The sequence below is a fragment of the Magnolia sinica genome, chromosome 7, assembly GCF_029962835.1.
Source record: "Magnolia sinica isolate HGM2019 chromosome 7, MsV1, whole genome shotgun sequence".
In the NCBI taxonomy this organism is placed as follows: domain Eukaryota; kingdom Viridiplantae; phylum Streptophyta; class Magnoliopsida; order Magnoliales; family Magnoliaceae; genus Magnolia; species Magnolia sinica.
In genome coordinates, this window is record NC_080579.1 from 37,707,613 (window position 1) to 37,851,791 (window position 144,179).

The 144,179-nt window shown below is 40.1% G+C and overlaps 1 protein-coding gene and 1 non-coding gene across 10 annotated transcripts; both read right to left on the minus strand.

Annotated features, from left to right (window-relative positions):
- Window positions 1–1,168: 1,168 nt before the first annotated feature.
- Window positions 1,169–101,277, minus strand: LOC131251296 (protein transport protein SEC31 homolog B). 9 transcript variants are annotated; one of them, XR_009173724.1, is made up of 24 exons: window positions 100,798–101,276; window positions 90,080–90,134; window positions 89,819–89,941; window positions 82,178–82,274; window positions 82,006–82,042; window positions 81,798–81,903; window positions 81,637–81,694; window positions 80,719–80,816; window positions 80,474–80,593; window positions 67,999–68,065; window positions 58,445–58,566; window positions 58,182–58,309; window positions 57,518–58,076; window positions 57,232–57,324; window positions 39,946–40,131; window positions 39,648–39,861; window positions 23,352–23,467; window positions 23,005–23,211; window positions 22,335–22,460; window positions 21,922–22,210; window positions 8,000–8,238; window positions 1,857–1,953; window positions 1,539–1,636; window positions 1,169–1,389 (listed from the first exon to the last, which is right to left on the minus strand). XR_009173724.1 is itself a non-coding variant. In XM_058251925.1 (23 exons), exons 1-22 carry the CDS (start codon window positions 101,112–101,114, stop codon window positions 1,858–1,860), a joined length of 3,453 nt encoding a protein of 1,150 aa, XP_058107908.1. In that variant the 5' UTR covers window positions 101,115–101,276; the 3' UTR covers window positions 1,169–1,389; window position 1,857. The 9 variants fall into 9 exon arrangements, 6 of the variants coding, with proteins under 6 accessions (XP_058107908.1, XP_058107907.1, XP_058107906.1 ...); XR_009173723.1 differs by having other exon boundaries at window positions 1,747–1,953; window positions 100,798–101,275; XR_009173722.1 differs by having other exon boundaries at window positions 1,169–1,636; window positions 1,747–1,953; window positions 100,798–101,275.
- Window positions 101,278–127,671: 26,394 nt separating this feature from the next.
- Window positions 127,672–127,780, minus strand: LOC131252244 (small nucleolar RNA R71). Its single transcript, XR_009174279.1, has one exon. It is a non-coding gene; the product is annotated as a small nucleolar RNA R71 (small nucleolar RNA).
- Window positions 127,781–144,179: the final 16,399 nt, after the last annotated feature.

Here is a 144,179-nt window from a genome sequence, read left to right on the forward strand (position 1 = left end):
CTAACCAAAAAGTGCGATAAATTACCCAATATGAATGATAAATCCCATATGATAACCAAAATGTATCTGTATCTCAAGGGTGCCATGCAAAATGCGATAACGATTCGATAAACATGGGATAGGATTATGACGTGCATGTATTGTAGATACAATTATTTATTATTTGCATATAAATAAAGATCAAAATATAAACTTGAATTAGAAAATTAAGATTTCAATCCAACTATGGACACCTGCCCTTATGGGCCCATTTAGTAGCAATAAAATTCATCTCAATCGTCTGTCTAGGTCATGTTGTCTTAGACCAATTATTTTCATGCATTTTGTTAATCAATACCAATTATTGGAACAAGAGGCACACGTGCACATGAAAAAGTTGATAAGTAGGCATTAGCGTTGCTTAAAAATATATGGTGGCATGTGCAGGCACATGCAGAGTGCTTGAAAATATACGATGGCACATGTGGGGCGTTAGACGATGCATAGAGAAAATTTTGGTATGTATCACATGTACAACTTGCCACATGCAACAAATGAAGCAAACTTGTTAGTTTCATGTGGCATATTTTCCATGCTTAAAAATTAATGGTTGCACACTAGCATGTTTGTACAAAAGAATAGTCCGACGTGTACCAGAACATCGACAAGGTCCATTGTTTTTTAGTGAACAAAAATAGTCCCACAACAGTAGGAAAACTTGGCAATGTCCTTATGGGCCGTATATATATATATATATATATATATATATATATATATATATATATATATATATATATATATATATATATATATATATATATAAAGCATGGACAAAAGACTCATAACTCACCAGTCCAGATTGAACTTTTGTTGCTAGCAAAAAAGGTCCCTAAATCTCCCTCAAGATTTTGATGTTATTATTCATGTTTCATTAAATGATTTTAATCTGGGTTTACCAAAACGAGTTTCGTTTATATATATATATATATATATATATATATATATATATATATATATATATATATATATATATATATGTTTTAAATACATGAGGAGTTTTTAACGTCAAAGCAATTACCAACATTTTTCATACAAAAAAGAACGGACTTAAAATCCATATCACCTGCAGCATTTATCCTACAATCTCAAGATCCTATCCTGAACATAGGAAGGGATAAAACATACCAAGTAGGTAATAGTTTTTTTGGTAGCATTATTTTATTAATCTGCGGTGGGGTTTTACATAAAATAGAAAAGAAAAATGAAGCCACAGAAACTGCACAACAGCATTCAGAATCACCACCAATAAGTAGAAAATTGTAAAAAGACAAATGAACCCTCAGATTTGTAGGTGGGAGGGCTGAAAAAACTGATGAAGATTTCCATACAAGGGCTGTCTCCTTGCTACCCCTGATGCATGTAGAACTGCAGCTTTAAAGCAAGTTCAAACAATGCATTTTGCAGCGTTTAGAGATCAAAAGTCAATATGTTGAATAATTTAAATTACAAAATAAAACATGGAACAAGCAACCGAAGAAAAGGAGAAGACAACTCTACACCTCAATGCACTGCGATGAATGTTAGACCGAAATAATCAACAGGCAAACTCCTCAATGCCCTGCAAACTCTGTTAAGGGACTAAACTGTATTTATGGCTCTGCTTAGACAAATCATGAGAAGGGCACAAGGGGGAAGTCAAAAAGTTATTAAGGATATAGGCGAGACCCCAAAGAAGAAGAAGAAGAAAAGCATAACCCATTCATTCACCTGAATAATTGGCACTCATGTGTACAAGCAGAAAAAATGAGTTCAATACCAGAAGACTGCCATTCCTGCATAAAATAGGACAGATTTGTCCTGCTTTGAGGGATTTCTACCTTAATTCAATCTCACGCTCTGCCTCGTCTTGATCATTCGTTTGAGAGCTGCAAGCCAGAAGTTGCACTCATCCCAGTCACTTGTTGTCAGAACCACCTGTTTACAGGGAATGAATAAATCAGCATGAGAAGGGGAAAATGCTGGAAGAGAATCTTATCAAGTTTTGTAAGGCTGGCCACTACAGAAGCAGCTGGCAGAGAAAGCTCTATATGATCCATGTATCAATTGCAAAGACAATGTATCGAGTATGGTGTCTCTCTTATGTTACTTGGCATGGATTTGGGTGGCGGGTATGTTATGGTTGCCGGACTCGTCTCTCCAGCCAAGTCTCAAGCTACAGGGTTAAAGATATTGAACAGTTTATATATTTCATATTTTAGAACATATTGTTATTAAATTTGAATGTTTGTTGTACTTTAAATTGTTTTCAAATATAAACTTATTCGGGGCCTGTTTGGACAGTGAATTACGATAGTATTGTAATGGAAAAGCACCATCATTACAATTTTATAGTGTTTGTTTAAATATGTATTTGGCACGTAATTCACTTGACAGATGTGTATGGAATAAAAGACATATAAATGAATTTGTAATCATTACAAATTTACAATACATTGTAGTAAAAATCTCTTATCCAAACACAGGAATTAGTATATTTTTCCTATTGATTTGACATACCAGTAATATAAAAGTATCATCATTATGATTTTACCACGCCCATCCAAATATGGGAATTCTCGGTCAAATTACCCATTGACCAATAGATGGGTATTGTAATATGTAATCATTGCACTTCTACAATTCATTACATTGTAAATTGCTATCCAAACAGGCCCTCAGGTATGACCACTATTACCAAGATAGTCAACCCTCTGTACTCTTTATTCTGAATCACACAATTTGGATTATGGATAATTTGCATTCGAGATTGCAACTATTACCAATTCGAAATTATGATTCCATAGTTCATCTCAATTAAGACAGTTTTTACTTTTTCCAATTGCTTGGGTGTTTATACAAGTCAGAGGGCATTTATAGGTGATCCTATGGGCCAAACAACCTTTAAGTGACAGCTATACCACACTACCAAGAGGGACACATGGCGTGATCTCATTAAACGATTTGGAATGTTCCTATCATCCAGTGCTCATAGACAATCTTACTAAAACGCCCATAACTTCCTCATTATAAGTTGGATTGGAATGATCCTGGGATCGTTGGAAAGATAATTTGGTAAGCTTTCTGATGGGACCAGAATTACCTTTTTTTAGAAGACAATCTGGCCTGTCAAAAGTGGGGCCAAATTCTCCAGTGGCATGAGCCGCATTGCCCACAAAGTCAGCTTCACACAGCTTCAGTAAACAGACCAGATCTCCTTTGTTACGCCTTACATCTGAGTAATCTTGGGTTCATTGGGAAGGTAGCTTGGCCAGCTTTCCAATGAGCTATAAACCACTTTATTTGGATATCATTTGGTCTATCAGTATTTAGCTTAAAGTCTTCCTTCCGTAGTATCAATTTTCAATGCAACTCAAGAAAGCGATTTTCTTAGAGTCAACAGTGTAATTCTTCCATTGTTGCCCATGAAATGTGAGTTGGACCTAATGAGCAATGTGGATAAATGGATTCGATAATCCAAGTATACAAATGCAACTAAATGTAACTAGGAGCATAATAACTTAACTGCTTTGAGAGCACTAGAGCATATCTCTATAATAAATGTAGGAATTGACTGCAGTGGTTAGTTACAGCTTTTTCTGTCATGCAAGGCGATGTGAATTTTGGAGCCTCCCTCCCTCTCAGTTTTTGTTTTAAATTTCTCTTTTTTCCTTTTGGCTATTTAAAAAAGTTGAAGTGAAGGCTCTAAAAGGACAAGGTGAAGGCCCAAAAGGAGGTGGCTGGAAGTAATAAGAAAAGACTAGAGGATATATGGATTAAATGAGGATATGGTTCATGTAGAGGGAATCAAAAGAATTTAAATTTTGTCAGACTACAACAAAGTATATGGAGTGCAATTCTACTAACAATAGGAGTGGAAATGAGGAAGCTAACCAAAAAGTTTTTCAAAATAACCACTTTCGATGTCTTCTGTAATCCCTGAGAGTGGAGAGATTGAGAAGGATGTTACCTATAGAAATCAAGCCGGGTGGAAGAAATGGAGATGTGCCTCTGGTGTTTTATGTGATCATCGTGTACCAATAAAACTGATAGGGTAATTTTATAGGATAGCTATAAGACCTGCCATGCTTTATGGGAAAGAATGTTGGCCAGTTAAGGAACAACATGTTCATAGGATAATTGTAGCAGAAATTAGGATGTTGAGATGGATGAGTGCAAAGACAGGGATAGAATTAAAAATGAATGTATTAGAGAGAACTTGGTAGTAGCACCAATATGTAATAAGGTGTTTAAAAAAGTAGACTATGATGGTTTGATCATGTGCAATGGAGACAAGAGCTACGCTAGCTAGGGTGTAAAAGGGCAAGGGGAAGGCCCAAAAAGATGTGGGTGGAGCTCAAAGTATTCCGTAATGGTAACGGTGGCCGTAACAGCCACCACCGTAACCTTTACGATACGGGGTGTAACGGCTGTTACGGCCCCATAATGGCCGTTACGGTCTCTCTTATTTATTTATTTATTGAAAAAACTCCGGAAAAACCTGTATCTACCTCGTAATGTTGATTAAAAAGTATGAAAAATCTGTATACCATAACAGACCATTACGGGGCTATTATGGCTTTTATAGGGGACGTAACGTGCCGTTAACAGCAATTACAGGTCATTTTTTTCCATAACGGCTGTTACGGCCGTTACGACGCCGTAACGTGTAACGGTTGCCACCATTACCTTTACGTAACAGACTTTACGCCCCGTAACGGCCTTTACGGCACACCATGCTGGAGCTAGTAAGAATTAGGAAAGGCTTGATGCTCTTTTGTATAACTAAAGTTATGGCCCTTGATAGTGTGGAATGCCCGAAAAGAATTGATGCAGCGGACCCCAATTAGTTGGGATAAGGCTTAGATGATGATGTTGATGGTAAAGTGGAATGGCTCAACAAGATTTGGGTAGATGATCCCAATAAGTTGGGATAAGGCTTTGATGATGATGATTAGTTTAGGCAGTTATGGTGAAACAGTTAATGACAATAATTTCTCAATTTATATATGGTTATAATGTTTAGCCAGCTTGTTTGGCACACATGCTCTAGACCTTAGTTCTTCACAATTTCCCTGTCTATGGGTACAATAAATAGTTGGGTTAAAAGTAGTGTTGGGGATTATGTTCGCATATGAGCAGTGATCAACAAACATTTATCAATGGACTCCCCACTCTTCTTTGCAGTCAATTATATGAGTGATGATCAATAAACATGTATCAGTTGTCTCCTTGCTATTCTTTGCAGTAAACTTTGGTCCAACGGTGGTAGAAGTGTGTGCCTCCATGTGAACTTGGATGCCCATCTTTATTAGCTGGTATGAGAGAACTTCATGTGTTACATGCTCAAAAGAATGACAAGAAATGTACCGTCCATCCTATGTGTGTGCTAGTTGGACTGGGGCTAACTATTTGTGGCATGTGAGTGATGTCAATGTGATCCTCTGCCATGGCCAATTCCGAAGCCAGGGTAAAAGAGGAGGATTAATGCTGGTGGGCAGCTGATCAGATAACTTCAAAAACTCTACCATTTAAAAGAAAAGCCAGAATGCAGAACAGATACGTAGATGAAAATAATGACTCTTATTTGATTAATTTGTAGTTTCAATTTATATTCAGAACATAGAACAATAATAATATGCATGCATGATCTATAGCAATAACATTCGTCATTTCATATGTAACTTGTGTATATAATTACATTGACTATAATTACTAGTATTTACGTGAGAAAAACATGTGATCCTACCAAACCGACCTACCACTAGCATACCACCACTAGCATACCACATATTGGGCCAAGTACCGTAAGTCAGTAACGCATATCCATTTGCATACCACATACCAGGGTAACCTGCAATCTAGGTAATCATGGGAATGAGTTGATCATATCAAGCATGGATCCCATACCAATGCCCATGCAGTGATCGAATTATCTCCAATTTTATCGAAATATCTCCGATATTATCTTTATCTCCAGCTCGGCGATACCAATAACACTGGTAGCGATACCGATAACGTTGGTAGTATAAAAAATTCCAGGTATTAGCAATGTATTGCTACGTATTGCCAACATATCAATATCGCTAATATAATCGCCAATATTTTCAACTATGTAAATTTTAGGTGTCGCTTGTATTGCCAATGCATCAATATCACTAATGTATCACCAATATTTTCAACTATGTAAATTCTAGGTAACACTTGTGTGATAAGTGTGTTGATGATATTTCAATAATATCAGCAACGTATTGATATCATCAAAATTTTGTTTATTAGAAAAAAAAATCATTTTTTTTCATGGGCACATGGTTGTATGTAGTGTTCAATTTGTTATTGATAATATTGATAATATATTAATATTATCGATATCGCAACAATCACGATATTGAGACCACAATCTTTCGTTTCCTCTCCAATTGTTGATGATTGCTTGGTGAAATATCATGTGTTGTTGATATTTTGCAATATCGATAGATGTTTGAATGGAAGGTTAGATGGTTAAATAGGCCGGATGGGATAGTTGGACTGATTTCTTACAACAACACATGCTTTTAAGGCCCCATTAAATGGAAACTTGTTATGCATGCATTCTTTTTGCAATTTTTTTTATTTTTTTATTTTTAAATTTCTAAATATACAAATATGTACATTTTAACATCTCCTGAAGTTTTGCTGAAAATTACAACCGATTTTCCCATGTTTTCCCGCATTTCTGGTTAGCAACGGTATTATCGGCGATATTGATATTGTTTCCGTACCCCTGCTCAACAAAACTTGTAGCTATACCGATACTTCAAACACTATGCCCATGTCATCTCATATCTATCCTAGGTTCATAAGGGGTTTGAATTACTTCAAAATTTCTTGTTATCACTTTGGAGGGAGCTTATAGCTAGCAAGTATGGCGTGAAGGTGGGTGAGTGGTTCGTGAAGAGATCTTCTCTTTATACAACTTCAAGCATTTGGAAGGCGATTGCAGCGACAAATTATTTGGTCCGTAGAGGGATTGCTTTTTTGCTTGGGAATGGGCACCGCATTCGGTTTTAGGTGGATATTTGGTGTGGTGACAGTACGCTCCAAGATCTATTCCTTGGAGTGGCCCATCTCGCACCCGATGGTTTCATATCTATGGAGGGTTGCTATTCTGTCTACGGTGGATATGTATGGAACCGTCCTTGCCGTAAGAATATGATAGATAAGGAGACTATTGAGTTCGCGACGTTATTGGATCACCTTAAGGGTATAAATCCTTCATCTCAAAAAGAGGATTTGATGATATGGTTGGCGCAATGCTTGGGAAAGTTTTCTGTTCAATAGCTTTTCAGTTTGATTAGTAAGCTGCCTCGCCTCTCTGGTCCACCTAATCCATATTCACCATTGGTTCTAAGGAGCCCCTCCTCGTGTGGCAGTTTTTATTTGGCTAGTGGGTTGGAGAAGGGTTCTTACAGTTGACCATCTTCAAAAGAGATTCTTAGTTCTTCCTAATATATATCTGATGTGTATGGAAAATGAGGAGATAATCGATCATCTTTTTGTTCCTTGCCCTTCTATTCATAAAGTCCATGAGCATTTTTTTTGTGTTTGCTCCATACTGATTGGGTAATGCCAAATACAGTAGAAGGCCTTTTGTGGGTTTGTCATGGGGTAGGAGTAGGTAAAGCTGGAAAATCTAAGTGGAGGCTGATTATCATGGCTGTATTTTGGGCTATTTGGGGAGCTGGAATGGGCATTGCTTCTGGAATGAGAGTGGGTGTGGATGAAGTCATTAGGATAATTAAGATTCTTGTTTCGAGTTGGTCCGTCTATGTAAATGCAGCCTTGGCTGCTAATACCTTTGTCTAGGTCTTGTTGAGTTTCGTTTGTATTCTTCTCCCACGGCAAGGTGAGTTTCTTAATAAATTTGTTGTTGTTGGAGGAGAGATTATGAGTTGATTACAAATTATGAGATGATTAACAATTATGACTTGATCACCAAGAATACCTGGATGTGTAGGGCAGCAGCAAATTCCCCTGAGTCTAGAGCTTGGCAGAGCTGGCCAAGCTTCGAGGCAGCATTTGGAGATATGTCTCCACTGTTAAGCTTTGCAAATAGTGCCCCAATTTTCCTTGAATTGTCCTCGATCTCACGCTTTTTAGCTGGATTTGCACGTGAACCTCCAAGTGCTTCTGATGTCTCATTGTAAAGTCTTGTCAATGTTGTGATGACAGGCCTCAGTTCAGCTGGCCAACAACCAAATAGAAGATCAGATGTGCATATGCTTGCTTCTGCAAGTGTAATTTTGAGTATAATGTGCAGCGCATGAAATCAGTGCAAACCAACCATATTGCATTCGATATGCCTCCGTGTTGGAAAAAGATTTTCTTAAAATCCCTCATATAAAGAAAAAGGGAAAGAAAAAAAATAAAGAGAGAGCTCATGTTGGAAAATAGTTTTTTTAAAATTATTATCACAGTATGAAAGGGCTAGAGGCAGAGTCATCATTTGGGGGCATCAAGGCCAAAAATCTACCAGGGTTGTAATGGGGAAGAAATTGCTGGGAGTTACATAGAGGATTTTGCTATGGACTAAGAGATCATTCGAGGTCATCTGCCTGGTTCGTAATCTTGTTTTTTTGGGTTCTTTGCTTTTGAAGAAATCTTTATAAACAGTAAAAAGAAAGCTAATCATTTTAACATGCCCTTGCCCAGAAAAACATGTTGCTATTGGTGATAAGCATTCAGTTGCAAAGGCATAAATACATTGTAGTAGAAAAAATTGTCTGTTGAAATTGTTTGTTATGCTTGTTTATGCCCGGGCATGGATGAATGGGCATGTCCACAAGCATGATAAACTTTTTAAAGGCAAATGCAAAATATTATTAAAATGACCCCAACAACGAAAAAAAAAAAAAAAAAGATAGGGATGATAAGGAATCATCTGCAAGATAAAAAAGAAAAACTCAAACAAAGCCATCCAGAAGCATGAAAATCTTCCCTTTCACATCCATGAAACTAAGGGAGAGCCAACGCCTTTTCAAGAATCTATTTTGACATGTAGCTAACTGGTGTCGAGCAAATATAACTAATTTCCTTAAACATTGCAGCGGATTGAGATGTTCCGTTGGAGAAAAGTGGGAGTTTCTTCACTGGATGATGGACAGTAGGAACTTATTATAAGAGTTTCCACTGACAGCACCTGAGCCCTTTCACATCCAGTGCAGCTTGTTGACTGGGATGCTTCCTTGCAATTTATGATAAGAGTTATGACTGACTATGCCTAAGCCTTGTTATTGACTGAAATAACAAAAACACCCCTTTTTTAGATTGCCTTTATGGTGATGTTCTCATTATTAACTGTATTTCTATATACTATTCTTCACATACCCCTGAAGTTGTCATCCTCATATTTCCCCTCCAGCTTGCAACTTAAAATCGATGGTGCTAATCAAGAGTTCCCTTCCATTTCTCTTGACATGTGCATAGCCCCAGAGGAAGGCAAATCTGCCCTAGCGTTATTATCCACTTACTATTTTCAAATTTGAATCATGGTGAGGCCTGAACACATGAATTGTGGGGCTTGATGACTGAAGAGACTCATGGTGGGACTTATCTCCTTGACATGTGTCCTTTGCCCCAACTTCATTTGGTGAGTGACAGCTAATCAGAGAAGGCACACCTTCCCTGCCTGCCTCCGCATCCATCCCTGCACTTTGGCCCACCATAGGCCACATCCAGTGGTTGTTGTCCCAAGATTCCAGCACAATAGAAATGGGAAAAGCCATTCCTTCCACCCATAGATCGACTTTTTGCATGATATTACCCAAGCATAAATTACGAACACCTTGGTCATGGTTTTTTATTTCATCCCTTCTACATTCTCGAAGAGAAAACCCAACCAAGAGAACCTCCTTTGCCCATGCCTCCATCAGGATACCGTATGGCCAAGACCATCCAAAGACCTCCCCCATCAATTACCACTCTAACCATCTATACAGCATGCGTATCGGCCCCATTTGTAGAAAGGAAGGCATTCAATAACAGTAACAGCCTGCCAATGGACCATAACGTTCCAGGCCTGGGAATGTTTGATTTTTTTTTTTTTATAAAGTGAAAAAATACTAGAAAAATAAAGAAAAATGAGAGGATTCCATATGTATGTATTCTTTTATAGTTTTGAACATATTTATTATGGTGTAACAGGTGATTCTTTGGTAAGAATGTTGTCTTGGGCTGCCTAATGACATAATTAACTAGAGAAGCTTAGACTAATTTCAAACTCTTATATTTAGTATTCTAAATATCTAATATCAATGATGCAATATAAACTTGAGGAAAAAAATTTATGAAAACAAAACTGGATGAATAGTATTGGGCTGATTTGGGTACATTGTATGCCCCCCAATATGGCCTGAAATTCATCCAATCTGTGGAACTCATCCACTCATGTATATCCTTAACCATTTGACACAATTTCCCTCATGAAATTTGAGGAAAAACCTAAAATTAAATTTAGATGAAGTCAAACCGATTTGGGACCACTTAAATGCTCCAAAAATGGCCCCGAAATTCATGCAATTCGTGGGATTCATCCCACTAATGCATATCCCTAAGCATTTGACATCATTCCTCTCAAGAAATTTGAGAAGAATTTTATTTTATTTTTTAATAAAAAAAGAAAACAACTATAATTATTCATCCCAAAAATGACATGCACTTACCAAAAATACAAAAAGAAAAAAGAAAAAGAGATTAAAAGAAAAAACTGATTTAGTGCATGCATGTGTAGATCTAAATTCCATACATGTATTTGAACAACCGACACTCCAAATTATTTACAGAAAAAAAAAAAAAGTTGCTAGAAATTATATAAAAGCCAGAAAAAATACAAAAAGAAAAGAAAAATTATACAAGCATGGCCCAATGGAACCCAAATCTAGCAAGATTTGGTCAATTTGATAATATAAGGCCGAGTCAATATATTTGCAGCAAGAAAAAAAAAATTACCTATTTTTTCAATTTCCCCAAATTCAACCCCAAATCTTCGATTCTTCAAAAATGGCTTAAATACTAAAATTTTTAAAAATTGCACAAGCTAGTCAAATGGGTTAAAACTAGCCCTCAAGAAGCAAAAATGAAAAAAGCCCCCCAAAGGAGTCTTACATATGCGTGACGGTCCTAGGACATTACGCATGATAAATGGACTGCTATGGGCCCCTAATAGCCATTATAATCGCTACGATCCAAATTTTTGACACAAGCCGTTATGACCCCGTATCGCATAACGGTTCGTGCCATTACCATTACATAATGTCCATTCTGTAACCGTTTTTATATACCTTGGCAGAAAGTGTCTCCCCTCCATCAAACTCTCTAGGGATATGTATTTGAATTGTGAGGCAACAACATCTGCCTTCTAGTGTGATTATGCAAAAAATATTGAAGGCTTAGGACACATCGTAGGCCAACCCATTTAGCCACCTCTTAATTCGTCCAAAATCACCTCTCGGGCATCTTCCCCCTAGCGAGATTATGTATAAATCCTGAATAATTAGGCCCTCCTTGTTTAGCCATTCACTCATTCCTTAAGGCCAACCTATTCATTCACATCTTCATTTGTCCGATATTGCCTCAAAGGCATAGGATTTATCCAAAAAACTACCATTGGACTCAATAATAGCACTTCCCGCCTTAATGCCCACCATGCCCACCATGCTCAACATGTAGAGCCATTGTTGCCCTAACACCGACCACAATAGGTTTTTGTGTTCCCCTTTTGTTTCCCACCCTAGGCCCCACCACTGCATCTTTGTATAGTCCACCCCATGCTTCTAAATACGGTATCAAGGGACATATAGGCCTGGCCAAAAAACAATATGATATGAGCGTCGCCAATGTTGTCAAAATCCTATTGTTATTTATGATTTGAGTCGAATCTTCAGCACAATGATTTGAATCCCACATTGAATCCTTTTTAGATGATTTGAGGATCAATGTTGTCCAAATTGTTATCGTATCACAAATCGTGACAGGGGTTGAATCGTATCGAATTGCAAATCATAAGATTTTTTGTAATTTCTTAAAAGATGAAAAATATAAATAAATCAGAAAACTTAAAAAACTTTAACACTATCATGACATGATATTACCTAAAAATTAAATGATTCTTATCTTTCCTTCTTTTATTTTTCTGTCTTTTAAGAATTTTTCCTTGAAAAACATATAAAGATCCTTAGTAATTCATATTTTTATTACCTTTCTTGAATGTAGAATTGCATTGGAAAAGCAGAATTGATTCTGTAGACCGACTAAAAAAGATATTTGGATTTCTAAATATCATTCTACAATACAAAGGTCAACATGATCATAACCATCCACAAAAACATTCTAGATAAGGCATACATCAATTTGATGTTTTGACCAGTTAAGAAGTAAGAAATCGTTAAAAAAAGCGTTAGGATTAAAACATTGAAGAGAATATATATATCATTTAATCTCTTATAAAGAACAAAATAAAATAATTAACCTTTTTCTAAATGATTCTTAAAGCCCCCACCAATTGAAAAACATCAAATGAAAGCTGTGTAAAGCTTAAAATAGAAGAAAACAAGTATAATTTGAATCATAAATCGGGATTTAAATCGTATATTGTAAGATTCAGATCATAAAATTGTAGGATTCATATGAAAAGGGATTCAAAGGTGGGATTCAAATCATTTTGCTTAAGATTCAACTAAAATCGTAAATCATATGATTTTAAAAACACTGCCAACGATTATTTGTTTTGAAACCTACGATTTATAATCCAAATCACGAGTTACGATTTAAATTGTACTTGTTCTCTTCTGTATTAATCTTTTACTTGGCGTTCATTTTATGTTTTTAAATTGGTAGGGTCTTTAAGAATCATTCAAAAGAAGTCAATTACTTTATTATATTCTTTTGAGATTACATGATGGATATTCTCTTCAATGTTAAATTGTTTCAAATTTTCTTATGGTTTCTTACTTCCTAATTAGTCAAAACACCAAATTGATGTATGACTTATCTGGAATGTTTCTATAGATGGTTGTGATCATCTTGACCTATATACATTCTGGTATAATGATTGTTAAAAATAAAAACATCTTCTTTCATCGGTCTATATAATCAAATGCCACTATTCTAATGTGTTTCTAAACTCAAGAAAGGTAAAAAGAACATAAATTATTAAGGGATTCTCATATGTTTTTTAAGGTAAATTTCTTGGATGACAAAAAATAAAAGATAACAACCATTTAACACTATCATGATATGGAAGTATAAGGGTGCATGTGGATGGGAAATGGATGACTAATGATTTTTTTTCCCCTAATTTATTTATATTTTGCAGATTTTCTTTCATTTTTAAAAAAAAAAATCATTTAAATATATATATATATATATATGTTTTTAATGTAAATTTCTTGAATGCCAAAAAACAAAAGATAAGAACCATCTAACACTATCTTGACATGGAAGTATAAGGGTGCATGTGGATGGGAAATGGATGACTAATGAGTTTTTAGGTTTCTTAATTTATTTATATTTTGTAGATTTTCTTTAGTGTTTTTAAGAAAACATTTTTAAAAAAAAACTTACAATTTACGAAATGATTTACAATTCGATTTGATACAATTCAACCCTTATTGTGATTTATGATACGACAATAATTTTGACAATATTGGGTGTCGTATATCGGTATGCGTATATAGAATAAAGGAAAAAAAATCGGTCGATTTATTTGAAGCCAAAGAATTAGGGAAGAGAGAGAGAGAGAGAGAGAGAGAGAGAGAGAGAGAGATTCAAGGATCTATATAAAAAAAAATGGACATACATGAAAGTGCACTTGTTTGATAATCACGTGTTTTAGTGAGTCGATTGAGCCCTTGGAAGCTAAAAATCAAAGGCACATGAAGACTTGAAGCATCAAGAAGTAAAGAAACAGGTAAATTGAGGTGCCTTGATGACCCTAACCTTAGTCCCCTTTAAGTCCAAAATAACCTTAGCCTTTAAATGATCTATTACATAATAGGTAAACCTTTGTTTGATCATCTCATAACCTTAGGAGCCTTTATTTGATCATGGCTAGTTAGGCATTAGAAGTGCCAAGCTAATGATAAACAAACGATCGAAATCAACAGTTTTCGAGTAGATCCCAATCCTATCGACAGTCGCTCGATGGGACTCGATTCGATCGACGGTCCCCCTTGATTCGATTGAAGATGGCTAGAACTGTTTAGAGAGCAAACTGCCTAAATTCGGATATTCTCGATCAAATCGAAGGATCATCCAGTCCTATCGACTTGAAGGTGCCGTTGAACTAGCTGTTGCAAATATTTTTCTATAAAATGGGCATTCGAACCTTGGGCAAATTGATTGGTTTTTAGTCTGATTAGAGCATAGGTGATTCCCCACTCATTATCCTTCTCATAGACTCTAAACCAGGGAGATTTGTGATACCCTTCTTGCGATTAATCACTCTAATGAGCATTCCAAGCTCCATTATGAAGGCGTTCATATTTTCTCCCATTTTCTAGAGATTAGACGCAATCCTATAGGCAAATCCTTGTCTAAATTCTCTAAACCAAAGAGATTCATGACACCCTTCTTGTGATTAATCACTCCAATGAGCATTCCAAGCTCTATTATGAAGGTGTTCATGTTCTCTCCCAGTTTCTAGAGATTAGACACAATCCTATAGGTAAATCTTTGTTTAAATTCTCTAAAATACCCATTTAAGTGAATCCCCACTTGGAACCAATTATCTCATAGTTGTAGGAGATTCAACCTCTCCTATTACCTTGACACCTCAATAGGAAGATCATTGCTGGTAGCCGATTCAAAGAAGCGGAAGAAAATCAACTTCAAATATTGGAGGAGCACATAAGAAGCGGATTCAAGAAGATATGCATCTCAAGAAAGATGCATCAACAGGGCCCAATCAAACAAGATTGTTGTTTTAGAGTCCATTGGAGTTTGAGGTCCAAACTCATTTAGGTCCTTGTGTAGGACTTATCTCCGACGGGAGTGTATGTAGGTTCTTGTGTAGGACCGCCATCGGACACGGGTGCGTACGTGTTAGTCTTCGTGGGAGCCTCTGGCGAGAGTATACGTAGGTCCTTGGATTAGGTCTGTAGTGGTTATTGGTTAGCCAATAAAAAACCAAGTCTCCGCAGGAGCCACCAACACAGGTGAAAACGTGCTCCACTAATACAAATGAATACATGTAGATAGTTGTGTAGGACCGCCGCCTACATGGGTGCGTACGTGGTCCATCGACACAGTTGTGTATGTGTGGGTTTGTGGTGAACCTGTAAAACCAATGTAAAGGTTAGAGGTGAACCTATTGGAAACCTCTGAGATAGTGAAATCCAGTACACTCGAGGAGAGTGCGTTCGCCGGGAGTGGAGTACGCAATTAGTCAAACTACCATATATCATTGTGTTTTCGATTGTGATTTGTGCACATTTCTATCTATAATTTTGAGTTGAGTTGTTGTATATGAATGCATGAATAGATTGTATGCTTAGTGTTCAACTCAATTGCACACACTTGATACATCTATCTCACAGACTAATTGCTCATATAATTGTATTATTTGTAGTTTATGTACTTGGACCCACTTGGCTTAGAAGCCTGTGTTAATTAATTTTAATTAACGCAAAATTTTAAGTGGCCTTATTAACCCTTCATAAGCTTCCGCGTAGCCTGGTGTTGTGTTAGACAACTGACGCAATTTCAATTGGTATCAAAGCGGGTTGCTTTTCAATGATTTAACCATCTAGAGTAAGAACCGTAGGAGCTTTATAATCATGTCTACTACGAGGGGAATACTGTTACACGACCATCTTATTTCGATGGCTCTAATTATGCCTATTGAAAGCCTAAGATGAGGGTATTCTTGAGATTCCTTAACCGTATGGTTTGGTCTATTGTTTAATAAAGATGGATTATGCCTATAGAACATATTGTGGTTGACGGTAGAAACAATTAGCACTCCCAAAGATAAATCCAATTGGAGTGTTGATGAGAGAGCTAGGTATGCCTATGACGCCAAAGCTCTCAATGTGATTCATTGTGTGGTTTCCCCCTATGAATTTAAACGTATTTGTACATGTGAAACAGTAAAGAAAGCATGGGACATCTTAAAAACCACCAACGAAGGAACTAGCACAATAAAGCGTTCCAAGCTTTAGCTCTTGACCACACAATTTGGAAATATTAAGATGGAAGAGTCTGAAACTTTCATAGAGTTATATAGTAAATTGAATGATATTTGTAACTCTATGTAGGGTTTAGGAGAGAATTCCAGAAGGCCATATATGTAGGAAAATACTTATTCGCCTCCAAAGTAACCTCAATAGAAGAGTGTAAAAACTTAGATGAGATGAAAGTATAAGAACTTGTAAGTTCCCTACATACATTTAAACTACACTTTAGAGAAGCTCCCTCTAGTAAGAAGAAACTCATTGCTCTTAAATCTTCACATAAGCACTCACATAGGCAAAAGAAAATTGAATCTGAAGATGATAGTGATGAGGAAGATAAGATGAGGAAATGGTTAAAAATTTTAAGAAATTCCTCAAGATAAGTAGAGGGAAAGATTGTGATAAAAATGGAAAATCTCTTGAACCTAAGTGTATAGGTAAACCCTTCAAGAAATCTAGAGAAATCCAACGTAACGACTGTGAGGGTTATGAACATGTTGCCTCCAAATTCACTAGCAAAGTAAGATTTAAAAAAATAAAATTTAAAAAAATAAAAAATAAAAAATAAAAATGCAAGGCTCTGGCAACAACATAAGAAGATACTGAGGAGTCCAATTCAAATTATAATTACTCTTATAGTGACGAAGACCTTGGGGATCTCTTAGAGTTTTAATGGCTTCCACCACAGCTCCTCTCTCTAGAGATTTGGGAGGAGATTCCGACCATAACACCTTAAAAGAAGAGGAATAAGAAGAATAGTCATCCTCCAATGAAGAAGATGAAGTTAGAGGAGATGAGGATTTGCAGGAAGCCTGTGACCATCTATACACCAAAAGTTTGGAGATTCTTAAAAAGTTGGGTTGAGTTAAGGAGGAAAAGAATCAATTGGTTAATGATCAAGAAAAAGTAAAATATGAGAATTTCTCCCGTGTGCAAGAAAAGGAAAATCTCAAGTTTGATTTGGATGAGACTTTATGGAGATATGCAGAGCTTGAATGTGAGCTTGAAACAGTTAAATTTATAAATCAAGGCATGAGGCAAGAGGTTAGCCAACTTTAATATCTTCTTACCAACAGCTAAGGTTGCCCAAAAGGACCAAGTAGGTAAATCTGTTAGTATGGGTAAACCTTTGGGGGAGAAGGGAGGTTTTGAACTTGATAGTCACATCTTTGCTACAACATTTACCCCAACGGCAATCCAAAGGGACTCATCTGCTTCAGGAAGTAGATCAAGAGCCTCTCATGTGTCATGCTTGTGGAGATGTGGAGCACCTGAAATTTGAATGTTTGATCTCTAAAAGGTCCCACTTCATCTAAGTCACAAACCGAATAGGTAAATATATCATGACTTAGAAATCAACACACCAATGGAGAAGCCCCCGTAGAGGATTGCCGGAAAAGGAGTTGCCAACCCCTCAAAAAATCTATAATCATATGAGGGTGTTGTTAAAATAGGTTGCCTTTTTAAATGAGAAAACTAGGAAATTGCTTAGTTGGGGCGGCAACAACTAGGGTAGGAACAACATACGAAAATCTCCTACCAAACATAGATCTCTAAATAGGAATTCATCTAGGAGAGAAGACCTTAGGGAAGAAAATCTCTCTCTCGAACATAGTCCGGGTCCTAAGAAATTCACACCCAAATGGGTTTTGAAGAGGAATAGGTGACCTTAGAAGGTCTACATGTGCTTATAGGAAAATCTGGGGATTTTAGCTTCATTTTCTCTTTACTTAGTTTAGCTTAAGGTGCTTTATGTTTTATTACATGCTTTGCTAAGCTATGATTGGTCATGTTGCTTGATAGGCATATCTTTTGAATGACCATAATATGCATGCTCCATGTTTTTAATGTTTATATGTACCCTACATTCCCTTGTTAATATGTGTTTATAGGTATATTTATGATTTATCAAGCTTTTATTTTTTTTGTGCTTAATTAGTATAACCATGGAATTGTCTCGTTGTCATTTACTGAGAAAAAAGGAAGAGAAAGATCAAGTCTCACCAAAACAAGTTGAATGTTATTTTGCAGGTTCTATTTGTTGTAGAGAATTGATGAAGTTAGGGGGAGCAATTGAGGAGGAGCATTGCAAGTGTTAATATGTCGAGTCTTGTATTTATGTTGAAAATCATTGCGATATTTGACATGTATTTTTTAGTTGTTTTGGTTTGTCATTGGTATGGACCATGACAAGGTCTAAGTTAGTTTTTGAGATGTAATTGACAAATGGAAAGATTGTAAGAGCACTTTTTTGCCAATCACGTGTGTCAGTGTGTTAGTGAGTCGATTGAGCCCATGGAGGTGAAGACCGAAGGCACATAAAGACTTGGAGTATCAAAGAGTTAAGAAATAGATAAATTGAGGTGCCTTGGTGACCCTAACCTTAGACCCCTTTAGGTCCAAAACAACCTTGGCCTCTATATGATCTATTCCCTAATAGGTAAACATTTGCTTGATCATCCCATAAGCCTTAGGAGCCTTTATTTGATCATGTCTAGTTAGGCTTTAGAGGTGCAAAGATGTTAATAAACAAACAACCCAAATCAACAGTCTTCGAGTAGATCTCGATCCTATCGACAGTCCATCAATGAGACTCGATTTGATCGAAGATGGCTACAATTGTCCAGCAAGCAAACTATGTAAATTCGGATTTTCTCGATTGAATCGAAGGATTGATCGATCCTATTGAATGTGCCGTTAAAGTAGCCGTTTTATAGCCGTTGCAAACCTTTTTCTATAAAATGGGCATTCGGACCTTGGACAAATTGATGAGTTTTAGGTGCAATTAGAGCCTAAGTGATTCCCCACTCATTATCCATCTCCTAGACTCTAAAGCAAAGAGATTCATGCCTTCTTATGATTAATCACTCTAATGAGCATTCTAAACTCCATTATAAAGGTGTTCATGTTTTCTCCCATTTTCTAGAGATAAGACACTATCCTATAGATAAATCCTTGTCAAAATTCTTTAGAATACACATCTAGGTGAATCCCCACTTGAAACCATCGCATAGTTGTATGAGATTCAACCTCTCCTATTACCTTGGCATCACAATAGGAAGATCGTTACCAGTAGCCAATTCGAAGAAGCGGAAGAAAATCAACTTTAAAGATTGGGAGAGCACAAGAGAAGTGGATTGAAGAGAAGAAGCATCTCAAGAAAGGCACATCGATGGGGCTCAATCAAACGAGTAAGGTTGTTGTTTTAGAGTCCATTTGATTTTGAGATTCAAACTCATCTAGGTCCTTGTGTAGTACCGTCTTCGGCAGTAGTGTATGTAGGTTCTTGTGTAGGACCGCCACCCAACACAGGTGTGTACGTGTTAGTCTCTGTGGGAACCTCCGGCGGGAGTATATGTAAGTCCTTGGATTAGGACCATAATGATTCTTAGTTAGTCGATAGAAAACCAAGTGTCCGTGGGAGCCAGTGATACAGGTGGAAACTCGTTCCACCAACACGGGTGAGTACGTATGAGTCTTTGTGTAGGACCGTCACCGACACGAGTGTGTACGTGGTCCACCGACACGGCTGTTTATGTGTAGGTTTGTGGTGAACCTGTATAACAATTGTAAATGTTAAAGGTGAACCTATTAGAGACCTCTGAGATAGTGAAATTTGGTACACTTAGGGAGAGTGCGTCCGCCAGGAGTGGAGTGGGCAATTAGCCGAACTAACATAATCCTTGTGTTTGCGATTGTGATTTGTGCACATTATTCATACTCATGAGTTGAGTTGTTGTTTATGAATGCATGTGCTTAGTGTTTAGCTCAATTGCACACACTTGAAATATCTATCTCACATAAACTAGTTGCTCATATAATTGTATTATTTGTAGTCTATGTACTTGGACCCACTTGGCTTGGAAGTATAAGTGTTAAATGTTTTTAATTGGCGCATATTTTTAAGTGGTCCTATTCATCCTCCCCTCCAGGACTTAGCCATAATTCTAAGCTCCGTAAGCTTCAAAGCAGCGTGGTTTGTGTTAGACAACTGACACAATTTTAATGCATGTAATGGTGAATCGGACCATTCTTTGATAAAGAATGTTGTTCGTCAATTTCACCTGTTGAGAGAATCAAATGGGCCCTAATTGAACACAAATCAAGCATGATTTTGTGAATTAGGGCCCATTGCATTGAAATACAACAAAAAGAAGATGAAAAACGTAAAAAAGAAAGTGAAGGTTTACCTTTCTTTCCAAATTTTCTCATAATGGCCCACTTCGCTTCGATTTGTTGAATCTCCCTCAAATCATTTGTTTTTATACCAAAATAGGTCTAGATCTAGCCTATAATGACTTTATATACTTCCTCCATGATTTAAAAGGAAAAAAAAAAAAAAAAAAAAGAGTAAACATTAATGAATTTTGGAACAAAAAAAAAAAGAAAAAAAGAAAAAAAGAAAAAAGGAGAATCAAAATTGGCCATTTATGGGTGTATCCAACTTGTACTGGTCTGTATCGGTGAGGATATGCCAGGTATCGGCCGATTTGGCCCCATATCGCGTATCGTATCAAGCCAATACAGATACAATACGGTTGTATTGGCCAATACGATACTGATATTGAAAACTATGGTCCATCCTCTGAGGTTGCCAGCCCATGCTTCTCTTTTCTTCTTCATTTGAAAGGGTATTGGCCACCTTATTATCCTTATCCTTGTTGCGCTATCACCAGTGCAGGCTTCTTCTGTACCTTCTGGAGTACCTCTGGCCCATACTTAGCATTTCCAATTTGAGTTTTCTTCTTTTGAAAGCCTGGCCTCCAGGCATTCGCTGCTGGCCATCACAGACTACATATCAGTTACCCTCACAAACGCAAAGCCATGAACTCAGCTAGATCATCTTACAGCCAGGACAACGACTTCCACCACCTTAGCATGCTTGCCAAAATCATACTGGAGATTCTGGGAGAGTGAATCCTCTGGATGGCAGTCAACAAATAACATTGCCGCCGAACCATCGAGCATGCATGATTAGTTTTGGATGATCTCCTGTGGGCCAGAATCCTCTCGATCATCTCCTGATTTCTTTTTCCTACTGCATGCCATCTTATGTGGGCAGAAAGAAAATGGATAAGGAAAGATTATATGCACAAATGAAACAACCCAACTCAACCACTTCAGATGCCTGTTGCAAACCTTGTCCGAAAATATTAGAAGAATCAGAAACGCTTCTTACGCTTATTTACCAAATATGAATAAAGATTCTTACTCATCTGAGTTAAAATTTTGCAAGCGACAGGTCACATCTGAGTCCCGAGTTCTCAAACCCAGGTAATTGGCAATTATGCATCAACATAGAGTCACAAAAGGCATTGAAACACCTACACTGATTGCTGTTGGTTTACAGAGATTTTCCCTTCCAAGTTCAAACCATAGTTACCAGACAGAAATGGATGGAGGAATAATGCAAGAAATGGATGCTTGAAAAGCCCATATTATGATGTTTGTTATGAAAATAAGAGTGTGAACAAATGAGGTAAAATGAAGTGAGGAACATAAAAATGTGCAGCGGGAAAAAGGTTCCTGGGTAACTATTGTTCAAACACATTGAGATATTGGTTAAAGCAGAAAATATGAAGAAACAGGGACCTTGAAAAGCTCTCAAGTAGCTTACAATATCAATAATAGACATTCAGCATGCAGGATTGAAATCTCCATACCATAAATAAATGCAGAGTTCCAAACAAAAGATTACCAGGAACATTCGAAGTATCAACTGTCTGCACTGTAGGTGGAGGAGCTGGAGGTGCCACCACTGTTTGTACCGGTGCTGGCTGGGTGGTGGGACTAGACGGTTGGACAGGACCTAGTCCAGGTCTTTGAACAAACCCTGGATTAGTCACTGGCATGAAACTCCTAGGTGCCGGGGTAGGTGCCATAACAGGAGGCAACTTGTGGACAGGAACTGGTCCCACTGGAGATGGACCGGCACCAAGTGAACCAGATCCAGGTGGTCCAGGTTGATATGCTGAGTTAGAAACTCCCTGCACCGACAATTAGAGGTTTTAAAAAAATATAAAAAATAAAAAAATCAGTCTACCCAGTCTGGGCACAGTGAAGGACTAAGTCTGAATGATTAAGTTTTAACAGAGAAACTGGAATATGGACCGGGTACAGCTGAGAACCCAAAGTTGGCTGCTGATATTGCTCCACATTTTTTAGCATAGGTGGTGTTGAAGGAATGAAGGGCCTCACTGCAGGCTGTGCGGAGACAGGCGATGGAGCAAAAGTTGTCTGACAGATATCCAAAATGTATTACTAGCAGCGAAAATAGTAATTGTTCATAAAATTAACAAAAAAATAGCAAACAGAACGGTACACAGGTTTCTAAGATAATGGTGCTCTTAAGTTTGTGTCAATTAAAGCATCATATATTTTTGAAGTGCAGTAGCTTTCTCTGAAATATCTAAAGTAAATAGAACCATCAATAAGGACCAAAATGGGGTGAAGATGAAAAACATCAGACCTAATGACTCCCTGGTTAGGTAAATAAAAAATATACTCGAGTTACTTTTAGACACCAAATAAAATGGAGATATGGAGAAAAAAAAATCTGTTTCTACAAGTAAACAAACATGATTTTGACCCAACAAATGAAAACATGACATTATAACAGTCCAATTTCACTAATTGTGGAGTATGATTCAATAGAGGAAACAAAAGACGGACCAAAAAAAAAAAAAAAAGAGGTAAGCAGCAACGATATTATGTGATTCCCGAGTAAACCCGAATGATTATTTGAAGTTTCCAAGGAAATAAGACCAAGTACGCGAATTACCGGTGGAACCTGAGGTGCCTGTGTTGGGACAAACATCTGGGGGGGTTGTGTTGGCTGAAGTGGTTGAGGGGTAATATATTCTGGGAACTGTGGTGTCTGCTGCATGGGTTGATATCCTCCCCCATACACAGCATTGGGTGGCTGTTGATAACTGTCACCATAAGGACTGTGTTGGACATTATGATGCTGATGCGGCGGCAACTGTTCCTAACATAAGGAACAAAGAGCAATGTCAAATGTTCGTAAACTGTGTCACTCACAATGAAGAAGCAGAGAGCAGAAGTAAACAGAAAGGATTTAAAATCTAAAAGAACGTATCTGGAACATTTTCTCTAGAAAAGAAGTACCTGATAATAATGCTGGGAGGCATCAGCTACACCAAACCTGGATTGACCTAGACTGTAACTGGAGTCTGTTTGGGTTTGAACATTATCTAAATGGGACGTTTTTGCTGCCTCTCTCTCTGCAAAAGCGCATTCAAATCATGATGCAAGTTGCACTTCTAAATTGCATTCAAAACTTGCTATGACCAAATTAATACAGAAAAAGAAAAGGAGCCTTAAGCTAGATTTTACAAGAACAACAGGATGCATCCACCAAGCAGAGAGGGAACCGAAATTAAGACATCAACAATTTAAGCATGATATATGGTATATGGAAGACTCCAATAATGATGGTAAAAGTATAGTCAAATAAACCGTGATGCAAAGTAGGCAATAGATTCGAGTGCAGGGAGTGTTTCAAAACGTCAACAGCTATAAATATATAGGAAGAGGGAGCAGAAGTTTGAAGCGCAATCCAAAGTAAGAGTGGCACCTGGGTAAAAGGTTTGTGTAACTATGGGCTATAGTGGAGATGAAGATGCTAATACAGTTGAATTTTATTGACAAATTTACATAGATTGAGATTTGAGTGTTTCCATTTGTTTGTTTGAGGCTTTTAAAGATGGAGCTGTTTGTTTCTTTTGTATACTTCCTTTAAATGTCAATGCTTAGACAATTGAAATTTACCTAAGAGGAGCCTTTGTTTGTTTCTCTAAATTTCCTGGAAACATCAATGTTTTTTTTTTTTTGTTAGCTTGTTAGTACACCCACTGTTAGTTCACACTTCACTGTTAGCCACCCCCTCATGGAAATGTTGTTGCCAATCAAACCCCAACTCCATCCCCCCCAAAAAGCATGTCTCCATAAGTGTGTATTTGTGTGAGAGGAGAAATGCTAATAGATGTGTATGACAAAGTGTGTGTTTGTGTTAGGAAAGGAGATATTTTAACTGTGCATATTCATCCCTTTGACCATAGACCTGATTCAAAGGATTTGAATTGTCTAATTGCACAAGTTTTAGGCCACGGCCAATAATCAGTGTGGGGCCAAAATATCTACATGAGAAAGTGTGCATTGTTACGAGGAGACAATATATGTTAATAGATGTGTTACATGTGTATATCCACCATTTGGCCATAGACGCAATCTTGACTGATCATCACCGCTAACGTCTGCTCATGGAATCAAGTTTTGGGTCAGGAGCACCATCAGTGCATTTTCCTTTGACCATGCCCTTCCAATTTTGGGTGTACCAAAATATTACAGATGGGATTGTTTTCAAGGTCCAATTTGTGAGAGTTTTGGGCTCATCATTCCATCCACATTTTGCAGGATGAGCCTGACGGCTCCACCGTGCATTGGTGATGCACATTTTATCCTATTGCATTACATCCACAGGCCCACAACCAATGGTCATCTTAAATTTAAAACATACCTAATCCACTGCATAGCACACACTTCCATTGGTTCTATGGAATTGCTAGAATTGTAGAGACCTGATGCATCATAACATGAATAGTTTCCTGGTGTACCCATTTTGTACAAGTAGATGGATAGATTGTTGATCCAGACCATTTCTCTAATTCAGCCCACCCTCAATGGGGGTGATCCCATACTCATTCAGTTGGAAAGATCATAACCATTAATATTTGGCCATTTTTCTAGACCTTTGTTGTAGTTTTGTATAAACCATCTATCTCTAGGCCCTCAAATTTGAAAAAGTTTTTTGGTGGACACCTGTCTACCATAGCACCAATAAGATCTATGGTCTGGATCATCGAACCATAGGCCACATGTGTACGACATGGATCGTGAATATTATTTCAGCAAACATCTACCAAATTGTTTAATTTTGCATTAAAAGTATTCTAGCAGTAGAAAGTAGAGAGATTGAAGGGGAAGAGGAAGAAAGAGAGAGAAGAAGAAAAAGTTTTAGGACAACAAGTTTTAGCCCAAAAGACTAACACGCACACATGCACACACGCACAAATTTTACATGAAAACTATCCTAAGAGCCGGAAAAGTAGAGAGATTGAAAGAGAAGATAAGAAGGAAAGGGATAGAAGGAGAATAGTATAGGGCAATAAGGGTAAACCCAAAAGAAAGACACATACGCATGCACACATACACACACACACACACACACACACATCGGAGAAACATATAGTGCTCCATGCGAGTATAAGGATAACATAAACTCACAATGCATATATTTTCTCATACTCACCCTAAGCTAGAGAATGGATATTGATCAACCCCAACTTGGAACACAAACAATGAAGATGATAAAACATGCATGCACGTGTGCGCGCACACATAGATCACTTGGAACACATAAAAAGAAGATGATGACACACGCATTAACATTAGAGAACATATAGTGCTCCAAAGGAGTAGACGGACAACATACACACAATAAATATTTTCCTCATGGTATCCAAAAATGGTTAACCCATTATAACGGTAACAGTGGGTACCGTTACGTGTTATGAGGTCGTAATAGTTGTTAATTATTATTATTATTATTATTATTATTATTATTATTATTATTATTATTATTATTTATTTTTATTTTTATTTATTTATTATTATTATTATTATTTTATTTTTTTTGTTGTTGTCGTGATGACTATTATGGCCCGTATCATGATGGTTACAATAGTAGCCGTTACAGCCACCATTACCTCTTTTTTTAAACCTTGATTTTCCTACACTTCCCCTCAAGCTGGAGCAAGGATATTGATAAGGTATTCCGTAACAGTAATGGTGGCCCATAACGGTCACCACTATCACCATTACAATATGGGCTGAAACAGCTGTTACGTTGTCTTTTTTATTGAAAAAACCCGAAAAAACTTTATTGAACCCATAATGGACTGTTACGGGGCCATTACGACCTTTGCGGGGAGCGTAATGAGCCGTAATGGGTCATTTTTCTGTAATGGCCATTATGACCCCATAACATGTAACGGTTGCCACCGTCACCTTCATGTAATAGCCTTTACAACACCATAAGGGCCGTTACAGCACACCATGTGGTGCAACCCGGTTATCGAGTCAATGATATCTTGATACCCATATTACAAAGAAATTTAAAAAGAATACGCACAAGAACAATGGAGTAGAGAGGAAGAGAACTTTTATTAATATTAACCTTTGCCGTTACAAAGTTTAAAGAAAAAACCACATTTAGCAAAAAAAAAAATATTCGAATTTGCCAACTCCTACACCAGTACCCCCTTTTATAGATCATAAAGAAATCATTGATTGAAATCTCTACAACTAAGAGAATCAATCACAATTTATTGCACCCTAATCTAATCTTTCTTCATATGGCAAAAGTATAAAGAAAAGCAAACATGGAAAGTAATCCCTAAATCTAGCCCATATCTTCAATCAAATCAATTACACCATCGCATCTTTAAATTAGACCCCCACATCTCTCAAACATAGTAAATTATAATCTCCAAATCTGTAAATAATCAGCCCAAAAATCAGCACATGTTGGGCCCACGATGGGCTATGGGCGTACATTATTTACCAGTAGGTTCTACAATGGGCCTAGATGGGTTGTGGGCCTACATCAATTATTGCCTCTAGGTAGAAAGAACTCGACTCCGACAAGTAGTAGAGGTCCGGATCCAATCTTTTCAGTTCGTCGCCCATGATCCATGTGCATTCAAAATAGGGCTTGTTCTTCCATTTCACCAAGTATTGCCTGTATTGGCCTCATCAAGTATTAGAAGTCTTCATTATCAACACTTGTTCAACTTTTTCATTCTCTCTTTGGGAGTAGTTTATCCATATCGATAATGGCTTCATTTTGTACGTCAGGTGCCTCATCATGGTACTTGAATAAGTCCGCCACATTGAAAGTCAGTGAGATATCTAAATCATCTGGCAACTCGATTTCATAGGCATTGTTACCCAACTTCTTGACTCAGCATGGACCAATCTTCTTAGACTTGACCTTATTATAAGCTCCCCTCAGAAACCTTTCTTTGCAGAGATAAACCATAACTAAGTCACCTTTGTTATATATCTTCTCACGTCGATGTTCATTCACAACTTCTTAGTAGTTGGTATTGTTGTCTTCAATCTTCTTTTTAATTTGAACTTGCAAGTCTTAGACATGCCTGGCAACATCTTTGCTGACTTGATCTTGTATCGGTAATGGTACTAACTCAAGTACAAGATGTGGACATCTCCCATTTACGATCGCAAATGGAGATTTTCCAGTAGTACGATTCACCGAGTTGTTGTAGGCAAACTCGGCTTGAGATAAAGCCAAGTCCCATTGGGATACGTTGTCACCTACGAGCATGGTGTGCCATAAAGGCCGTTACGTAAAGGTAATGGTGGCAACCGTTATACGTTACAAGGTCATAATGGCCGTAACAGCCGTTATGGAAAAAAAAAATGACTCATAATTGCCGTTAACGGCACGTTACGTCCCCTATAAAGGCCATAACAGCCCCGTAATTGTCTATTATGGGGCAAATACAGGTTTTCCATACTTTTTAATCAACATTACGGGGCAAATACATGTTTTTCAGGATTTTTTTTCAATTAAAAAAGAGATCGTAACGGCCGTTACGAGGGTCAGAACAGCTGTTATGACCCGTATCGTAAAGGTAACAGTGGTGGCCGTTACGGCCACCATTACCGTTATAGAACACCTTGCCTACAAGACTCCTTAAGAGGTTACCAAGACTCCTATTGACTACCTCAGTTTGGCCGTCCGTTTGAGGGTGATAAGCGTTATAGAATTGAACCTTTGTCCCTAATCGCTTCCATAAAGTGCACCAGAAGTGGCGCACGAACTTCAAATCATGGTCCGAAGTTATTATCTTTGGTACCCCATGAAGTCGCACAATTTCTTTGAAAAATATGTCAACGATACACATAGCGTCCATCGTCCTTTTGCATGAAATGAAGTGGGCCATCGTTGAAAAACGGTCCACCAAAATAAAAATCGAATTTGCTCCCCTTTGAGTCTTAGGAAGATCCAAAATGAAGTCCATAAAAATATCCGCCTAAGGCGTGACTGGAACAGGAAGCGGAAAATAAAGGCCGGTATTTTGCACATGACCTTTGGAAACTTGGCATCAATGACATCGTGCTATGAACCGTTCAATGTCACGCAGCATATGGGGCCAGCAGTATTTTTTCTCCACCATGGCCAATGTTTTATCCCTTCTGAAGTGTCCACCTATTCTTCTGTGTAGCTCAGATAGGATCTTTTCTCGAATCGATCCTTCAAGAATGCATACGCAAGAACCCTTGAATAGATATCCATCATGTGAGATGAATTCACACTTTGGATCTCGACCATCCACACATCTATCAAGTACTTTGCCAAAAACAAGTCCTCTTTGTATTGTTCTTTTAATGCCTTGAATCCAACGACATCTATTGCGAGAGTTCCTGGCAGAACCACTCTCCTACTCAAAGCATCCACCGCTTTGTTCTGGCTTCCAACTTTATGATGCAAAATGAAGGTATATTCTTAGGGCTATAAATGGGTTAGCGGACCCAATGGGGTACCTAGACCCGACCCAAATCCAACCCGTTTGTTAAATGGTATAGGTTTGGATCCAAGAATAGACTTAGTTGATAAACGGGTCTAGATAACCCTTTTAGTAAATGGGCGGGTCAAGTCTATGTTGCAAGGGACCCATCCAGACTCGAACCCGTCCAGACTCGGTTTTAAACCTGGTAAAAATGCTTGTGTACCTTGACAAGTAACATGGGAAAACAAGAAATCCACCCAATGTTCGACTGAGAATACGGGGCACCACGGAATCCAAATTGACATGCCGAAGATGGTGGGATTAGTGAATTAAGATGTATGCGGATTGCATGTGAAAGGCTTTTGTAGGAAGTTCCTACGTTGGGATGCCAATGGGGCCCACCTTGATGTTTGTGAGAAATATGCTTCGTCCAATCCATTTCGGCAGCTTAGTTTAAGACATGAGATCAAAAATGAGGTGGATAGAAAACTTAAGTGGGCCACGCGTAAGGAAACAATGGCATTGAACGACCACCGTTAGACCCGACCAGACTCGTTAGACCCGTTTGTAAGTGGATATGGTTCAGGGTCTAGATATCCCTAAACCAGACCTGTTAGACCCAAACTATTTATAAATGGATGTGACGTGGTTAACTCGAACTCGACCCAAACCCGCCCATTTAGTAAAAAGGTTTGGTTCTGAAATTTAAACCCATACCCATTTAGTAAATGGGCGGGGTTTGGTTTTAGCTAAGCCCAACCATTTACAACCCTATATATTCTTGTAGGAAAGTCGTCCACTTCGCATGACAAACACTCCGCTTCTTTTAGGAGTTGAGATATCTCAACGCCTCATGGTCCAAGTATAAAATAAACTTCTGATGAATTGAGTAATGTCCCCAATGTTGCAGCGCCTAGACCACTACATAGAACTTGAGATCATATGTAGAGTAGTTCTTCCGTGCATCATTAAGCTTCTCGATAAAAAAGTGATCGGCTTTCCTTCCTGACTCAACACCGTGCCAATGCCAACATTTGAAGATCGCTTTCCACTTCAATGACTTTATTGAAGTTTGGAAGTGCAAGAACTAGAGCTTCTATCATCTTCTTTTTTACGGCACCAAAACTTCGATCCGCCACTTTAGTCCATTTAAACTTGCCTCAGCGCATGCAATCGGTGACAGATGCAATAATGGTGATAAAATTCAGGATAAATCTCTGGTAAAATGTCACCAAGCCATCGAAAGAATGAACCTCTGAAAGGGTTCGTGGGGCGGACCACTCCATAATTGCCTTGATTTTCTCTTGATCCCTTCTGCAGACACAATATACCCCAAAAACACAACACCATCGACAAGGAGCACTTATTTAAGTTAACAAATTGTGACTCGTTCCATAGTACATCAAATATTTATCGTAAATGATCAAGATGAATAAATGCATCAAGACTAAAAGCAAGAATATCATCAAAATATACAACTAAGAATTTTCCCATAAAATGGCAGAGTACCTCTATCATCAGCTTCATGAAAGTGCTTGGCGCATTTAAAAGGCCGAATGGCATGATAAGCCACTCGAACAATCTGTCTTGATTCTTAAATGCGGTTTTCCACTCGTCCCCGGGCCGGGCCTAATACGTATTTGATGATATCCATTGCACGGGTCAATCTTTGAAAAGACCTTTGCTCCATTCGACATGTCTAGCATAATAGGAAACGGTACTTGATAGTAATCCGGTTGATCGCACGACTGTCCATGCACATCCTCCAAGATCCATCCTTCTTAGGGGTTAATAATACAGGAACAACACACAATGACATGCTTTCCCGAATTAAACCCTTCTTTAGTAACTCAGTAACTTGTCAGTGGAGCTCGGCATGTTCAGCTAGGCTCATTCAGTAGTGCACCAGATTCGGTAGACTCGAACCTGACACTAAATCAACATGGTGTTGAATGTTCCTCATAGGAAGAAGTCCAGTTGGAAGTTCTTCAGGGACCAAGTCTTTATGTTCATGAGGAAGCCCATATATAGGAGGCAGAACATCTGTCTATGTTGTGTCTTTTTTAGCAACTAAGACATGGATGATATCAGACCCCTTGCTTTCCTCTTCAAATTTCTGCGCACTAAGTGATTTTTTTACCCTATTCTATATTGGATTTGGGTGTTAGGAGATGTTTCATAGGGTGCAATGTGATATTAACACCATATTTTACGAAGGAATAGGTGTTGGCCCAAGTCGTGTGCACCATATCTCGATCCCACAACCACGGTCTCCCTAAAAAAATGTGGCATGCCTTCATGGGGATCACGTCACACCACAAATCATCCTTGTACTTAGATCCAATAGAGAATGAAACTAAGCACCTGGAGTTAGCAAAAACTTCTGCTCCTTTCTTGAACCAACGAATCTGATATGGTCATAGATGCTTATGTTTTTTAATTTTTAATTTGTTCACCATTTCTTGTAAGACAATGTTCTCACTACTCCCTCCATCTCTATCAAAATGGTGCATATCTTCCCACCAAAAGTACAAGTGGTGAGAAAGATATTGTGTCACAACCATCGCCCCTCATCAACCATTTGAGGCATCGATAGCATAGTCTGTTGGATAACCAACAACTCTTCCCTATCACCATACACATCTGCTGCATCTTCTCCAATAAGCACCTCATCTTCATATGCATAGTCTTCATATTATGTGTCATCTTCAAATTTATTTTGCATGCAGTCGAGACTGTCTTCAACGTATTCTCCTTCCTCAACCAAATTTACTTTAATTGTGGACTGATGTTTAGGACAATGAAATGAACAATGTCCCAGTTGCCCACACTTGAAGCATTTTTTATTTTTATTTTTTTTTTACACACACGCACACACCCCACACACTCATGTTGGTGGAATTTCACCACCTATGAGTACTTGAACCCTTGACCGGGTGTTGAAACTCCTAAGAGTCTACCACCCGAGCAAGAGTAAGGACCCATACACACACTTGAAGCATGTGAAATGAGTGTTGCTTTGTACCATTTTGGGTGCATTAGCCCCTCTTCTATAACGACGTTCCCCCAAGTTAGGGCTTGGCTTTATCATCGGACTTGGCCCATTGTCCCTCGGCCTATGAGAAGCCCTACGGTTGCCTTAAGTGGAAAGTTAGCATATTGCCCCATCATCGATGACGGCCCTTGTGGGGCACCAAATCATCTCCTAAGTCCCCAATTAATTATCTCATCAGCATTCAACGCAAGTGTATATGCATCGGACATTTTAAAAATATATTTGCAAGTCAATTCATTTCAGATATCTGGGTTAAGACCATTAAGATATCTTGAAATCTTTTATTCTTTATACTCATGAAACCCTACCCGTGATGTCAAGGCATGGAACTCCTTGGTATATTCATTTACCAATTTGTTCCCTTAACATAGATTGTGACATCTTTGATAGAGGTCACGAGCATAAGTTACAGGTAAGAACTTCCCTTTTAACTTCATTTTCATCTTTTCCTGGGAATTTATTTTATCCATACCGTGACGGATTCGTTCGACTTGGAGATCATCCCACCAAGCAAACACATGACCAGAAAACTTCATAGCTATTACCTTCACCTTCCGATTATATGTGACTTCCTTATACTCGAACACTTTTTCCACCTTGCTCAGCCAATCAATGAAGTCATCTACATGCAACCGGCCATAGAATTCCAGAAATTTTACCTTAATTTAGGCTCTCTATCATGTTCCAACAATCAAAGGATTTGATCATTAGTGTCTTCATAAATCTGGGCCGCTCGTAGTTGGTTAGGACCTTGGTGGGGAGCTCCACCTACGTGCCCACATGCTCCAACTACGGTCTTCGGATTTTCTCTACGCTAGAGCTCCCCCACTTGATTAGTGAAGTTGCCTATCACATGCATGAGTTGATCTACTTGCTCTGTGAGTGTGTGGATCAATTGGGTTACTTGCACAAACTAATGCAGGGGCATTTTCACACGGGGCTCAAGTGAGGTGGCCTGTGGGATGCAAGGGCACTCTCAAGGTGGGCGCCCGTGTGAGACGGGTGGCTCGTGTGAGGCGGGCCCCACCTGTGTGAGGCAGGTGGCTCGTGTGGAGTGGAACCCATGTGAAGTGGGGCCAAGAGGGGGGTTCGGCCGAGGTCCTAATCCATGGGATGTGGGGCCTGGGATATAAGATAAAGGGATTGATTCATCATGCTCTATCAGTTCGAGCTTTTAGAGCAAGTGGTTAATTGTCCTGCATCACAAACTCTACCTGTGTCACCTCCTCTGAAGCCATTAGAGGATAATGTAGAGTTTACGGCATGTTTTTCTGTAACAGCCGTTTCGACCCCGTAACACTTAACGGCCGTTACGTAACCGATTTTCAATACCCTGCCACTACCCCCTTTTATAGGTCCTAAAGAATTCCATGATTGGAATCTCTACAACTAAGAGAATCAATCATGATATATTGCACCCTAATCTAATCTTTCTTCATATGGTAAAAGTATAAAGAAAAGCAAACATGGAAAGCAATCAAATCCCTAAATCTAGCCCATATCTTCAATCATATCAATTATGTAACCGATTTTGAATACCATGCCACTACCCCCTTTTATAGGTCCTAAAGAATTCCATGATTGGAATCTCTACATCTAAGAGAATCAATCACGATATATTGCACCCTAATCCCTAAATCTAGCCCATATATCTTCAATCATATCAATTAGGGGGGGGGGGGGTGTAAATTATGATCTCCATATCTGTAAATAATCAACCCAAAAATCAGCACATATTGGGCCTACGATGGGTTATGGGCCTACGTTATTGACGGATCCTACAATGGGCCTACATCACCATGGATATCGATCATACCCAGCTTGGAAACTTCAAAGAAGATGATGACGATCAACATGGGTCCCACTCCCCCTCAAATACAACATAGAGGTGTACAAGATCGTCAATTGTTGCTTGCTTGTACATTAAGATTTTGTCATCACCGTCATTCACATCCCAAAGCCCCACCATGACATGCACAACACTACACAATAGATAAGTGAACTACTCTCATGACAATTGAGAGATGGACTACACCCACAACAACATGTGACGACACATGCAACATTGTGTTAAGTGAACCACACCCACAACCATTGTTCGAGTTATCCCCAATATTATCGAAATGTCTTCGATATTATCTTTATCTTTAGCCCGACGATACTGATAACACCTGTAGTATAAAAGTTCCAAGTGTCAACAATGTATGGCGAAGTACTGCCAACATATCGATATTGCCAATATTTTCAACTTTGTAAATTCCAAGTGTCACTTGTTGTCAAATCACCACTTTCTCTAAAAACTCAAGCCGTTAGGGGATGGCATATCAATGTATATCAAGGGACTCTAACTCTACCCCGCAAGTACAGAGTGGAACTCCGCATGGGAACATACTAAGCAAGGGTGGAGGGTCACTCACAACTCACACCATATATGGCCCCCCGTGGGAGAATATATTAGAGAGGCATATTTGCTGCTCCCACAATTCAAACACTTGAACAATCGCTCTGATACCATGTCAAATCACCAATTTCTCTAAAAGCTCGAGCCATTAGAGGATGGCATATCAATGTATATCAAGGGACTTTAACACTTGTATTGCTAATGTATCAATATCGCTAACGTATTGCCAATATTTTGGACTGTGTAAATTCTAGGTGACGCTTGTATCACAAGTCTATCAGTGATATTTCAATAATATCGCCAATTTATTGATATCACCAAAAATTGCTTATTAAAAAAAATTCGTTTCAAAATTTTTTATGGGCACATGGTTGTATGCAGTGTTCAATTTGTCGTGGATAATATTGATAATATCTCGATATTATCATTATCACAACATGTGTGATATCGAGACTACAATATTTCGTTTCCTCTCTAGTTGTTGATGATTTCTTGGAAAAACATCATGTGTTGTCTATATTTTGCAATATCAATGGATGTTTAGATGGAAGGTTGGATGGATGGTTGGGAGGTTAGATGGGATGGATGGGATGGTTAGACTGATTTCTTATGACGACACATGCTTTTAGGCCCCCATTAAATGGAAACTTATTATGTATGCATTCTTTTTGCAATTTTTTTTTATTCCTAAATATGCAAATGTGTATTTTAACATCTCCTGAAGTTCCACTAAAATTTCCAACATTTTTCCTATGTTTCCCCGCATTTCTAGTTATCAACGATATCGATATTGTTTCCATATCCCTAGGCAACGGAACTTGTAGCGATATCGATACTTCGAATACTGCCCACAACTGATAACAAAAGCCTAAAAAGTAAGAAATGATTAATGGAAAAGGAAAGCTTCAATGTCTATAGAAATCCTATGTGTCAGGTTTTTTTTTTTTTTTTTTAAGATAACTTCAATTTTATTGAAAAGAGAAAAGCGAAACAAGAAAAGAAAAGAAAGAAACAAAGGAGCAAACTGCTGAGCTAGCATTACGCCATACAGTTTAGTGCAAACGTGTGTCATCGTAGAATTCGAGTACGAGAGTAGAGGTAGCCTTAACAAGGATGAGGAAAGGGGAGGTTGTGGGGAAAGAAGATATAACTATGGAATTGTGTAAGATTTTGGGCAATGTCGGAATAGTTTAGTTTACTCTTTTGAATACAGTCTTACATACACAGAAAATGCCAAATGAAACCATCTTAATAGCTATCTACAAGAAAGCAAAAATAAAAACAAAAAGGAGATGCACAACTATAAAGGAGATCAAACTTATGTGTTGCAATATGAAACTCTAGGGGAGAGCATGGTGCAACAAAAAATAAGACAAAAATAATAATAATTATTAAAAATTAAAAATTAAAATTAAAATTTAAAAAAAAAAGAAAAAAAAAAAAAAAAGAAATAGAAAAACAATTGAAGCTACTTTTCCACTTAAAAATTGATGAAAACATATAGAGAGCGGAATAGTCTATAAATGATTGTTATAAACCTGGTGAATGTATAGAATAGAGTACCTAGGGAGCTCATATTGTTTATAGTGAGGAAAGGGGTCCCAAGAGAGTAAATAGACATCATTAAAGATATGTACGAAGCTGTCCTTATAGGAGTGAGAATGGCCTAAGATATGTACGAAGCTGTCCCAACAGCAATGTCTTCATCAAGGGTCCATATTAAGCCCTTACCTCCAAACACTTGGTTCTATAGAACTTCTAATGTGCAGGATGAGATCCCTTGATGTACATTGTTTGTGAATGATGTGGTGTTGGTCAGCTAGCCTAGGAAGAAGCGAACAATAAATTGGAGGTTTGGAGGAACGCTCAAGAATCTAAAGGCTTGAAAGGTTAGTAGAACCAAAATGGAGTATTTGGAATGCAACTTTAGTAGAGTAGTTACAGAGGTGAGGCTTTACTTAAAATTGAGATTGAAGAGGATGTTTCCTATATATACTTACCTAGATTGCTGAAGTGGAGATGTGCCTATAGAGTGTTATGTAAGTGCCACATCCAGATGAAACTCAAAGGTTTAAAAGACAGTTATTCAAGCAGGTACACTATATAGGGCAGTGTTGGGCAGTTGAATCACATCGTGAGCAAAGATTGATTGCTACAGAGATAAAGATGTTGAGAAGAGTTGCGCGTGTGTGTGTGTGTGTGAAGATAACTAGCAAAATGAAGTCATCCACGGCAATAAGTCCAAATAAGAGAATAGTGAAGAGCATATTTCGATGGTATGGTCAAGTGCAACTAGGGCTGTAAATGGTCGGGTTTGGGGCGGGTTTAGCCAAAACCAGACCCGTCCATTTACTAAATGGGTCTAGGTCCAATTTTAGACCCAAACATTCTTACTAAATGGGCAAGTCTGGGTCGGGTTTGAGTCCACCCATCAGATCCATTTATAAATGGGTCTAGGTCTGGTAGAGGGAGTGATGCAGGACATGAAATTAAATATGAAATGTAAGAAATCAAGCTTGTGATTATACCAATTTTAAACAGTCACAAAATTCGACATCCTACATACTCTCAAACATTCAAAAAGGGGAATCTATGTGGATCCAAGCCTACACAACTTAAGGGCTATATTAAATAAAATTATAAGACAAACAAGCCCAAAGGAGTTTAAGAATCATCCATTCTTGCAAAAGATTGTTCTCAACTCAAGAGATTCACTAAGTTTCAATTTGGGGGGAAATCTAAGGTTTGAAAATTGGGGATAATTGGGATTTGGGACTCTTTAGGGTTAGGGATTTGGATTGAGGGGTTTTTTTTTTTTTTTAGTCAAAATAGAAGGAAATAGAGGAAAAAGATAAGTTGGGATGAGCCACGCACGCTGGACAGCAGAGGGGCCTGGATGCACGTGTATGACAAGTCGTCCGCACATGTGTGTGGGGCCCACAAAGTCAAAAATTGACTTCTGGGCCAGGATCGATCCATCACAAGGCGTGTACGTATTACTCTGCCGAAGTTTCAGCCCCTCAGATGGGCCAAAATCTGAAAATATGCTTGTGCACTGTTGTAAGAGAAAACTTGGATACGAAAGTGGGTGAATCTGAAGGTGGACGGGGTGTAGAGGGTGATAGATGTGGTGCGTAAGAAGGTGGAGATAATTTGGAGCGGATGTGGCTTCGCACCACGGTAGTTGGTCTTTTGAGGAAGGGAGAGCTTCGCACCCAATTCAATTCTTCAACCCAAAGAGAGGAAGAAACGCAGGAATTTTTATTCATAAAATATCATTACCATACCTACATAGGATTGTTATATTCATAAGAAAACCCTAAACCAAAAAAAGACAGAATTACCCTTGCGCCATGTGCGCGCACTAAACCAAAGCTAAAGCGAATAAATACCAATCTAAGCAATCAAAGCCATTCATGAAGTTTCTAATAACAAAAATAGTCAAAACTCAAAATCCTATATCATCAAAAGTAGTGGGTCACGATCATGAGATCCGATGGTAGAATCTATATGATGATCGGGTCCACTCCAATGCTCCATAACGCAGCCCCCTAATTATGAGGCCCTCCAAAGATGTCGTCGTCGATCCAAATCGAAAGTGGAGCCCGCCTTCTCCTCGAATACGTGCATAGAGAGGGGGTGTGCATGATGTCTCCATCAGGGAGATCCACCCGGACCTATTTAAAAATGGGTCGGGTCCAACAAATCTCGTTTTCCCATATTACTTGTAAAGGTATGCAAGCATCTTAACCGGGTTTTAAAACCGGGTCTGGACGGGTCTGAGTCTAGATGGGTCCCTTGCAACATAGACCCAACCTGCCCATTTATTAAATGGGTACGGGTCGGGTCGGGTTGGGTCGGGCCTAATATAAAGCAAACCAGATCTAGAGTCCTAGACCCATTTAACAAAGACCCATTTAACAACTGGGTCTGTTCTTGGACCAAGACCCGTACCATTTAACAAACAGGTCGGGTCTAATGGGGTTGGGTCTGGGTACCCCATTGGGTCCGCTGACCCATTTACAGCCCTTAGTGCAACTAAGACTGAAGAAGAATCTGATAAGAGGGAGCATTTATAAAGATTGAAGGGCCTAGGAAGAGGATGAGAGGAACAACTATAAAAGGGCTTGGGCGGACGTGATGAGAAGGGATGTGAAGGTTTGTTCACTGTCAAGAATAGGATCTTCAATATGATTAACTTGAAAAACATGATTAGTAAATCTGAACCCAAATAGCTGGGACCAGGCAATGATGCTGAGATCTAGATTTTTTCAAAAAAAAAAAAAAACTGTATCAAAACCATACAAGTAATATAGACATTATACTGGAATAAATTTTATTTTCCCGACAGTGGTGTTAATGTGACTGACACATGTCAAACACAGCAAAGCTTTTTGGAAGTGTTGTTTACTTGTAACATAGCTTAGCAGGGATGTTTTAAAACATCACGACGATATCATCAATTGTGAAGAAATCTCACAAGATTTTCCTGGAAGAAGGGAGCAACATAGAGAGGATCAACAACATAATTAGAAACCATGATCAGGAAGACATAATGAAAAGCTGGTGAAACAAGTTCCATCCCTCCCTATCAACAATATCAATAGAAACCACGTCCCCACCTCAATTAAACAAAGATTAGGTGAAATATAAGCGTTGCAAACAATCTAAGAGCTCTTCCTTAACCAAAGAGTACAAGAGCCCTCCCTGAATTAACCACAGAGTAGAAATATCTAACATAAGAGTAGAAGAAATGTAATGTTGGAAACTATCTAACAGAAAATACATTCCAATACAGAAGTGAAGGGCCAACGAAAGCCCCTACAATCACTAACATAGTTCAACAGGTGTTTTCCTGCTTCCTATGGAAACTCTAGAAAGAATTCTAAGTGCAAAGGAAGTTCTCTCAAACTTCCATGCCACTCTATCCTATGGGAACCAATAAAGATACCAACAGCCAAAGTTTTGCACTACAAAAGGCCTGCAGAATTTTCGTATGAAGTCTAAATATACCCAAATATGAACTGACATTAAGAAAAGTATATTTTAGGACTTGTGACAATTAGAATGGCATGTATATTTCAAAATGCCTACTTTAAGTCCACGTTTAAATTCTGTGGTGCTGAAAAAAACAAGAACTAAAAGCCAGCCATGAGACCATTTAACTGTCTTGCAAGAAGCAGGACGGGGGGAAAAAAAAGCAGCAGCAGCAGCAGCTAGGATGATGCCTTCAGCATGCTAGTGCTGCTGCCTATTGTTTTGGTAGGTTACTTATACCTTTTGTTATAGGAAATGAGGTGTGCTAGGTGGCATCTGAAACAGTTAGAAAGAAGACAGATCAGAAACATTACCACCTTCAGCAGAGAGAGCTAAGCGATCTCGTAAGATAGTAAGTTCATGAGAAGATTCCTCTGATCCCAGAAGTTTCAAATACTCCATTGCAGTTGTTAGAAGCCCTTGGCTAGCTAACAGTTCAGCATAGTTCCCTACAAGCCTGGATAAAGATGCACTAAGTCGCTTCTGTCCAGATGCTAAAGCAAGGATAATTGTCTTTTCCATTAAATCCTGCACAAATAGATAACCACTGTCAATATGCTAGTTAGATTACATAAGGTATATTTCCATGAAAGCCTAACCATAAAATATCACCTGGAGAAGATCAACATAGCTTCTCCCCTCATGCTCAGAGTTCAGACTCCGTGACCAAATTGCTACTGTTTTTTCAATATTTCCAGCACAGATGTAGCAGATAGTCGCAGCTAGTGTATTACCAGCAACCATCAATCTCAAGGCCAGAGTGTCACACAGAACAGTCCATTCCTCCTTTTGTGCAAACTGTTTAGAAATAATAACCAAAAAATGAAAAGAAGAAAGGAAAAAATCACTAAGATCATCAAGTGGTACGGAAGTTAACCTGCAGCAAGATCATATTCCACCATATGATGATTATAAAAATGATACTAATGGATATCACCTAATATAACAAAGAAGACTAAAGGAAAGCATGCGATTAACAATCTCAAAGTTAGATACATGTGTTTTTTTCTTTTTTACAGAGGTGTGTGTTCGTGCGCAAGTAGGATGGAGTGATATAACAGCATGGATGACTATGTGGGTTCCCACCAAAACTTTACTCATTTAATATGAGTAAAACACTTCTGTGGATTGAATTCCCTCTTTGTCGACTTTTCTCTCATATAGAGAAAAGAGGAAATGCAATTTCTTTGACCATGTTGAAGATCAAATCACTAAAGCTTGTATTTGAGTGTGGATCAAGAGACCACAACGTTGATCAAAGGCATTTTTTTAATCTAAACTTGGAGCTTGGAGGTAAGGTTATTTTTTCAAGCTAAGATCTACATTCTCTGCAAGTAATACCATGGAAAATAAACATCAAAGATTTGTGAAAATGGCACTTGACGGACAGAACTTTAATGTAAATAGAATATTTAGCCATTATTAGCTTTAGCTTATTGTGTTTTTTCTCTTTCATCTTTTGCAGTCACGAAAACATGATAGATCTATGGATTTTGCACTTGATCCATGCAGCTAAGATGTAGATTAAAAGTTTCTATCCCACTATTATCATTTAATTATTCATTTTTACCAGCATTTTCACATTCAAAATCAGATGGGCCATTTAACACAACTATTCTCAGCAAATAGAATTTTGCTCTAAAGAGGTTCCGTAGGGATCAAGATGAATGGACAATGCCTATATATAATTGTTGAATCAGCTGATTCAATAGCATTACCCATTCACATTAGGCAGTAGTTGGGCTCAGATTTGGATTGTAATTGCAGCTGATATTTTTTACGCCAGACTGCTTGATCACCCAGTCGGAAACCAAAAAGTGGTCCCGATTCCGGTCAAGCAACAATTGGGCATCAAATTGTAAATCATGCTCAAACCAAACATGTGGACATATTTGGGCCATATCCCTTTGGGCCATGGGCCATTCTCTTTACTTTGGCCTGACTTGGGCCGTGGGCCTCTTATTTCCCTTTTATTAGTTCTCTTTAATTTTGTTCCTTTTTACCCTCTATAAAGGAAGGACCTCTTGACAAACCAATCACCCTCCTACGCCCCGTACTTACTAGCTATTGACCTCCCTCCACAGCTTTCTTAATTCCGTACCAAATATCTAGATACACTTTCCAAGAAGGGCAATATTCGTCTTGGCCAAGTTCCTGAGACCTACAACCCCCCGCTTCCAACGGTCTGCAAACCTTGTCCCATTTGAGAAGATGGAACTTCCTATTTTCCACTGCCCCTTTCCAAAAAAGAATCCCTTCTCAACTTATCGAACCTATCCAACACAGCCTTGGGACACTTAAATAAGGACATGAAATAGACCAGCATATTAGCGAAAGTCGTCTTAATAAGGGAGATATGCCTGCCAAATGAAACATATCGACTTTTCCAAGATGTTAATTTTCTTTCAATCGTTTCAATCACTCTGTCCCACGGGTGTTTGGCCGGCTTCCCAATGCATAAATGGAGCCCTAGATACATTGCAAGAAAAGACTCCACTTTGCACCCGAAGATGGACATTAGCCCGCTTAAATCGTCCCCATTGACATGGATACCCAACATTTCCGATTTGGAGACGTTGATTTTCAAGCCCGACACTGCCTCAAAGCATACGGTAATTTTCCGAAGATTGTCAACTGACGTCAGATCCGCCCCACAGAAGAGTAACATATCATCCGCATACTGCAAGTGACTAATAAGGGGGCCACTGGCTAAAGGTTTGAATCCTATGAAGAGACCATTTTCCACACCTTTCGAAGCATCATGCTCAGGTCTTCTCCGACAACAACAATCTGATATGGGGATAAAGAGTCTCCTTGTCAAAGACACCAGGAAGCCCGAAAAAAAAAAAAAAAAAAAGCTACATGCACACAAGCTCTCATCCACTTCATTTCTCACCGCAACCCGATCTAAGCAACATGTACTCAAGAAGCCTCCAATCTTGATATCCAACTTGCACACAATCCCACTTCTCTTCTACCTAAATTTGGCATCCATGCATTCATTAGCAAAGCAGTGTCCAAGATTTGTCTGTTTGCAATAAATGCTCCTTGATTTTTCGAAATTATCTTAGGTAAGACTTTCCTGAATCTTGTAACAGGAATCTTTATAGGATCTTGTATGGGCCTCCTAGCAAGCTTATAGGTTAGAAATCTTTGAGTTTATCCGCACCTACAATTTTGGGGATCAAGGCAATGAAAGAAGCACCAAGCTTGGGAGAAAGGTGGCCATGCTCAAAAAATTCAAAGATGAAGTCCACCACGTCCTTTTTCACCACATGCTAGAACCAATGAAAAAATAAGGTAGGGAATCCATCCAGCCTCGGCGCCTTATCCCCACACAGAGTTGACCACCGCTTTGATCTCTTCTTTCAAAATTGACGCTTCTAGAGAGGAGACATTTGAAGTAGGAAGCGAATTGAACTTATCCAAATCAAGTCTCCCCCACTGTTCCCTTGACTGGAGATCTCATAAAATTGTACAATGGTATCACAAATTTTATCTTTGTCTGATATCCTAGCACCATCCACAAGAAGAAAAATTCTATTAGACCGGACTCGAGCAGTTGCAATACTATGAAAATATCATGTGTTTTTATCACCTTCCTTAAGCCACACCGCTCTCAACCTCTGACACCATTTAATCTCTTCTACAGAGCGGGCAACCATGGATAAAGAAAGAGTATCCCTTTTACCTCTATCTTTAGAAGACAAACTGCCATTCTTTTCTAACATATTTAGACTATTAATTTCTTCCTCTAATCTGTCGAACTCTGCTTGACGAGCCCCGAGAACTTCTTTCCTCCAAGTAATAAACTTGGATTTTAACATTTTCATTTTCTTGTGAAGCCTAAACCAGCAAATCGTTCAACCGAAAACAACCGCCACCATTCTACAACAAGGCGGGAATAAACTTCTATTTCCAGCCAATAAGCTTCAAATTTGAAAAGTCTCGGACCCCGGTTCTCCTCCAAAACAATGGGACGATGATCCAAGACGAACCTAGGGAGACTGGGCTATCTGACAGAGGGAATTTCCCAAGCCACTAAGTAGAAGCTAAAAATCTGTCCAACCGCATGAGGATCACATTAATCTACCCATTAGACCAAGTGTGACTCACCCCTTCCAATGGAAGATCGACCAAATCGTGCATGGCCACCCAGTCCCCAAAACTCCTCGTGTTATTACTAATCCAACCACTCATAGATTTTTGCAACAGAACCTAATGACGCTAAAATCCCCCCAATACACCACGAAAAAGCCCACCTCTATTTAACCTAATCCAGTTCAGTCCAAAACTGATCCCGAGGATTGTGACGGCAAGGGTCATAAACAACCGAAAAAAAACCCACTAAAAACCAGAAGAAATGTCGAGAAGCAGAATAGAAGAGAGAGATATAGAAACATGATCGATCATCTTCCATTTGTTTGATTTCCACGCAACCATAATCCCCCCAGCAGTCCCAACAGCATCCGTTAACACCCAAGCTTTCCCCAAACAGAATCTACCATACCTCTTTCGATCGCCTGCAACTTCATTTCTTGAATAGTAATAATATCAGCCTTCACCTTCCTACACCTTCTCCTTATCTGAGCCCTTTTAAACTTGCACCCCAGCCCACACACGTTCCAGGAGATAATAATCATTGGAGACTGACTTTGCCCATTCTTGCCATCTTCCCACCACTAGCTTTATTTGTAGATTCATAATTTATAGAACATTCGAGGCTGAGAAGCTCTCTCCAGCCCTTAGGAGATTTCCTCAGCTTTTATTGATGGGCCTATCATTGCCACATGCTCCCTCTGGACTTGACGTACTGAAGAAAATCAAACACATCTTCATCCATAGCTCCAGCTAACATGCCCACGAGATCTCCCACCCATCGAAACTATTCTTTTCAGATTTGAACCAGAAAGGATTGTTGATCGATAGTCACAACTGTGTTTGAAGTCGTTGCCTTCTATCCAATTCTGGAATTGAATCCATCCTTTAGTTTATCAGTGCACGAGGGTGTGACAACAACTAAGGCTTCTTCCATCAAATCATCCTTGGAGAGAAATCTATCAAGCGCCAACCCACCTAACACCGAAATGAAAGTCGTTGGAGAAGCCTCAAAGAGAAACCTCCCCTTCTCTACGATTAACATTCCTACATCTTGGCATGCAACAACTCCAAGGGTGTTAGGACCACCTGGGGGCTCATCAAGGTTCTAGAAGTCAACTCCCTAGAGATGAAAGTAGCGTCGACCCCATACTCGTCTATTACTTCGCGACAGGCCCTCTCGAGGATCTTTTTTCTGGAGGCTGTGTTCAGAGAATGAAACAAGTTGGGGATAGGTCCCTACGCATGTATATAAAGGAAGAACTCATGTATCGGTAGAGAATAACTTCTCATGTGCTGGGACTTGTAGCATAGGGTCACACATGGGATTTGCAAACACAAGTGACTTATTGTTATCACACCCATCTTGCCACTTTGGTTCAATCATTTGCACTCCTATGTTGCACTGCCTTGTGTCACCTATCGAACCATCCTCGTTGTTGATAGAGAAATCATCATCGCTGGAATCATAGCACGATACATCATCACCATTCGTTGTGAGCGAATCTTCGACGATGTTAACATCTTGCATAGCACCCGCAACTTCTGCCCTGTGATCCACCAAAATAACTGTGGGGATCAACACATTATCACTACCAGCTAGGTGATCTTTGACGCGTGGATTGGAAATCGTCGAGAAAAAAGGAACCATCTCTTTGATTTGACACGTGTCTCGATCCTATCTCTGGTCTTAGACAGCTATTTGAAAAGTCATCAAATCTAGAGCCAAAGCAAGCAACATGTTGACTCCACTGCTATTTAGTAAGCTTAGCTGAGGCTAAGAGCCTTTCAGAGATCCGTAGCACAAAGAAAAAAACGAGTGAATTTGACTCGCCCGTACTCCACCTACCCCCTCTCCGTCACTACACGCGTGACACGTCTCCCCTCTACGATCAATGCTCCACGGGAGATTCCACACGGTACACCATCTTCTTCTGCTCTTTAGATCTGATCACCTCCAACCACTACCTTCTCCTCACGGTTCCAAATGTTGCCCCACCTCAATAGACACACCCCTGGTTCCTCCTTCTACACCAGTAGATTTAGTTGTTTGTCCCCAACTGCCACTGCGATGGAAGATGGAAACCCCCCGACTCGCCTCCTCACCTTGATCTTGGCAACACCCAACTCCTAGCCATTTTTTGTTTCCGGATCAACCATAAAAACCTCCCCTAAACAAAATCCAATAGCCATGAAGAAATCGTTAAACCAGAATTCAAGAGGTTTGAAGCAGGCCCCTCGCACCAGATTTGAGAAATTTAGTGAGGCCTTGATTAGTATTGGATTTACTTGTACTCAGTCAGACAATTCAATGTCTGTTAAGCGGCGTGTCCAAGACATTATCATTGTCAATGTGTATGTGTATGATATTATTGTTACAAATGATGGTGTTGGTGGGATCTTTGAATTGAAGATCTATCTAACGAGGTTTTTTACATCAAAGATTTGGGTCTATTAAAATATTTTCTTTCACTAAAGTCTATTGTTTGACAAATGGTATTAATTTATCTTAGCAAAAATATACTCTTGATCTTTTGACTACTAGTAATCGGTGCCAAACATCTTGATTTCTTCTTAGAGCTTAATCAGAAGCTTCGGGCTGATAATGGGTAACTTCTTCATGTTCATTGCATGTACCAACGCTTGGTTAGTCGGTTGATATATTTGAATATTACTTGTCATGACCTATCTCATGCAATCAGTCTAGTGAGTCAATTTATGTATGCTACTCACTCCAGTCACCTTAAAGCTTTTTGTCGTATTCTTTGCTACATTGTCTTCTCCAGGTCGTGGCATCCCAATTAGTTGTAATAATAATCTAAATATTGAAGGTTATTCCAAAGCAAACTAGGCAGGTTCTCCTGATGATCGTCGTTCTACGACAGGATATTGTACCTTTTTTGGAGAGAATCTTGTTACGTGGAAGACCAAGAAGCAAACCGTTATTGCGCAATCCAGTGCAGAGGGTGAGTATCGCGCTATGGCGAATGGTGCATGTGAAATCTTGTGGCTGGAAAGTTTTGTCGCTAAGTTAGAATTTCCAAGGAATACTCTTATGCCCATGTTGTGACAATCAGGCTGCCATTCATATCGCTTCCAATCCCATTTTCATGAGCGAATAAAACATATTAAAGCCGATTGTCATTGTATTCGTGAGATGGTTGCCGGTGGCGAAATTTCTACTCCCTTTGTCCCTTCTATTGAACAATTTACTAATATCTTCACTAAGGCTCTTTCAGTTGAAGTGAGACGACGTATTCAAGGCAAGCTAGGCATGATTGATATCCGTGCCTCAACTTAAGGAGTGTTGACATAATTGGGCCATATCCCTCTAGGCCATGGGCCATTCCCTTTACTTTAGGCCTGACTAGGGATTGACTAGGGTCGTGGGCCTCTTACTTCACTTTTATTAGTTCTCTTTTATTTTGTTCCTTTTTTACTCTTATTTCTAAAGGGTAGTTTATGTAATATTGTCATTCACTAATATATAAAGAGAGAGAGTTAGACATTCAACTCCCTCTCTAAGTTTCCCTTCTTACCAAGTTCTTTATTTCCTTTGACAAAGCTCATCCAAGGGCCCTAATCAAAGATCTAACAAATTCAACCATCCAAATCTACAATCTAGACCATCCGACCATCTGGATTAGCCTGCGTGACTATCTGGATCAAATTAAGGGGATGACAGATAACGACCCAAATCAATGTTAAGATTGAATGGCTTGCTCCAAAGTCTATATGATTAGTTACTTAATTAGTTTTTTTGAGTTTAAGTATGCTATGACATGTCAAACAAGTTTCCCTCTAGTATTTTTGTCATATTTTACAGGCCACTTTTGGCGTATCAAACAATGTCTAAGTGATATGAGCTTGGACATGTTTGAAAGCCTATTGAGGTGGATTTGAAATGATCCTGGGATTATGCAATTCCAATATATCCTCTAACTAGGAAGCGACCATAACCCAATGCCTTAGCATTAAGAGGGAAATGGCGGTCTAGTAAAAGTGGGAGTTTAGTCCATCGAGGAGGCTCACTGTAAGGTCATTATTTCGTTTTCTTAGTCAAGGGGTTTGAAGCAAGATTTTAAATGTCGTTTCCATGCAAAATTTCACACCTTTGTGAATGCGATATTTCTCAGGAAATACCGGGCAATTTTTTAATATGCTGTTTGAGGGAAACTTCAGGAAAATGGTGGAATTTTTCATTGAAACTTCAAGAGATGTTAGAAGACTACACGATACACACTTAGGACTCAAAACATTACAAAAGAACTATGCATAATTATTTTCCATTGTTTAGGAGAAAAAAACTATGCATTGTAGGTCATAAGTGATGCAATTATATCCAAAATGAGTTTATATCATTTAAATGGCATAAAATATGAGCAATAAAACACAAATAATACAACCAACAACTAAAAAGAGCAAAAAATATTTGGCTGTCTCAACTAAAAATGAAGTAACGAGGCTGCTCGAAGTTATCGCCTCTATCCCTATTGGGGCAGCCATAATATTGATACTCCACTTAACCATGGTATAGTATCCAACCCATGAGGTGATGGCAAGCCATGTATTCTTGAATATGTCAACGGTACTCATCTTGTAAAACCCGTATCCTAGATTGTACTGTTCCGTAGGCTTCCACGGTACTCCCGGTCGAATTTCGGCGACCCGCGATCTGTTAACGGCGTTTGCGCACGACCCTGAGTCGTATCCGGTATTCTAGAGTCGGCTCAACCCGAGACTTGTACCCTAGCGACCGCGCCGTCGCTGCGGTTTCGACGCCGCGTATTACCCGCCGAGGCAATACCCAGGCTAGGAGATGTGGGCCTGCGTTCAGTTCGAGAAAACGTCAGGCATTTGCAAACCCAAGAGAACATCACATCAATCCCATCAATCAAGTACACATCATGTCAAGTACAAGCAACCCCCCAAAGTTATCTCTCTCTCTCTCTCTCTCTCTCTCTCTCACACACACCCTTACATGTCAAGTACACATCACTCACCTTTTCACCCATCACTCACCTCTTCACCCATCACACCCATCTCTCTCTGCTTACATCTCTTTTCTCTCTCATTTCCCTTCTCCATTAGCAAGCTTGGACATCCATGGCTTCCACCCCATTTCAACCCATCACATGCACCATCTCCCCCATCCCAACCCTCCAAATCTCATCTTGACCATTGAATCGCATCCCTTAGAGCTCTAGGACGCGTTGGTGGAAGAAGGAAGAAGAGATCAAAGGTGGGTGTCTTTCTAGGATTAGAATTGTATTTTTGCTTGGATTTGATTATTTGAGGGCCCACTTATGGTGGGACCCATCTTGATGTATGCCTTATATCAAAGAGGGGCCCATAGTGGCAGGGTCCCTCCCATCTCCACCGTTCTCTCTCTCTCTCTCTCTCTCTCTCTCTCTCTCTCTCATATGTTGTAGACCCCACTAAGATGTATGCATCCACGTTGTCCAACTGTGGGCCGCCCACTGTCCAGCGGCAGCAGCCCACCTTGCTGCTGACCGGCTTGGATGAAGGGGAAATATAAATATCAGTTTAATCGTGGGGTGGCCCACTCACTTAGGACCCACCTTGATGACGTGTTGGGTCCACCGTCCAGCACGTGGGACGTGGACCCACTTGGATGATGTTTAATGTGTTGCATCCACCACCGTCCAGTAATGGACGATGGAGCCACATAATGTATGAATTTTATCTAACCGTCCATCTACCTATCAGTGGGAAGCTAATTGGCTGAAGTACCTCACACCAGCTATATAGCATGTGTGGAGTGACGTCAGCAAGTTCTGGGTCCCACATGAGGTCTGTATTACATCCAAACCGTCCGTCCACTTTGCATTAGCGTCAGCAAAGTTCTGTGTGTCTGATATGAGGTAGGTGTTGTACTCAAACCGTCCGTGCGGGACCCACTCCACACGTGCTGCACGTGTGGAGGTGGGGCCCACTAGAGGTATGCATTGTATATTTACACCATCCATTTTGGACTGTGCCACATGTGGGGCCTACTTTATGGTGTGGGTTTCAACCCCATCGTCCAGTTGTTGGACGGTGGCAACCCACCATGATATATGTTTTTTTTCCCAAGCTGTCTGTCTGTTTTGGACGTGGGACCCACCCCACACGTGCTGTACGTGTGAGGGTGGGGTCCACCTTGCTTTATGTATTCTGTACCTGCACCGTCCATCTCTGGATGGTGTTGTGTGGAGCCCAACCGTGATGTATCTGCTATCCTAGCCGTCCGTTCGTTCTGGACGGGCGGGGCCCACGTTGATGTACTTATTATATCCCTACCGTCCATCTGATTTTCAGGACGGTGGGTCCCACTGCTGACTGAAGTCAGCAAGTTATGTGGGGCCCACCATGATGTATTGTTGTATCCAAACCGTCCAAGGGACGGTGGGCTCCAGCAACTAAGCTGCCTATTGACGTCAGCAAGTTCTGTGGGTCCCCTTGATATATATGTTATATCACACCGTCCATCCATATGACGTGGCCCACATGATGTATGTTTTAGACCCACACTGTCCGCCTGTTCTGCCACCGTGGGACCACCGTGATGTAATTGTTTCATCCACACCGTCCGGCACTATCTGGACGGTGCTGGACTACTTGGATAGTGCTGTGGACCCCATACATGATCTATGTATTTTATCCATGTTGTCCAGCAGTGCGGGCCCCACATGTGTGTGGACCCCACCATATGATGTGTTTGATATTTTCCATGTCGTCCATCTGACAGGCTATGTGGGGCGCACCGTGATGCATTTGTGATCCACACCGTCGATCTATCAGGTGGACCACACTACAGAAATCGATAGGAGATTGAACGTCCACCATTGAAACCTATAGACATCACAGGAGTTCTGGATCAATATAATAATTATTATTATAATAATATATATAATATATATAGTGGGTGGGCTACACCTACGTGGACCCACATGAAATATGTGTTGTATTCACCACCGTCTAGCAATGGACGGTGGGGCCACATGACATAAGTGTTGTATCCTCAACATCCAGAGGACGCAGGACCCACCCACTTGCTAATGTATGTGTTGGGGTTTTATCAGCACCGTCCATCATCCACAGGACGGTGGGACCACTTGAAGTAAGTGTTGAAATCTGCTGTATGTGTTTCAACCAAGCCGTTCATCTGTTTCATCAATGCCGTCCATCTGTTTTGATGTGGGAGGTGGGGCACACCTTGCTGTATGTATTATGCATCCACACAGTCCACTGTGTGGGACGGTGTGACCTACTGTGATATATGTGTTTAATCCACATCGTCCAGTCAGCGCTGGACAATGTTTGGATGGTGCTGATTTACCTGGACAATGTTTGGACAGTGTTGATCATCATTAGTGGGCCATGTGCCCCATGGAATGATACTATACAATGATACACATGTTACACCTGCAACTAGTGAAATGATTTTTGGTGTGGTCCAAGCTCATTTATGGCCCATTGGTGCGGCCCATCCATGAGGCCCATCATGATGTATCTTTGGCCCATGAGCGGGGCCCACCTGTTGCATATTTATGGCCCATTGGTGCGGCCGATTTGATGTATATTGAGGCCCATGGGTTATGGCCCATTATGATGTATATTGAGGCCCATGGGTCGTAGCCCATTGTAATGTATTTGAGGCCCATGAGTCGTAGCCCATTGTGATGTAATTGAGGTCCATGGGTCGTGGCCCTTGGGTATATTAGGCCCGTGTATGCAGCCCACCATGATGTATGTATTGTATATCTATGTTGTCCATTCATGCGGCCCACCGTGTTGTATGTATTGTATATCTATGCTATCCATTCGTGTGGCCTGCCGTGATATATGTATTGTATATCCATACCGTCCATTTGTGCGGCCTGTAGTGATGTATTCGCGGCCCATATGATGGGGCCCAGTGTGGTATATTTGTGGCCCATTGATGAGGCCCAAAGTGCTGTATTCATGGCCCATGTGGTGAGGCCCAATGTGACGTTTATACGGCCATGTGTGAGGCCCGATGTGTTGTATATGAGGCCCATATGATGAGGCCCATTGTGATGTATTTCCGACCCATTTGGTAAAGCCCATGGTGGTGTATATTGGGCCATTGTGAGGCCATGAGCCCACTATATGTTATGTTGGGCTCTATGTGGGCCACTCCTTGGGAGCAATAATGGTTAAATGTCCACATTGATGGGCGATGATGGTTAAATGTCCACATTGTGACCTCCCCTTAGGCCCTTTGTGAGGCCAATTCTGATTGTCGAGGCCAATTCCGATTGTCGAGGCCAATTCCGATTGTCGAGGCCGATTCCGATTGTTGAGGCCGATTATCGAAACCGATTCTGATTGTCGAGGCCGATTCCAATTGTCGAGGCCGATTCCGATTGTTGAGGCCGATTTCGATTGTCGAGGTCCATCCCGATTATCGAGGCTAATTTTGATTATTGAGGCCAATTCCGATTATCGAGGCCGATTCCAATTCCAATTGTAGAGGCCGATTCAGATTGTCGAGGCCGATTGTTGAGGCCGATTCCGATTCTGATTGTCGAGGCCGATTATCAGTGTCGGTTGTCGATACCAATTATGAGTATGTGACAACATAGCATCATGATACATGCCCATACGCATCATTTGCATGTTTGTTATGAGGTGGTTGACCATTGCATATGTCATAGGGCAGGTTGTTTATGGGACTCCCTGATAAAGAGAGTTGCCCCACATGAGCCCGTGGTACACCCGGGTTTGATGCATGACTGGATGGTATGACTCATGCATCTCGCATTTTGTGATATGACCACCGTACGCCCTAGCGACATCAGGGCCTTAGCTTCCACAGACATATCGTAGATGGCCAGATAGGACACCGGAAATCTGTTCTACATGGAGTGTTATAGATTCCTTAGGTGAAAGTCCCAGAACCCTCTTGGTTCCAGAGGTTGCTCCAACATCTAGACCGAGTGGATGCATGAGCGCATGAGGGCCATATACCGTTAGGCCACGTCTCCCACTGTGTCGTGGTCGGTTGGAAGGGGGTACGGCCGTACCTGCTCAAGAGGAGGGGGCAATGCTAGGCTGAGTCTGACCAACTCGAGGAATGGGTTCGCTATCAACGAGCCGGGCCCGATATTGGTAGGCGGATAGTGAGGTCTCTTCCACTCACCTTGTTGCGCACGATGGGGTGGTAATCTAGTTTGGAGTGTAATAGACCGCGGTGATTTCCTAGAGAGGAATCGTACTGATGTGGACTTATTGAGCAGGAGTTGCATACTCATTCATTCATTCATTCACTATCCACTCGGGCTGGTGGTGCGCAACTATTTGTTACGTGTACTTTCGAATGGCCAGGATTTTGGTTGGGCGCGCGACTAACCTGAGATCAGCAGTCTACTACATTGAGTCTGGCCATCCAAATTTAGGTATGGGACTGGTTTGGATAGAAGGCCCTTGTGATGGACCCCATAGCCTGCGATACTACGTACTATCATCCCGACTTCACTCCAGCTTGGTCATTTCATTCGCACCGCATATTGCATTGCATCCGCAACATTTAGCATTTTAGGTTGTCATGTTTCTGCATTGATATGGCTGTTAGCATTCATGTCTTGCATCGCATAGCCTTGGTACGACTGATGGCACTCATGGACTTACCAGTATATTTCCGCTTACTCTGATATCGTATGATTCATGATCATGTTAGTATTTCCGCTTACTCTGATATCGTATGATTCATGATCTTGTTAGTATTTCTGCTTACTCTGTTATCGTATGATTCATGATCTTACCAGTATTTCCGCTTATATTTATATACTTGGCACGTGTATCGCACACACCTACACCACCCTCTAAGCTTTCTATAAGCTTATGCACGACTAGATGCGTGCAGGTGGCGTTAGGTTGCAGCAGAGTTAAGCATGGAGCGTGCAGCGATCTTCTGGAGCTTTGATTTTGTCATATGTATTTCCCTTTCAGCACTATATTTAAATGTTTATATTAGTGGATATGTGATGATGCTGTTGCCTTTGTGATTTGGGTGAACTTGTGGTTATGCTTATTACGAGTTAAATGTACATTGGAAAATCCTCCTTGTAGGATCCCAAATCGGAAGTCTGGTGTATGGATGCTGGGAGCCGAGAATGGGGTCCTACGGAGGCTATCGGCACCGGATTCGGCGATCGGAAATTTTGTGAGCCCGGTTTTCGAGCTTGGGGCGTGACACATCCTAAGCAATGTGCACCAGTATGCCCATCGCTAGATACAGTAGTCATTGTAACTATCATAGTTAAGGTATTTTGTATCGGTAACAGTGGTCGTAACGGTCACCACCAGTATCGATACAGGTATCAGTCATAATGGCCGATACGGTGGCGTAACAACCGTTACAACCCCTGTAACAGTTGAAAATTTTCTTTTGCCTGAAAAATTCTGAAAAAATATCTAGAAAATCCAGAATAATATAAATATTCTAAATATGTATTCATTTTTTCTTTTGAACATGTTTATGGTAGTGTAACGATTCACTCTTTAGTGAGAGTGTTGTATTGAGCTATCTAGTGAATTTGCGAACATGATTATATGTCTCTAATGTTTCCACATCACAATCAAGCACTAAAACTAGAGAGAAAAAAAAAAAAAAAAAGAAAAGAGAGGCATGAATACTTCTTTTTCATTTTTATTTTATTTTTTTAAATGCCCCTTAAAGCTTCGCCCAAATCACTTCAATCTACGGTTTTAAACTTAAAAACTATAATAAGAGTGGTCGAAATATGTTGTAAAATGATCTAGGAGATTTCTTGGAATCAGAAAAGTGAAAAAAAAAATTAAAAATGATGAGATGAATTTAAATAGAAAAAAAAATGGTCATTTTCGACCATTACAGGGGTAATAATCGTTATGCCCCGTAACAGTCGATACGGTTCCAAAAAACTAACTGCCTCATTTCACCCTGTATTGTGTAACGGTCATGGCCATTTCCTATACGTATCAGTCTTTACGGGCGTATCATAACGGATACGGAACATGTTGATCATAGTTGCTCCTATGCCATCACTAGTGTGGATGCATTGTGGTGCGATTAGACACCTCCATACCCATATCTATGTCCATATCCATACCCATATGGCCATATCCCAATGGCACTAGTGTGGATGCGTGTGGTGTGGTTGAACACCTCCATTCCCATATCCATATCCTAGTTACATCTTTCATAGCCATACACTTTCCCATATCTGTAGGCTAACTCATGACCATGACAATCGCCAAATGACTGTGTCACAGCTACTAAAGGTTTCTCATCCTATAGCCATACAAGCCATATCCAGAAGGCAAAATGGACTTGGAGTTCTCCTGCCCACCACTAACATCAATGGCCGAAGGCAACATGTAATCAGTGTTGTCAAAATCCTACAATTTACAATTTATGATATATGATTTGAGTTGAATCTTAAGCAAAACGATTTGAATCCCACGTCGAATCCCTTTTCATTTGAATCCTACAATTCTATGATTTGAATCCTATCAATTACAATTCAAATCCTGATTTACGATTCAAATGATACTTGTTTCTCTTCTATTTTAAGCTTTACTTCCCTTTCATTTTATACTTTAAAATTGGTGGGAGGCTTTTAGAATCGTTTAGAAAAGGTAAGTTATTTTATTTGTTATTTATAAGAGATTAAATGATATATATTCTCTTCAACATTAAATCATAGAACTCTTTTTATGATTTCTTACTTCGTAATTGGTTGAAACACCAAATTGATGTAAGAGTTATCTCGAATGTTTTTATGGATGGTTACCATCATGTGACTTAAATGAATTGTGGAGTTTTAGAAGTCAAAATATCTTCTTCTTTTTTCGTCTACAGTATCAAATGCCGCTTTTCCAACATGATTCTACATACAAAAAAGGAACCAAGAACATAAATTATTGATGGATCCTTGTACGTTTTTTAAAGGAAATTTCTTTAAAGACAAAAACATGAAGGGAAGATAAGAATCCTATAACACTATCATGACATGGTATTGCTTAGTGCATATTGATGGTAAAAGGATGATTATTGAGTTTTAAAAAATCTGATTTATTTATTTATTTTTCGTATTTTTTCAATTTTTTTACAAAAATTGAAAAATCTTACGATTTATGATACAGTTTGCAATTCGATATGATTCAATCCCTATTACGATTTGCGATACGATAATGATTTTGATAAGATTGCATGTAATAGACTTTTCCTTTGGTGTTTCGTTCCGAAACCTCTCTCAAACTCAAATTCTCCATGAAATCTGTTTTTTGATGTAATAGAACTCAAGTGGAGTTGTTAAAAGTTAAAACAGAGCTGTGAAGGAACTACCCAAGAAAGATTGCGCAAAAACAACTTTTACTTTTATTTTATTATTATTATTATTATTTTACGGAAGTTGCTTCAGAACTTGTGAGTGTTTGAATCCAAACAATCAATCTTATAACTAAACACAAGCAGATATATCGCTATAGTCTCGATTTCAAGAGAGAGACATGGACGGATGAGTTTGGTTGTTCAACCAAAGTGAAAGGACAGCCACCCATCGGATGGTCAATCAGCTTGGGAAGATCAACCACATCGGAAAAATCATGCATTTCTGGAGAAATTCTGCTACCACCTTTTTCATAAGAAAACCAGTGTCATTGCAATGCATTGCTTCTGGGTAACAACCTAGCACACCCTTGGCACTTTGAAACCCAACTGAGTTTATTAATTGTGGCACATTGCTTCCAGAAAATGCACTAGCACACCCTTGCTCAATTGTCACCACAATCAGGTTTACAATTTGTGCCACATAGCTTCTAGGGAACACCCTATCTTGAACAATAAACTTTACAAAAGTTTGACAACCAGCTGCCTAATCTCCTCATTTTGTTGGGCTGAGAACTGGCAGGTGCAAATACACAACTAAATAAGGTTTGAAAGATCTTGACATCTTTTCACATATTTTATGCTATTTTTGTATCCTCATAGTTTTTACTCCAATGAAAAAACAAAACCCATGAATTGGGTACCGAATCCAATTTCAGTATAGAAGGTATTGATTTTTCTTGAAGTTACTTTGTTTATTTCTTTACTACTAGTTCTTTTTGTTCCTTTTTCTTCTCTAACCTTGGGAAGTACAATATTAATCTGCATCCCTAGATCTATACTTTTTTTGAGTTTCATTGTTATTTTTTTACTACATGATTTTATTTTTATTTTTCATTTCTTTTCTTTAATCATGGAAAGTAAAATCAGAATCCTAATCCATGAATCTTCTATGTAGTTTATCACTAACTTGCTCTTTGAGCATATAGTATAGTGTGTTTCTTACAGCTTGATATTCTTCATGTTTGTTTTGCATTAAATGCATAGCCCATTTCACTAAAAGTTAATATAAAGATCCAGAATGCTTCCCACCAGCAATGTAGCAGTACCATGTTTGAGGGAAACAAGCATAAGGTTTAGTGCAGTTAATTGGCATAGGAACATAAACAGGGTGATGGCCCAATATGAATAATGTCTAGCTGACCCAGGAGACGTGGATAGGGGGATTACAATCTAGGTATTACAGTTCCATATGCTCCAAGAATAGTTCTAACGAGCACAGAAAGCACTAGCGTAACTCACACAGAAGTACTGCACTACCACATCAGTCATCATCATCATCACAGCTTTGATCCAGCTATTGGGGTGGGTTAGCTTTACGAATCTTGTTTTTTCCAAAAATTCCTATGCAAGTCCCTATCTTTTTATCTTTCAATATGTTATGGGATTGAAGAACTTACCGTGCAGAGAAGGGCAAGTGTTTCCTTCCAAGAGTTCAGAGGCCTGGTATTAACAAGGTTCATGAGATCATTGTTCACCATTGCAGAGACAATCTGAACATGGATAAAAAGTACAGGGTGAGAGGCAATCTATATATCAGTGTACAACCACAACTGTATTACATTTCTGAATATAAAGATGCATTTTGCAAATTCTAAGGTTCTGTAAGAAGTCCAGATTGCTTTGCCCTTCAATGAAACAGAAGCACTCCAATGAAGATAAAAGCAGTAAAAAACTAATCCTTACCTTCAAGTAAGATGAAGGACTTCTCTTAAGATACTGATCACGAGTGTTCTCCCACAAGGTAGCACCACCCACATGAGCTATAACTAAAGCATCAGCCATTCTATTTGCGGAGATGCACTGTGAAACTGCTCCCTTGTAGTCTCCAACAACTAAAGCACATTGAATTCCCTCATCAAATGAGTCAGAGCTTTCTGCCAGTTCTTGCAGTTCCGTTTCTTGTTCTCCATTGGGTATAACATCACCACCAACTTTAAAGTCATCACCAGAAAGTGAAAAACGTGGATCTGCTTTAGGGGTCTCTAGGTTGTTAAAGAAATCTTCCCCATTATCAGTAGTGAATAAACTGCCTTCTCCACTATCCATCAACGCTGCTTTGTTTGTGGTCCTCTCATCAAGACTTAGAGTGTTAGTTATTTCCTGGACAAGTTCATCTTGTAAGTTCTCATCTCCTTCAGTGGGAACACTGAAACCAAGGTGGGCGAGTAGCTTCGTCCTAGCTGTCCCATCATCATCAAACATAACCTTCAAGAAACCCCATGTTTCTCTGTCATCTTCTGTTCTGCTCAACACAACAAAAAAGTGTTAACTGCAAATATGAGTCACTGTTACTTGGAATGTAATAGTGATTAACTTTTGAGGTGTATCCATTGTGTTGTTAACGTACTTGGACTCCTGAGATTTTGTATCACATAAAATCCTTAATGAAGACTTTTCCCCATTTTGTACTGCAGCTTCAAATTCAGTGGAACGGCTCACTAAACCAAGTTCAGTGACTATATTATGCACATAAACCTGAGAAAGGAGAGGGGCCAGGGAACCATAGAGCGACATAAGACGTGACCACAAGGCTATCTACACCATATGACCCAAAGCAGCTCAAGAATGCAATATAAAATCCCAAAGCAGCTCACGAACCTCAAGGCTTACCTCAGAATTTCCAGAGGGAGCACCTGCAGTTGATAAGCTAGGGCGAAATGAAACCAGCTTTCCTCCAAAACCAAAAGATGCCCCCACTGGACGTTTCAACCACTTTGGGGCCCTCAAATTCACTGCAGAAATAAAACCGAGGAAAGGTAAAAAGAAATATCGAAAGACAAGATTAGGAGAAGAATTATCAACTATCAGAAAAGGTGATGAAGTCCAAAAGGGAAAAGGGAAAAAGGTCAACACTCCAGAAAATTAACTGAATTAGATGCATTGTAGGTGCTCATAGAAAAATGGTTCTTCTTCGTGTAAAAGAAGGAATTCAGATAAAGTTTACATGCTCCATAATAGTAAAGCCGGTGCTCAATCACTTCCCTCACACTATCATAATATTTGTGAAAATAATCGGTATAATAAACCAATCCAAAAATAGCAATTACAAATGAGATAAACGTATATTATCATCAACCGCAATGTACAAAAAAGTGACCAGCGAAGATGGATTAACAACACTTAAATAGTATAAGTTGGAATATACAGTCAGAGCATGAGGATAAGAGAATAAACAGAACATTCATAATCATCATCACCATAGCTTTGTCCCAGAAATTTGAGGTCAGCTTTATAATCTTGCCAATCATTCTTACAGCCCTGTCCTCAGTAATTGAACAAGCCCACAGATCCACCAGTAAATAAATAAAAATGGTTGACATGACAAAATTAACTTCAAACTCGTAGATATGCTACTAAATTAGATTGAAACCGCAAAAAATGAGATGGCAAATTAAACTTGAAAACAAGGAATTTCGTAAATTCATAGTGGGAGATGATGTAGAGATGACTATCAAAGGCTTGCAAATCTCATGTCTAAGGACGGTTTATTATAGTTTCCAACCAAACAAGACGAGCATTCAAGCAACAGTGCTTTCCAATCCTCCAGTCAGTTCTCATCATTACCGCTACAACTGCCATATCATTATTGCCATAGATCAGGCCATCGACAGGCCAGGCTTGAGCTTGGGCCAGGCCAAAGTCTGTCCAATAATGGCCTGTAAAGTAAAAACCTAGTCCCAGGGTCCAGACATACCATGACAAACAGGGCCAAACCCAACCTGTGAAGATTATGTACAACCTGAGCCCGAGTCTGGCCTGGGCCGAAGCCTGCCCACCCACTTTTGTGCAAATCCGGCATGTCCATTAGGTGTATCCCATCATGCATGATGTATGCCAAACATGTCCTAGACAGGCTGAGCTGACGGTCTTGAACAAAACCCGAGCCTAGCCCATTTATTAAACGGACTTAAATGTTAGGCCCGGGCCTGGCCCTCGGGCCTAGTAGTCCAGCCCAAGCCAGGCCCAAAGCAGGGAAGGCCTGAAAGCCCGACAGATCAGCCCAGCCCATTGACAGTGCTAGTCATAGATTGATCCAGCTTTTTGGGTTAACACAATATCATATATAAAATGACAACTAAGTTTGCAAGATGTCTCCATGATGCAATGAATGAATAACATATGACTCAAATTTCTTGTTGATAGAGACCAATTCCTTTTCATAACAATGAGAACATTTTCTTCTTGCTGATATGCTGATCCCATTAACTTTCTTCTTGCTGATTCATTGACATGGTGTGATGCGACCGTGTAAGGAACAGGTTTTGAACCTGGAGAATTCTAACATGCTGTGAGGCAGTTTCTGGGCTGAAGATGAATTGGTTCAAAAACGAGATATGAGGGTCAGGCTGGATGATGATAATATGGCAGATTTGCTACGATCCTGGGTTGTAAGGTGGCTTCTCTTCTGTCGATGTACTAGTCCGGTTATGCATGAGGAAAATAAAATAAAATAAAAACCTCAGGGAAATGGAAATGGAGAGAATACTGATCTGAAAATATGTATTCTTTGGGGACTGAATTTAGTGCAGTGCTAGCAACACTGCCAGTTTATTTTACGTTGCTCTGTCAGTGCCCAATTAGCAAGCTGGAAAGAATTCGAAGGGATTCCTGTGGCAAGCAGCTGAAGAAACTCACATATATGATATATCCTCTGGTGGAATGAAAAGAGGTTTATAAACCAATCAAGCAGGATCAAGTCCCCCTCAGTTTGGAGATTCGGTGAGGAAGAGAGAGGCCTATGGAGAAAGGTGGTATCGTCAAAGTATAGGGCTGGAGTGCTCCTAGCTCCTTGCAATACAGGACTTTGGAGTTTGGAAACCCATTCTAGGGAATCTCTTTTACACACGGCCTTACTTTTGATTTGCGTGACTGAAGGATGATAAGGTCCTGGGAGGATCAATGAGGCAGAGCTCAGCTTTGCATCTGATGTTTAAATCTTTGGGAAGGATTAATTGCTTGCAACTGTGTCGAAGTCTTTCATCTTTATAACAGGATTGAAACCAACACAGTGCAGATCCCAACATTTTCAGAGAAATATCTCAATGACCATGGAGGTCAGTTTAGAAAAACTGTCGGGACTCCTAATGTAAGTTGGATTCAACCAGTCTTGATTTGGGTGGTGGTTGGGTGCTGACAAGTTGACCCATCTGTGGAACAGGAAGAAAAGTATTGTTAATGGATGCAGCATATGCTCAAAGGACATCATTTCATCTTTTGCCAATTTGCGGAAACAGGTTTGCCTCAGCAACTAGTTTAAAGTGACAACTTCAAGCCAAACTTATGGAGGTGGATCTCGGATATCCAAGAGAAGGAAAGAGTAAACCATTTTGTGGCGAATTTGGAAGGAGAGAATATAGAACATGCTCGACCTATGTAATTGAGAGATATAGGGGCCTAGTTGGTCTATGGAGGAAGTCTAAAAAGGAGTCTTCCGGAGAAAGAAATGTAAATTCTTAGACAGATTGGCCCCAATTCATAATGTAATGTAAGATTGGGTGTTGCTCCTCTTTTGGGTTGTAATTTTTGCCCATTTGGGGTTTGGAATAAAATGCTTTTATCGATCAAGAGAGAAAAAACAAAAACTTCCTAACAAGAATAAATCAATCATACCATGCATGATCTAGTTGCCATTATCCAAGTATTAACTTAATAACTACCACTAAAAGCTCCAATATACCCCGCACTTCAAAGGGATTTTTTTTCTCAATAAGCCATGTCCAAGGGGTGCTCTATAAGAAATCACAACCACAGTTCATAGCCTGTCCATTTCTACAGAATTATCTATTATTTAGAGCTGCGTGTGGTGAAGGGAAAAGTGGAGAACCAGCACAGGTGGGAAATGGAGATCTTTCATATTTCAGCACAAATGTTTGGAAGTAAAAGGCATCTATCTGATCAATGGATTCAATAATACGATAACTGTGCCAGCAACTGGTAAGAAACCTTTCCATTAAAGAAATGGTGCTCATATGATTCTATATAGGAAATTAAAGGAACTGTTTGGAATCTTTGGATAAATACCTAACTCATGACTTTGCTACACTTCTAATTGCTTAATTCATGGTGTGCTGCCGAGGCATTTGGATGGTTACCCAATTTGTGAATTACATGATTAACAAAAGCAGCCTATAAAGTGCAAGAATTAAAAAGATGGAGCAAAAAAAAAAAAAAAGAAAAAAAAAAAAGAAAAAAAAAAAGATGGCATTCCTCAATTCATGAATTGACCAATACCATTGGAAAGATGTTTAGAGTCATCGGAGCAAAGCGATTCACGGGAAGGGGAAGTAACAACCAAGCAAAAGTGGGTCCACTGGACATTCAATGAGAATTGGTGATTGGACCTTTATAATCAACATACCCCATCAGCTTTTCGTGAGGGAAAGATCAGATAATTGGGATAGTGATTCTTGGAGAGGAGCACAATATAAGGTAAGGCAAATAAGGACAGGCCAAGGATGTGTCTCGACATTTTTGCAATATGATAGAAACACAACTGTCCATTCAAATCACCATCCACCATTAATTAGATGGATACAATCATCAAGATGAAGTGATTCCTTAGAAATGTGTGCAATCTACAGCGGGATCATAGATTCATAGCATGAACAATCTAGATCAATGATTAGGCCCTTTCTAAAACAATATGGTCGTTCATTTTAATGACCAATTATATATATATATATGAGTAATTCTTACATGCAACTAGTTGTACATCCAACTAGTTGGCGTGTGGGGTCCACCATAGCGTTTGTACGACATCTTGCCTGTCCATTAAGATTATCCCATCATGAAAATGAGATTCGCCAAAAATCAAGTTAATTCAACTATTAGGTGGGGTATACCATAGAAAACCGTGAAACAACACCTAAAAACTCCACATTCACATGGAGCATCACATTTTCAATTTTTGGCACATCCTATTTTTATGGTGGGACAACCTTCGTGATTTTTGGCGCATCCTATTTTTATGGTGGGACAACCTGTTGAAGAGACGAGATGCCATACAAACACCATAGTGGCCCTCACATGCCAACTAGTTGGACATGCAACTAATTGCTCTCTCTCTCTCTCTCTCTCTCTCTCTCTCTCTGTGTGTGTGGACATCCAGACAAACATATATATGGTGGCGGTATCTTGCACCATAGACCACTAGAGACCTTACGTGTGGTCTTAAGTGATAGGCAGCTTAAGTGGGCCCCACCATGATGTTTATGTAAAATCCACACCCACCGCCAAGTGTGTCACTGATGTCAGGCCCAGGCCCAAAAACCAGCCCATTCCGTGATTCAAGTGGGCCATACCAAGGGAAACAGTTGGGAGAGGGACACCCACCCTTGATTTTTACATGGCCCACTAAGATGTTTGTAAGAAATCCACTCCAACCATTAGATGCGTCATCCCATCTTAGATCTAAGGCCAAAAACTTCAGATGAACTGTAAAAATAAAAATTAAAAAATGCATACATAATAAGTTTCTATTTAATTAGGGCCTAAAAGAATGTGTTGTTATAAGAAATCAGTCCAATAGTAGACAACAATCACTCAAATCTCATTAAACCAATTAACAAGAATAATGCATTCATACATTTTACAGCCATGCATAAATAAGCATATAATTTATAAACAAAATACATATGCATGATGATCCAACCAACCATCCCATCCATCCAACCAACCAACCATCCCATCCATCCAACCACCCATCCATCCTATCCATCAACCATCCATCCAACAATCCAACCATCCCATCCAAACATCCATCCAACCACCCCACCCAATCATCCAAACATTCATCTATCCACCCATCCAATCATCCAAACATTCATCCATCCATCCCTATCCATCAAACTATCCATCCATCCATGCCATCAAATCATCCATACATCCATCACATCTATCCATCCAACCATCCCATCCCATCCATCCATCCATCCATCGCATTAAATCATCCAACCATCCATCCATCCATCACATTAAATCATCCAACAATCCATCCCATCCAACCATCCATCCTATCCAATCATCCATCCCATCTATCCATCCAAAAATCCATCCATTCCATCTATCCATCCAAACATCCATCCAACCATCCCATCCAATCATCCATCCATCCATCCAACCATCCCATCCCATCTATGCATCCAACCATCTAGCCATCGAGAGAGTGAATTAGTTGCAGCCTTGGCCTCACCTAAGACCGTGGCCCCCACCTTGATTTATGTATTCTATATCCATCTATTTTACAAGATCCTTTTAGGACATGAACATAAAAATGATGTGGATCCAATTCTCAAATGGACCTTATCATAGGAAACAATGGTGATTGACCAAATGGGCCACAAAAGTTTTGGATCAAGCTGATATTTCCTTTTTCCCTTCATGGACCTTATCATAGGAAACAATGGTGATTGACCAACATGTTGGATGGCAAATAAACATTATGGAAACATCAAGGGGGGCCCTAAGAAGTTCTTAATGGTATGGCATTCAGTCACCGTTGTTGTATGGTCCACCTAAGATTTGGATCTTCTTCATTTTTGGGCTCATGCCCTAAAACATTTTGGAAAAACGGATGGACAATGTGGATATAGAATACATAGATCATGGTGGACCCCATAGTAAGGCCGCACCATCTTGGGTGAGGCCTAGGCCCAAGCACACCTAATCTACTGCCCTAACCATTCCATTTGATTTAAATTTTAAGTTTTCTTTTAATTACAATTTTTGTTCATAAAGTGGCAATGAACCACTTTTATTACATGATGTGAAACTCACGCAATAAAAGTAACTTAAAAGTTACTTAAATTATTAGTTTTATTTCGATTCAAAACAGTACCGACCCATGCTTTTAAATGGTGAATAACGCACATTTTAGAAAAACTTAAAAAGTTAAGTTAAAAACAAGAGCTTCAACCCGTCCTTCAGAACCCTGAAAGTCAACGCAGGTTCCCTCCGCAGCGGCCGCCACAACGTAGGTAGCTCTCAACTCGATTCTCCCTTCAAATTATCTGAATCTCTTCGTTCGATTCTCCTTCCAAAGGTATGGTTCTATTTGATTCCCTATCTAATCTAATATCTCTCGCTTTTCTTTTTTTTTCTTTTCTTTTCTTTTTTTTTTTTTGAATTTAAGGCTATATTATAGAGATATAATTGTCGGATTGTCGATATTTTCGTTGTCATCAACATTATCAACGATATTTAGAAGATAAACAAATTTTTGGGTTTTCAGTATCGCAAGTCCAGCGATACCGAAATTATCAATGATAATATCGATTTTTCGCTGACAACACAAACGTTGGAAGCTTCTTACGACAAGATTTTAAAATGTGCGTACACAAAATCAAATATGTATATATCATGATCTACACATTTTTGACAATTTGGGGATTTTTTGGGAAAAAAATATTTTTTCATTTAAAAGTAATTAAAAACGTTTTTTAAAAAATTTTCAAAATCCACAAGTATATTTCTAAGTTTCTACTTCTTTTACTTTGGAATGTAATGCTTGTGTTTACATACATGTCTGCTTACATTTATAAATTTTATAAATTAACTTTGAATATAATTGCATTGGTTCAGTTAGACAATGTATAGATTAGAACCCTATACAAAGGAAACCTATTATGTGTACACATTTTTTATATAATTTAAAAAAATAAAATAAAATAAAATAAAATCTATGTATTGATGTCTTTTTTAACAATCCATGAAGTTTCAATGAAAAACTCGACCAATTTCCCAATGTTTCCCAAAAACAGCGATAAATTACATGATATAACTGATATATCCCGTGCGATAACCGATATGTATCCGTATCCCAAGAGTGTGATACATTATGTGATAAAGATTCAGGAAATATTGCTTCCCATGAGGTTGAGCTCTGTAAACCCCACCATGATTGTGTCGGACATCCACACCATCAAATAGATGCACCCTTCCATAGTAAGCCATGAGCCCAAAAATCAAGACAATCCATGACCTGGGTGGGCCACACCATAGACAACAGTTGAGAGTGATTACCCACCCATTGAAACCTTCCTGATTGTTTATAAGACCCACTAAGATGTGGTTCAGACATCCAACCCATCCATTTTGTGTCGCACTTGGATGAGGGTCACCCCAAATTACAAGCCATTCCAAAACTCAGGTAGGCCCCACCAAGTGCTTTTAGATGTTTTCGCCATGATTTCAAGGCTTCAAATGGTGGTCCATTTTAGTTCCCAATATGGCTGATTTTTAGGACATCCCATAACCTAGATTGGCCCACCTCATGGGAAGCTCCAATGTGGTCAACCTTCATTTTATATATATATATATACACACACACACACACACACACACACACACACACACACACACCAATGTTTCAAATAGCGTCCGTAGTGTAGCAGTAGCGTACGCTACGTAGTGTAGGATGGTTGTAGTGTTATGTAACGTCCTAAATAATGTAAATCCCCTGTAGCGTACACTACAACTACGTAGCGCGTAGCGTACACTACAATGTATTGTTTTACTATGTTATTTTTAAATTTATTTTTTTCATGTTTTCCTTGTATCTAATGTTGAGGAATGTGACACTTGTATCGTACTTGATACTTTTAACATATGGGATTTTTATTTCTTTTCATAATTGTGACTTGTGGTTTCAATTAGACATTATTAATTAAAGTAGTTTGCTTAGAAAGTTGTTGATCTGATAATTATTTGATTTGGTTTATATATGTGGATTGGCTTTTGATAAATGATAACTAATAACTTGCTTGAACATGCTTATAATTGATAAAATGAATCAATTTTTAGGCATTTTTATATATTTTTTCTTTTTTTCCACTATTTATTATATTTGTCCTATTCTTAAATTAAAAAATAAAAGTATCGTGCAGCTTACATTACACGCTACGTATTTACACTACACGCTATAGAGGGCTGAGCATTACGCATCACGCTACCAATATTTAAAACACTAATATATATAATATCATCTGAACCTTTTTCACAATCAACTTGGACCTTTCGAGTTATTCATCCTTGATACGATAATTAGGATCCTTGTATCAAAGGAGGTATCATAGTCTGAGCAAGATGGTTAGACCTTTTCTAAAACAATATGGACAGTCATCTTAACAACCGATCAAATGATTGGGATTTGATCAAAATAATTCCCATGATGTATAAACAATCGAAGGTGGGCCCTAGAAATTGGACAGCCTAGTTTAATTATTGGAACCTTTTAAAACCAAGGTGGGGCAACAAGTAGGATGAACCATTCTCCATAACCCAATTATAAGTTAAAGAAGCATCCATTTCATTGTTTAGGATCTTGACCACCCAATCAAAGTGATAACTGAAAGATAGAGGCAGTTCAATGTGGGACCTACATGGATCATGGATGGTCCAAATTAATTACTTGACTTTTTTTTTTAATTTGATCTAGCTTGTGGTAACGATCAGCCAATCAATGTGATCATCCAGAGGCATATGCAACCAAAGTTGAGTGCCATATGAAGGACAGTTTAGATCCATGATTCAAACCTTCATAGTTGATTTTGACTGTCAATTTTGATGTTCATCATTAGCTGGGTTGGATCATCCAATGATAGTGATATATTAAAGGACATGACAAATTGCTTAAATTTGATCTAGGCTGTACATTTTGGCAGCTACTAATCTTGTATTGATGATCACCCAATCAAAGTGATTGTCCAAAGGCATGTGAAATCAAAATTGCCATATGACGGACAATTCAGATCCATGAATAAAACCTTTATAGCTGATTTTGACTGTCAGTTTTGAAGGTCATCATTAGCTAGTATGAATCATCCAATAAAAGCAATTATTAGAGAAATTGATTTTTATAGTTGCTTTGGCTGTCAATTTTGATGGTCATTGCTAGCTGGTTTGGATCATCTAATGAAAGTGATTATTTAAGGACATGAAAATTTGATGTGGCCCTCCCTCCCTCTCAACATGTAAATTTTACTAGGCAAGGACGACCAAACAACAAAACGATAAATCACAAATTAGAGAAGGAAATAACCAAAGAACACAATTGTTAAATCATAAGCTTCCATGAAAGTACCAATTAATGAACTAACTAATTCATTAAGTCACTATTTTATACATGCAAATGGCCATATAGACATTATAGCTAGAAAAATAGGTACCTGAAGACCCTGTAGTTGACAATGTGCCAGTGAAGTCGCCTTCTCCAAATGCCAACCTACTGCAAGCCTACACTCATCAGGCATGCTTGTTAGGAAAAAGGATATAAATCTTTCATGCTCAAACAGAACCAACAGGAGGTCATATGAAAGACTTAGACAATGGCGCATATCATGTAGACCATATGACTTGAAAGAAAATGGGGGAAAAGGTAGAAAACAAGGGCACAAGTAATAGTTTGCAAACAAGATCAGTCTACTCAGGAGTTGCTTGAGTTAACTTGACCTACTACTGGTTAACTGGATCTAGAAAAGCAGGCACATCGAAGTTCACGGAATGTTCATCTTGGTTTTCAGAGCACAAGCCTTGTTCCTGACAAGACTCTTCCCTTTCTGATTCCAGGAGTGGTTCAGTATTATTATCATTATCATTATTACTACTACTATTATCATTATTACTATTGTTGTTGTTGTTGTTAAATTTTATAGTAAAATTATTAAAAACTTTCTTTTCTTGAGCAACCAAGTTGACCCACCCAGGTTGAACTGACGCAGTGACAGACCACCAATTTGCAAACTATGGGCAGTAGTTTGTCGTAGTAATGATGTTTGCACTGTAGGAGAGAAGGAAAATAGAAGAAAGAAGAATGGAAGAGAGGAGGACAGAATGACTTCCTTAGCCACTCAGGTACCCCCCTTTTTTATTAGAGTAACCTGAACAAAATAACATGGTATGAAGGTACACTGAAAAAGGTCACAAATGCACCTCAAATTGTCGGACACGGATTAGCTACTGACGGGTTGAGTAGCCAAATTAGCCATTGAAGTGACGTCATCAAGTTATGTGAGCCCTACTATGATGTATGTGTTGTATCCACACCATCCATTCATATGAAGAGATCATATAAGGTCATGAGCCAAAGAATGAGACAGATCCAAAGCTCAAGTGGACCCCACCACAGAAAACAGTGGAGACAGTGAAACCCACTGTTGAAACCTTCCTAGGGCCCACCGTGATGTTTATTTGAGATCCAATCAGTTAATAAGTTAACACAGACATGGAAGAAGGGAAAACACAATTATCAGCTTGATCCAAAACTTATGTGGCCCCAAGCAGTTTTTTATGGTAGGTGTTCAATTCCTACTATTTTCTATGGTGGGTCCACTTGAGCTTTGAATCTACCTCTTTTTTTGTATCATGCCATAAATGATCTCTCAAAATGGATGGACGGTATGGATACAACACATACATCATGGTGGGGCCCACAGAACTTGGTGGCGTTACTTCAGTAGCAAGATTGGTACTGCCATTGTCAGTAGCTAATCTGCGTCCCAAATTGTCAAAATTGGTGTGGCAGATGATGCATCTGAGACAACCATCAACATCAAATGGGCCCTGGATAGCTACAAAAGCTGGCTGATCAAGGATTAGGACATCAGATAGGAGACCAGACCTAGATAAGGCCCATCCAACAGTCATATTCAGAGAAAGGGCAGATCTGACCATCCAGAATAAACATTTTGGATCATCCAACCTTTCATATGATTGATCTAGACCACTTCAATTGTCCAAATTGTTTGACCAGATCAAGGTTGGACAATATATCACACCCGAGTCAATGGCCCAATTGGTTGGTGTGGTCTATGGCCCAATCAGACGGCTTTGATGGATCATTCAAATGTCCAGATGGATCCTTTCAATTGTTGGATGGATGTAAAACAACCCATACTCAGGATATTTTAACTATTTTGGTAAGATCTTTTAGGATTGACAATATTTTTAATAGTGAGTTGTTGCTACCCTTTTTAGGATTTGAAATTTAGATGTCAATCTTTAAGATAGGAGTTATAGCTAAAATTAGTATAGTCCAGATTTGTAAGAATTCTTTGGATCTTTCTCTCTTGTATCTTGGTTTATATATAAAAGACCTCTAAGACCATATGTATGAGAAGAGTTGATGAATATAAATTGGAATTAGAAAACGTGTGAGATTTGGGAGAATATCACAGAAGAAGAAAACAAATAAACATAATTTTTTAAAAAAATAATAAGAAAAAAAAAAAAACACTTGGATCACATGGTTTGTGGATCGTGTAGTTTGTGAAAAAGAATCCATCTTTCTGCTCTCTTTTCTTCCTTCCCATCCATCCTACATTAAATTGGTAGAAGAACAAGTTCATCCATGGGATTGTATGAGACAAATGGCAAGGAACGAGAGGAATGCCATGCAGAAAATAGTAAGGAGATGATTGTATTCACACAGAGGGACGACTCCATTGGAGTTTTAGACGATTGGATAATTTGAGAATGCCAACACAACATCAAAGAGTCCCTGCTCTTGCGCAAGGTGGTAGCATCCTGCAAGCAGATTTTAACAGTTCCCTCTGATCACCCTCTTGGCAGAATAGATGACCAATTAGAGAATTGTGACTAGATGTTATCTAGTTTTATGAAGACTCTGATCATTTCAAAGAACAAACACAATATCATGATAATGAGTGTATAAAGATTCGACAGATGACATGCGAGACAAAAGCACCACAATCCAAGAACATGCACACGAAAAGACCATCTTTGAATTGATAAATAAATCTATCAATCAATCAACGGATGGATTAGTTGATGGAACAGACAACAGGGAACAGTTAGATTGGCAAAGGAATGGATTTATGTCACACTTGAGATGTGATGCAATCCAATTATCAAATCAATGAGGTTTCAGTACCAGAATCACAAGAATGGATGGGAAAAAAAAAACACCTACAAGAATGTTAAGAGTAGAGAGGAATAAACAACTTTATTGAAAATTGAAACTTCTAACACAGACTTAAGTAAGAACTCACAAAACTCATAAAATTGGAAGGCTTTAACTTTGAGACCAACCCCTTTATAGACCTAAACAACACCCAAAATTCCAATAAATCCTTGACTAAGATCCCCCACCAATTTAGGAGGTTTAGGGCAGATCTCTTGGGCCATTTCCAAGTTTCATGGTCATCACGAGTATGGTTTACTCCTTATGTTCATGGCATGGATTGAAGCTTGGAAAAGAGAAGTATGTGCTATGGAGAATGGGGCTGATTGCCATGTGGTGGGCTGTGTGGGAGGAAAGAAATGCTAGGTGCTTTAACAATGTTAGGAATTCAGTGGAAGCCATGTCCAATAGGACAAGGTCGCTGATCATTGAATGGGCCCTCACATGTCCCCAACTTAGGGATAGTAATTTTTACTTTTCTTGGGTAGCCTTCGGGTTGCTGTCTTGGCACCCCCTTTCTTTTGTAGCTTTGTTTGGTTTCTTTTTTAATAAAGTTTTCGTTTTCAAAAAAAAAAAAAAAAAAAAACAAGAAGAAGAAGAAGAAGAAGAAGAAGAAGATCCCCACCCATTCAGATTGATTCCAAATCAATGTAATCTAAGGTAGCAACAACTCACCTACAAAGATTTGGCCCTATTGTAATGGCCTAAAAATAGTAAAACCAAATGTAACAAATAATCTCAAAATCTTCAACTATATCATCAAAACCAGCCCCCTCTCTTCTAAAACTAGTAAATGGATCTGTGCCAATTGACCCACGAAACTCAACACATGTTCGGCCCCATGGTGGGCCTCGGGCATATATCATTCCCCCATGCTAGAGAGAATTCAGCTCCAGTGAGTTAGACACTTCATACAAGCAGTGGAGGTCTGAATCCACAATCATTTTAATTTGTTGGCCGTGATCCACATTCATTCATAATAAAGCTTGATCTTCAATTTCACCAAGTATTGTTTGTAGCTGCTTCATCTAGTGACGATGGTCTTTATGGACAACACTTTGTTCAACTTTTTTCAATTCGTTTCTCCGAGAGCTATGTCCCTAGCAGCAGCAATTTAGTCTTCTTCTATGTTACGCTGCTTACGCACCTTACCATGGTATACGAACAAATCCACCACATTGAAAGTCGGTGAGATGTCTGAGTCATCTAGCAATTCGATCTCATAAGCATTGTCACCCAACTTCCTCTTGATCGGCATGGCTTACACTTGTTAGACTTGATTTTCAAGTCCGTGGCTCACCAAGGAATGGCGCATCTTTTAGATGGGGTAGATTTTTGACACGCATCACGGTGGGGCCCACACAGCTCGACCTCATGGGAAGTTCCCATGAGGTCGACCTCATAGTACCGTTTCCCATATATATATATATATATATATATATATATATATATATATATATATATATATATATATATATATATATATATATATATATTCTCCCACGGTGGATTGTATCAAGGTAGTAATGGTCGTGACAGCCCCCATAACGGCTTTTGTCCTTCCGTTTTTTAAACCTATTTTGGCCCCGTAATGAACCATTACGAGGCAGTTACAAGTCAATTTACCATTACATAATGGCTGTTATGTAACCGTTTTAGGATACTTTGTTCACAACTTCTCAGTGCTTGGCGATGCTCCCTTTGATCTCTTTCTTCATCTCAACTTGCAATGTGCTTGGTGAAAGCATCAGCACCTTTGCTCACTCAATCTTGTACTGGTAACAGTACCAAGTCAAGTACATAATGTGGACCTCTCCCATTTACAATCTCGAATGGGGATTTTTCCAGTTGTACGATTTATTAAGCTATTGTAGGCAAGGTATTCCATAACGGTACTAGTGACCATAACGGCCACCACTGTTACCTTTACGATACGGGTTGCAACGGCTGTTACGGCCCCCGTAACGGCCATTACGGTATCTTGACTTACTGAAAAAAAAAACTATATCTGGCCCGTAACATTGAAAAAAATATTCGAAAAACCTATATTTACCCCATAACAAACCATTACAGGGTTGTTATGGCCTTTACAGGGGACATAACAAGCCGTTATCGGTGGTTACATGTTATTTTTTCCATAACGGATGTTACAGCCGTTATGATCCTGTAACATGTGATGGTTGCCACCGTTACCTTTATGTAACGGTCTTTACGACACACCATGATTGTAGGCGAACTCAACATTGTATAACAGTGCGCTGCTTTAGAGCTATTTTTGGCTTCAAAATCAATTTGTTCAAAGCTGAAATGCTTGGGATTAACCTCAGCCCTGCACTTCGCCGATCTTCTCGGCTGTCAGGCTGGCTTCTTTCCCTCCTCCTATCTTGGTCTACCTCTATATATCGGTAAGTCGGCGAACCATCTTTGGGATGTCGTAATTGAAAGGTATGAACAGAAATTGTCTTTATGGAAAACAAGGTACTTATTGCTTGGAGGTCGGTCAACCCTCATCAATATTGCTCTATCTAATCTCCCTTCTTATTCTCTCTCTATCGTTGTCCAAAATCGGTGATTTCTAAGCTTAATAAAATTTGCAGAGATTTCCTTTTGGCAAGGAAGCTCGATTGACCACAAGTTCAGTTTGCTTGAGTGGTCTGAAGTCTGTAAACCCATCGCTGAGGGAGGTGCTGGCATTCGTGATCTTTTGGTTATAAATTCAGCCTTCATTGTCAAATGGTTGGGACGTTTCTGTACCAAGGAAGGTTTCTGGTGGCAAGATCTTCTAGCTATTAAATATGGCACTGATGAGGGGTATTTGTTCCCAAATCCCTCCACCCTTTAAAGATCCTCCTATATTTGGAAATCTATTTGCCACTTTAGGCCTCTATTGGTCAACTTCTTTTCCTTTGCTCTTGGCAATGGATCACAAATCAGATATTTGCTTTATACTTGGCTATCTGAACTCCCTCTATTTCAGTCTGTCGCAGAAGTTGAACTGCAAGAATTGCTCGGACATCTGGGTTGTTCCAAACATTTGCCGATTCCTAACTCCCAAGATTCCATTGTTTGGTCCAAAAACTCTTTCGGGAAGTGCACGGCTCGCTCTCTAGTTCCACTTCTCAACCAGGTGAAGCTCGTGCCTTCCCATCCTTCACCTGGACATATGGAGCTCCTCCCAAGATAGCAACCTTTTGCTGGGTCTTAGCAAGAGGAAGAACTCATACCATTGATAACTTGCCAAAACGTGGGATGGTTTTGCCCAATATTTGTCAGCTCTACAAGCAGAACGCTGAAACCATTTCCCACCTATTCATCCACTATTCATATTCCTCAGTTATTTGCATGTCTATTCTTTGCTCCTCCAATATGGAGTGGATGAAGCCTTCTTCTGTCTCCGATCTTCTCTTCACCTAGAATGGGGTGTTTGGCTCTAGCTCCCAACTAGCTCGTTGGTGGCTATCAATCCTTGCTACATTCTAGGCAATTAGGAGCAATGTTTAAAATATCGGAGAGATGTCGATATTATCAATGATAATATCAGTATCGTCGAACCAGTGATATCAATAGTCACTTTTATTGTTTCTCTTATGAAAATCAATGAGATATCATCAAAATTTTTGAAGAAGTTGATATTCTAAATTATCATCGAAATTTTCGCACTGTTTCACCAAGGTTTTCGAAAATATTCAATATTTTCTAAACTCCAAAGATATCGCCTGTATAAATACTGAAAATTCAAAAAACAAAAACAAAACAAAGGATTTCGAAAGTCTCTCTTCATATCTAAGTTGTAAAGACAAAATTGGCAACTCCTTTCCAAAATCAATGGATTCGAGCACAAATTTGGGGTTGAAATCGGCGATTGAAGCTTGGTTGGGCCGGAATATATATATATATATATATATTCCCAAAAACTCATATTTTTCTTAGATTTAAAGGATTCTTCCCCCAAAACTATCTCACAATTGTCAAATTTCCCAAAACATGCTTTCAGCTTTCGCTAGGAGACAGATTTTTTCAGATCTGCTTTTATTTTGAGAAAGGAAAAGTAAAAAAAGAGACGTCTCTACCTTTTATTTTGAGAAAGGAGAGAGTAATTGGGAGACGTATCTTCCCTTATTCAAGCACGACTTTGCTACGAGCCCGAAACCAGCGATGTGGGTGGGACGGTGACTGTAGGGCCCACCTTGATGCATGCATTGTATATCCACATCATCCATCTGTTTTACTAGCTTATTTTATAGTGTGGTCCCATGAATGAATAAGATACAAATTTCCACTGGACCACACCATAGGAAACAGTGGTCATTGAACACCCACATTAAAAACTTCCTAGGGCCCACCGTAATGTTTGTTGACCATCTAACTTGTTGATAAGGTCAAACAGACATGGATCAAAGAAAAAAAGAAATATTAACCTAATACAAAACTTTTGTAGCCCATTAAAGATTTTTAATGGTCAATAACCATTGTTTCTTGTGGTGCGGTGCACTTGAAATTTTTATCTGCTTCATTTTTGGGACCATGCCCTAAAATAAACTAGCAAACCAGATGGATGGCGCAGATATATGCATCGAGGTGGGCCCTACGGTTAGGGTCCCACCCACATAGTTGGTTCTGAGTCACTGCCAAGTCACGCCCCCTATTTTAAGGACATGACATAGCTGCCACCCCGAACCAATGATGTAGGTGGGTCCCTGACCATGGGGCCCACCGTGATGCATGTGTTGCGTATTTATGCCATCAATCCGTTTTGCTAGCTCATTTTAGAGCGTTGGCCAGAAAAGGAAGCGGATCCAAATCTCAGGTGGACCACACCACAAAAAACAAAAAACAAAACAAAAAAAAAAAAAAAAAAAAAAAAAAAAAAAAAACATCTTGGATTGAATGTCTACTATGGAAACATTCGTGAGGGCCACTAAAGTTTTGGTTGAGGATAATATTTGTGTGGTTTCAATTCATCCTAGTGAGAATGACCTTATGAACGGTATAGACGGCATATAAGCATCACAGTGGACCCAAGGAGGTTTCAACAGTAGGCATTTCCCTACGCACTTTTTCTTGTCTTGCGGCCCACTAGAGTTTTGGATCTGCCTCATTTTTGGGCTCATATTATATTCTAAGATGATTTGGCAAAACTAATGGACGGAGTGGATTCCTCACAAACATCACGATGGGCCCCACCTAGCTCTACAGTGTGGTCCACTGGAGATTTGGACCTCACTCATTTTTTGGGCTCATGCCCTAAAATGATCTCACAAAGTGGATGGATGGAGTGGATAAAACACATACATCATGATGGGGCCCCCAGATTAATGGTTCCGAATTAATGAAAACGCGGTGACATGTACACAGGACCGTCAATGCATTAAGATCGGTTTGTCGCTTGAAGGCTAGATGGGATGGTTGATTGGTTGGATGGATGGATGGATAGATGGGATGGATGGATGGGATGGGATGGGATGGGATGGGATGGATGGTTGGATGGATAGAATGGATGGATGTTTAGATGATTGGATTGGATGGTCCTTAAAGTAGACTAGTCATAAAACAAAGTGTTGAAGAATGCTTTACCGAAGACAATGACACCAATGAGTGCCAACCCCCTGGTTTAGACTTAAGGCTGATCTTACCGACGGTGGGGTCAAAGAAGCAAATCTAGTGGAATTTTGGTGTGTACTCATACATGTCAACTTGAAACCAAGTTTTCATCCAGTTAATCATGACCATCTTCTAAGTTGCATTTTTTTACAGGTGACCACGACATTCCGAATCTCATTCAGTAACTGGAGAGTCTTGACCAATTCAAAAGATCGTTCTATGTAGTTGAAATAACTGAATTTTGGGTTGTTCGGTCAAGTAACGAAAACTCAATAGAATTCAAACTTGTTGACCCTTTGGCTTTTCCAGCGATACAAACATATCTAAGTAATGGTCGCTCTGTCTGGATAGATGAGATGGTTAGATGGTTGGATGGGTGGATGGATGGATGGATGGGACGGTTGGCCAGTTGGATGGATGGGATGGGATGGGATGGGATGGATGGATGATTGGATTGGATCGGATGGATGGATGATTGGATTGGATGAATGGATGGATGGGATGGTTAGATGATTGGATGGATGAATGAATGGGGTGGTTGGATGGTTGGATGGAGTGGATGGATGGATGGATGGATGGGATGGTTGGATGGATGTGGATGAATGAATGTTTAGATGGATAGATGAGATGGATGGATGGGATTGTTTGACGGTTAGATGGTTGGATCATCATGCATGCGTGGTGTTTATAAAGTACATTCTTATTTATGCAGGAACGTATTGTGTATGAATGCATGATGCATGTTTGTTTGCTTGTTAATTAGTTTAATGAAATTTAAGTAATTGTTGTATTATTATTGGATTGATTTCTTACAACAGTACATACTTTTAAGCCCTCATTAAATGAAAAGCATAAATTCTTTTATCAATTTTTTTTATTCCTAAATATGCAAATATATGTATTTTAGTATCTCCTAAAGTTTCATTGAAAAAATTCCACCATTTTTCCCAAGTTTCTCTAATTTTTTCCCAAATTTCCGGTTATGATGCAGGACAATTAATCACTTGCTCTAAAAGCTCGAACTGTTAGAGTATGGCGAATTAATCCCTTTATCTCATAGCCCAGGCCCCACATCTCATGGGTTAGGACCTTGGCCGAACCCCTCACATGGGTACCACCTCACATGGGCCGCCCACCCCGAGTATGTCCCCGCATCCCACAAGCTATCCCACTCGAGCTCGGTGTGAAATACGCATTAATCACCCCCAGTGAGGAGTCTCAAATACGAGACCTCTCCCATGGGCCCCGCCCATCCCAAGTGTGCTCCTACATCCCACAGGCGACCCCACTCAAGCCCGGTGTGAAAATGCCCCTGCATTAATCACCCCCGATGAAGAGTCTCGAACACAAGACCTCTCTCTCTGATACCAATTTGATACAGGACAATTAACCACTTGCTCTAAAAGCTCGAACTGTTAGAGTATGACGAATTAATCCCTTTATCTCATAGCCCAGGCCCCACATCTCATGGGTTAGGACCTCGGCCGAACCCCCTCGTGGGCCCCAAATCACATGGGTACCGCCTCACATGGGCCGCCCACCCCGAGTGTCCCCGCATCCCACAGGCTACCCCACTCGAGCCCAATGAGAAATGAGCATTACTCACCCCCGGTGAGGAGTCTTAAACACGAGACCTCCCCCGTGGGCCCCGCCCACCCCGAGTGTGCCCCTGCATCCCATAGGCGACCCCACTCGAGCCCGATGTGAAAATGCCCCTGCATTAGGTTATGGGCGATAATGATATTGTTTCGTATCTCTGGCCAGCAAAACTTGTAGCGATATTGATGCTTCGAACACTAATATGGAGGGAGAAGAATCTTAGGACGTTTAAGGATTCGGAATCTGCCCCTACTCGGGTTATTACTCTCATCTCTATGTTGCGGTTTGGCTAGCTAACCTCCCTCCCTCACTTTAGGTGCTACCATGCTTGTCCTCCGGCTTCTCTGTTTTGTTTTTGTGCGGATGCTTCCCCCGTTTTGAGTAGTATAGTTTTTTTTTAGATTTTTTCCTTCTCTTTTTTTTGCTTCTGTTTTTGTCTTTTGTTTCTTCTCTTGGTTGTTGTTTTATTGCCCTTGGGCTTTTAATAATATTGCAATCTTTTTTAAAAAAATAATAATAATTAAAAAAAATAAAAATAAAAATAATCTCACTAAGATACGTTATCGCCGATAATATTCCTCAAAAAGTTACAAAGGCTCCCGTTGACTATCTCGGTTTGGTCGTCTGTTTTAAGATTGATGTGCGCTAGAGAATTGAAGCCTAGTCCCCAGGCATTTCCATAACGTGTGCCAAAAGTTCCCCATAAACTTCAAATCATGGTCCACTGTTATTGTTTTTGATACCCTGCGCATTTGCATAATCATCATAAAGAATATGTTGGTAATATGTGTAGCGTTGATCATTCTTCTGCATGGAATAAACTTGGGTCTTTTTTCAAAAGGTCCACTAAAACAAAAGTTAAATATGCTCCCTGTTTTTTTAACAGGAGCAATCCTTGGCAGCAGCAATAATGAGGCAGATTCGTCCAAACATAGAATTGCAGCAATCCTTGACAGTAGCAACTAATTTGTGAATAAAAAACAGCTCACAAAGGCGATGGAAATCTGATCTCAGAAAAAAGGAACAAATAAAACCGCAACAATCAGCAACACCACAAAATCTGAATCATCTGCAAGACCTCTTCAAAAAATCAAATCATATAGTCAGCTATACTATGCCGAATCTCAAACCAAATCCCCAGGAAGAAAAGAAAACAAAGAAGAGAGAAGAAAGATGAAGAAGAATAAGAAGAAGAGAATCAAGAAGAGAAAGGCTAGAAGAAGAGAAATCAGGAAGAGAGCTTTCCTAGCTCTGATACCATGTCAGAGCATAAATGAATTTGAGAGAGAGAAGAAAAGCACACTGGGGTTTGACGTCCAACCCTCTTATTAATAATAGATAGCCCTGTTCAAATTACAAATATGCCCTTAATATTGAAGAGACACTGAAGAAATAAGGAAAGAGAAAAAAAATATATATATATATATAGGAAATAAGGAAAAAAAAAAAAAAACCAACTAAAGACTAAAGGCCATAACACAGAGACCTAGAAGAGGCACACACAGGACCCCAATAAAAAGATTTGGGGGGGGGGGGGGTGGTTGGTTCTTATATTTTCCAAAAGGGTCCATTCTACTCCGAGATTCACCGAAACTCGATAAATTTTGTGTTTGATTATCAAAATAGGCATAGATCTAGTTAAAAATTATTTTGTAAGCTTCCTTACATAGTTGAGATGAGAAGTGGAAAATCGAGAAAACATTGAAAAAAAAATTGAAATGGAGGTGTGCCGACTTCTTATACAGGCCATATTGACCAACAAGGTTGGTTTTTTTTCATAATGGAACAGTTCATAAAAATTATTTTCTAAGCTTCCTTCATAGTTGAGATGAGAAGTGGAAAATCGAGAAAACATTGAAAAAAGAAATTTTTAATTGAAATAGAGGTGTGCCGACTGCCTATACGGGCCACATCGGCCAACAAGGCCGATTTTTTTTCCATAGTGGAACAGTTCACCCCCATATTGAGTAACGGGGGTGACCAATACGTTTACATAACAGCCAATATGGCCGTAATGTAATCATTTTTCAAAACCATTAAAATTCATCAAACACAACCAAAAAATTTGTAGATTCAACAGTATACTTTAATTAATTTAAGAAATGTGTTCTCATTAAATAAATGACGGAATCCTGTGTGTGTGTGTGTGTGTGTATGAATATATATATATATATATATATATATATATATATATATATATTATATATATATATATATATATATATATATATATATATATATATAACTTGAGAATTGTAGCTTCTTTTTCAGTCCTTTTTTTTTTTTTGCGACATGATTCGCTTACCATTATTTAGTTAGTATTCAAGAGGTACATTGTTGGAAACTTTATTTTGATGGACAACACAAATCCAATCAGATCCAGATCTGGTACCTCACATATGACACCTGTAACTAAACCCGACAGGCCCCAAAACTGATTTCCTTAATCAGATTGGATATATGAGAGCACCACCATTTGTCCTGAATGTGGCCCATTTATAACCCTAATGCGATAGTGTTACCTCGATATTATAAATGCCGATCTTCCCATCAAAAGAAGAAGCTGATATTACTCCAGGTATCTTTGGGTACCAATGAATATCAAAATTCCAATTGGTGCTGGCTGGCAATTCACAAACTATCTGCGTGATATCAAAAAATGAAAAGTGGTATTGCATGATTATTACCAATGCTTCTAGAAAATAGAAGGCTTAAACAAGACACAGAATGTAGTAACACGAGATTTCTAAAGATAAAAACTTCCTACCTCCCCAGTAACTGTGTCCCAACAAATAGTTCGATTATCTTTGGCACAAGTAAGTAAAAACGAGCTGTCATTAGGACACCATGACATGGCAATTACACCTGATAGGAGCAACACAATAAACCAGAGATGAAATAAATAAATCTTCAAAAACTAAGATGCATATAAGAGCCAAATAAGTTCTTAAAAGATTTAAAGAATGGTCGCTGGATACACTTCTCAAATATTTAGGAGTAATACACCAACACAAGGACAAGCCACTACATGTTTGAACCAGAAACATTGAACATATAACAAGGAAATGCCGCATGAAGGTTAAAAAAAAAAAAAAAAGCTTTTGTTGCAGATGCCCTCTGAAATCTGCAACTAATTTCCAAAGGATTTTAGGATATCAAAGCAGTAGAAATGCATATATACATAATCATAATCATCATCATTTAAACCTTATCCCAACTAACTAGGGTCAGCAAAACAAATACTGTTTCGCCATTCCACTATCACAGACCATCCTTGGTTGAGCTATAGGTCCTCAAGTTTTTTCTTACTACCTCCACCCACACCCTTTTGGGCCTTCCCCTTATCCTATTAGAGCCTTCAACTTGAGCCAACTCACTCCTAAAACATATATGCATAAGATAAAGATAATAATGTAATACGATATTCTACAAATTTGCAAGAATTCACTCGAGGGAAGGCCGAATCATCCGAATAAATATATCGTCAAACAAAATTTAGCCAACTCCTTTTTCCTAAAATCTAAGGCGGAGAACAAAAGGCACGAAAACCCTAGTATACAAAACAACCACAACCAAGCAAACCAACATGCAAACCAACATAACTATGACCATAAACTATACAATATAAAATGTCAACCACCTCAAAACTAAAAACTATTTAATTAAGGCAGGCATCTGACCAGACCTTTTGTGTGCCCCACGAACTCTTTCAGCGGTGATATTGTGTTCCTCACGTCCCAAAGCTGCTCATAAAGTTTATAGCAAATTATTCAACCTAACACATGGCCTTTACAGATTTAATATGAAAAAATAATGTTTGGAATAGTAGACAGCAAAAGATCATACTCTCAAAGAAGGTGAACTGTCATCATCGGATGCAACTATAAGCTGGGTGGCGAGATCAGGATTCCACTGCAAAACTGAGCATCGCCTTCTATTTGAATCTGAAAAACTGTTCGAAACGCATTGGACAAATAAAATGATCATAACTCCTGTTACGAAAACAATATCTGTCCTAGATAGTGAGATTACACAGCATCAGCAAACAACTTGCCTTATTACTGGTTTCTGCCGTTTTAGATCCCAAACCACTGAAAAAAAAATTTGTAGAAAATAACATAAGTTCGTGTTTTGGATCAAATATAACAAAAGCATGTATCATGTACCAATGATTATGTGAATCAAAAGATGATAAAACATAAAAGTTTTTATTGTTCCTTCCTCACCCGTCGTTCCATTGTAAGAAGTAGACGCTAGAATATGTTGAACCTTGTGATTCCATGATAGGAAAGAAACTTCACCCTGAGTACCAGATCCAACACCCTACATTGATAATTGTCAAATATCAAATATTGTTAAAATAACTTAAATGATATGGAGCATGAAGTACCGGAAGCAGGCATAACAAATGAACATTAGTTCCGATCAATTTACAAACTCAGCTTTTCCAGTAGAACCATTAATGTATTATAATTGAATGTTTGCTGAACACCATTTAAAAGCCATCAATTCAGAAAATGCCACAATACTCACTTTTTTTATGAGCAATCAAAAAGGAGATATATTTTAAAAGCATACGCCTTTGAGCGCGAGAGTGCGTCCGACGTAGACCTTTCTCTCATGCGTGGGAGTTGGGCTCTCACATGTGACCCGACCTCACTTGTATTTGAAGGACCAATGGAAGACCATTTGTTCCTGAGCGAACCATATTCTCACTTGCAAGAGTCTACTCCGACAACGGGTGATGTGGAAGACTCAGCCATTAGAGCTCAAGGCCCAGGGGATATCAAGGGTAAAGCACTGGTAGTCGTCACTCAGAAAGAGGATCAGGCAAAGGAAAGGGAGTCACCTCATTGGGTCTGGTAGATGGAACCATTCAACAATAGGTTTTGGAGGGAGGCGATGGAAGTTGAACCAATCCAAATAGCAACAAGAGGAATTGCAGACCTAACCTGCAAAAATCAACCTAAATGCCCTAATTCAATGTAGAGGGGGGTGGTGGGAGTGTCAGCAAGCGTCGACCCGGACAAGCAATGGATCATGGAGGCTATGAAATGTGTTAAAAGGAAGATCCGGGGTCTCCTTCAGCAACTGCAAGGAATACTACGCGGTGTTGTTCCAGTGGGCATTAGAGCGAGATAAGGTGATGTGGCAAATGGCGAACAAAAGAAATCCTCAAAGATCTGCAATAGGTTTTAGGGAAGTAATCAGCCTAAATTCTGAGATTAGCTACAGTTCAGGTAGTGCCGCAGGAGAAGGGAAGAAGGGGAAGATCAATTCCCAAATGAAGATACTATGTTGGAATGTCTGAGGCCCGAGTTCCAGGCAGAAAAGGCTGCACATCGAAGATGTATGTCGTAGGTCAAGAGCTCAGGTTATCTCCTTCCAAGAGACCAAGCTTCTGGCAATCGATCAACCTGTGCTGGAATCACTTTGGATACTCAAATCAAAGAAGGGGGGAAATAGTGGTGGCTAGGGACTTAAATGCATGGACTAAGGTAGAAGCATGGTGTGGTGCTTTTTCAGTCTCTGTGGTGTTCGTGAAAGCTGCTACCAAGCTCAATTGGATGTTTACATTGATGTACGGCCCGAAACAAGTAGAGTAGAGAGGTCAGATTTTTGGGTTGAATTGGAGGAATCTCGCAGCAGGTTCGACGGCCAGTGGTGTATAGGCAATGATTTCTATGTCATCAGATTTACTCACGAAAAGTCAAATAAAGCAAGATTAATGCGCAGCATAAAGGATTTCACAGTGTGAGTGAACAGAATCCAATGGTGGATCTACTCATGGGTGGGGTTAGATTCACACGGTGTAATGGGCAACATAAGGCCATCTGCTCCAAGCTCAACAGATTCCTCATCTTTACAGAGTGGGTGGAGATATTTCCACAAGTCCAAAAGCGGGGTCTCCCCAAGCCTATGTCAAATCTCTGACCAATTCTGTTGTTCGTAGGGGAGGAAAACTAGGGCCTAAGGCCCTTCCGTTTTGAGCTCATGTGGCTTGAAACTGAAGGTTTCTCTAATCTAATCTGAAGCTGGTGGACTTCATTCGAGGTCCATGGCTTTGTTGGTTTCCATTTGAGTCATACGTTGAGATTGCTTAAAGAAAAGAAAATCAAGCTGTGGAAAAAAGACATATAAAGAAACAAGGAGGTTGAAACAAATACGATTCTTAAGGGTATTCAGGAAATCAATATTAGGGCAGAAGCCATAGAGCTGAATGAGGAAGAAAGGAACACGAGATCTAAGCTATCTTCGAAATATGCAAGAAGACAAAAGGAAGAAGAAATAAAATAGAAAGGTCAAGAGCAAAATGGCTCAAGGAGGGAGACAAAAACACCAAGATTTTCCATAGTAGCGTGAGTGCTTGAGGCAGAAGTAATAAAATTAGCACTCTTTAAGTGGGAAGCATGATAGTGGAAGGAAAAGGACAACGTTTGCGAGGTTGTGGTGCAATTCCACAAGGACCTCTTATGAGGTGAAGGATCAAAGAGACCAAGGTTGGACAACTTGAATTTCAAATATCTGTCTCGAGTTGAAGCCAAATCCCTAGAAAGTCTGTTCTCCGAGGAAGAAGTCAAAGTGGTAGGGGGTCCTTGGGGAGGGAGAAGGCACTGGGGCTTGACAGCTTTCCAATGGCCTTCTACTAGGTTTTTTAGGATTTAGTGAAAGATGAAGTAATGAGATTCATAAAAGAATTTTTTTGAAAGGGCATGTCTCCCGGCAAGTTTAAGGGCCTCATTCATAAACCTTATTCCAAAGGTAGCAAATGCGTATAATTTAAAAGATTTCAAAACGATCAGCCTCAATGGGGGTCCCTACAAGATTCTTGCTAAAACTTTGGCTTCGAGGTTTCAGAAAGTTCTTGACAGTGTCATCTAGAATAGTCAATGTGTATTTATCAAAGGAAGGCGGCTCGTGGATAGCACTCTCGTTGCCCAAGAATGTGTGGATTCTCGTCATAAAGAAGGTGCAAAAAGAATAGTTTGCAAATTGGACCTCGAAAAAAGCCTGTGATCATGTTAATTGAGAAATTTTTTATTACATAATGGATCATTTGGGTTGCGGTTTAAAGTAGAAAGGATGGAAAATGCGTGAAGCCCACTTCTTTTTCGGTGTTTGTAAATGGTCCCCCTAAAGGCTTTTTTAAAAGCTTTGTGGGGCCTTAGGCAAGGGGTCCTGCTCTCACCATTTCTTTTTCTAGTGGTGGCCAAGGCTTTGGGTAAGATGTTGGAAAAAGGGTTAGAAGTCAATCTCATCGGTGGATTTAGGGTGAGAAAGATGACTCCCCCAATATCTCACATCTAAGTTAACCGACAACATCTTGCTTATGTTCAGGGCAGATCCGAGTGCGATGGACAACCTAAAGAAGATTATCAGGTGCTTCGAGGTAGTTTTAAGGCTGAAAGTGAACGCGACAAAAAGCGAGATGCTAGGGATCCACATACAAAAGGAGGTAGAAAGGATGTCGTCCATTTTTGGGTGTAAGGTTGGATCATTTCCCACTACTTATCTTAGTCTCCCCCTTTGCATTTGGAAACCAGCTAAGCACCTATGCGATGTTGTGGTGGAAAGAATGGATAGAGTTTTCGGCATGGAAAAGCCATTACTTATCCTTTGAAGGCCCAATAACGCTTAACAAAGCAGTAACGTCAAACATGCCAATGCACTTTATGTCTCTTTTCAAGTGCCCAACATCTATCATCCATAGGTTGGAAAAACTCTGGTGAGATTTCCTTTGGAAAGGAAGGCAATAGAAGGAGAAATTTCACTTGTTGAGGAGGGAAGAGGTGTGCTTGACTACGAGGAAGGGGGAGCAAATATACAGAAATTTGAGTCGATTAATCATGCATTTTTGGGAAACTGGCTATGGAAATTTAGGGTCCAAAAGAATGCTTTGTGGAGAGAGGTTATCAAATCTAAAGATGGATGTTAGGAGGGAAGTTGGTCGGTAAAGGCCTTGTCTATCTACAGAGCTTCAAGCATTTGGAAGTCAACAACTAACATGAAAGGCAAGCTATGCAAGGGAATTGATTTCGAAATTGGCAATGGGAAGAGTGTGAGGTTTTGGGAAGACACTTACTTGGGAGAGAGGGCACTTTAAGAGCTATTTCCATAGTTAGCAAACCGATCTTCGGAATGCAACATTTTCAATATCTCACTGCTTCTCCTATTCAAGCAGAGCCGTCATCTGGTCTCCTCCCTGCCGTAGAAATATGCTTGATGAGGAAATCAAGGACATGTTGAGTTGCAAGATCTCTTTCAGAAGTGCCACCCAGCCCAAGAAGTTTAGGATAGAATGTTGTGGAAGGCTGATAAATCGGGAAGTTCTCGCCCGGTCCTTCTATAACATGATTCGGCCCATGGAAGCAAAAGGAAGCCGTGAGTGCACCTCTTTCCTTCGGTCCCATAAAGCTTGGCTTGTTGGGTGTAAAAAAGTGCTAACGACAGACAATCTTCAAAAAAGATTTTTGATGCTGCCCAATATGTGTTATGGGTTTGGCAGATGCAAAATCAATTGATCACCTCTTCATTTACTACCCTTACGCCCAAAGTCTATAGATCTCAATCATGGGATTCTTCAATGTCTCATGGGTGATGCTGGAATCAACCCAAAGTCTCTTCTATGCTTGGCACGGAGTTGAACTAGGGACAGAAGTGTGCTGGAGATTGGCTTTATTAGCAGGTCAATGAATGTTATGGGAGGAGAGAAATGAAAGATGCGTCTTCAGCAAATGAAGTGACAAATCAGGTCAAGCTTCTGGTGGTATAATGGGCATTATATGTAAACGACTTGATTAATAGCAATTTTACCTCTAGGTTGAGGATGTAATTTCTGGTCTTTCTTCCTTCTATTTTCTTTAGTTTAGTTTTAGATTTGTATCTTTCGCCATCTCAGTGCTTTTTTTTTATGAGCACATAGTTATCTTTCAAAAAAAAACAAGGAAGAAGAAGAAACACCCAAACAGGAAACCAAACAAAAGCAACACAACCGAACCATATAGGAAAAGGAAAGACCCAAAAAACAGGGAAAAACATACGCAATGAGAGGCTGCCAACCCCGAGAACAACAGGGGCCACACTGCTCGGCTACTCTCCGTTTATCAACAGATAGACACTTGCTGCTGCATTCTTAGATAAATCATCTGCTTCCTAGTTCGCTTTCCATTGTTATGGACAAACAGAAAATTTTCAGCCCCCACACAAGTCCCTGGTTTCTTCAATGATGTCCACCATTCTCCATAAGAAAAGGCCGGCACTAGCACACAAAATCACATTCCAGAAATCAACTTCAAACATGATAGGACTGTCATAAAACTCAACCGCAAGTTTACACACTGATAGGAGAGCTGAAACTTCAGCAAAAGTTGAGTCTGATTCCAATCAGCCTGAAAATTCGACAATAACCTTGCCACTGGAATCCCAGATGAACCCCAATCTCAGCATTGCCTGAGTTGCACTTGTCAAAATTGAATTTAAGGTATCCCACCAGGGGAGGTTTCCAGGAGACCAAATCAGGGGAGGCAATCTCTCCACTGTGCAACACCTCAATAACACCCAGACTCAAAACCCACCACCAGAATACCCTTGAAACTATGCCCAGCTCTAGCTCACCCTTTGATCAATCTGCAAATCTTCTTAACCAAGTGCTCACAAAAGCACACTTTGCTTCCAAAAATTCTATTATTCCATTCTAACCAGATCACTCGAAGACCAGCAAACACACCAGATCCCATAAATGATGACCATTAGCAACTCACTCTAGCAAACCAACCCTTTATCAGCGCTTAGAGAGACCTGGGAACCATCCAACCAATCCCACACTAAAGAAGAACAACAGCCCAGATTTCACTAGAAAGCAAGCAATGAAGAAGGAGATGGTTGACACACTTTTCACAGCAGCAGCACACAACACATGACACATCAATTAGTAATCCACGATTCTCACTTATGGCATCATATCTTCCCTACAAGATTTGATAGTGTGTTTATTGGCATTTTGGATGGCAAGAAAAGAAGAAGAAGAAGAAGAAAAACCTTCGACTGCATTCCCATCATCAAGAGAGCACCAAGGAGCTAATTTTTCACTATTAACTGAATGTAGTTAATGTCACAATTTACAAAAAGAAATGTATGAGATGACTTTGTTAACTTTTGTCAAATTAGCTTTGACATCATGTTGCATTCTATCCTAACGTCATATTCATATTATATGTAATCAGTATGATATGCAGGCTGGAAGAGGATTGAAATAGAGCAGCCTGAAAGTGCATACAGCTACCCGTAAGTCAAGTTTGCTTTCTGTTTCCACTGGGATATTCTTATTTATAGGCTCATTCACCTATTGGGATACGAACTTACAAATTATTGGTGAAACAAAATTCATAAAACCAACTTCAAATGGCTGGGAGACTGGTGATGATGATGATATTCAACAGGTTGACATGACCATGGTCTCATGTGAGCAAAAGGACTAAAATATATATTCCACCACCCCAAAAAATACATATCGCCCTTAGTGTGGCATGACCATGGTTTCATGCCAAGGAGGTCTACCACTGAAGCTATTTTCCTGCTTAGACAATTGGTGGAGAAATAAGGAGAGGAGAAAGGACCTCCACATGGTCTTTATTGACTTAGAGAAAGACTACCATAGGGTTCCTAGAGAGTTAACCTTTTTTTTACACACGCCCTAGAGAGTTAACCTGGTAGATGTTGGTAGTGAAATGAGTTCCAAGAGGATATATTGACATGATTAAGAATATGTACGATGGAGCAATAACAAACGTGAGGACCACTAGTGGAGAAACAAGTAAGTTGCCAATTACTATAGACTTGCAGAAAGAGATCCTTGATGAAGGAATTTGTCAAATGAGGAAGCTACGGATTTCGTCCGACTTCTACAGTGGCTCCAATGCTTCAAGCCATCACCGGGAGAGAGGGATTCGTTCGTGTGGTCAATGGAGGGCTCAGGTCGCTTCTCGGTCCTATGACAACCCTCCCGAGGTAGCTACTTTTGCTTGGCTAGTGGGTAGAAATAAGATCCTCATAATCAACAACCTTCAAAAAAGATCAATGACAGTTCCTAAATGTTGTGTCATGTGTCTGATGAATGCAGAGTCGGTTGATCATTTGTTCATCTATTGTCCATTTGTTCGGTAGGTGTGGAAGAAATTCCTTACTTTCTTTAGATGGCCTTAGGTGATGTCAGGTCCATTGAATGCCTCATCCTGGATTGGCATGGAGAAAGGATCAAGAAAAAGAGAAATAGTGGTCTCAGGGTAAGTTTTAATTGTCGTTATTTGAGCTATTTGAGGGGAGAGGAATAATTGGTGCTTCTAAAAAAATAAGTGGGATAGAGTCGGATGTCAATCAGGGGCCAAGTTGGATGTATTAGGGTGGGTCTCTCATGTATCAACGGCCTTGACCAAGTGATTGATCTTCGTTGTATGGGTTGTAATTGTTGTTTGCTTTTTCGAGCCTTTTGGTGCTCCTCTAAATAAATCTCACCTTTACCTTTCAAAAAAAAAAAAGGCAAGGACCGCAGCAACTGTCAATCAAATCGTATGCACCCCTACAATCCAACTGTAGAATAATTTGAACCTAGAAAACCTAGATAACAACAACAACAACAAAACACCACAAGTGAATAAACTTATTGAAACAAATCAGTTATGTCGATAGCTTGAGTAGGAAAGGATAAGATCCAAGTGCACAGTGGTAGCTAGCCTTAATAGCAAATTTCAATACTACTAGCAATTTGTTGGCAGAAATGGATGCTCATGACATAATGAGGTTGGCTTTATAATAGACTCAGCACGAGCAATGATGAGGTTGCATTATAAAAACAAGTTATATGCACATACCTTCAGAGATGGGAAGTGAGTAGGTTCCACTGGATTTGATAGATCCCATATGCAAAGTTCTCCTTCCTCAGCCCCAGAAGCAAGTAGATTTGGAGAATGAATGTTGAACTCCAAACCACGAACCTGTATGTAATAACCAATTCATAAGAGAGATGAGTACATGAAAAGAAAATAAAGAAAAAAAATACCATTAAATATCCCAAGAAAAAGAAATGTCGTGTTCATAAAAAATTCAAACAAGATTCAAACATAGAAACTTACAGGTCCCGAATGCTTCTGAAGACGTCCAACAAGAGCACTGTTAATGTCTGGTGAACTGCAAAGAAAATATCCTATAAGAATGTTGGACTTTCGTGTGGGAACAGAGAATTGTAATATTCAACTTTGCATCATAAATAAAAACAAAACAAAGGAAAAGAATTTGCAACACAATTTAAATAATCGAAAACATAAATCTAGAGAAATGTCAGTGTGGGTAACAATGATGCATAATCCAGGTTCAACAGAAGCATCGTAAGGTGATAATTATAAATGGGTTTATGCATTGCGCACCGATCATGCTAGTTTAGAAGGTCTCAACCCATGATAAATGAAGTTAGGTACAAAACAATATAATGCAGGGGCATTTTCACACCGGGTTCGAGTGGGGTAGCCTGTGGGATGCGGGGATACACTCGGGGTGGGCAGCCCGTGTGAGGCGGGTGGCTTGTGTGAGGCAGTACCCATCAAATGTGGGGCCCATGAGAGGGGTTCCGCCAAGGTCCTAACCGATGCGATGTGGGGCATGGGCTATGAGATAAAAGGATTAATTTGCCATGTTCTGTCAGTTCAAGCTTTTAGAGCAAGTGGCTAATTGTCCTGCATCAAAGTGATATCAGAGCGGGAGGTCTCATGTTCGAGACTCCTCACCGGGGGTGATTAATGCAAAGGAATTTTCACATCGATTTTGAGTGGGGTAGCCTATGGGATGCGAGGACACACTCGGGGTGAGCGGCCCGTGTGAGGCGGGTGGCTCAAGTGAGACGGACCTCACCCATGTGAGGCGGGTGGCTCGTGTGAGGCGGTACCCATGTGATGTGGAGGCCACAAGGGGATTTCGGCCGAGGTCCTAACCCATGTGATATGGGGCTTGGTCTATGAGATAAAAGGATTAATTCGCCATGCTCTATCAGTTCGACCTTTTAGAGCAAGTGGCTAATTGTCCTGCATCACAATAGCCTTGAATCATTGATGAGAAACAGAAAATGATAACATTCAGACTAAAACTGAGTTCTTAAAAAGACATTGCAGCTCGAGAAACATATCCTGCTAGAAAACACATAAGAAGCCATAAAAACATGTTACCAACAAATTCATAGTCAATGTCCCCTAGGAACCAACAGACAGATGGATTCTACCACCATTGCCACCCACCGTCCACACCCTATCTCTCAACAGGCTAGCTACCATAGAAAAGTTCATTTGACAGCAAGCAAATTGAGAAGTTGAAATTTTAGTTGATTGGGTACCCTTAGAAGTTTTTGGTGCTGAAAATGAGAGCTTTACTTCATACTGTTCATGTTCTAAACAAGCTTTATTTCTTTCTCCATGATATTTTTAACACTTGCTAAACTTGACTAACTCCGAAAGGATGAACAAAAGCAAGAAGATGAGCAAAAGAAAGAAGACACTGTTCCTATGGCTCATTATATTCTTCTCTATCCTAAAAGAGGCCCAAGGACCTAGCAGGAACAAAATAAGAGCATTGATGAAGTGTTGCAGAAAGCTCACTATAGCCCTAAATCAATGGAGCATGGGGGTAACTTGGGGCACGAAAGGGAGGGTTGGTAACTGAGGGTAGGTTGGGGCAGAAGAGGGTTAAGGGGGTTTGGGTGGCAAAGTCGTTCGCAGAAGCAAAGAAAGTGTTGGGAAGGTTAGATTCTCTTCCATAGATGGTTAATCCGAAGGAGGGTAAGAAGATTCGGGCTTGGAAGGAGGAGGATGAGGGGATTCCAATGGTTCGAGTCTGCCCAGAGGTTTTGAGGGAGACACAACGTTAACTACAGAACACCTTGTTGATCATTACCGCATAGGGAGCTACCTCATCGGAGGTTAAAAGTTGGTTCTATGCTTGATGTAATCTACTTGAGGGAGAAAATACAATCAAGCCGCTGGGGAGGATGGAACTACGGGTCTCCGTTGGGATTGATGCAAATATCGAAGAGATTTTGACAAGAAGGGCACTGTTCAACGATGGCCCTGTCATGGCAGTGCACAGAAGGGAGGAGAAATCCTTCTTTGGGGTGGTTAAGGTGTGGTTCCTAATGTGGGGGATTCCATTAGAGCTGTGGCTCATGGAGGTATTCACGGCATTGGGATCCTATTTGGGAGAAGTCACGATGATCGATCTAGTGACGGAGAAAGGGGACAAGATTAGCATTGCTCATATTTGCATTCGAAGAAGATCAAATGCTCCAGACCCTTGTATGATTGATATCTGGGTAAGAGAAGAGTCTTAAGGTGGGAGTTATGACTTATGAGGGAGCTTTAGCGGGGCGCTTCCAACAAGATGAGGAAAGGAGTGGTAGAGGAGACACCAGTTGTCAAGAAAATTGGACCGCCAATTGCAGAGGGCGAGAGAACAACCGTGCACAGTCTGCATGTTCCCACGGTGTATGGGGTATGGTTGTAGGTGCAGAGGGATGCGTGGCGCCAAATCCACAGCATGGAGGGCAAGGGGGTATCGCAACAAGTGCGAAGAAGGGGGTAGGGTGGGGAAGCATATGTGCCATCCTTGTGTAATTCGATGGTAGGAATGATCCCTCTTGACATCAATGAAAGCCAAATGGCTTGGGCTTATCCTCAGGTCCCGGTAGAGGCTCAAACTACACTTGGAGACTGATGAGAGGAGCGGGAGACGTTTTCAAGGCTCGAAAATATGGTCGAATCGGCTTTCATTGCAGTGAGGGACACGTATGGCTACAAGGCCGTCGAAAGAGGAGTGGAAAGGTCATGTCCTGATCAATGCACTTATGGTTGTCATATGGAATCCAACAGAGGACGAGAGAGGAACCTTAATGCACATTGCGACACGTGATCTTGATGAGGCCAATTATCACATCGCGAGAGTGGGTGTCTATGATGGCTTAGCTGGTGCATCTGTTGATCATGCGAGCAACGCGTGCAACCTCGCAACCTCGCCTTTTTCTCCTCTCGTGCTGGATGGGGTTCTTTTCCCGCACATGCCAAGCAACTTAATCGGCCACATGTGGGAGGTGGATGAACGCTTTTTTATATCCATGTGAGCATCTCAACGATTTGAGCGCGAGAGGGTTCTTTTGGGCCAGTTGTTCATAGCTCCAGCCTCGAGGAGATTGAAGATGTTTCCATTGTCGACAACAAGATCAATTAGTCGTCTTCTTCACATCAGCAAGCTTTTGTAGCAGCATTGGAAGTTTTTGAGCGTGCGTTAGAGGCCGACGATCCAGAGATGTTTTATCCAGCGAATGAGGCAACCACTGTCAATTACTTTGATGATGCTTTTGGGCGTTACTCCTTTGTAAGCTACGAGACAGGACCTAGATTTTCCCAAAGATAAGCCTCAAGTTGGCCAATTAGCAGGTGATCCATGAATTGTTGATGGCTCTAGTCATATGTCGGGGGCAAATATGGAGTGGTATTGTAACATGTTGGAGCGTGTTGGCAAGTCGATCAGTCTCTCATTTAGAGCGGGTGACGATGATGTAGATGCCTTTATTTCTTTTCTTAATGATAGAGGAAATCAAAGAATTAGGGAGGTTCATCTACAGAAGTCTAAGAAAGCCCCAAGAGCATGAAGAGAGCTTTTGAGCCTCGAATGTTCATTCGATTATGACTCTAACCAAGGCACAAATGGCGGCAAGCTTGGTCGAGGAGCAAGATACATTTCCAAATGAAGACGATCAGTTGGGATATTAGGGGGTTGAGAAGCAAGGATAAGAAAAGTCATGTGAGGGAGGTTTGCAAGAAATTCAAAGCTCGGATTATTTCATTTAAGAAATGAAGCCAGATTCCTTTGACGACAAAATGTTGGACTCACTGTGGGGGATTAAGAATAAAGGTTGGATCACTCTTGACACGGTGCTGCCGGCGGTACAGTGGTGGCCTAGAATAGGGATCTGTGGAAGATGAAAGATAACTTCATCAGAGAATTCTCAATTTCTGTTGTTCTTAAGGATTAAGCTTTTGATTTTAAATTTTTATTCACATCAGTATATGGCCCCTGTCAGCCTGATCAAAGGCTTTTCTTTTGGTCAGAGATTAATGTTAACAGATCTTGGTTCAATCAGCCCTGGTGCATTGGGGGCGACTTCAACATTATCAAGTTCGCACACGAGAAGTCTAGCAGTAACCGAATCACGAAGAGCATGTAGGGATTTGCAGACTGGGTGGGCCAAAATGAGATGGTTGATATTCCAATGGGTGGAGCGAAGTTTACTTGGTACAACGAGAGAGTAGAGCTAGTGTTGGCACGTTTGGACAGGTTTCTACTTTCTGCTAATTAGATTGATAGGTTCCTGAAAGTATATTTGCAAGGTCTGCCCAGACCCACTTCTAATCATAGGTTGATCTTACTAGATGTGGAAGAGGAAAGTGAGGGCCCCAAACCTTTTCGGTTTGAGCTATTGTGGTTAGAGGTGGAAAGTTTCGCTGATTGCATCAAAGAATGGTGGTCAAATTTTAGGATGGAAGGCTCGACAAGATTCAAGTTGTCCCAAAAGCTTAAACTTCTCAACGGTAAGCTCAATGATTGGGAAAATAATCTTCTTGGTAAAAGGCTTGAGGAAGCCGAAAGCATGATCAATGAAATACATGACTTAGATATCAAGGAGGAAAGGGGTGTCCTATCTAAGGAAGACCGAATCAAGCGTACATCTTTATCGGCAGCCTATTCGAAGTATTTGAAAGAGGAAGAAATTAAAGGGAGGCAGAGACGAAGGCTTTATGGTTAAAAGAAGTAAAAGAACATTTTTTTTTTAAAGCATTGCTAGCACTAAGACGAGGAATAACTGGAGGGGATTCGGATTGAAAAGAAAAGTCAAGTTGGTGCAGCTATTGTGCAATTCAATACAAAACTATTGTCAAGTAAGGGAGGGGCAGACCAACATTGGACAATCTATCCTCAGATAGTATCTCGACTCCGGAAAGGGAGTTCCTCGAGAAACCCATTTCTGAAGAAGAAGTCAAGGAAGTAGTTGATTCATTGGGTAGAGACAAAGTTATAGGCCCGAACAGTTATCCTATGGCATTTTTTCAAGCTTTTTGGGAGGTTCTAAAAAAGGATGTGGTATTCTTTATACAAGAATTCTTCGAGAAAGATTGGGTCCCCATAGGGATGGGGGCATCCTTTATTGTTCTTGTTCCAAAGAAAAGTGCAGAGATTTTTGGCTAATCAGTTTGATTGGCAGCCTGGGTGATTTCCAACCGATCAGTTTGATTGGTAGCCCATACAAGATTCTGGCAAAAGTTTTCACTTCTAGACTTAGAAAGGTTCTAACAGGTGTCATTTCCAAATATTAGGGGGCACTCGTGGCAGACAAAAAAAATTTGTATAGCGCTTCAATCGCGCATGAATGTATAGATTCAAGACACAAGGAAGGCAAAAAGCATAGTGTTTTGCAAACTAGACATTGAAAAGGCATACGACCACGTCGATTGAGGGTTTCTTAGATACATGCTCCAAAGGTTAGGGTGCAGCAGTAAATGGATTAAATGGATGCAAGCTTGCATTTTATCAACTTCCTTCTCCATTACGATCAATGGTTCACCTCGAGGATTTTTTAAAGCTTCAAGGGACCTTAGGTCGGGGGACCCTTTGTCGCTTTTCTTGTTTGTGGTGGTAGTGGAAGTTCTAAGTAGGATGCTAGTTAAAGGTCAAGAAATTGGGCTTCAAAGCTGTATTTGCCCTCGGGGTTCACATCCATCTGCAGTTTGCGGATGACAGCATTTTATTTTCCAATGCTCAAATGTCTATGGTGGACAACATAAGGAAAATTCTAGGGTGCTTTGAGGAGGTGTCAAGCTTAAAAGTGAATGTTAGGAAGAGCGACATGTTAGGGATAGGCCTATCAAAGGAAGTTGGTTCATTTCTTTCATCTTATTTGGATGTTATGCTTAGGAAAACTGACGAAACATTTATGGGGTAAGGTAATCGAAAGATTTGAAAGGAAACTCTCTAGTTGGAAGAGTCAACACCTATCACTTGGAGGGCGAATCACACTTATCAAAGCAACTTTATCCAATCTTGCTTTCTATTTTATGTCCTTATTCAAGTGTTCAAAAGTTGTTTGGGACAAGTTAGAAAAGTTGCAGCACGAGTTTTTGTGGAAAAGGTTGAGGATGGCCATAAGTTTCATCTTCTTAAGTGGAGTGAGGTTTATAAAACAATATCTAAATGTGGAGAGGGTTTCCAAGTGTTCGAATCCATGAATACTGTTTTACTAGGTAAGTGGCTTTGGAGTTTCTATTCGGAAAAAGGTCAGCTTTAGAGGGAGGTTATAGCTGCAAAATATCACGTTCAGCCATTCACATAGGAGGGTGGGAGACAAAGATCATCTCTTTACCAAGCATCGGGTGTATGGAAAGCAATTTCCTCTACCGGCCATTTATTCAAGCAAGGATTGGTCTTCTCTATTGGGGATGGGTCTCATATAGAATTTTGGGAGGATCCTTCGTGCAGGGGCAATCCGCTAGAACGCGAGTTCCCATTGTTGGCAAGATTGGCCCGGTCCAAAAATATGCATGAAGCTAGTTGCTATTTTCTTCATGGCACCATCGGGATGTGGTGCCCTCCTTGTAAGGGGGACGTCCAATGAGGAGGCGGAAGAGTCTGCCAATTTGTTGGAGTGTCTATAGCACATCCAGCTTTCAATGTCCCTCTTGGACGCTCCGATTTGAAATGCCTCTCCATCAAGAGAATTCACAATTCAAGCTTTCTACTAGTTTATTTGAAATGCAGTATCCCCTCCAAGTCGAGAATTATTTCACAGCTTTTAATCCTATGATGCTCCATCCAGCAGCCTTTGCATGGCTAGTAGGGAGAAAGAGAATTCTTATCATGAATAATCTCCAAAAGCATTCGATGATTCTTCCCAACATATGTTTAATGTGCATGAATGATGCCGAGTCGATAGATCATCTCTTTATTCGTTGCCCTTTTGTGAGGCAAGTATGGGTGGCATTTTGGACGCTGTACGAAGTTTTGTGAGTGATGCTTTATTCAGTATCCACTTTCTTTTGAGCTTGGCATGATAGGGTGATAGGGAAGGATGATTTAATTATATGGCATTTGGTCTAGTTAGTAGTGTTATGGAACATTAGGAAGGAAAGAAATAGTGGGTGCTCCTTAATAGCAAAGGCCCGTGGGAGTAGGTTTTTTGGAAGTCTAAAAGAGTTATTCTAGATTGGACAGCCAGGGTTAAGGATGTCAAAGAATGTAAACTTTTGACTTTGTTTAAGATGTAATGAGGGGTTGTATTCTTCTCCTCCTTGACTTTTGTCTTGGAGATAAAATTCTAGTACTCTACAAAAAAGAAAAGAAAAAAAATAATTTTTAAAAAAAAACTATTATTTTAAGTACTAACATATAATATTTTAGTAATAATAGGAGCAAAAACTCGAAACAAGGAATTAGTTAATATTGCTAAGAAAAAAAAATTACCCAAATGACCTTTTTTTACCTTTGATCGACACTTCATGAGAGCTGAGAAATTGAGAAGGATGTTGCTCATAAAATTCGAGCATGGTGGATTACGTGGAGATGTGCCTTGGGAATTTTATGTGATTGTCACATACCAATCAAACTAAAGGGGAGATTTTAAAGGATAGCCATAAGTCCAACATGCTTCATGTTACCTCTTTTGGTGTTGTATTCTTAGCTCGTTGATTCGAGCTTTCTAATAAATTCTTTGCTTTAAATTATTATTTAAAAAAAAAAAAAAAAAAAAGACCAGCATGCTTCATGGTGCAAAATGTTGGGCAGTCAAGGTACACTTGACGTTAAGAAGAGTGTAGCTTGAGTGGCAAGATGACGAAGGGTAGAATTACAATTCAATGCATTCAAGTAGCTTAGAAGCGGTTGATGGGCATTTCCTAGTTACAAGCCAGTTTAGAATCCAGATCAACGGAAATGGGAAACTATATGAAAAATAACAAATTAAGTGGAGGGAGACTTTAGATAGAATTTTTGTACCCACCCTCTCTTCAATGGTAGTGGAGCAGATACCTTACATCCACGGTGAAGTAAATCATAAGGGATTGATTTGTCATGCTCTATCAGTTCGAGCTTTTAGAGCAAGTGGTTAATTGTCCTACATCAAAGTGGTATTAGAGCGCGAGGTCTCATGTTCGAGACTCCTCACCGGGAGTGATTAATGCAAAGGCATTTTCACACCGGGCTCGAGTGAGGTGACTTGTGAGATGCAGGGCTACACTCAGGGTGGGCGACCCATGTGAGGCAGGTGGCTAGTGTGAAGCAGAACCCATGTGTATGTGTGTATGCATATACATATTTATACTTACATATATATAGATAAAGAAATTTTCTCCTAGGAACCGGTTCTCATGAGAACCCTAAATATATATATTTAGGGTTCTCATGAGAACGGGTTCTCATGAGAACCGGTTCCAAAATCCTCTCTCTCTCTCTCTCTCTCTCTCTCTCTCTCTCTCTCTCTCTGTGTAATGCAGGCCCACAGTCCACTTAGGCCCATCCAAACCCACTATCAGGCGCAGTCCACTTAAGTCCATCTAGGCCCACTTTAAGGCCCAGCAAGACATAGGACCAAAGCCCAACATGTGCTAATTTTGGGCTAATTATTTACAAATTTGGGAATTATTATTGATTATTTTAGGAGATATAAGGAGCTAATTTAAAGATGTGATGGGAGTGTCATTAATATGATTGAAGCTATAAGCTACATTTAGACATTTAATTACTTATTTGCTTATCATTAGGCTTTTGCCATATGAAGAAAGATTAGATTAGTTTATAACAAATTATGATTGATTCTCTTAGTTGTATAGATTTCAATTAAGGATTCCTTTGGGATCTATAAAAAGGGGGGTTAGTGGTGTAGGAGTTAGCAATTCGAATATTTTCTAAGTGTGGTTCTTCTTTAAGTTTTTATAAGAGAAAATATTGATAGCAATAAAAATTCTCTCCCTCTCTGCTCTATTGTTCTTGTGAGTATTCTTTTTTTAATTTCTTTGCAATTTAGGTATCGAGATCTTATTGACTCGATAATCGAGTTGCAACATTTTGGTATCAGAGCCAGGTTGCCTTTGAGAACTTTTTCGACTCTACGTCATCTCATAATGGCATTGAAAGAGATAGCACAAGAAGAGTTCGCACAAGTAGCTCAATTGATCCGCGCACTTGCGGAGCGGGTAGATAAACTCATGCATGCGATAGGCAACCTTACTAATCAAGTCAGGGAGCTCCGACATGGAAGGAATCCAGAGACCGAAGTTTGAGCATGCAGACATGTACAGGAAGGTCCCTACCAAAGTCCTAACCAACAACAGGCGGCCCTAGCTTATAAAGACACCAATGACCGAATCCTTCAATTGTTGTAACATGAAAGTGAGTTCGGAATTGAAGTAGAAATTCCGAAAACGATGAAAAGATCCATGGATTCAAAGGAAAAGCTACGGTGATCGATGCATTAACACTGGACCTACAATTGAATTCACCAATGGATCAATTAATGGATCCAATGATAGTGACAGTCACATTGATAGACATGCAAGTGGGTCTCAATACTCAAATTAGAACACCTTTTGCAAAAGATGACTGTGGCACAAAAAACGGAGCAAATTCTCAAGATCCATGAAGAACTTTAAAGTCACAACAAACAAGTAGGCACCCACGAAAGCACGGGTGAAAAAGACATCATCTACAGTGGACACTAGCAAAGGTTGTGCCAAGTCGATGCTCAACTTCCACCAAAGAAGAACACGATTCATCATAGGGGGCCTAAAATCAAGGTAATTTACTATTTTTGGGAGATATGGGGCTGATTTAAAGATGTTATGCAGGTGTAATTGATATGATTGAAGGTAAGGGCTGGATTTAGAGATTTAATTTCTTTACATGTTTGCTTTTCATTAGGCTTTTGCTATATGAAGAAAGAGTATGTTAGTTTGTAATAAATTATGATTGATTCTCTTAGTTTTAGATATTTCAATTAAGGATTCCTTTAGGATCTATAAAAAGGGAGGTAGTAGTGTAGGAGTCAGCAATTTGAATATTTTCTTAGTGTGGTTCTTCATGTTTTTGTAAGAGAAAAGCTTGATATCAATAAAAGTTCTCTCCCTCTCTACTCCATTGTTCTTGTGAGTATTCTTTTTTTAATTTCTTTGCAATTTGGATATCGAGATCTCATTGACTCGATAACCAGGTTGCACCAGTACATGTGTGTATTCTGATTTATCAAAATCGAGTGTGTGTGTGTATGTGTGTGTACATATAAACATAAACACACGCATATGCATAGAGACACAAAGACAGGAATAACCACTGCGCATATAAGTAGTTCTGTTTGGCTAATTCAAATTCCACATTAAGTACCAAACTAAATGAAAATTTTGTAATTAAATGAGAACTAAGTTATATGAAAACATCAGTATCTTGAGGCTCATTATTCTCCAAGCTAAACATGGGATTAATCAAATCCAAAAGACATCCATCAGAAGACAATACCAATGGGATTTTATTTTTTTATTTTTTTTATTTTTTTATTTTTTTATTTTTTTATTTTTTTTGAGAGAGAGAGAGAGATAGAGAGAGAGAGAGAGAGATGGGAACTTTGGAAGAGATTTCCAACATATACGAAATAATGAATAAAAAGCATGGAGAATCCTCAATCACCAACAAAAGACAGCCAATAGATACCAAGGAAAAGACAAACAGAGAAAGAAAGCCAGGAACAACATCAATCCAATTCAGATTTGATGAATACCGGATGAGAGAGAGCGGATTCCAGATACTGATGTTGCCATCGACAAGGCCACCAGCGATGAGGCCCAAGGAGAATTCCTCAGTGGCAGATCCGGTCTTGCCCCAGGACAGACGGTTGAAGCGCTCACTGCTGGGGCACTCTCCGACGACGGGGAGATCACGGTCGTCCGACTGGAAGTCGAGCTTGAAGATCTCGAGATTGGCATAAGAACTGAAGGCCAAATCGACGGCTCCGGCCATCGTACCCGCTGCAAGGTAGGGGGCATCGGGAGAGATGGCGACCGAGGCAGATCGCGAAGCACCCTTTAGGCAAGCCATGGCTGGGATGGCTGAGAGAGAGAAAAAGAGAGATAGAGAGATCGGACGGCACAACCGAAGAGATCTGGCGATGGCGATCGAAATCTCTCCTTCTCCGGTGAGATATTATAGAGAGAGGAGAGGAGCGAGAGATGAGTGTCAAAGGCACTTCGCGCAGGGGAAACTAAAAGAGGAGAAATCAGTCTTTTACCTTTGACAAAGCACTTGGGTCCCTCGCGCTGGGTACCTAGCGGGGTCACTTTTACTCACGTAGGAGAAACGACTAAACGTGCATGAAATCCATGACGTCCATCGCATACACTACCCCTGGTCGGACCCGATCAAAATAAATCAGAACGATTAAACGCTCAGGTGTGCCATTCAAAATGTTCAGACCTAAAAAACGTATGAATTTACGCAGTATGACCCACCCGAGTTTTAGAACACTAATTTTTTTAGAAATCTTTTCATCTTGATAAGGAATGTCAGATGACTAGATTGGATGGGGCGCGGATCAGGCGGTGAGCAACCCCCAGTGGTGGACGCGGATTGGTTACTGACTCCACTCGGGACATAAGTAAAGACGGATGGTCCTGTAGAGTGCTGTGTGGGGGGCACTACGATGTATATATTTTATTCTATTTATTTTTTACGGATCATTTCAGCGCATGAGCTGCTTAGGAAGGTAGATGAAGGCCCAAGTGGGCCACACTACAGACCGCAATGAAGATTGAACTTGTTATGGATAAATATGGTCCAACCACCTTCAAGGTCAGCTCAAGTAGGCATGAGCTGACCTTGAAGCATCATGGTAACAATTTCAATCTTTATTCTATTTATTTTTGATGGATCATTGCAGGGCATGAGGTGCTAGGGCAGATGAAGTCTCAAGTGGGCCACACTACAGAAAGCAATGAAGATTGAACTTGTTATGGATAAATATGGTCCAACCACCTTCAAGGTCAGCTCGGGCTGACAAGCGCATGACTTTGTACCATCTCACTCAGAGAGGATAGACTTCACACCCCTAAGCATGGTCCTCAGCGGTATGCACCTCCGAGCCCTCATCTATGTGCCTTATAAGGATTGGCCTGAAGTGCCCGGTCAATATAGACTCAGGGGGCTGATCAGTTCGGCGAAGTCAAGGGAAAGCTTGTCAAGAACGTGAAAATGCGAGCTTAACAGTCCTAGAGCGGAGGGGGGGTGAATAGGACTATGCCAAATAAAAAATTAAAGTGCAAAAATAACAAACAAATTTGAAATCCCAATCGCACTAATATTGAAAAATTGATTCAAAATAGTTCGTAAGACAACCTACACTCAAAACAAAGTTTAGGTAGGACAACCTTATTTCACAAACATTTATAAAAATCAAGATCCCAAACCAAGCAAGAGAAAGTAAACCTATCCATTACAAACATTCACTATTTTTGCATAAAAAAAATTACAAACATTCTCCACAAATGCCAAAAAAAAAAAAAAAAACATTCACCACAAACGCCAAGAATTATAGTGGTTCGATGTGTACAACAACTGTTCTCAAACAGGTACACCTACTCCACTCCCAAGATTACTAACCTCATAATCTCGACTTTCACTAAGAACAATGTTTTCATAGGGTCACCTTAAAACCTAATATAGTTGTGATTTTAAAGGGCTATCATAAACAAAAAAACCCCTCTCTGAGATTTTCAGGCTATCTCAGACAAAACCTCTAATGAGATTTTCTGGATATCTCATAAAAAACCAAATACAGAAAGTAAATCGATACTTATTTTTACCAAAGAAGATGCTGTAACCGTAGATCGTTTTTCTTAAATGACAAATGTTCGATGTTCAATCCAATAGAAAAGGTCAAGGATTCTAGTTGATTTTAATTAGATTTAAACCCAAAGGCTACTTGCATTAATTCCTTCAAATCTCAATAAAAGTAAACACTTTTTTCTTTTAAACAATCAGAATGACAGAGTTTTGAGATAAAGGAATTAATGAAAAAGGTATAAAATAAATTTATAAATACCGCTTGATAGCTTGACAATAAATGAGGCTTCTCTCTCTTTTGAATTAGGGCTTTGATAGGCTTAAGTTATATTTTCAGATTGAGAAAGAATCTCTATTTATAGTCAGAAAATTTATTCCTTCAACTGGTCGAAATACCGAATTCAGTTCCAATAAATTTTCAAATTCGAGCGGGATAAGATTTAATAGATCTTCAACTAGTCGAAGAGCCTGTTCGACTGGTCGAGGGTGACCTTCAGCGAGTGGAACAGTCTATTCAACTGGTCGAGCAAGCAGAATCCGATTTGATTTTAGTTGTTGGACTTCGAGTCGAGGAACCTTCGACTGGTCGAAGGGTGTCCTTCGACTGGTCGAGGACTCTACTCAATTGGTCGAAGACGCAACAGAATTTCTGTTATACTTCGGCTGTTTCTTAGACTAGTCAAGGAATTTCTTAGACTGGTCGAAGAAGAACTTAGACAAGTCAAAACTCAGTCAATTATAAGTATAAAAACTCAATTTAAATATGTTTTGAAAGCCCCTAAACCTAAGGTCTTTCTAGGGTTCAAAATACCTGTATGGACTGAACTTCATAGGAATAGAAACTTGAAGTTCTCAAAAGAGCTTGATCTTCTACTAGCGTTTTTAGTAAAACTTGAACTTATACTTCAAGGTGAACTTTCCATCTTGATCCACGTGACTTAAACTTGCACTTGAAGGTGAACTTTCCATCTTGATCCACATGACTTGAACTTGCACTTGACTTTAACTTGAACATCAGCTAGACTGCAACTTGAACACAAGCTAGACTTCAACTTGAACATTAGCTTGTCTTTAACTTAAAGAACACTATGCTAAGTTATTTTGACAAGACAAAATTTGACAAACCAGGTGTGACATGTGTTTTAAACATAATAGCACTTACAAAACAAAAGGAACTGACAGGAGGATAAATACACCCCTCTACTCGGATAAGCCAACGACTCAGGTGAACGAGGGCTCAGCCAATGTTGACCAGTGCAAAAGTTCCAAGATGTTTGTAACAATCTCCGACCAACCGACCGATTGGTTCAGCTCGGCTTCGGCGTAAATAACCAAGGACTTAGTTTAGGTCGGTCTCAACCATCTATGGTAACCGTCAACACCCATCACTCGCGCATAACCATCTACCGCATGATTCTAGTGTAACCGTCAATGTTCATCACTCACGCACACATCGCGTAATGGCTGAGATCATGCTTAAGATCATGAGCTACCATGTCTTACCCGCACTATAAATCGAGGATCTGTCTGCACGAAAAGGTACGTAAAATCTCTCACTCAAAACCCTCAACACGTTCAGACCCGAATTCTTAACCCGACTTTGGCATCAGAGGGTCCCCTGTACTATCCAATGTCTCTAATGTTTTCCTCCTGTGCAAATGCTCAGAGGTTTGAAGAGGGTAGTCTAAATTCTTGCATCAATATTTTGGTGTCGTCCATGGGAATGATATCAAAGTCGTTCCTACTTTAGCACAAAACCACAATGGCAAAAGGAAGAAAGAAAGCTCCTCCCACCACTATTGCTACAAGCCCCGAGCTTACAGGGCAGCTTGGTCGTCAGGGCTTGTCTTCCCAAGTCCAGGCCGACTCCACCCTTATAGGCCCGGCACAACGATCTTGAAACCGAGGAGGTCGTTACCTTTCCATGCAGAATCAAATCGAAATGCTGGCCAGTGAGCTCGACCAAATGAGGCAAATGCTAGGAAGACAACTCCCCCTCCCTAATCAAGAGGCTGTCGCTCGACCAGCTGTCGAGGACTCTGCGCCAGCGAATTCTTGGAAAGACATGTCCTATGACGTATCCGCCCAAGCGCCATCTCATGTTTTGGGGACCTCCATGCTGGCCCCTTCAGATTTACGTCACGAACTAGAAAAGAGGAGGTGTGGGAAATCACCTAAGGTAGACCCGACCCCCAAAGTTGTCACCGAGAACAAAGATCCCTAGGAAGTTCAGCTCGATGAGTTACGAGGTCAGATCAGCGTCATGCGTCAAGCTTATCGAGCGCAAGCCCTGACTTCAATAAATGCAATAATGGAAGAAACAGAGCCACCATTCACCGATGACATCATGAGATCTGCCCTACCCACAAGGTTTTGAATGCCACCCATTACCCCATACTCAGGTTCTAGGGACCCTACTAAACATATGGAATCCTTCAAGGCTTGGATAGAGCTCCAGTCAGCATCCAAGTCTATCATGTGTCATGCCTTTTCCTTAACTTTGACAGGAGCTACACAAAGCTGGTAAAGACAACTGAAGCCGAAGTTGATCGGTTCCTTCACCGACCTCGGCAAAGCGTTCCTGACACGGTTTATTGTGGGGAAAGAATGAAAAAAACCATCCACTCACCTTCTTACCATTAAACAAAGAGAAGGCGAAACGCTGAAGGACTATATTGCGCGGTTCAATGGGGAGGCGGTGCAAGTCGATGATTACTCGAAAAAAATAACCCTAACCGCCATGATTACCGGTGTCAGGAAAGGAAAGTTCCTCTTTTCAATAGGCAAAAACCCCTAGGCAACTCTGGGTGAGCTCATGCATCGAGCACAAAAATACTCTAATGTTGAGGAACTTTTCAGTTCTCGAAAAACTATCTGAAGCACTGAGAGCACGGCGAAAGACAAAAAATGGAGAGAGGAAGCCCCATCCTAAGTCCCCTCCATCAAAAAGAGACAAGACGAGGATTCGGTAAGAGGTCAGCGACCGAACAAACGACTCGAAAGTCAGTTCAGTTTGTACACCCCTCTCAACACTTTGCCAGAACAAGTCCTTTTAGAAGTACGGGATAAGTGATTACTGAAGTGGTCGAGCTATATGAAAACTAATGCAGATCAGTGGGATAAGTGGAAGTACTGTCGCTTCCACCGTGATCACGGCTAGTCCACTGGTGACTGTTTCGATCTCAAGGGAGAGATCGAGACCCTCATCCACAGCAGGCACCTGCGAGAATATGTTAAAGGAAAACGATCAAGTCAGAAAGACAAGCAACCTAACCGAGCCATTGACGATAAACTTGAGATTCATACTATCTGCGGTGGACCCGCAGGAGGTGGTGATTCAAACCAAGCCCGAAAGACCCATGCTTGGAATGCTGACCCGAATCATTGTGTTCATCTCGCCAGTAGGCCATCCAAAGAACAGTGGATGCGCCCATGTAATATGATGTTTACTGAGGAGGACGCCCGCAATATCCAACACCCACATGACGATGCTTTGGTTGTGGCTATGACCATAGCTAACCGAAAGGTGTATCGCATTCTTGTAGACATAGGCAATTCGGTCGACATACTCTTCGCCGAGGTGTTTGACAAGATGGGAATCGATAGATCGCGGCTCCGACTTGTCAAGACTCCGTTGCACAGCTTTGCAGGAGTCAAGGTCATTTTCGAAGGCTCTGTCCAACTCCATGTCACTACTAGAGAAGGATAAAATCAAACCACCACGATGATCGACTTGTTAGTGGTGGACTACCCCTCAGCCTACAATATCATCCTCGGACGACCTTCTCTTAACTCCATGAGGGTTATGGTATCTACAAACCACCTCATGATAAAATTTCCTACTGATGACGAGGTCAACCATCTCTAAGGAGACTAGCGTGAAGCTCAGCAGTGCTACTTGACCGCTCTAAGAACAAAAACTCCAGTCTAAACCCTAGTGGTTAGCTCATTAGATCTTAGGGAAGATACGTCCGAGAAAGGGTCTCCGATCAAAGATCTTCTAACCATTCCCCTTGATGAGTCTGATCCAACCCGATCGGTTCGGGTCGAATCGTTATTGACTCTTGAATCCCGAAGCCAAATGATGGATCTCCTTCGACACCATGCTAACATATTCGCCTGGTCTCATCAAGATATGTCGGGCATTAGTCCCGAAGTAATGGTCCACAAATTGAATGTAGACCCCGATTGCAGACCAGTCAGACAACAGAGGATAAATTTAAGCCAGAGTGGTATGTTGTGAGGTTGGTAAACTCTTGGAGGCAAGCTTTATCGAAGAAGGCTACTATCCTAACTGGATCGCCAATGTTGTCATGGTAAAGAAGTCCAATAGGTAGTGGCAGGTTTGCATCAACTATACTGACCTGAATAAAGCCTACCCCAAGGACAACTTTCCTCTCCTCAGAATTGACCAATTGGTCGACAACACGGCCGGACATGAGCTCTTAAGCTTTATGGATGCATACACGGGCTATAATCAAATAGCCATGCACCCAGATTACAAGTAGAAGACGACCTTCGTCACTGATAAAGGGCTCTAGAGTTACAAGGTCATGCCTTTTGGATTGAAGAATGACGGAGCTATGTACAAATGACTTGTGAACAAAATGTTCGCTTGACAGATTGGACGATCCATGAAGGTCTATGTCGACGATATGTTGGTAAAGAGCATCAAGGCCGCCGACCATACGGCAGACCTCGACGAGACATTCTCAATCTTGTGGCAATACCAAATGAAGTTGAACCCAACCAAGTGTGGGTTCGAAGTCATCTCGGGTAAGTTGCTCGGCTTCCAAGTTAGCCAAAGAGCAATCGAGGTAAATCCCAACAAGATCAAAGCTTTGCTGGATATGAGTTCACCTCGGACAACCGTTGTTTTCGATTTTAAGGGCCACTTGTTGTGGGACCCATTTGATGCATGTGTTGTATCCACGAGGGGCCCATATTGGCGGGGCTCCTCTCCCTCTCTCTCCCCCTCTCTCTTTCTTTGAATAGTGATGATGATGAAGGTGTGAGTGTGGCCCACCATGAAGCACATATTTCATGTGGGACCCATCGGATAAATGTGTTGGATCTACGCCATCCAGCCCATTAGCAAGCCCGGATGGAAGGAAAACACAAGTATTAGGTGATCCAAACAGGTGGGCCACGTACATGTGGGACCCACCATGATGCCCTGTTTACCCATGTTGTCCAGCGTCTCTGGACGCTGGACGTGATAAGGGCGGCTAACATGGAGTGCGTGTACTGACATGAGAGTGTACTAACAAGCTAACTAAAAAAAAAGGAAATGGTGGGCCACTCATGCAGGCCCCACCTTGATGTATGTACTCAATCCGAGCCGTTTATCCTTTTCTTCAGATCATTTTAGGCGTTGAGCCAAAAAATGAACTCAATCCGAGTAACTGGTGGGCCGTATATTGGAAAATGGTAGTCTTTACCGTTAAAAATTCACCTGATGATCCCATACACCAAAATACCTCAGATATTAGACTCGTTTGGCTTGTCTTAAGCCGTAGGAACAAGTGGACGGAGTGGATTTTGTTGATGTGGGCCCCACCTAGGAGAAACCCCAAGAAAACATTAAAAAAAAACCAAACAATGAGGTAGCAGCAGTGACGACACAGCGGCGTCTGCGTGGACGTTGGGCGGGCTGGGACCCACAGCCCCAGCTGTGGACTCCACCATGATGTGTGTCGACCATCAACACCTTGCATTTGGTGGGCCCTCCTCCCAGCTGAGGGCCGCTTAAAAATCAGCCACATGTGGCGCTCAGGTGGCCCACATCACAGGGAACAGTTGGATTGGACGCCTAACATTGAAACCCCTTTGGGTTGTAAAAGTTTTAGATCAGATATGATATTTGTTTTTCCTCTTCATTCGGTCTGCGTGACCTCATCCACAGGTTGGATGGCATATGGACAGTACGATGGGCCCCAGGTCCACATGACCTTATCAACAGGTTTGGATGGAAAATAAACATCACCATGGGCCCCAGGTCCACGTGACCTTATGAACAGTTTGGGTGGCAATTAAACATTTCGGTGGGCCCCAGGCCCACCCCAGGTCCACATGACCTTATCAACTGGTTGGGTGGAAAACAAACATTATGGTGGACCCCAGGTACGTGTGGCCTTATCAATAGATTGGGTGGAAAATAAACATTTCGGTGGGCCCCCATGTCTGTGTGATCTTATCCACAGACATGGGACCCACATGGGACCCACTAATGTATATATTGTACCCACACCTCTCATCAATGGGGACCCCCCCACCATGAGGTATGTGATTTATCTATGCCATCCATCCCCATGGGATCTACCATGATGCATGTGTTGCATCCCAACCGTCCAACCATTTTGAAAGCCCGTCTCACGGCTTGAGACTAAAAATGAGACAGATATAGGATCAAGTGGACCACCCAGTACAAAGGCAGTGGGGATTGAGCTTCTACCATTGAAATACTTTTGTTGTCACAAAAGTTTGGATTGTTAGGAAATTGGTTTTCCCTTAATCCAAGTTTGTGTGGCCCCATGACCAGATTGGATAGAAAATAAATGCTATGGTGGGCGTTAAGAATTTTAATGGTGGAAATCATTATCACTACTGTTATTTGGAGCGTGGTCCAGTTAATCTTTTGATATGATTCATGATATATATGAGGCCCATGTGACTAGGCCCATCTTGATGTAATTGTGGCCTGTTGTCAAGGCCCACTTTGATATACATAAGGCCCATGGGTCGAGGCCCAATAGGATGTACATAAGGCCCATTATAACGTGATTCCACCATGGTTTATGTGTTGAACTTTATAGCGGCAGTGCCTTGGGAGCAATGTTGGTTTGATGTCTACATTGTAAGGCGATGTTGGTTAAATGTCCGCATTGTCACTCTCCCTAGGGCCCATTGATATGCCTATACCTGTAGTGCGTAGGCCATCTAGGCCCATCTTTGTTTTGAGCAGAGCCCATCACCACATAACATGCTCAGTATAGATCCATAATTCATGATCATACGCATCATATGTATGTCTGATATGAGAAGTGATTGATCATAGCATATGCCTTCGGGCAGATCTTTTATGGGCTCCCTGATAGGCAGAGTTGCCCTACATGAGCGCACAGTACGTGGAGGATTGCTGCATGTCTGGTAGTGTGATTCATGCACTTGCATTTGTGTGGTTGTGATTATTATATGCCCTAGCAACATCAGGGCCACAGCCTCTACAGACACATCGTGGGTGGCTAAATTGGATACCAGAAATATTGTTACTAAGCATCGGGGTGCCATAGATGTCCTTGGGTGAAAATTCCTAAACCTGATGGTATTAGAGGATGACTTCAACGTCGAGACTGAGTGGATATATGAGTGCATGAGGGCCGAATACCAGGAGGCCGCGTCTCCCACTGTGTCGTGGTCGGTTGGAAATGGGTGTGGCCTTACTCGCCCGAGAGTAGGAGGCAATACTAGGATGAGTTTGACCAGCTCATGAATGGGTCCGCTATCGACGTGCCGGATAAGTATTGGCAGACTAATGGCCAGGCGGATAGTGAGGTTTCTTACGCTCACTTGGACTGTGCGGCTAGGAGAGCGGCAGTGCCATTTGGAGAGTACTAAACCCCGGTGAATATACAGAATGAGAACTGTACTGATATATGATGAGGATTGGAATGCTTGACTTACATTATGCATCGCATGGCCTTGATATGGCCTATAGCATTTATGTTCTGCACCGCATAACCTTGGTACGGCTGATTGCATTCATATACCCATCAGCATGACTCTGCATTACTCTGACCTTGTATTCTGAGCACACTCATATTGCACATACACTTACACCACCCTCTAAGTTTTCTATAAGCTTATGTACGATTGATGCGTGCAGGTGACGCCATGACACAGCCGTAGCATAGGAGCAGCAGGAGTGTGCAGTCGAGCTTTTGGAGTTTCCGTTATTTGCATTATCTTGTATTTCCCTTCAGACGCATTGTACTTAAAAGTTTTTGATCATAGTGGATTTTGTGATGGTGTTCTTGTGGTTATTGTTCGTGGGTTATACTTGGTTATGCTTATACTGAATCAAAATCATGTTTGAAATCCTCCTTATAGGATCCCAGGATCGGAACCTGGTGTATAGATGCCGGGAGCTGAGAATGGGGTACTACGGAGGCTGTCGGCGCCGGATTCGGCGATCGGGAATTTTGTGAGCCCGGTTTCCGAGTTTGGGGCGTGACAGCGAGCTTGGATTTTCAATGTTTCAAAACTCACTCTGCTATCTAAACAGTGAGCTTCAGCCATTGCATGTAAGCAACTACAGTTTTCTTGATCGCCCACAAACTGATTTTGATACCAACCTGGATTCACTTATCCAATTCTATTTATTTCGAGTCCATCTAATTTGCAATGCAGTTGGCCAGTTTGATTTTTTGATCAGCTGCAATTGGTCGTCAAAATATATATTTTTTCTTTTATGAACAGGCCGGTATGTGGCTCCAGAAGTTTTCCTAAATGAGGAATACGACACAAAAGTGGATGTTTTTTCATTTGCGTTAATTCTACAAGAGGTAAAGGGACTCTCACGGCCCCTAGATTACTTATGTGAATATCTGTATTTTAACATATAGGTATTAATATTTATTTCTTGTCCCGTTCTCCATATTTTTCTTAAGATTTGTTAGTTGTGGGGTTAATCGAGTCATCAATCTGTAGAAAAAATGCCACACAGTTTATGTGCAGCTAATACTGACAGAGTTCTCATCTGGGACCTTTCCAATTTCTGATTGGGTTTTATTTTTTAGTTTCTCAATGATATTGTCTTAAAAGTTGAATCGAATGATGTGCAATTTCAGTTTTAATAATTCATTGTTTTGAAGCATTTCTGGACATTTTTGTTATGTGCATGCATGATATGTAGATTTTTGGATGGCCATTGCTGTTGTATATTTAACATTCAATTGAATTTATTTTGCAACTTGATAATATTGGCTGTGAGAACTAAAATAGAAGGGAAAAAGAAAAAGAAGAAGAAGAAGAGAAAATTAGAAGGGACTAAGACTCAAAAGAGATAATCCAGTCCATCTGGGTAGACAATTTCTCTCCCAGTTTGGTGCCATACATGTTTCTTGTGCATTATGATCCAAATTCATTCATCATAAAGCTCCATAAATGGGCCATAGACCGGATTTTATGATGAGCGGGCAATCCTGACCATATAAAATTTGTTCTGAGGAAACCACTGATGATTTCTTGTAGATTTGTCTTCACCTTTTTTTTTTTTTTTGGCTACATGTCTAAATCAATGCAGGATTCTGTGTTCCTTTTGTAAGCTTAGATTTCATCTTACTTATATAGTTGAGCTTATCCATCTACTTCTGATATGAGAGCTTTTCTGCTGTTCGTAGTTTATGATCCTCTTATTCGTTCAAATGAGGAATTCTGAATGTTTGCTCTATGTTGTTTTGGCTGTGGATTTCTGCAGCTCGAATAAGTTTGATCGAAGGACATTATTTGAGCAAGTATTATTCAATCCTCGACTTGAGTGTATGCATTGTATCAGTGTTTCTAGTTTGTACTAGTGTGATCCATGATTCCTGGTCTAAACTATTTATATGATGGGTTCACCAAAATCTTCAATGACCCAAAAACTTCTAGGTTTGAAGAGCCTAGCTATCTCAATCTTAGGTATCTTTTCTTTAGAGTTGATCGTGGGCCTTTTCTGCTGTTCTTCTCTTAACCATGTATTTGCAGATTAATGATACAAGGCTAGGAGTTGGGATTGTTCTGTTGAGGGAATTTTTGGATCATGGTCCATCCATGGTGGCCCCATTTGGCCTGTAATCTGAACTACTGAACATTGGGTCCCACTTTTTCAAACAGAGAACTCAAGATGATGCATGTATCTTGGGATTGAGAATCATATCCCCTCACTGAAACGAATGGGATGCGCTCGTTGTCTGCTCTTTGGGATCATGTGATTTCTTTAGAAACAGATCAAACTGTTAGAAATTTCAATTATTTAATAATGGATGATCAGCAAAGATGGACCACACCTAGCATGTCCAAGCAAAACCCATAAGCTAAATACCCATGCTCAGCCTGTCCTGCTTGCTAAGCATCTTGGTCCAGATCAGGCCTTTATGCATGGCCAACATGCATGCCCATCTGAGCATGTGGGCCTTTAAGCTGAAGCCCAAATTGAGATGGTGGGGTGGGCCAAGGTTGATCACTTGATCTTCTTTTGTATTGGGGCACATTAGCAAGGGTGTTCGTGGAATCTATGATTGTCTTATGATAGAAATTGATTAGGTGCATCACATGGTGATTATCAACACAAGTCATTGATGGAGTAGAGGGTCGGGAATCCTTTCTTCTTCTTCTTCGTCTTCTTCTTCCTTCTGTTTTTGTTTTGGTTTTTTTTTTTGTTTTGTTTTTTTTTTTTTTTTGTTTTTTTTGTTTTTTTTGTAGAAGACATTTTATCATGTCTTACCTATTTAGGTTTTTCTTCCCAGTTTATTTGCCAATATGATGATCAAACTAAGTTTTGTCACTTGGCTGGCCCATACAGAAATTGGTCAAGTTTGTGAGGAATTAGATGATTTTTATATGTACACAAATCCATCTATACAAGAAGCTAGCCAGGTTTTTGGACCTATCTGTTTGAAGGCCACATATTGAACAACTAGGATTGTTTGAGTGGGCTATGCATGATGGCACCCACGAGATGGATAGTCTAGATCCACTGACCACACAGCCACATGTACGGTGGATGGTGGAAACTGACAATGAATCAAGATTTGCTCATTGCAAGAACCAGAATTGACCTTTACTAGAAATGCTTCGTTTTTTTTTTTCATTTTGATTTGATCATTAGTTCTTTTGCCTTTGCAGGTTTTCCCCATAATAAATAGATGATGTGTCCTGATGCTAAAACTAAAAGAGATGGTTTATAATTGCAAAAGAAATGATGATGGGTTGCTCTAAACCCTCAGGTGATAATAATTTATTTCTGGTTTCTTATTCTGTTCATTTTTTACTTCTTTTTTCAGGATTTATAACTATTTGGTTTCATTTAATTCTGAATTTTATTTTGAGCAAACTTTTCTCTTTGATGTTAAAAATTTGTGCAGCGTTCTTAGTCACAAGTTATCCTCAATCTCTGTTGTTTAGTTTTAGTTTGTAAAATGTTTATTGCTCCAAAAAATTGCAGAATCAATTGTTTTTGTATTAAGTTATGAACTAAAATTGTTTCACCTATCAAGCTAAACAGAGGCATTCTCTGGCCATCGTATACTTAAATTTCCCTGGTAGTATGTTTTTATATTAGACACATGCACACACTAACATTTGGTTGCTTTGATGCTTGATTGTAAAAAAATAGGCAGAATATTGGCACCTGTGTTACTGTCTCTCTCTTTGTAATTAGTATTCATTCAACTTTCAATATATTTTCTTTCATGTTCAATCTCTCTCTACTCTTCTTTCAATAAGTTTTACTTTTACAAAGAAATTGATGTTCACTACAAGTTGCTTACATATTTGGGTTTTGCAGATTGTAGGAGTTCTTGTTACTTTGAATGGAGATATGAAAAACCAGTTTGTTGAAACTAATGTTGGTTTTGATACAATATGCAAGGTATTCATCATTAATTCCTTAGTATTGTGTTAGCAAGTCTTATGATGTCTAGAATATCAGAATGTATGTTAGTAAACTAGTCATTAGTGACAGCATTTGTTAGTGAAGTATCTATCATGCGTTAACCTTTAATCTTGTGTTTCAATTTTTCATTGAAAACATTTACGACTTTTCAATAGCTCATCTCAACGTAGTTTTCCCTATAAACCTGTTTGGACTCATACTTTGTGCCCACTGCCCAGTAGATCTGCATTGGTTTGACTTGTCGAAAAGAATTCATATAGGAATACATTTCAGATTGACTTGCAAAATACTTCATATAGAAGGTTTTTTTTTTTTTTGGCAAAAATATGCATTAAACACATTTTGAGTGGCACCCAAACATGCCCAAATGATACATGTAATTCATTAAAAAAATATACATAATTTTTTTATACACTAAAATGTCTTGGAACATTTTCATACCTTTCCTGGTTATGGAAATCAGGAACTTTCTTAGAACTCATATGTTCCTGCTATTAAAAAAACATATCTTAGGTGAGATCCACATGATGGGCATCCATTTCCTCAAACGTTAAATGGGCAATTTAGATCATTTGACAAAGATACATTTCCTCAAACATTCAATGAGATCCACTTGCATTTGCTCATTTTCAGTTCCAGCCCAGCAATGCGGAATGCCAGCAGCATCAATGGTGGAGCAGTTCTGTTCGGTTTCACCCATTTTCGTAGGCCGGGTAAGGTTTGTTTTATGGTTGTTTGTATCTTGGTAGATCAGGTTGAATGTTGGAATTCGTGTTCAGCCTACGAGATCAGGTTTAAGAATGCATGTATATGTCCAATCTGTAAAAGGGTTAGTGGAGCCTGGTACATTTATAGTTAAATGAGTTAGGTTAAACTTGATGAATTTTTAACTGAGCTTGTTGGGTGAGAGAGTAATGGATTCTGGGTTGGGTTTTGGTGGGAATTCTTGGTCTGTTTAATAAATGCACTGGGCTTTGCATTATTCTGACCCATTGCCACCCTAAGATGAGTATCTTATTTTAAAAAATAGTTTCTGACATCAGCATGAAAGACGTACGATATCCAGCATCTTCGTTTAAAGTTATTATGTGATTGAACTAACATTCCTCAGTACACGATATGAGCTTGGGCTATTCTTGTAAGATGCATTTTCTGAATGCTAGAATGCCACGGAATGGGAAGCATATCTTTGGTCGTTTTGGTAGTGGGGAGCATTTCTCCTGGGTTAGTTCTTCACAAACCTGGGCAACTTGACTGTTTTCAATATTTATTTTTTGCTTTTAGAGTCTCAATTAATTCATTCAATACTCTTGATTGTTTGCTGAAAGTTTTCAATTTTGGTTAAGTGTGAGAAGGTTTAGAAGGATCGTCTTACGATCCTTTACTGTTATCAGATAGTTTCCTTATTCATGCTGTTTTAATGACATCCAACCTGTCCATTATGTGTGCCTGTAATGTTCCATTTAAGGTAAAAAAATCTCGCCAATCCAAAAATCAGGTGGGCCACACCACAGGTAGCAGTTGGGATGGGGTGCTCACTCTCCTCTTTTCTGCTTATTCTGTCTAAGGCCATGTTCTCTTCTTGTAGTAAGATTGATGGGCTAGGGATCAATGGAACATTGGGTCTTTAGCTATCAAGCTTCCTCTCAGTGAAATATATGTAAGTATGATTCTGATTGAAAATTCATGGAATTAATTTGATTGCATTGATACATATTAACTTTAGAAAATTTAGTGGAGAACTTCAAGAGTAAAGATTTTTCTTTCGGGTTCCTTAATTGTTATACCCCTCATTTCTAGAGTTTCCACAATCTAGGGTCTATGTAGATGACTTGGATCCTAGATTGGACTGTTAACAATTCAGGTTCTTGATGCATTTGTGGAAATTGCTTGCAAGGCCTTGATACTAGCCATCTGATTGGTGGCTTGCATTTATGGAAATGGTTTGCAAGGCCTTGATACTAGCCATCTGATTGGTGGCTTGCATTTATGGAAATGGTTTGCAAGGCCTTGATACAAACCATTCCCATATCAACATCTTCCAAGTTCTGTAATGAACTTCTTTTTAATTTCTTTGAACTTTGGATAGAGTGAAGTCTAATTAATATATTTAGTGAGGTATCTCCGTTTTACATTCAGGTAGAATTTCCAGCAAATGGATATATAGTTAAGAAAATACAGCAAATGGATATATAGGTAAGAAAATACAGCAGGGGTCCACATTCAACTGTAAATAAATAAATTTTTAAAAAAAATGAAAAAAGGAAGAAAGGAATAAATATTAAATGGACTTCCAATGCCTATTGAACTTTTAGCCCATGGTTCTAACTTCTACAAATTGACAACCCAAGCATACTTTGTTGGCAAGTATGGTATAATACCTCTATTGTCTTATTTGGTCATCATGCTTGGAGTGTACATGAGTTGAACCATGAGAACTTCGGAAGGTCTTCTCCTTCTGCAAGCAAGTGAGATTTGTCAAATTGAGGAGAATGTTCTTAGGGAAAAGTCAGAGTGAAGCCATTTTTCTTTGTTGATGGTTTCTGTTTTCTTTGCTCTCAGCGAAAAGTCAGAGTGAAGCCAATCTCACAATTCTTTAAAATATATGAATGCAATCCCCATCAAAATCTGCACCTAGGGGAGCACCAAAAAAGAGGGTTGATCTTAACAGTGTGGTCATCATGCACATAGACAAAAAAATGCTTGTAAATTGTAATGAATATTTATGAGTACTGATTTGGAGGGTTACACCTAGAGGTGTACACGAGTCAAGCTGAGCCGAGCTTTGCCCAGCTTGGCTCGGCTCGACTCAGCCTTCGAGCTTGGAACAGCAGCTTGGCTTGGCTCGGCTTGGCCAGCAGCTCAGGCCAATTCAAGCCGAGTTCGAGCCGAGTTCGAGCTGAGTTCAACTCAGTGATCCATCATCCATAAATCCATCCCATACATCCATCATCCATAAATCTAACCATCCTCCCATACATCCATCATTCATAAATCCAACCATCCCACAGTTCAATGATCTACAATCCATTCATCAAATAAGCAATTTAATTATTTTTAAATCAATAATATATATATATATAATATAATATAATATAAACAATGGGCCATAGCCCACAGCCACCGGGCCAGTGGCGTCCGACTATACCAGAGCCACCGTCCGACTGTACTAGAGCCACTCGGCCAGTGGTCGTTGGTTGAATGGGTTCTGCTACTTGGACAGACGCTACTCGCCGGAAAATGGAGAGAGAGGGAAGGAGAGGACTCACTTTCAGATGCCGGTCGTCCGGACAAATGCTGGAAGGAGAGTATTCGTCGGGCGATGGAGAATGACGATGGATTTGGGCAGGATTCTTGGATTTGGGCGAATGGACAGCTGTGAGGCGGCGAATGGGTTAAGGTTGCTGGCTGATTTGGGTGAAAGGGGGAGAGTTGGACAATTTGGGCACTGGTCGCTGGGTTAGGGTTGGGCGAACGGGTTAGGGTCGGGCGAAGAAGGGTTTTCTTTTTCTTTTTTTTTCGTTTTCTTTTTCTTTCTTTTTTTTTAAAATTTTTTTTTTTTATTATAAAAAGTTATATATATGACTCAAAACTCGATCTGAGTCGAGTCCGAGCTCAATACCGAGTCGAGCTAGGTCCAGCTCAGACTCAACTCGAAATGTTCCGAGCTCATAAGAAATGGCTCGACTCGGTTCGAACACAGTTTTGATCTGAGTTGAGTCGAGCTTTTCTGAGTCGATCCGAGCGAGCTAACAAGCTAACTCGACTCATGTACAACTCTAGTTACACCAACCCCATTGTTGTTTAGGAGGATCCTGTGTTGAGTCATAATATTTTTTTTATTATCAGAACAACGATACAAGTTACTTCCTAATTGCTCAATAGCCACATGTAGCATGGCTAGTCCAATATGATTCTTATAATTTTTTCCATTGAGTTTCTATGACATGAGACGGTCATACAACACTTCAGAGGTCTAATTGGGGTGCTTATGTGCTAGGCATACTGTAGCTTTGTGCATGCGTATCGTTTGTCCGCTCTAGTAGAGTATCAATATGGTCCTTATTAATAAAATGTGTTATGGTACTAGTCATGCATATCAGTTGTCAACAGGAGCATTCCCTACTGGATCTGTAACAATAGGGAATGCAATGCTAATGTAGAATATGGTTAGCCATGATCTTGTTCCTCTTACCCAAGTAGTTACTATTAATGATTGACTTCTTGAGCTTTTAGAAGGATTTATAGGAGTTGAGTTAGGGACTTAAGAATATTCTCCGAGGAAGTGAACTTAATAGCCTGTAGTTTCATTGCAAGGTGAGCTTCAAGCTTTGTAATGCCTTAGGAAGATCAGTTGTTCTTGTACACCTTTCAATATAAATGGTACCATATAACAAGAGAAGCACAAACCCAGGTGATTTGCTAACATATGTTATTGTTATGTTTTATGCGAGCACAAACCCAGCCCATTATAAAAAAGAATTCAAAGCATTGCCCAAGCCCTAAATGACTATTTATATGATAGTGAGCAGTCGACACAGCCCATGACCACAGCCCATGACCACTTGAATGTGACAAATATGGTTTTTTTTTTTTTTTTTCAAATTTTTGAAAGAGTTAACTCTGTTGACAGATTGACAAATTGATACATGCCATATGCAAGATGTACTCTAATTTTGGAGCATTGACGTGATTTGCTGCCAACAATGCCCTGCTTTCCTGTCATTAAAAATTTTAGATGGAATTTCTTTTCTTAGTTGTTCATATACATCTTTTCATAGTAATTTAATGGATAGGTACTGTTCAGGATTGTAGAATTGATCACAAACACAGGTTTAGATTTTGTTTTGGCAGGGTCTTTTGAGTTGATGGCTCTGGAAATGCTAATGGTAAGCAGCCTCTATGATGTGTGTTACAATATTGAGGTGTTCTTTTTCTTGTACTATAATATTTATTTGTTCACTTTCGTAGTTTTCATTATGATAGATCTTGTGATTTTCTCTAATATATATGTTTATAGCATTTTTGTTTACATATTTGGGTTTGTCTTAATGGTTCATGTTGAAAAATTCTTTTTAGGTTATTGCGTATGTACTAATCAGGTTTTATATGTTTACTTTCATGCATAAAACCTTTTGGGGCTCTATTTCAAAATCAAGCAGTTGAAAAAATGTTCCTAAATTGAAAATTTGCGATGGTCAACTATCCCTAAATTTAAAATTTGAGACAGTTTAAGATTGTTCCTAAATTGAAAATTTGTGACGGTTTTCAACCGTTTGTAATTTTTTGCGATGCCTTTCCCACAATAGAAAACCATTTCTAAATGATTTAGGAACGGTTTTCCACCATTCCTAAATAGGGATTTTGATGTACTAATTCCTTGAACATATCCTAGATTGTAAGGTATTGGCTACCTATCCTTGAACCCTTTTCAAGTTGAAAATTCACCATATCTATATTTCTTGTCTTGAACGTCTATTTGTATACCACTACTTGAGAGTTCAGATCACCTGATCAAGGAAATTTTGGGGCATGATCTATCCACTGTTGATCCCAATATAAAATAGCTTAAAACCATGGGACCCATTTGTAAAAACTACATATTAAAAGCCTGACTATATATTGCATATCCTTAGGTCTACGATCAACTAATTCCTCTTCTGGTTTAGTTGTTTCTAACAACTTGGCATCGACTGCTTGGGATGCCGACAGTCAATCTTGGAGATTTTCTTCTCTTTTGCCGCTAGTTTCTATTGTGCAATTTTCTTTTCTCTTCTGTTGCTAATTTGTAGACTGTTGATCTAATGTGACACTGTAACGTCTCGAAAAAATCTGTATAAAGACCCAAGTATCACCGCAGGAGGAAGTACCTAAGGATCGTATTCTGTCGTAATTTAGACGAAAATTAATTAAGTACTAAACTAAATAATCGGTGGATTTAGCTCGGGCCGCTGTTTCCACAAACAAGAAGGCCTAAAACCATTAATACCATTGACTCAACATGACATAAAGACCTAGGAAAATTTTCAAGATCTTGTTGCTCTCGAGAGTACATTGAAACCTCGTATCAGACCTAGACCACACGTTGAGAGTCCGATGACCATGAAACCATAGGGTTATGTCCGTCCTACTGCCTTGACAACCATCGCGGGAATCGAGCCCAGATGGTGTCCAAAAATGTTCAATTTGAATGCTGAGTGAAGTGCGTGAGAAACGCGAATATCTTTAGAAAATGAAATGAAACTTAAGTGAATTGGGCCATTCACTCACGAAATTGAGGATTTCGGACCGTCAGTTTTTTACCAAACTTCACCCATGAGAAAAGGAAATTTCCTTACACATATCCGTATAATTGTGGCCCCGAAGTATGACCGTTGATCTGACACGGGTCCAACACGGTCGATCAGCTTATCCGATCGCACCAAAGTCACATCCTGGCATAGATCCATTGTCAGGGAACTTACCCTATGACGTAGGTGAGTAGTGGGCCTCCCTGTGGGCCCTATTTGTCAAAAACAGCTGCTCAAAGGGTATAACCCATGTATATAGTGGCCCTGGGGCCATTTGCATCACTTCTGGGCTTATATATAGCCCTTATACCACCCCAATTCTCTCATATACGAATTTTCCTAAAACCCTAAGGGAGAGAGAAAAGAATAGAAAAGAGGAATGAGAGTGGAAGGCTTTTGGTGATTGATGCTGTGATTCTCTTCCAATACTCCAGGCACTGAATTACCTTCCCGTTACGCTACACACTCAATTTCGGCTACGATTTTGGGTAAGAAAACCTAACCCTAATCTTGTCATAGAGATCCGGGCTTGATTAATTGTCAAACTAGCTAACCATATACTTTATTTAGGTGCCCGACGTTCCGTTTTCGGGAACGTAGAATTCGAACCGAGTCCGAATCGAGTATTCCGACGAAAGGTGCAGACTATAAACATTTAGGTTATGGTTGTCAATCCTTTCAATATCAGTTAATGATTTATGTTTGACTTGATTGCTGCCATATTGGCTTAGATATGCCGTTTTCGATGTAATATGCATGTATGAGCTATGTTGAACAAAAGGTGTATCTCATGTGTTTGTTGAAATGTTTGAATGAACTTATAAATATGATTTGTGTTTGCCATGACTGCTAATTTATGATTCATCGTTGTATTATGCATGTTAACTTCTCTGCATATGGATTTGCTAAAATATATGTTGTAACTAACCTAGTTTACACATTTGGTGAAGTAAAGTCTTTGTGTTTGATGAATTGCCTGAATGAGAAATTGATGATGAATTTTATTTATTAAGAGTATTATGACAGGATTCTTAGTTACCTTATTCATATGTATGGCTTCTTTCATGTGATCATATTTATCACTACACAAATTTGGATAATGTGCAAGTGTTTGATATTATGTTTAAGGTGTTTAATGAAATGCTCAAATGAGGAATTTATTTGGATTGTTTGTTAAATGTTGACTCGATTATCACATGTGTTTACTTCCTGTATTTGATTAAGATTGGGGCTACAACGTAGCCCAGGCAATCGGTAACTGTCCCTGTTCAGGTGGCCGAATTAGTCTTGCCACATTGGGTATACTTGATGAATCTAAGTCGCACGATGACTGTCGATAGTGGTTAGGCCACAAGGGGTGCTTATGCGCTCCTTGTTGATTAAGTCAGCGTGTGCCCGTACCAATCAAACTTGCCTAACAAATTGATCGCCTATTGTGTGTTTACCACATATGGACACTATTGCTTGAATCTAAGGTACCCTTCTTTGATGTAAAGACCCACTTTAACCATGGTACCACGATCCGCTAAGACTCATGAGCCGGGCATGGTGGTATGGGACATCATGTTCGAGCTGTTGGCCTACGCTGGGGTAACGAGCCTTCCCGTTGTGACCAGTGAGCAACTTAAACTTATGAGCCAGGCTTGGTGGTATGGGACACCGTGTTCGAGCTGTCGGCCTACGCCGAGGTGATTAGCCACCCCATAGTGACCGCGAGTATAAACTTTTGAATTTGCTTATCGACTGCTTTTCATTAGGAGTGATGACCTTACAACTTGCCTATTGTATGTGCTTGACTAGGAGTGACGAACCTAAATAGATTTTTTGGTTCGGATCAATAATATAAAGGGAGGTATCCTAGCTTCCCAAATCTGCTGTATGAATAAGCTTAATTAACTATTGGGCTAACATGACCATGCATTGCACTGCATTAGTTAGGACGTGCTTTAAAGGCGTGGAAGTCGCACAGGAGGCAATGATGTCATATGCAAAATTCGGTGTCGGAGTTGCTTATTGAGGGAGCTTTGATGCAAGGGCATGCATCATTGCTTGCACTTCATTCTTGCATTAATAAGAGTAGCTAGGAAGTGATTGTTATGTTGCTTTATCATTATTGCTTGATTGACTTGATAACATGTTAACTTTTGCCTTATAGTACCACTGAGTTGATCACTCACTCCCACTCTGGGACAGTATTTTAAAACACCAACCAAACTCTGGTGTAGATGCAGGCGATGATGAAGTCTATGCGATGGAGCAGGACTTCATGATGAGGAGGAGGAGTTCTCTTACTTTCAGCTCTCAGGCGGGTCTATATAGACTTCGTGCTGATACGCAGGGAACACTAGGACTTTTAGTTTAAATGGATATCTTACATTTTCACATTTTGTATATTTTAAAACAATATATGTATATATTCAGCCTAGTTACATCATCATATTCTGGAGGTTGTGAAATACTTAAATACATATACTTTAGGCTTCCTCATGTTTGGTTTAATTATATCCGGAGTATGATATGCTGTTTTTAGTATAATCCTACTCATGTTTTACTCATTCATATGGACAAAATCTGAACATCATTATCCATATTGCATAAGTGATATGCTAGAACTCAGGAGTAGAGCCTTGCTCGACCCTCGAAATTTAGGGCATTATAAGTTGGTATCAGAGTATGATTTGGATTAAACTGGACTTGGGCTATAGGTAACACGATGCACTCTGACTTAGGAATGGGGCTATGGAATTTAGAAGCGATCTTAGGATTCCAAAGTTTCATCAACGGACGAGATTGAATACTGTAGTTTAGCCCGTATGCATTATAGATCACGTGAATCGACCTTAGTAACCTTTAGGCCGTTAGTCGACGAGTTGGAGTTGTACTTGACAATTTCGAACTCAAAACGGGTCCAAATGGTGTGAATACCCACACATTGGACTGAGAAAATGGACCCTACGGGCCTAGGGACCCGAATCATGAGACTTGGTGAGACCCAGGGGGGCCCCACGCATTAAAACAGGACCCCGCGAGGGGGTGGCCACCGCCAGACACCCCAGAGGGGTGCGGTGGCACCACCGACCTCCACAGACGGGCACGACAGCACTTCGGGGGAGGCGGCGACACCGCCGCCAGCTGACTGGAGTGGGTCCCTCCCACGAGTGGTGGGCCCCTTTTTAACCCCCCAAACCTCTTCTTTGCTCATTTTACTCTATTCTTACACCACAAACACCCCCAAACCCACCAACAACTCTCTTTCCCTCTCAAATCTCCTTCTTTATACATTCAAATCTCTCATTTCCTCCCCATCCTACACCCCTCCACCACTATTCCTCTAAAACTACCCATTACATCTTCTCATTTCTCTTATTCTCACCTATTTGGGCACAAAAATCCGCTTTTTGTGTCTCATAACTTCTATACCTTCAAACCCACTTCATTCTCAAAGCCTCTCCATCTCAATGGCTCTCTTTAAGCTCATCACGCCATTTTCTCCATCTCAACACTCCTTTCCCTTATGGGAAAGAAGAGAGCGACCTCGGATGAGGCCGGGCCTAGTTGTCCAAGCCGTTTTAGGAAGAAGACGAGTGCTGAGACAAGCGCAAGCGCCGAACGAAGGTCGAAACGGGATGATGAGGGTCGAATATTGCATATTAGACCCCAATTGTTGTTAGATTTTATGTACACGATAATGCTTAATGGAGTATTTTAATTGTGTTTTTGTTACAGGGTGTAATCGGGAGCGTATATTGAAAAAAGAGTATTAAAAACGTGGATTTGACGCTCCGAAGTCATCAGAGCAGGGGAGGGATTCCAGAGGGCCAAGATCGAAGGATTTACATGCTAGGGATCCGAGGAAATTAAGCCGTACACGTTAAAGATGCCCGAAATTGGTGCAAAATGCAAGATCACATGGTTTCCGCTATCCGATTGGCTTGAAACTTCATACATGGCCTGAGGGCCATAAATTAACCGTACACGTAAAATTTCATCCATTGGATATCTCGGAAAGTGGCCCAATGGACAAATCAGCCCCTTAATTCATTAAGTGGGGCCCACCTGCTATCTGGATATGCCTCAACTTCGGAATAAACGCCTTAAATGAGATTACTAATTAAATGGATGGATTAGATTTCTCAAGAACATCGCAGTGGACCCCACCCAAACAGAGTGTGCATAGTGCACAAGTGCACTAGCCGTGCACGACAAATGTAGAGACGGTTTGACCGTCTCTGACCGAGGAAAAAAAAAAAGGAAAGAAGGAAATTTCCTTCTTCCTTTGTAACGGACGGACTGCGTCCGTTTTGTGGAAGGTGGTGGGCCACCTCCATCATCCAGACGGATTATCTAAGCCGTACATCATGTAGAGGGGCTCGAAAGAGTCGAACCCATGCTGATCGTTGGTGCCCATGTGTACACACGTGCTCGTTACAGAGGCCACACACGGATTGCCCTGCAACGTTCAAAAGTGATTTTATTGTGATTTCTTCTCTGAGCCGCGTTAATGGAAGTTTAAAACCATCCATTTTTGATTGAAATTTCGTCCTGAATCTAATGGATGGTATGGATTTCCCTAAAAATGCTTCTGTGGGGCCCACCGATCACGACAGTGAAAGAGTGCAAAAGCTTTCGCGCATCCGCGAAAACTGACTTTTCCAGGCGGTTGTGGGCCACCATATTTGATCATATGAAAGATCTGAACCCTCCATCGTGTATATCAGTCAAAAATGTCCCAAGAGACATTGATTTTACAGACATAATATAAGGAATGCGAGAGTTATGAAGCCCCGAACTTAGCTGCGAAAAGGCTTTCGCTGCGCGTGCAATAGCTTTTCAAATCTGATTTCCACCACTCCAGCCACTCCAACAGCTATAAAAAGAGTTCCAAAACGTGGATGAGGGGAGCCAGAGCTTGGGGAGAGCCAGGGAGAGGAGAAAGAGCAGAAAGAGAAGAGAGAGAGAGAGAGAGAGGAAGGAAGAAGAGAGAGAAGGGAGATGTTTTTATTGTTTAAATCTTATAGTTCTTTCTTTTTATTTGATTTTATGGATTACTAATCTTATAGCTAGGGCTGAGATGAAGCCCCTAATTTGAATGACTCTTGTTTATGGTTGAATTCATCTTGACTTGATTGATTTGTTTCTTTCTCTAGTGTGCTTAACTGAAATTTTCATACTTCTCCATTTTATGAGCTCAACCAGTCTAGATGTAGATGTTGTTTGGATTCTTATTTTAGGTGCTTATGTCTGACCATGAACAGGTTTCCTATAGAGGAAGAAATAGGAATCCACATCTCTCCATGCCTGACCATAGATGGAAAGATGTGATCCACATGCTTTAAGGAATTATACATTCTGTGTGCCTGACCAAGGACATAGAGTGCGCTTTATTTATTTTGATATCAATCTGAATTAGGGTGAATCAACAGGTAAAACAAGGGTTAGGATAATTAGGGGTGGATTCGAAAGTCCTAGTCTTTTCCTTGATTGGATTTTCCTTATTGCTCTCGGTTACCTTTTCATTGATTTTTGTTTAGTTTACCTAATCACTAGTCAACCATTTGTTGGATTAATTAAGAAGAATCATAAATTTCGAATTGTGACAACCAGTCCTCGTGGGAACGATCTCGTAATACATACCATATCTACATCTGATACGTATACTTGCGAATTTAAAATCATTTAAATCAGATTGGTTTAAATTAAAACATAAAGTTTTTGGCGTCGTTGCCGGGGACTGTTTCGGTCCAATTGGATTTAGGATTCTCTCTTATCATAATTCATAGTCTTAGGATTTTATTAACTTTAGGTTAAATTTTTTTAGAAACTAACCTATTTTCTGTTTTGTAGGGTCCTGACATAAACTTCTAATTTGGTAATCCCTTTCTAAATTCTCTACTTTTTCTAATTTCTATTTTTAGAATTAGGATTTTATTTTTTAGAAATTTTCTATTTTTAGGCTTTCTTTTTTAAAAATTTTCTATTTTCTAATTTTAGATTTAGATTCTTCTTTCAAGTAACTTTCTATTTTCTAGTTTTAGAAATTTTTTCCTTTTTAGAAACTAACTTAGCTTTTTATTTCTAAGATTAGAAACTTTCTTTTTTAGAAATTAACCGTTGCTTAGGATTTTTCTAGCATTATTTTATGAAATTTAATTAATTTTTTTTTTTTATATTATGTTTACAGGAATTGAGGAAGGAAGCTGCTAAATAAGATTGTCTTCAAAAGGAGGAGCTCCCAAATCTTCAGACATCCATCATCTCCTTTTCCGGGTTCTTCCTTCCAATTCTCGTTTACATAGCTTTCTCTTATTTTTAGGAATTCATAATTTTTATTTTTAGTTTTATTTCTCTTAAGTTGCATCTTAGTTTAGTTTTCTTTCTTACATTGCAATAACATAGTTTATGCTAGGACATAGATATTTGAACATAGAACTAACACCTTTTGATCCTGGAATAGAAAGAACCTTTCGTAGAAGATTTAGAAACATCCTATTTGAAATGGCGGATGAGAATGAAACTAAAGCTTCTAGAGATTATTCAGCTCCTGTCCAATTTAATACGCCTTCATGCATAGTGTTGCTCACCACCACGGCAGCACACTTTGAACTTAAACCTGGGATCATACAATTGTTGCCCTCCTTTTATGGTTTAGATAAGGAGGATCCATACCATCATGTGAAAGAATTCCTAGACATTTGCTCTACCTCTAGGTTCCAAAATTTTTCAGATGATTCGATCCATTTGCGCCTTTTTCCTTTATCTTTGAAGGATAAGGCAAAAGCATGGTTGAATTCTCTAGGAGTTGGGTCTATCACTACATGAGACCAACTGTCTAAGAAGTTCTTAAACAAGTTCTTCCCGGTTCACAAAACTAATGCTCACCGTAGAGAAATTACTAATTTTACACAAAAAGAGGGTGAACACTTTCATGAATGTTGGGAAAGATGGGACGACTTACTTCTTAAATGTCCACACCATGGTTTTGAGAAGTGGCAACAGGTTCAATACTTCTATGACGGTCTGACACCCCAAAACCGTTGCATGGTTGATGCCACCAGTGGAGGGTCATTCATGACCAAAAGTGATGTCGAAGCGTGAAATTTCTTTGAAACCTTGTGTGAAAATTCCCAGCAATGGGACTACTCAAATAGAGGTGAAAGAAGTCACCAACCACAGAAGAAAGGTGGTATATATGAGGTAGGAGTCATGTCAGATCTTTATGCCAAGATTGATAGCCTGACAAAGAAAGTGGATGCTTTGATGATGAATAATGGACCTCCACAAACAACTCAAATCGAGTCATGTGCTATATGTTCCAGTCCTGCCCATCCTACACAGTCTTGTCCATCTAGTGCAGCATTTCCAGAATTTCTTTCTGAACAAGTGCATGCTATGAACACCTTCCAGAGACCAGGGAATGATCCTTACTCAGACACCTATAACCCAGGGTGGGTTAGACATCCCAATTTTTCTTAGGCAAAAGGACCACAATAAGGAGGACCATCTGAAAAATCTCCAATACAACCGTACTCCCAAGTTGGCAGTCAACAACCTCAGCAGTTTCCGCAGTATCAACAAGTACCTCCACAATCTAGGAAACCATCTCTTGAGGAAACGCTCAATCTTTTTATGCAGAGCTCACTTCAATTTCAAAAAGACACTCAACAAACTTTATTAGCTACCCAGCAAAGCTTACATGCAAATGCGCAATCCATTGCCAAGCTGGAAGTACAGTTGGGTCAACTTGCTGCCACATTGAGTGAGAGAGAGAAGGGCAAGTTCCCTAGTCAACCTGTGGTAAATCCAAAAGGATAGTATGAGATTGGCTTTAATTCAAACCAAAAACAATATCATGAGCAAGCTAAATCAATCATTACCCTTAGGTCTGGTAAATAGATCGAGAATGAAGTAGAGATGCCTAGGGAAGAATCAAATTCCAAATCGAAAGACCAAAATGAAGCGGAGATACATACTAGCGCATCCAAAGTCCAAAAGCACTCTGACTCTCCAGGAACCACTCATGTGCCATCTTATGTACCTAAAACACATTTTCCTCAACGTTTGGCACCATTTAAGAAAGGAAACAACTTTAATGAAATATTGGACATGTTTAAGAAAGTGCAAATCAACATTCCGTTGCTTGATGCTATCAAGAAGGTCCCTGCTTACGCTAAGTTTCTTAAAGAATTATGCAGTCAAAAGCGTAAGCTGAATGTTCATAAGGTCTTCCTTGTGGAGCAGCTCAGCTCCATGATTCAACACAACACCCCTCCTAAATTTAGGGATCCAGGAGCTCCTACCATTTCTTGTGTCATAGGAGATCATAAGGTTGAGAAAGCATTGCTTGATTTAGGGGCCATTGTTAATTTGTTACCATATTCTGTATATGAGCAGCTAGGACTTGGTGAACTGAAACCAACTAAAATAAAATTACAACTAGCTGATAGATCTATCAAGGTGCCCCGTGGTGTTATTGAGGATGTGCTAATCTAGGTTGATAAGTTTTATTTTCCAGTGATTTCAACGTTCTAGATACTCAGCCCGTCTAGAATCCTACTAGTCAAATTCCGGTTATCCTGGGACGCCCATTCTTGGCCACATCTAATGCTATCATAAATTGCAGGAATGGAGTTATGAAGCTGTCTTTTGGTAACATGAAGATTAAACTCAATGTTTTCATTGCTGCACAACAACCAGTAGACTCAGATGATATATTTGAAGTGGACATGATTGAGAGTCTAGTGCATGAATCTTTCCTTCAATCTTTCGAAGACACACTTGAGACTTGCTTAGCGCATTTTGGCATGGATTTTGACATAGAGAGTTCCATCCAAGAAGTCAATGCATTGCTCGACTCTACGCCTATAATGGAGACTGCAAAATGGAAAGCGAAAGTGGAACCTCTTCCACCCTCTGAGTCTAAACCAGTCTCATCTATTGAGAAACCACCTGAACTTGACCTTAAACAATTGCCTGAAAACCTCAAGTATGTATTTTTAGGTCCTTCTGAGACCCTACTTGTCATCAAAACTTCTAACCTTGAGAAGGAACAGGAGAGCAAGTTGCTTAAAGTGCTTAGAGAATATAAGGCAGCTATTGGGTGGACAATAGAGGACGTGAAGGGAGTAAGCCTCACTTTGTGTATGCATTGTACTGATCTTGAAGAAAATGAGGAAATGTCGCATGAAATGCAAAGGAGGCTTAACCCTAACATGAAAGAGGATGTTCGAGCAGAGATGCTTAACTTATTAGACATCGGTATCATTGATTGCATTTTAGATAGCACGGTTTAAGTTGTTCCCAAAAAGTCTGGGATTGGTTAATCAAGATGTTGAGAAAATTTAGTTGGCGGACCCAGGTTATCAAGATTGATTAGTTCATGGTCCATTCTTGTCTGGCTGAAGACGTTAAACTTAGCGCTCCTGGGAGGCAACCCATCTTTTCATTCCATTTCATTTTCCTAGTTAGTTAGTTCAATGTTTATGGGTAACATTGCTGCAAACCCTCACGAGACTACAACTCGTCCACTAGGGGCAACCTAGGGGTTTAAAGGCTTGTTGCATAAGCTAAATGCAATCGAGAGCACCCGCGAAAGTGGTATAGGTAGGATCTTCATTTTGTGATGTTATTTTTGTTATTTTGCTTTTGTTGATTTCTCTCTTATGCTGACCCGCTCTTATGTTGATATCTTTGGAAAGCCTCTTGATTCTCCGTCTAGGTACTATCTTTCCATCACTCCTCTTTTATTTTCGTTGTCCCATATGCATTGCATGCTTATTTCTTTTACATTGAGGACAATGTAGATTTTAGGTTGGGGGTGGAAAATTAGGTTACTTAATCAGTATTTTCTTGGTCTTGAGTAAAAATTGTGAACATTTTTAAATTTTTATGAAATTTCTTATGAATTTGAAGTGATTTTGAAGGATAGTTGTGATTTGAGAATTACAAAATACGTGATGTTGGTAATTTATAACTTTTGGATTCAGTATCTGTTAGATTTCACAGTTAAGTTCGAGTTATTAATCCATGATTGGAAGTTGTAAATATTGATTGAGTCATGATTTCACATATCACATCTCGCTTACACACTAAGGTTCTGGTTCGATAATTGAATGATTAACTTGGTAATCACTAAGCATGAAAGGATCAGTTTATAAAGAAGAATTGAAAGGGTAAGTTGCATAATCTTCACCACAGGTTTGCTCCCTATAAGTGTAGATTCGATTCCCTATGGTTGACATTTAGAAAAAAGTTAGGTGTCAAGTTTTCACCATAGGTTTGCTCCTTATAGGTGAGGATTTGATTCCTCTCCTTGGCGTTACTGTTCATAAAAAAAATTTCAAAAGCTAATAAAATGAAAAGTTAATCTGTAAGGCAAGTGTTGGTTTCAGTTTTGGTTGTCATGAATTCCGTTGTTAATTACCAATGATATCATGAAATTGACAATTAGATCTCTTAATGATGGTAAGCCAAGATTACACTATACACTCATGGAACTTAATGTTTAGAATTGTTCTAATTAATGGATTAATATTTTGAACTTGATTATGAAGTTTACAGTGAGCTTGATTCCAGGAGAAAATTCTGCTCCCATTCATGAATCTTAGAATTTTTGCATCTCGACTATTTGTTCACAAGTCACTTGGGTTTACAGGAATTGTCTTTTATTTCTGAAATTATTTTTCGCATGTTTTGCTCGGGACTAGCAAAATGCTGGTTGGGGGTTGTGATGAGGGTCGAATATTGCATATTAGACCCCAATTATTGTCAGATTTTATGTACATGATAATGCTTAATGGAGTATTTTAATTGTGTTTTTGTTACAGGGTGTAATCGGGAGCGTAGATTGAAAAAGAGTATTAAAAACGTGGATTTGACGCTCCGAAGTCATCAGAGCAGGGGATGGATTCCAGAGGGCCAAGATCGAAGGATTTACATGCCAAGGATCCGAGGAAATTAAGCCGTACACGTTAAAGAGGCCCGAAATTGGTGTAGAATGCAAGATCACATGGTTTCCACTATCCGATTGGCTTGAAACTTCATACATGGCCTGTGGGCCATAAATTAACCGTACACGTAAAATTTCATCCATTGGATATCTCGAAAAGTGGCCCAATGGCCAAATCAGCCCCTTAATTCATTAAGTGGGGCCCACCTGCTATCTGGATATGCCTCAACTTCGGAATAAACGCCTTAAATGGGAATACCACTTAAATGGATGGATTAGATTTCTCAAGAACATCGCAGTGGACCCCACCTGAACAGAGTGTGCATAGTGCACAAGTGCACTAGCCGTGCACGACAAATGCAGAGACGGTTTGACCGTCTCTGACCGAGGAAACAAAAAAAGGAAAGAAGGAAATTTCCTTCTTCCTTTGTAACGGACGGACTGCGTCCGTTTTGTGGAAGGTGGTGGGCCACCTCCATCATCCAGACGGATTATCTAAGCCGTACATCATGTAGAGGGGCTCGAAAGAGTCGAACCCATGCTGACTGTTGGTGCCCATGTGTACACACGTGCTTGCTACAGAGGCCACAAACGGACTACCCTGCAATGTTCAAAAGTGATTTTATTGTGATTTCTTCTTTAGGCTGCGTCAATAGAAGTTTAAAACCAGTCATTCTTGATTGAAATTTCGTCCTGAATCTAATGGATGGTGTGGATTTCCCTGAAAATGCTTCTGTGGGGCCCATCGATCACGACAGTGAAAGAGTGCGAAAGCTTTCGCGCATCCACGAAAACTGACTTTTCCAGGCGGTTGTGGGCCACCATATTTGATCATATGGAAGATCTGTACCCGCCATCGTGTATATTAGTAAAAAATGTCCCAAGAGACGCTGATTTTACAGACATAATACAAGGAACACGAGAGTTATGAAGCCTCGAACTTAGCTGCGAAAAGGCTTTCGCTGCGCGTGCGATAGCTTTCCAAATCCGATTTCCACCACTCCAGCCACTCCAACAGCTATAAAAAGAGTTCCAAAACGTGGATGAGGGGAGCCAGAGCTTGGGGAGAGCTAGGGAGAGGAGAAAGAGCAGAAAGAGAAGAGAGAGAGAGAGGAAGGAAGAAGAGAGAGAAGGGAGATGTTTTTATTGTTTAAATCTTATAGTTCCTTCTTTTTATTTGATTTTATGGATTGCTAATCTTATAGCTAGGGCTGAAATGAAGCCCCTAATTTGAATGACTCTTGTTTATAGTTGAATTTATCTTGACTTGATTGATTTGTTTCTTTCTCTAGTGTGCTTAACTGAAATTTTCATACTTCTCCGTTCTATGAGCTTAACCAAAGTTTAGATGTGGATGTTGTTAGGATTCTTATTCTAGGTGCTTGTGTTTGACCATGAACAAGTTTCCTATAGAGGAAGAAATATGAATCTACATCTCTCCATGCCTGACCATGGATGGAAAGATGTGATCCACATGCTTTAGGGAATTATACATTCTGTGTGCACGACCAAGGACATAGAGTGCGCTTTATTTATTTTGATATCAATTTGAATTAGGGTGAATCAACAGGTAAAACAAGGGTTAGGATAATTAGGGGTGGATTCGAAAGTCCTAGTCTTTTCCTTGATTGGATTTTCCTTATTGCTCTCGGTTACCTTTTCATTGATTTTTGTTTAGTTTACTTAATCACTAGTCAACCATTTGTTGGATTAGTTAAGAAGAATTATAAATTTCGAATTGTGACAACCAGTCCTCGTGGGAATGATCTCGTAATACGTACCATATCTACATCTGATTCGTATACTTACGAATTTAAAATCATTTAAATCAGATTTGTTTAAATTAAAACATCACGGGACCTCGACCCTCGAATCCCGATAGAAAGATCTTTACTAGCGGGCGCCAAAGTCGATAATTTCCGTGATCGCAAGGTTGTGTTTGAAGCTCATGTTGATGAGAAGTTATTTGGGTTGTATCCAGTAATCGACCTCCTTCTGGGAATCGGATGGGGTCCTATATTTGAAGGAAAAACTCATGCAAGTGAAGGCACCGTACGAGCCTTCTATGCTCACATACGAGACCCAACTTTGGAGCCTCTCCAATTTATCGTACCATTGGGAAGAACTCAAGCCAGGGTCAATGTGGATATCATGACACGTATCATGGGAATATAACATGGAGTTGTACATGCCAGTGATACAAATCTCTCTAGTGAACGGGAGAGAAATCGCCGCACACGTTTCCTTTAGGGCCAACTTGTTGAGTGGAGGCGAGGGAATAGCCTCGCATTGACCAGTATGACAGAGGATTTCCGCTTGCTTCACCACATATGCACGTACAACGTGTATCCTAGGTGGAGTAACTGCACAGAATGCACTCGATTTATGGTGGACTTTTTGTACAGAGTTGGACAAGGAGAAAAAGTATGCCTGCCAACTCTCTCCTTATCTCAGATAGTCAATACTGCATGATCTATTTGGGGGGACGCATCCCTCCCATTCAGCCGACTCATCTGCAAGATCGCCTGCAACTTTGGCTTCAGGCTTCATATGGATAATCTTACACCTAGCCACTTCATCAATGAGACTACACTCAACAATATGGGAATAGGCCCTAAGCAATGCCAAGCCAAAATCGATGAGTATGGGGATGAGATAGAGGAAGAGACTGAAGAGGAGGAAGGCAGTGAAGAAGAGGAAGGAAATGGAGAAGAGGAAGGTAGTGAGGAAGAGGAGCAGGAAGAAGAAGAGGAGGCCCAAGACTCAGATGGGGAACCTCCTACTAAACATGAGGACTGCCATGATCGAGCCACCTTAGAGGTCCACATGGCCAAGATTGAGGAAAATCAGGCCTACTTAAAGAAGAAATTCGAGGAGAACCAAGCCTACCTGAAGTAAAAGTTTAAAAGAATGTCTCGCACCCTAAAGGCCCTTCTATGCTATATGCAGGATAAGGGTGTGCCTCCGCCTTCGCCAGAATCGGAGGACTAGTCATATGTTTGTAGTTGTTTTTCCTTTTTTTTTTTTTTTTTTTTTTTTTTTTTTTTTTTTTTTTTGTAATAGCCTTCGATAGGCTTAGTTTGAATGTTAGGTTAGTAAGTGTTAAAGCTTTTTATTAATTAGCTTACATGCATCCTCTGTCATAGTTCATGTAAAAGCTACATCATATGTATTGTGACAAATTTTGTTAAATGAAATGCATGAAGCTTCTTTTGTTTAGAAATGTGTGAAATGTTTGGAAAAGGTGGATGATGTTATCTTAATCACATAAACGTTGCACCTTATGTTGTATATAGGGAATTCCTCCTAAAACCACTCTGAATATGACACGTCTCCCACTTGGCGAATCGATTGACAGGGCCCCTCCCCTGAGCGTTAGCCACACAGACCCTAGTTTGGGCCCGGGTATTGAGACAATGCCGGATTCACAACCGGCCACTGGTCCCACGAATGGGCCAACACCGAGTGCACCGCCGGTTCTAGGTTAGAACCGTGCGTCTTCGTCGACGTCACACATGCCTCAGGTGGCCTCTCCCCCTGATAAGTTGGAGTAGATGATGCTCCTAATGCAACAACAACAAGTTTTGGCCACTATAGTGGGGGCCATTGCACAAAACATGAATGTGGTCCTGCCTATGGCACCCGTGCAGCCTACTGGGACTATGACTACAAGTGGCCTATTTAAGCGCTTTCAGCATTTTCGTCCTCCCACTTTTGCTGCTACTCATAGACTTGAGGAGGCTGAGTACTGGTTGGATCGCATATCCAAGATGTTGAAGTCATTGCACTGTACTGAAGCAGAGCAAGTCGAGCTTGTTACGTATATGTTTGAGAAGGAGGCTAGTCTTTGGTGGGATAGCATCCTACAAACCGTTCTTGTAGGATTTGCGTGGACGTAAGACGTGTTCGAAACTCATTTTCATGGAAAGTACTTCCCCCTCACCGTAATGAAAAGGAGGGCGAATTTGGCAAACGAGCTGATGAGAATGTGGCGGTTTTCAAAAGGTCTGTGGGCTGATATCCACACCAAAATGTGTTGTGCTAGCATTCCTAATTATGCTGAGCTAGTGAACATATTCCTGTGAGCTGAGTAGGATAGTGAAAGAGTGTCTTGGACACGCATGCCAATGGGCCCGAGGCCTCAGCCCAAACTACAGAACCGACCAGTTCTTGGCAAGAGGCCACATATGGACTCGCCTCCCAGACCAATGGCTCCGCCGGCCTAGCAAATGCGAATTGACCATTGATGTACTTATTGTAACAAAGGGGGCCATACTGACCCCTTTTGTTTTACCAAGATGAAGGACAATGGTTTCACGCCGTCTTAGAAGGTCAACCGCTAGCCACCACTAGCTATTTTAGCTCCACCTCTACGATCCGCACTACCAACACAACCATTCTACCGACCTCCCGTATCTCGGAATAGGCCGCCTTAACGACCTATGGCAATGCAACTAAATTGTCCACAGCAAGCTCGAGTGCATGTCCTCGTAGCCGAAGCATCTGAATCAACGGTTATAGTATCGTTAACCTTTGAAGTCACTGCCCACATCCAAGGTACACCAATATTTCTGTTGGTGGACACCGGCTCCATTATTTCAGTGATAGCATGCTCTATAGTCAAGCGATTAGGGTTGAACACTACCCCTATGGTTGGGGTGAGAGTCATCGCAGCAACAAGATCCTTCACAGACGCCACTAAGCTTTGTAAGAATTGCCCGATAGACTTAGGGAGCAGAGTGGTGTACACTTACCTGATAGTAACCAAGATATATCATTACGACGTCATCCTTGGCATGGATTGGCTCACCAAAATGAAGGCGGAGATTGACTGTAAAACCAGATTGGTAACAGCCTATGGGCTCGAAGATACGACCTTCACTTTCCTAGTTCAGGTCATTTGTGCTTACTGCATTCGTTGTTACGCCTCTCTATTGGAAAATTGTGATAGTCCATTACTTGGGAACACTCCTGTAGTCCAAGATTTCATGGACGTGTTTAAAGCGATCCTTGGACTACCTCCTAGTGCGAGATCGACTTTACCATCGACCTTATGCTAGATGCGCGCCTATTTCCTTACCGCCATACCGCATGCATCCATGTGAAATGGAGGAATTGAGGAAGCAGATTGATGATTTGTTGTATTCAAGTTTCATATGGCCGAGCGTATCTCCTTGGGGAACACCTATGTTGTTTGTGAAAAAGAAAGATGGATTACTGCGATTGTGTATAGATTATTGCAGGCAAAATCACGTCACAGTGAAGAACAAGTATCTTCTTCCTAGGATAGATGATCTGTTTGATCAGTTGAAGGGGGGCACGGTGTTTCTCTAAAATAGACTTGCAGTCAGGGTATCATCAGTTGCGCTTCAGGAATGAAGACGTGTAGAAAATAGCTTTCAGAACCAGCTTCGGACACTACAAATCCTCATGATGCTGTTTGGACTTACAAACGCACCGGCCGTATTCATGGATCTCATGAACAGGGTATTTCAGCCGTATCTGTACTGATTCATCATCGTATTCATAGATGACATTTTGATATACTTAAAGAGTCAGAAAGATCACAAAGAACACCTGCAAGTAGTCCTTGATATCTCAGGCAGAATCAGTTATTTGCATAGTACTGAAAATGCAACTTCTGGAAGGAAGAAGTCAAGTTCTTAGGACACGTGATTTTCAAGGAAGGAATTGCCATGGACCTTACCAAGGTGACCGTGGTACAAGACTGGGAGCAGCCTGGCTTGGTTACAAAAGTGAGGAGCTTCCTCGGGCTGGCCGGCTATTATCGCCGATTCATTAAAGATTTCTCCAAGATAGCCCGACCGTTGTTGCAACTCACTCGAAAAGATCTTAAGTTTGCTTGGAATGAGAAAGTAGAAGCAGCCTTTCTGGAATTAAAGGACAAGATGACGTCCGCACCTGTACTAGTACTACTAGAGCAACGGGTCAAATATAATATATACACTGACGCCTCTCGTGTCGGTTTGGGATGTGTACTGATGCAGAAGGATAGGGTGATCGCCTATGCCTCATGATAGTTGAGGAAACACGAATAAAACTACCCCACTCATGACCTGGAGTTGGCAGTAGTCATTTTCGCATTAAAGCTTTGGAAACACTACCTCTACGGAGAGGAGTTCGAGCTCTTTTGTGACCACAAGAGACTCAAGTGCATCTTTACTCAGAGGGACCTGAATATGAGGCAACGACGTTGGATGGAGACTTTGAAAGACTTCAAGTTTGAAGTCTCCTACCATCCTGGCAAGGCCAACCTTGTGGCTGATGCGTTGAGCCGCAAGAAAACAATAGAATTTGCAGCCCCATTGATGATAGAAGAGTGGAATATGGTAGAATTCGTATGAGATTTCGAACAGAAGTTGGTAGTAAAGGAGTCATTCGAGAGCGTCGCTCACATCCACGTGCAACCACTTATTGATGACCGAATTATTGTGGCTCAGAAAGAAGATGAACTGTTGGTGAAGATAAGAGAATGTACAAGTGACAGTGAAGAATCTGAATGGAGGGTTGGCTTGGATGGAGGTTTGCGATATCGTGGCTGCTTATGCATCCCTAATCTCCATGACATGAGGAGAGAAGTTCTAGAGGCCGCTCACAACTCAAAGTTAGCAATGCATCCAGGCAATACTAAGATGTATCGAGACATGAAGCGTTCGTATTGGTGGGACAACATGAAGGCCCAAATAGCAGCTTCATGTCCTGATGTCTCACATGTCAGCAAGTCAAGGCCGAACATCGCCGACTCCCTGGTTTACTTCAGCCCATGCCCATAGCCGAATGGAAGTGGGATTTAATATCCATGAATTTCATTTCCGGGTTACCTAAGACGAGAAAGGGGCATGACTCCATTTAGGTGATTGTGGACCAATTGATGAAATCGGCTCATTTCCTCCAGATTAGAGTTTCTAATTTGGCAGATGACCTGGCCAAGCTATACATTAAAGATATAGTACGACTACATGGAATTCCTATAGAAATTGTGTCGGACTGAGACACACGGTTCACGTCTATTTTCTGGACTCGAATCCAAGAATCAATGAGAGTGAAACTGAAGTTCAGTACCGCGTTCCACCCACAGACCGATGGGCAGACGGAACGGGTAAATCAAATACTTGAGGACATGTTACGAGCGTGCGTACTTGACTTTAAGGATAGCTGGGATGACTGTCTCCCTTATGTCAAGTTTGCTTATAACAATAGCTTCTAAGCAAGCATTGACATGGCTCCCTACGAAGCTTTGTATGGGCGCTTGTGTCGAGCTCCACATTGTTGGGCAGAAGTTAGCGAGAAGAGTTTGGTTGGCCCATATTTAATTCAGGCGACCTCAAAGAAGATTGATATTATCATGCATTGACTTCTTACAACCCAGAGTAGACAGAAGAGTTACGTCGATACGAGACTGGAACGCCCCGAATTTCGAGGGCCTAGTAAAGGCTCAACTCTCGAGATCCGTCGCATCACTTATGCAACATAGATAATGATGATTAAATGTTGTCCGTATTAACACAATAAACATGAACAGGATTACACTAAATTAGTATATCATACTCCAAAGATGATTGAATTAAGTAAGAGAAAGACTGTGATAGATATATAAAGTATATAAGTGGTTATAAACCCCCAGAGTATGATCATGTCACCAGGCTGAATATATACATGTTTGTTCCAAAATATATAAAATGACAAAGTGTAATGTCCAGCTAATTCGTATCCCTGTAAACCCGTCAATCAGTATATGGTCTACATAGACTCGCTTAATAGCTGCGTATAGGAGAACTCTTCCTCATTGTCATAAAAGTCAGCCTCCGCTTCATAAGCATCGCCATTGTCTGTAGCTAAAACAGAGTCTGGTTGGTATTTTGAAATACCGTCCCAGAGTGGGAGTGAGTGATCAACTCAGTGGTACTATAAAATAAAGGTTAATATGTTATCAATTCAATCAAGCAGTAATGATAAAGCAGTATAACACTCATGTCCTAAGTACTTTTGTTAATGTAGGAATGATATGCTATAATGATGTATGCCCTCGCTTGCACTCCCTCAGTGACACCATCTCACGGTCACACATGCTACTCCCATTGTGCTCTTCCACGCCAAAGGTACATGCAATGTAGTATATGGTCATGTTAGCCGAGTTCTTGATTAGGCTTAGTCATACAGCAGATTCAGAAAGCTAAGGTACCTCCCTTTATATCATTTACCCAAACGATGATCCATCTAGGGTCGTCAGTCCTAGTTAATCACATACGATAGGCAAGTTATAAGGCAACATCACCCCTGATTTAAAAGCAATGGATAGGCAAGTTTAGGTCGTTATGGGAGGCTCGTCACCTCGGCGTAGGCCTAGTTTATACTCGAGGTCATTACGGGAAGGCTCATCACCTTAGCGTAGGCCGACAACTTAAATAAAGTGTTTCATATGCCACTATATTCGGCTTACGAGTTTGTATTGCTCACTAGTCACTACAGGGAGGCTCGTCACCCCAATGTAAGCCGACAGCTTGACCATGGTGTCCCATACACTACCATGTTTGGCTCATGAGTCTTAGCGGATCGTGGTACCAAGGTTGAAACGGGCTTTTCATTCATAAGTGGTACCTTAGATTCTAGCAGTAGCGTCCATATATGGTAAACACACATTAGGCCAATCAGGTTACTTGACAAGTTCGATTGGTATGAGCGCACGCTAAATTAATCAACATGAATTGCATACGCACTCCTCGTGGCCTAATCACTATCGATAATCACCGTACGACTCAGATTCATCGAACGTGTCTGTTGTGGCGAAACTAACTTGGCCACTCGATCGGAAGCTGTTACCGATTGCCTAGATTATGTATTAGTCCCAATCATGCTCAAATACAATAGGCATTCCTATGTGATAGTCAAAACAGTATTTAACAACCAATTCAAATATAAATCTCGTTTGAGCATTTTAACACACAGTGAGAATGTTATCATTCATATGTATTTCATCCATAAGTCACGTAGTAGCTAGGTAGGTTATATGAAGGAAGCTATAACTATAAGTAAGGTGATTGAGAATCCTATCGCTATAGCGTTATTAAATGAAATACATCAAACAATTTCTCATTCAGGCATTTTATCAAACACTTAGACTATTCATTACTGCATACTTGAAGTAAACCAGTTATAACATATATTAGGGCAAACCCTTTCTCAAAGGAGTTGTCATACATACATCAATCATGTATTCTCAAATAATAATCATGGCAAGCACGAATCATAACTTCATATTCATTCAAACATTTCAATAAACACATGGAATGCATTTAGTGTATAACCTAGTTTAAACATATATGATATATCGAAAATGTCGTAACTAAGATCATATGGCAACATCAATTCAGACATAAATCATTGCTGACATTGAAGGCCTTGAAAACCATAACCTAAATGTTTATAGTCCGCACTTTTCGTTGGTACGCTTGTTACAAACTTGGTTCGTATACCACGTCCTTATCTACGACACAATGGCTACCTAAACATTGAAATAGGTTAGTTATTTCACCGGTTTCTCTATTTGGATTCCTAAGACAGATTATGGTTAAGATTTCTTACCCAAAAATGGAGTTGGATTCGATGGTGTAGCGACGGTGGGGTGGTGATTCAATATGAGGAGCAATGGGAATGAATCCCAGTAACGATCTCCTGAACTCTCTCTCTTCTCCTCACTCCTTTCTCTTCTTTTCTCTCTTCTCTCTCCTAGGGTTAGGAAAATTCGTATGGAATGAGAGGGGTGGATTAAGGCCCTTATATAGGCCCAGAAGTGGTGTCAATGGCCTCAAGGCCATGGTATACTTAGGGTATAGCCAAAGGATGGCTGTTTCAGGCCAACGGAGCTCATCTGTAGGTCCATCGCTCGCATACGGTTTGGAGAAAGTTTCTTAACCATGGATCTAAGCTAGGTTAAGATTTCGGTCCGATCGGATTAGTGGATCGATCGTGGAGGACCTATTTCAGTTCAACGGTCATCGTCTCTCGATCAGGGCCACAAGTATACCAACGGGTGCAGAGAAATTTTCCTGATCCAAGGGTGTAGTTGGGTCAGAATCTGACGGTCTGAAACCTTAAATTTGGCCTACAAGCGAATGACCTAATTTACTTAAGTTTGAGTCATTTCTTGAAGATATTCACGTTTCTCACACACTTCGCTCCAGGCTCAAGTTGTGCGTTTCTGGATACTATTTGGACTCGATTCCTGCGATGGTTGTCAAGCCCAGTTATAGTTTCGCAGTCATCGGACTTTTGATGCGTGGTCCAGGCCCGATACAGAGTTTCAATGTGCTCCTGAGAGCAACTGGGTTTTGAGATTGATCCTTGGTTTCTAGGTAATGTTGGGTTGGCGATTCTATTAGTTTTGGGTCTTGTGGTTCGTATAGATAGTGGTTTAAGATAATTCCCTGATTAATTTAACTTAGTACTTAACTAATTTTCATCTAATTTCTAATGAATTTGATCCTTAGTGATTTCTGCATGAGGTGATACTCGGGTTTTTGTACGAATTTTTTCGAGACGTTACAATCTACACCCTTAAAGAAAAATTTTATCATCGGAATTAGTACCTTTTTAAACTCCTCGAGAATCTGAGAGTAGTTCTTACGGACCTTGGCTTCTATTTCCCAAGTAGCCTCTTCCTTAGTGTGATGCGTCCACAATACCTTCACAAGCGGAATAACTTTACTGCACAGCACTTGTTTATTCCTGTCTAGGATACGCATCGGTCGCAGTACATAAGTAGCATCTTCACTCAATTGTATTTGCTCCCATTTGATAACGTGGGATGGATCAGGAACGTATTTCTTCAGCATCGATACATGAAATACGTTGTGCACGCCGACGAGTGGTGTGGGCAAAATGAGGTGGTACGTTACCACTCCCACTCGATTTAAAATCTGGAACAGACCAATAAATCGTGGTATGAGTTTTTCCTTCTTGCCAAATCGAAGGACTCCCTTCATTGGGAAAACCTTCAAGAATACATGGTCCCCAACCTCAAACTCTTGCGGTCGTCTCCTCATATCGGCGTAACTCTTCTATCTGCTCTGTGCTAAAAGAAGTCGATGCCTGATAATGTCGATCTTTTCTGATGTCGCCTGAACTAAATCTGGGCCAATCAGACTCTTTTCACCAACTTCTGCCTAGCAATGCGGTACTCGACATGGACGTCCATACAGTGCTTCGTAGGGAGCCATGTTAATGTTCGCTTGAAAGTTGTTGTTATAAGCGAACTCTGCATAAGGAAGACAGTCATCCCAACTGTCTTTAAAATCGAGCATACATGCCCGCAACATATCCTCTAACACCTGATTGACCCGTTCCTTCTGCCCATCCGTCTGTGGGTGGAACGCGGTACTAAACTTCTGTTTCACCCCCGTTGCTTCCTGGATACGAGTCCAGAAGATATACGTGAATCGCGTGTCTCGATCAGACATGATCTTCATAGGAACTCCATATAGACGTACTATCTCCTTGATGTACAGTCTAGCCAAATCATCTGTTGAGTTTAAAACTCTAATAGGGAGAAAATGAGCCAATTTTGTCAATCGGTCCACAATTACCCAAATGGAGTCATGTCCCTTCCTCGTCTTCGGTAAGCCCGAAATGAAATCTATAAAGATGAAATCCCATTTCCATTCAGCTATAGGCATGGGTTGAAGTAATCCAGGAGGTCGGCGATGCTCGACCTTGACCTGCTGGCATGTGGGACAACGGGACACATAATCTGCTATATGGGCCATCATGTTGTCCCACCAGTATGAACGCTTCACATCTCGATACATCTTTGTACTACCAGGATGCATCACCAATTTCGAATTGTGAGCAGCTTCAAGAACTTCCTTTCTCAAGTCATGAAGATTTGGGACGCATAGGCGGCCATGATAACGTAAACCCCCATCCGACCCAAGTCTCCATTCCAAGTCTTCATCATCACTAGCTCATTTTCTCATCTTCGCCAACCATTTATCTTCTCTCTGAGCCATAATGATCTGGTCATCAATAAGTGGCTGTATACGAATATGCGCGACGCTCACTAATGGCTCCTCTACTGTAAACTTCTATTCGAAGTCTCGTACAAACTCAACCATATTCCATTCCTGTATCATCAGTGAAGCTACAAATGCCATCGTCTTCTTACGGCTCAACGCGTCTGCCACAAGGTTGGCCTTGCCAGGATGGTAGGAAACCTCAAACTTGAATTCTTTCAAGGTTTCCATCTATCATCGCTGCCTTATATTCAAGTCTCTCTGTGTGAATATGTATCTGAGGCTCTTGTGGTCACAAAAGAGTTGAAACTCCTCTTCATCGAGATAATGTCTCTAGAGCTTTGATTCGAAAATGACGGCTGCCAACTCCAGGTCATGCATAGGGTATTCTCCTTGTGTTGCCTT

Excerpts from the sequence above, each read along its gene's own strand:
- LOC131251296 (XM_058251925.1), bottom strand. The coding sequence starts at position 101,114 with ATGGCTTGCCTAAAGGGTGCTTCGCGATCTGCCTCGGTCGCCATCTCT. Across the intron at positions 81,904-82,005 it reads CGGCAGAAACCAGTAATAAG|TTTTTCAGATTCAAATAGAA; the intron begins GCAAGTTGTTTG and ends CGTTTCGAACAG. Across the intron at positions 80,594-80,718 it reads GGGACACAGTTACTGGGGAG|ATAGTTTGTGAATTGCCAGC; the intron begins GTAGGAAGTTTT and ends GATATCACGCAG.